This window comes from Podarcis gaigeae (genome assembly GCF_964106915.1).
Source record: "Podarcis gaigeae genome assembly, chromosome: 5".
In the NCBI taxonomy this organism is placed as follows: domain Eukaryota; kingdom Metazoa; phylum Chordata; class Lepidosauria; order Squamata; family Lacertidae; genus Podarcis; species Podarcis gaigeae.
The window spans coordinates 83,480,113-83,624,291 of NC_139681.1; the positions used below are offsets into that span (position 1 = coordinate 83,480,113).

At 43.6% G+C, this 144,179-nt stretch overlaps 1 protein-coding gene and 1 long non-coding RNA gene across 6 annotated transcripts; one reads left to right on the forward strand and one right to left on the reverse strand.

Moving 5' to 3' along the window:
* Positions 1-4,242: 4,242 nt before the first annotated feature.
* On the reverse strand, positions 4,243-44,931 carry SLITRK3 (SLIT and NTRK like family member 3). 4 transcript variants are annotated; one of them, XM_083739305.1, is made up of 4 exons: positions 43,619-43,686; positions 35,972-38,791; positions 6,056-6,169; positions 4,243-5,220 (listed from the first exon to the last, which is right to left on the reverse strand). In XM_083739305.1, exons 2-4 carry the CDS (start codon positions 38,769-38,771, stop codon positions 5,165-5,167), a joined length of 2,970 nt encoding a protein of 989 aa, XP_083595431.1. In that variant the 5' UTR covers positions 38,772-38,791; positions 43,619-43,686; the 3' UTR covers positions 4,243-5,164. The 4 variants fall into 4 exon arrangements, 2 of the variants coding, with proteins under 2 accessions (XP_083595431.1, XP_083595432.1); XM_083739306.1 differs by lacking the exon at positions 43,619-43,686 and adding an exon at positions 40,729-40,911; XR_014564310.1 differs by lacking the exon at positions 4,243-5,220 and having other exon boundaries at positions 6,061-6,169; positions 35,545-38,791; positions 43,619-44,931.
* LOC310845123 lies at positions 44,169-101,787 on the forward strand. Of its 2 annotated transcripts, XR_014564483.1 has the most exons (4): positions 44,169-44,287; positions 60,934-61,073; positions 97,786-98,018; positions 101,692-101,787. It is a non-coding gene; the product is annotated as an uncharacterized lncRNA (long non-coding RNA). The 2 variants fall into 2 exon arrangements; XR_014564484.1 differs by lacking the exons at positions 97,786-98,018; positions 101,692-101,787 and adding an exon at positions 66,556-66,921.
* The last annotated feature ends 42,392 nt before the right edge of the window (positions 101,788-144,179 follow it).

The window sequence follows — 144,179 nt, forward strand, 5'->3', positions numbered from 1 at the left end:
TAGAAGGAAGAGAAGCGATTAAACAATTCATTCACAGTCCCATCATTGTTCAGCTCCTGATAACAGCCTCTGAGTTTCCTTTTCAGTTAAGAAAAACATAAGCAGGTAAAAGAAACATGCAGCCTTTTATAGTGTAACATATAGTTGAACAGTTAATTCCTCACCTGCCTGGGAGCACTTTTTGTGTGCGTACACATGTTCTAATGGCCTCATCTGTTTGGTTTTATATTGTGTCAGAGTTAATTGCTGGGCAGGTTGGTAGTTTTAATATATTTTAATATGGATGTTTAATTACATTCTGCTAAATGCTGTCTTGCACTCATGTTGAGACACCTTTGTGATGAAACATCTCCCAAAGCCAACTTGGGTGAGTTCTCTCAGTTGCCAAACATTCTACTGTTCATTGGAGAATGCTCTGCCATACATTGATGACTGGCAGCAGTTTTCAGCTTTTTGATAGGCTATTCAGACTGTAATGACCTGAAGGAAATTAAAGGGAAATTACCCTTTGCTCCATGTTTGGTTTATGATGGACTATTTTAATTTTAAAAAGCATGCCTTGTTTGGCCAGGATTCCACACAGGTTATGCAGAATGATTGTTTCAATTTAAGTGTTCTGTATACCCACTCTTAAATTAATAAGCTTAGTGCTTCATTTCAAAAAAGGTAAATGTTAAAGAGAAACAAGAGGATGCATGTTACATAAAGAAAATGGACAAGACTTCTCCTTTAACCATTTCCCCCCAGCTCCAAGCCAACTTGATTACATGCTAATTCGTTATTGAATTATAACCTCATTTAGATAGCCTGTGGATAGGCTTTCCCCTTTCCACTCCAATGGACAAGCAAAGAGTAGCCATTCGCCCCACCCATGGGTTGTAATGACCTTAAAGCCCTTGGTAAGTTTAGAATGACCATGCAGAGAGAAATATACCAAGACTACTTGTTTTATTATATTTATCACTGTAAATCAGGCATAGGCAAACTCTGGCCCTCCAGATGTTTGGGACTACAGTTCCCATCATCCCTAACTAACAGGACCAGTGGTCAGGGATGATGGGAATTGTAGTCCCAAACATCTGGAGGGCCGGAGTTTGGCTATGCCTGCTGTAAATGTTACATCTGGCAGTGATCCAGCCTTATGCTGTCACTCAAGACACTCTCAAATCTGCTGACGGGACAAGAAAGAATTTCACATTCTCCTCCTGACAACCAAATCAAAGTATGATCTGGGTATTGTCAGCATACAATAATTTAGTGTTGCAGATAATGTTCTCTTTGATGCCGAGAAAGAACAGTAAAACAAAAACGACTGAAATACTTTTCTTGTTTTCAAAAGAGAGACTTCTTCTGTAGTGAGGAAATTGCTAAGATCGTTATTACCGTTTTGAGCATGTGTTTTTTGACATTCGAGAAGGTGTGGAAGATCTATTGAAAACATAATAATTTAATGAAAAAATAATACAGGCCCAGATTGAAGGTTGTGTAATTCTGTGGAACAGTACAGTCATACCTTGGGTTGCGAACACTGCGGGTTGTGTGTTTTTGGGTTGCGGACTGTGCCGAACCTGGAAGTACTGGAACTGGTTACTTCCAGGTTTCAGCGCTCATGCATGCGCAGAAGCACAAAATGGCGTCACACGTATGCGCAGAAGTGCTGAATTGCGTCACTTCAGGCTGCGAACACTGTGGATTGCAAATGTGCCTCCCGCATGGACCACGTTCACAACCAGAGGTATGACTGTATTGGAGAACTGGGGGAATACTGCCTGAGGGTGCTGCAGATTGCCTTGGAATTCTAATGTTTACCTATAGAAAAATAGCAATTAGTGCCAGCTGGACAACTGTAACAGCCCTGCCATTGTGACCAGCTATCTCAATGACTCATTGTCCAGCTGGCACTAATTGCTCTATCTCTTTGGCCTTGCTTGAACCTATTTGGATCAGGTGTTTGGGTATATATCCCTGTCTTCTTCTGGGTAACATATATTGGCACTCATTTTGTAGTTTATAGACACTTGCATGCATGCACCAAGGTGCAGACAAACTGGATGGTATTCAACTAAATAGAGATGTTCATTAATTTCAGTTGATCTACTCTCAGTAAAACTAAATTGAATACCATCCTCTGTGTACTGTGATTGTTCTGCTCTGAGTCTGAAACCCTGATGCAACAAAGCAAAGCTTTTGTTTGGGCAAAGAATAAGGGATCCTGAAACACTTATTGTGTATCTTGCAAGAAACTAATTGCCGTGCCTTAGCCTGCTTTAATTGCTATGGTAATTTAAATGACTTGTGCATTTTGCTGTAATTATAGTGTCATTCAGGCCACAAACCTTGCGGAAGCAAAAAATAAATATTGCCTCGTTGGAAAAGTTGTTCAGCCTATTATGCCAGCGATAGCGTTAAGAGACCAACAGGGGTTCATCAATTTAGTCCCCATTTAAGCAAATTATTTAGGATTATTTTTGTTCTATTTATGTTGAATAATTCACAGGAAATAATCAAAGTAGTGCTTGCTGAAGTCTGCTTTACATATTCTCCTCCTCTCCATCCCCTAAGCATCTAAAGACAAGTGTCAGTACAGTTGAGCAGCATAGCAGCACCCCTCAGAAGGATTAGACCAATTTCTACCTCATTGTGCGCATTCTAGTAGTTTATTGCAGTTTATCGGCAATTGCAAGTGACACTATGATGAGTGGTTGCTTGGCACTGTGTGGATTAGTAAATTGGTCAGCAGTAGTAAGGAGAATTATGATGTGCATTACTTAAAATGGATTTATGCAAATGTTCCAGTGGATCTGTGGCTTTAAATGGAATCTACGCTAAGTACTAAATGGGGTGGTTACATGGAGCTAGCAGATTAATAATTTAGAAAATCTTAACCTTACGACATGTACATATCCATGATCCTGAATGTGTGGCATCACTTTCCGGTGAGGCATCCATTTTTAGGTAACAATGGAAGAATGGGATCTAATAGAATTAGGGGACTCTCCTAAGGCAAGATCTGCTGGGATGAGCAGCTTAGGATGCAGCTGATCTTTGGCTCAGCTGACTGATTCCTGGCTCAGCTATGCTCAGCCAGCAATAACTTGTTCGGTACAACCAAGTGGCTGTGGTTTCAGAGTTTGTCCAATGCTTATAAAGGTAAAGGCACCCCCAACTGTTAAGTCTAGTCATGGATGACTCTGGGGTTGCGGTGCTCATCTCACTTTACTGGCCAAGGGAGCCGGCGTTTGTCCGCAGACAGTTTCCAGTTCATGTGGCCAGCATGACTAAGCCACTTCTGGCAAACCAGAGCAGCGCATGGAAACACCATTTACCTTCCTGCCAGATCTATTTATCTACTTGCACGTTGATGTTGCTTTCGAACTGTTAGGTTGGCAGGAGCAGGGACCGAGCAATGGGAGCTCACCCCGTCACGGGGATTCAAACCGCCAACCTTCTGATCGGCAAGCTCTAGGCTCTGTGGTTAAGACCACAGTGCCACCTGCGTCCTATCCAATGCTTATATGCTCTCACAAAATAATAATGATAATAATAATTTTATTATTTATATTCCGCCCATCTGGCTGGGTCTCCCCAGCCACTTTGGGCAGCCTCCAGCACATATAAAAACATAATAAACTGTCATACCTTAAAAACTACCTCCAGGCGTCTTCTAAAAATTGTGTAGTTTTTTATCTCCTTGGCATCTGATGGGAGGGTGGTTCACAGGGTGGGTGCCACTGCCAAGAAGACCCTGCTCCTGATTCCCTGTAACTTCTTACAGTGAGGGATCCACCAGAAGACTCTCAAAGGTGGACCTCAGTGCCTGGGCTGATAATGGGGGTGGAGACTCTCCTTTAGGTATAGTGGGTTGAGGCTGTTTAGGGCTTTAAAGTTCACCACCAACACTTTGAACTGTGCTCAGAAAAGAACTTGAAAATATGGTGAAATTAAAACTAGGTTGCACTGAAACCCCTTTTGTGCTTGAAAACATTGAAGTGATTCCATCCACTCATGCACAGACCTAGAACTCTTCAACTCAGGTAAGAAACCATCTGTTGGGAAGTTTGTTTTCCTTAATCTCTGCATAGGGTGCCATTTCAGTTCTAATACCATTCTCAATTTTAATCAGTTACCAGATTTGTCTCTTTTGCTCAGCCAAGCTGCCTTATGGCTATTGGATAATGGTTAGAAGAATGCAAAGAGTAAAGGAAGTCATGGTGGCTCATAAGGAAAACACCAAAATCCAGCTTATTGTAAGACCTTTATTTGGCCAACCAAAAATGTGTGCAAACTTTTGAGTTCTGCAGAACTCTTCATCAGGCTACATGATAAATGAGGCAAGGCTGACAATGGAGAGGGGGCCTAAAAAAAAGTGAAACAGTGAAATGTGCATCTGGTCACACCTTTAAGATGGAATGAGGGAGGAGGTAGCAGACATGGAAATGGGGTTCTTTAGGTGCTCTGCAGGTTTTGGGTTGCACCCAGAGCTGCTAGGAAGACAAAACTGCTTCTGAGAGCCATCGCTCCGTGGTAGAGCATCTGCTTTTCATGCAGAAGGTCCCAGGTTCAATCCCCAGGAGCCCTGGGGAAGTCCTGAAGAGCTACTGCCCAACAGAGTAGAACATACTGAGTTAGTTGGGCCAATGGTCTGACTCAGGAGAGGGCAGCTTCCCATGAAAATACAGTGGTTTAGGCCCCATATATGAAAATACAAAATCCAGCTGTTACTCAGGAGAATGCAACAGCAATCTTTTTTAAAAAAAAAAATCTGGAAATTAAATGTGCCATGTTGATAATGGTCCTGGTAGTAGCTGCAACCTGGAAACAAAAATCAAGATCTTCATAAGACAAATCCCCTGTGCTTTTGAAGCTTAAATAAAATAATATAATAATAGGCACAGTCCACAGGGAGCATAACCTGAGCAAACCATGAGTTTCTGCAGCTGCCATTCATTGCCCTGGAACTTCTGCAACTGTTCTGTTGGGTTGCTTCCCTGTTGGGTTGATTCACCATCGGGAATCGTTGTAGAGCCAGAATTCTTCTTGGTGTTGTTGCTCCACTGATGGGAGCAGGTATTTCGCTGCAGGATAGTGCATCCACCTCTGAAATGAAGATTCCCATCTTCATGATGAAATGGTAGGTCCCAGAATTATCTCCTTGATTCATTCCTTATCTTCTGCCTTGCCTTGATTGATCTGTAAACTGCTTTGGGCAGCTTTTTCTGGCTGAAGAGAGAGAGGAAATATTTAAATGAATAATAATAAATAACCAAACTTTTTTTTTTAAAGAATGAAATTACAGTTCTAGAAGTCAGCACCCCTCCCAGGCTTTAGTGCTTCCGAATGATGCAGTGATTGCATCCACTCATACTGAGACCTTGAATACATCCACTAAATTAAGAAAATAACCTTGAATCAAGCTATCTTCAGTTCTCAAGGAATCTCTCTTCCCTAGGGCCTCTCCACACTTTGGCTTAATGTGGATGGTGAATCCTTGTGCCTTTTTGTCCACATGGGTTTCTCCAACTACTGCTGTCCCACACTTTCTCCTTCTAAATCAAGGGATTCCCTGTACTATTGATACAGCTCTCCAATTTGTATTTTCAAAACATGCAAACCTCTGGATTTAGGGAGGAGAAATTGTGGAACAGCAATAATTGGAAGAGAAGAACACATGGATGAGGGGAATTTAAGGAGACAGAAGGGGTTCACAACCCATATTAAGCTGAGGTATGGATAGGCCCTTAATCTCCACATAGGGTAAGTTAGGGTGCCGTTTCTTTTCATCATCTGAGTACCATCCTTCAGACTTTTCCCAATTCTGACTCTGTTCTGAGTTGTTTCGATTCATGGCAATGTAATGCAACATTAATTCTGTGGTCTACAAGATTCATTTTGGTGCCCTTCCTTAAACAATTGACGCCATTGCTGGGATGTTGGTCTATGCAAATTTAACAACACCATCATTTTTAACTGAAAGTTGCTTTGATTACATTTTGTAGAAAAGCCACACACAAAATACTACATGTGAATGAGTACATATTAAAATTATTGAACTGACAGGCAGTCTGGTCCAGTGCATAGAAAGCTTGCGTCAAATTCAAATCCGTCTTCAGCCAAAAGGTCATGGGGTATCCTTGGACAAGTTGCTGTCTCTCCACCTCAGGTGCATTATCTGTAAAAGCAGGAATTATTATTGCTTTACAGCAGTGATAGGCAACATTTTCCCTGTGGGTGCATCCCGCTCCCTAAGTTCATTGCCAACTACACATAGATGTAATGCAACTGCTGAGGCTGGAATCAGGAATTCATGGCTATGCCTCAGGTGCTGAATTAAGAAGGCAAAATGTTGGAGCAGATCCCTAGACCAGGGGTCACTGGCATGGGACCCACCTGCCAGTGACTCCTAATGTGTTTGCAAAAGGGTCTCAGTAAATATCCCCTCAAAATTATACAATATATGAGGAACTGCTTACTCTTCTAGTTTGCACCAGCTCAGCATCTCTTACACTGAACGCATATCACAGGAGCGTGCTGATCAATAATCACATAGCCCAAAATTGGAGTTAGTTGACTCTATTAGCAAAAACACAATCTGCACAGACTTGGTTGAGCACCAGGCCTAATGAGCTCACTCCTGGTGGTCTTACTCCATGAAAATCAGTTTCTGAGGCTGAAAGCCTCCACGTCCTCACAGCCATCTAAGTTCCCTCCTCTCCAGGGAGTCAGAGACTGTGCCTGCATGTAGCCAACCTCTCCTCCACCCTCTTCATGCCTCTTCTGGTTCTGAGAGACAAGGGTGGAGGGGAGCTTGTCGCAGCAGAAGAGGGAAACACCTGTGACTCTTCACCAGCCTGACTCATCTCTGTTTCTTGGGCTCCCTCATCCCACTCTCCTGCTTCAGCTTCTGCCTCTGATTCTAGACTTCTCTCTGCTATTGGCTCTCCCTGATCACTAAGCCCTGTTACTTCTTCAGCTTCTGACACCTCCTCTTCCTGGTCTCTTCTTCTCCCTCTGACCATTTATCATCGTCCCACCACCACTCTCTGTGCTCTGAGGATTCTTCCCTTGGTAGTTCTCCAGCTGGTTCCTCCCACCGTTCCTCTGCATCTAGCCACTCCAGGACATCATGGCACCATAAACATGCCCACATGTCATTGGATGCCAGGAATGGACACCCACCTTCCCATCTGTTCTGAACAACAGAACTCCAAGAGGGTCTCTCTGCAAGTGAGTGCAGGGACGGTTGATGTAGGTCCCCATATTTATGAGATGGCTTATGGGGAGAGGGCATTCCCAAACCATTTTGTGCTATTATATCTATTTCTTCTCTTTTATTTGTGCCTGCCATTATGCCACACACATTATGTCACAGTTGCTATTTTCTGACATGCCAACCCTCCTTGGTACCCATTTGGTGTTGTGCCATGCCCTCACAGCAGGCATGCTGTGGCTGGCAATCATGGCATTCTGAGAAAGTTCCACATGTGCCCACTGGCTCAAAAAAGCTTGGTGACCCCTGCCCTTGGCAGTAAAAGATGTTTAGATACTGTGGTGAATTGTCTCTCCCAGGCTGGCCATTGACTGTTCTCCACAAGAAGACTATAAATCCCAGTGTTGTACCAACATCTGTCCTCCAACTTTTTGGAAGTAATTTGTCTCCTGGGAAAGAAGTTTCAATTTTTCTGCCTCTTTCTCAGGGTTCTTTAGAATTTCTTTAGAATTCTGGAGGGTGGAGACAGGGAAGAAATTGGTTGGCTTGGCATTGGAATGTGAACTTCCCCAATTTGCAATTCCTGAACCAATAAGCCAACCAATACACAGCTCTCCTTCAAAATTCGTACTTCTCCAAATTTTGTGAGGCAGGTCTCTAACCCAGAAGTGTGCACCAAAATGCATATATTAGTGAAAATAGCATATAAAACATTATATCAGAGAAAATTGCTTGCAAAAAATGCATATATTAGGCCAAGTTGCAAACAAAATTGCATATGTTAAAAAAAATGTGTGCAATATTTCATGCTGTTTTTAAAGAAAAAAAAATTCAATGTGGAAATGCGACAAAGCCAGCTTAAGATTGAGAAACTGATAGAACTTAAAACTGACAATCCTATGCTTACTTAACTTGCTTCTGAATAGATTGTAGTGTAGGATTTTAGTGTAAAGTTATTTCCACACAACAGAAACCCAAATTGCACATCATGCAACACACACACACTGCCTTTTCGCTTCTTGTCCTTTTGATGGCCCTAATACGGCCCTAATACAGGTGTGCAGAAATGGCATCTCAAAATTCTCCCCCTGTTTGTGGGCAAAGAAATTGGAAATAACTTTTCCACTGAGTTTCTCCAGTGTAGAGGACAGGAGAGAAATTCTCCAGCAGTTTCTCAGGGGTGAATCTCATCACTAGCAGAGGCATGCCTGGCCTTATCACTAACTTCTTTCTTTCCTTCTTTCTTTGATACCCCAGGCCATTCCCAAGACCTACACTGGCAGAGAGCAGTGTCAGCCCCCACAAACAATGGTGGAGAATATTCAGTGAATATTCAATGCCTCAAGGACTGCCTTACCCCACATGAACCAACCTGGGTCCTTCTCCATGTGTCTCCTCAGGGGGTGGGTGGAGGGGGGCGGCGGCATGAGAACAAGTGTTTCATGTAATGTTGTCCCCAGGGAGGCATACCTGGCCCTATCACTATTTGTTTTTAGGCAACAATCAAAATCATTTTTCTTCAGCAGGCCTTTGGACCTTAATTTTCTGGTTATCTGTTAGTGGGGTGGGATTTTAGTGGGCTGTGGACCAGTGGCGGAGCTTCATGCTCTGGCACCAGGGGGTGGAGAGCAGGCAGAGGCATGGCGCATGTCCTGGGGGCGTGGCGCCCAGCACAGGCAGGGGGGCAGTCGCTATGGCACCCCACTGGGATCGCGCTTCCAGGGGCGGTGCGCTCCCCCCACACTCCTCTTCCTCCGCCAGTGCTGTGGACCTGTCTTTTATACATATTTTCAGTGAGTGGTTTCAGATGTTATTAACTCTTGTTTTTACACTTGCTTTTAATATTTGGTTTTGTAAGTGTGGGGGGACAAGAAAGAGCTTTTAAAGAAATGTCTTCAGAAAGTTATCTTCTGAGAAATTGCAGCCCACAGCTCAGAAATGTGTTGATTATGGGATTGATGGCAGTGCTTCCAAACAACCAGCAGTTTTACACTGTAGAGGTGGTTTCCACATTACATCTACCTATGTATCTATTGGATTAATACTGGTTGGCCTTCAGTCTGCTCATCCCCCATGATTCACTTTTCAAAATGCAGGTCAGCCAGCTCAGAGTTAGTGCTATGACATCATAAAATAGAGACCCGTCCATCAACTTGCAGTTACGGTGTCCTCGTATCATAGGATAACATAGGCCATGTCGATATGGATTGTTCCTGGCTGTGTGACAGCACCCTTAAAAACCCCCGCTTTTCTTCCTTCCTTTCTTCTTTGGCGAGATTCCCTGCCCAAAAGTGAGGAAGGTGAAGAATACGATTTGCTCCCTTGTTGCCAACAGGTTTAAGAATAATCAGCAGATGGTTTCTGAGTGAATAATCCAACTGGAATAATGTCAACACCACTATTGAATTTGCTCCTCTATTGGATTATTCTCAAGATAAACTACAACTTGAGCTCATTAGGTACATTAATTTCAATCCCCCTCCAAGTTGAGTGATGCATCGAGGAAAGAACAAATTAAAAGAAATGTGGCCAGCAGTGGAAAAGGATTTGTAGAAATGGCTTCTAAGAAGCTCTTAAATATTAAATGTTATGTTTAAATGTTACCAGCATGCATATAAAGCAATAGGTCTGTTGGCACTGGGAATGTTTGTGGAGTGGTCTAAATAATTTAAGCAAAAGATGTGCTCCTTTTTTCTTAGACCAGGTGCAGGCAATCCCTCCCCTCCCTGTGTTAAGGCCTTCATTCCCTTGGAAGTAATCTGTCAGGGGCCACATGCTAGTAGTAGGTGGGGCCAGATACAAAAGTGGGTGGGGCTACCACATTTAACTCCTTCTTTCTAATACTTTTCTTTCTGCTCTTTCCCACAGGGCTGCTAGGCAAGGAACAAATCACTTTTGCAAGAGCTCAGAACTGGCTTTTCAAATTGGGCCAAGGGCCATGTGACATTAACCCAGCAAATTGCCCATTTCTATCTACTACAAACATCCATTCTTTTTTCATAATTGTTCTGCAATGCATTTTGTGTAGGCAGACAGTTCTACATGCAAAACGAGGGAAGTGTCCACTTTGTAACATTATAGTTTTGCAGAGGCATGCAATATTTTTGTAGGGTTTTGTTTTTTTACTGGTTTAATGAGTCAGTGAGGCTGGAGGGTTATTGATCTGCACACAGGAGTAAATTCTCCAAAGGGAGAGATGGGGCAATTGTTCATCTGGTCACAGGGACTAAGTGAGGTAGAGGCAATTTATCTGCAACACAATGGAAACATAATGGAAGCTGGCATGATAGATCATGTGGTTGTGCTCGATGTGGACATCCAAAACTTTTGCAACATATTGTTTGATCCTGTTCAAGACATTGTCCAGCTGTGGATGAACAAATGTATTGTTTACACAATGGCTACAATTTCCTTTTTCCAATGAGCATGTGAGTAAATCAAGCCATTCAGTTGTGTGTATTCAGTTGTCAAGCCCTCTTTAGCAGTTGGTTTCTTAATAGCTGAGAAGGTAGCAGGGTCCCAATACCTCTTAATGGATATATTCAAGATTAACAGTCATTCCTATGGACATCCCTCAGAAGTAAGTCCTATTGAATTCAATGGGACATCGTAACTTTAAATCACCCCCAAAGAATTGTGGGAACTGCAGTTTACCTTTTTCATAGCTACAGAACCCTTAAGAAATTCCATTTCCCAGGAGACTTTTTGTGTGCGTGTGTGTGTGCGTGCTTTAAATGTGATTTAAAGACATGGTTTGTATTTAGCCTTATTCCCAGGTATGCATATATAGAATTTCAGCCTAAAAAGACGTCCACAAAAGCATTGCATTTCAAAATCATAAGTTTCATTCAATTTTAAATTTATTATCTATAAAACTTGGGCATAGAAATGTGTTCACACGCAGTATGAAAAACAGAATTGGTTGGGTGAATAACCTGCTAGAATCTGGCCTCTAATTGTAATGGTTGTCAAGCTGGCAGTTAATTTATTTCCGTTTCTGACAATATAAAATCCTTCTTTTCACAAGGGAATATTAATGCTCAGAATTCTCTAGTGATGGCCATTAGCCTAAATGGCTTCTTTAAAAAGGAATGGACAAATTAATTGCAGACAGGTCTATTTCTGGCCACGATAAATGAAGTGAGCGCCCATAGTTCTGAGGCAGTATATTTTTGAATAGCATATTCTGGAGAAAACAAAACTGGATGACAGTTAGCTTCACAACCTCCTCCCCACCCCACCGCCTTTTGGGGAAGGGCTATGTCTCAGTAGCTATGTACGCAAGAAATCCCAGGTTCAGTCCATGGTATCTCCAGGGTGAGGGTGAGGCCCTTCTCTGAAATTCCAGAAAGGCACTGCTATTGAATGTAGACAGGGTACTAGACTACAGTTCTCATCACCACTGATAATTGACTATGTTAGCTAGGGCTGGAAGAAGATCAAACCTATCCATTCTTAAGGAAATCAGCCCTGAGTGCTCACTGGAAGGACAGATCCTGAAGCTGAGGCTCCAATACTTTGGCCACCTCATGAGAAGAGAAGACTCCCTGGAAAAGACCCTGATTTGGGTGAAATGGAGGACACAAGGAAATGGGGACGTCAGAGGATAGTGTCTTTGAAGCTACCAGCATGAGTTTGACCAAACTGCGGGAGGCAGTGGAAGACAGAAGTGCCTGGCGTGCTCTGGTGCATGGGGTCACGAAGAGTCGGACACAACTAAACGACTAAACAACAACAATAGCTAGGGCTGGTGGGGGTTGGAGATCTGAAATATCCACCTCTGGTCTTGACAATATTCAGCAAGATGGACCAATGGTTTTACTCTGTAAAAAGCAGATTCCCGTGTTCCTACTGGAACATGGATTCCGTCTGAAGAGGTAAGTTTAGGTTTTGCTTTAAATCAATGACAAAGCATGGGTTGCTAGCACCCAGGACAGCGTAAGTATTGCACCCATTAAGGCAAGTGTTGCGCACCCTAACCGGCACCTCCATGCGGTGCTGCTGCTGGTGCCAGAAGGAGCTGCAGAGCACCGGCAGGACATACATGTGTGCCTCCTCAGGTTAAGGTATCACTGCTGTGAATCTCGCCATCTGCCCACCTCCCCTGCCATCAAGGGATGCTGTGGTGCTGAGAGATACAGGAGCCCATCCTCTCCCTGTTCCGGTTTGGCATGTTGCTCAGGTGCGGGATGGAGAGCACCTCTGGTTTGGGTGGCAGCTGCAGAGGTGTGCCCCTCAAAAATTTTGTGCTCAGGGAATTCGCCCTGGAAGGTACACTGCTTTAACCTATTTTAAAAAGGAAATTATGATGGCATTTTATTTCAGCTGTTTTCATTTTCATTTCATTTTTTTAATAAAAAAAACATGTTGAAAATGTTTTCCGTCCCTCACTGAGCTTTATCTACTCACCTTACATAATCATGATGTAGCTGATAATAAAATGCCTTAATAATGTACTGAAAGTATGAGATACAGGATAAATACAACATTTCCCAGATTAATTGTGTTTGTGAGCATGTGTGTATGCGTGGGCTTGTTATAAAAAATAAACCCAAAACTCAGTGAAAGGTTTGCTTGGCACTGTGTATGCTATCTGCTTTCAGCATATTCTCCACATAAGAAGTCTGACATTTATAGGAAAATGGCCTATATTTTTCTTGAAAATACCACATGTGCTAGATATCACACTTAAGCACAAAGCAAAAGGCAGCTGTTTGCGAACAGAGAAATCGGAAGAGACCTTAGCTGCTTCTGTTAACACTGAAGTCTTTTTTGCTCATTCAACCCTCAACCCCTTTCACAGTTTGATACTTGCTTTACACTTGCCATTTATAATTTACAAGGAGAGGGGGGGATTCAGTTTATCTAAGTGAATCCGAAGGCTAAGATACTGCCCTGAGAAAATGTCACAGAATGGGAATTGTTGCTCATCTCTTGTTCAACAAATCATAGAATCACATAAATGTAAAGTTGGAAGGGGCCCAGGGTTCATCTAGTCCAACCCCCTACAATGCAGGAATCTCAACTAAAGCATCCATGACAGATGGATGGGCTGCAGCCTGGTAGTACAGCACATGCTTTGCATACAGAAGGTCTCTGTTTCAACTCTGGGCATCTCCAGGTAAGGCTGGGAATGTTCCTGGTTTGAAATCTTGGAGAGTCACTGCTAGTCAGTGTAGACAAGACTGAGTTAACTGGATCAATTCAGGATAAGGTAGCTTCATATATCCCTAAAAGGTCATTTTTGGATGCCGTAAAAAAGATCCATGCAAAGAGTACATTTGGTTAAAAATGGAAATGGACCACTGTAGCCGCTCATGTAAAACCGAGGATGCTGGTCTGTATCAAGACAGCTCAAGAGAATCTATGCTAATCAACTCCAGGCAGCATAGCCAATTGTCAAGGATGATGGGAGTTGTAGTCCAAAACAGTACCCAGTTTGGGACGGCTGATATGAGTGCTCTGGCAATAGGGAGGAAAAAAATTAAGGAATTTTGAAGAAAGACATTTGCAGCTTCAGCTAGGAAGCTGGAGAGCTAAATCCCATGAATGGTTTGGAGAAGCCTGACAATGCTTCTCTTAGTGGTGGGTGGAGCTACATTGGCAAGTGCAGAGACTGGCTGTTGCATAGCAAAACAAAATTTTAGCATCACACAGGGCGCCACTGAAATTTAGGAGCCCAATGATCTGTCGTAGGAGCCATGTTGGAGCCTAGGAGTAGAATGGAGACCATCATAAGGGTCACTGGTACACAGAGAGGAGGTTTGTAGTTTGAGTCCTAATCAGAACCTGAAGAGTTTGGATTTGATACCCTGCTTTATCACTACCCTAAGGAGTCTCAAAGTGGCTAACAATCTCTTTTCCCTTCCTCCCCCACAACAAGCACTCTGTGAGGTGAGTGAGGCTGAGAGACTTCAAAGAAGTGTGACTAGCCCAAGGGCACCCAGCATGTGGAGGAGCGGGGAAGCAAACCTGGTTCACCAGATTACAAGTCCACTGCTCCTAACCACTACAACATCAGTTGCAGAACTCTCCTGTCTTTCCCCACTCAGAATATTTGATTTAAGAATTATATGCTGCTGCTTCAGCTAGGGATATGGGAGGATTTATTTATTTATTTATTCCACTTTTCACAGCAGGCCAAGCTGATCCAAGACTCCTGAACTTGCTTGCAGGTTCCCAGTTGGATTGAGAACTTCTGAATATTTTTAAACGCTGTTTTTGGTACATGCAAAATACCCGTTTGATGTAAGAGATGCATACAAAATGCATGTTTTATGGATGTAATGAACTGAAAAGCATCGGAAAGTGCCTATTTTTCATAAAGAAGAGCATGCAAAATGCATATGGTTTAAAGGCAGATTTCCCATCTGTTCTTTGGGGGGGGGGGGATCACATCCAAAATGAGATGGAGCAGGCTTATGACTGAAAGAGAAAAGGGCTCTGTCCACCTTTTCCCAGCATGCATCTTTCTATACAGTATTGGCTTGAAAATAAAAACACGACACATATCAATAATAAAACTCCAAAGCAGCATGAAATAATGTACTAAACATTAAAATGCTGGGAGAATAAAAATAAGGGCCTGTTTGCAGAAAAATATTGAAGTAGGCATAGACAAGTCTCCCTAGGGAGAGCATTCTGTAGGCAGTGTGTCAAAACTTAGAAGACCTTTTCTGCTGTCTCCACCTTCTTCACTTCATCTTCTGAGGGCACCCAAAGGAAGATCTGGGATAGGGTTGGGGCCCACATTCTGGAGCGAATGTGCTTGTTCTGCTGCACCTGAAATAATGTGTGCTGCCCAAGATCTACCTTCTTGGTGGATTCTTCTCTGTGATGGTCCAAAGGGCTGCATGGGAACTTACACTTTTAAAACAAGATTTCACTACTTAGGGGAGCTCTGAAATGGGACTGAGAATGTCCTCATGAGGAAGGATACATGATGAGGTATCATCTTTCACAAGAATTTTGAATGGGGGCAAAGATGGTAGTAATGTTAGAACAATTTTCAAAAGCAGTCCACATGCAGGATAGTGCAGCAAGCCAATCTGGAGCTTGCCAAGGCACAGATAAAGATGGTCAGGATATTTCTGATTATATGAATGAGTGATGGTCCCTATATACAGCTGGTAACATTTTTCTGGAAGCTACCCAGGGTGGCTGGGGCAACCCAGTCAATATGGGTGGCATATAAATAATAAAATTACTCTTCTTCTTCTTCTTCTTCTTCTTCTTCAGGGAAGGGTGAAAAAAGCTGGTCAGGGTGGGCTCCCCAAAAAGGGATGGCCCAATACATTTTGCTGCCTTGGGTGAAGGGCAAGAGATCGAATTGCCCATTCCATGTACATAAGCCAAATGTGTCACTCCAACTTCATCATTTGTGATGGAACAGCATCCTTGGCTACACTTAAGGGCTTCAGGCTAGCTTAGAGGAAGCAGGGCACAGAGAGGTCTGCCCACTATTTGCCACTCAGCATCTGATGCCTTGAGGTGGCTGCCTCACTCTGCCAAATTGCCCCTGTCCTAACCGCAGCAATAGATGGCAGGCTCCCATTGCGCTTATGAGTCTGTTAAAGAGAGTGAGCGCTGTGTGTAGAATCATAGAGCTTTAGTGTGGATATGCTTTCTTATCCCGATGCAGCAGCATCTGATGTGTAGACCTAATTAACTGGAGCTGATGGACCAAGATGCTTGAGCCAAGTCAACATTTGTTACCTGTATGAGCCATGCAGGTCCTGTACATGCTTGAAGGCCCCAGGGATGTAGAGAGGGGATTCATTTAGAGTGGCCATGTGTCCTACTTTAGGAAAGACAGCCCTCTATTTGAAGGCTAAGGGGTGCCTCATCTAAGTCTAGTTTCAAAATAAAACCATGAGAAAGATGATATATCCCACAAAATGAAGCAGGATCTGTGAAGTTGCCCATCAGCAATTTGCACCTGGACAGCAGACTGAGCAGGTAAACAGACTGAGCTAGTAACTCTATTTCCCACTATGGTGATATGTATTACAGTTCTATTTAAATCACGGCCAGCTTTGTACCCAGCATTGCTCAGAAACTCCAAGAAACAAAAAACAAAACACCACACCAGTGCAGTTTTGAGATACTGGTGGTTGAAAGCATCACAGTTTTGAAAGGTTCTTGATTCAAAATGGCATCCATTAGTATCCAAACATACTTCTTGGTCTCAGGAGCCATCAAGGAAAATGTGGTGACAATATCTTAAGAGATGTAGAAATGCATAGTGATCAAGCAACTTTCCAAAATAGATAAGGTATCCAATACTATTCCTACTCTGAACAGACCCAATGAAGTGATGTGATTAACTTAAGCCCATCAATTCAATGGGTCTACGCTGAGTAGGACTTAGTTTGATACAACTACCAGCAGTGAACAGTTTTGTAAACCACTTTGAGAGTGCCTTTTTAAACAATCAAGTGGTATGTACATTTTTTGAAATAAATGTAGTCACTAATTTAAATTTGTGCATCTACATAGAAATGCCAATTTTATGCAAACAATGCCCCTTTTTCTCTTGGTGCTGTATTACTTCTTTTTCAGGGGGCGGGGAGTTTAACTGCCAATTGATCGAATGGTCCAAATCCTTGAAAGAAGTGTCATGTCCTTAAATTCTTAATGCAAATGATATTTCGGCAAACAGAATGCAAAAACGAAGGGCTCAGTCTCGTTAGGCTCAGAAATAAATTGCAATGTGCTTCTTATAAGGAAAGGTAGCAGTGCAAAATCAAGAAAGAAAGTGATGGTTTAATAACCTTTTATTTTTAATCCTGTGTAAATATTTCTCATCTCACCGATTCATTCCAATTGATTATTTGTTTTTCATCTGGAAGCCTGTAAAAGTTTGGGGGAGAATATAATCCTCTTCTCCCTCTGTGATTTCCCTCCCTGTCTCTCCTTAATAACATTAGAGTTTGCAAATGATGATAGATTGGCTCCAGCATGACAGTTTCATGATGCTCTGGCAACCATGAAATGAAGGCCTGCTTTACTTTATTTTTTTTAAAGAATCGTGGAAGAGCTTATTTTGTCCTGGTGGCACCTGCCTAGAGAAAACGTTTTCATGCTACAGCATGTGGTCAGATTATGACACTGATTCTCAGTTCAGGGAGAGACAAGCTTAGGTACCTGATCCACATTGCAATGACCTACTTTTAATCTGACACAAAGCATGTGGAAATTTAGTGAGCAGGAATAATTTCAAGTATGCAGCTTAGGGAGCCGCTTACAGAAGATACAAGTCTGCAGCCATTTCCTTTGAACCATTGCTTATTCTAAAATCCCCGTTCCTTCCTCTGAGCTGCCCCATTGGGCTCATTGGATCCATAGTATTTTGTGGTTTGTTTGTTTTTTAAAAAAATACCAGTGACATACCTTTGCTTTAAACACCTTCAATGCTTTCTTTTCAGTCATTCCAGGGGTGGCTAACTTGTGACCCTCCAGACCAGAGCCAATTTTATAACTGCCAGATGTCTTTGGACCACAACTCCTGACATCATGGACTTGTAGTACAGCAACAAATGGGGGGTGGGCACCATGCTGACTAGCTCTATCCCAGATGTTGTTGGACTACAACTTCTATCAGCCCAGACCATTAGCCATTAGATATGATGGATGTTGTAGTCCAAAAACATCTGGAGAGGCACAGCTGCCCCAGATTCATTGCATGATTAAGATATGACAGTGTTTAGGAGCTGTTTCACCACAACCCATACATAGTAGGCATTTACGTTCAACTATTGCCTGCCATTTAAGTCAAAAGCAAAATACCCATCTAAATTTCTCACTGGAATTTCTAAATTACCAGGTCATGGGATTATAGGAAGCTGCCTTAAAGGCGTTGAAACTATCCGTCCATCTATCCCAGTATTATTTATTGTAGTCTCCCCTGACCTAGTGCCTACCAGGTGTTTGGAATCCAGTGTCCCTCAAACACAGCCAGCATGGACAATGGTAAATGACGGTAGGAGTTACAGTCTAATAACATCTGGAGGGCACTGGATGTTCTACTCTGACTGGTTTTGGCTAAGAATCTTTTGCAGCCCAGTGTGATAATTCCAGAAATGGAACTAGGACCATTTACCGCAGTGGCGTAGTGTGGGGGGTGCAGGGGGGGCCGGCAGCACCGGGCGCAACATCTAGGGGTTAGGGTTAGGGGGCGCAAATCCACGGGTTAGGGGGTGCAAATTACATGCCTTTCCCCGGGTGCTGACAACCCACGCTACGCCACTGATTTACCGTCCAAGCAAACACTGGCTCCATCTGAACTAGATATTTGAAGCTGGATCATACCCCTCCAAGGGGCCATTCATCCTTCTGTGATGCAAGATGTAACGTCTCATCATTTCCACTCATCCTCTCTCCCTGGAGAAATGAAGTGAACCGGCCCCTCCAATTTCTCTGCCCACAAACAGGGTGGAGAATTTTGAGAGGCTATTGACGCACAGCTCTGGTGCGAGCAACATCCAGATTACATCAAGGCTCCCTGCATTTGACATTTGGAAAGCATTACAGAACACTGCTTTTCTGACAAAATACCCTCCCCGCCTCCCTCTCCTGAACTAAGGTGAACTTGCCCTAGTTTTAGCTGGTTGCAAATAGAATTTTGGGGTTGGCCAGGATGTATGCATGTCCCTCAATACCTCCATCCTGATTGCTGTTAACACAAGTGTGGGGCAATGTAGCTTCCTGTGATGATGATCCCCCCCAAACTTTTTTGCTGTTTGCTACAAATCATAAGAAGTCCTTAAATATGCTAGCATGCTTGCTATGTTGAATGAGGCAGGTCTGCTTAAATGAGAGCTGCTCCCTTACATAGGAATTAGAGATAATGGAGAAGTCCAGAATTGGAATCTGCCTATTGGAAATGTGAGCTTTCAAAATTACAAACTACTTGCTCCACTTGGATCAGAATGTGAATGGGGAAAGAATTATTGATCTTCCAGCCTCTGTCTGTCCTCGCTGACTTCTCCATTCCTTCCTGAGCACTAGGACTGGCTCTGGAATTTTCCTCCAGAAAATGATTGTGCCACTCTGAGAACACTCCTGGAGGGCTTGCCTGTGTCCAGTATGAGTTTGCAGTATATCATGTCATTGCACAACTGTTAATTTTGGCTGGCAGTACTTCTCCAAGGTCTGAAACCAGAAATGGGGAACCTCAGACCCTAATTATAATTGTGGCCCTCCAGACCTCTCTGTCTGGCCCTTAGGGCTCACCACCTCCCCATCACACACCCATCCCCAGGCCATACCCCTTTCTATCCTGGCTTTGCCTCATCCCTCCTCTTCTTCCTTGGCTGAAATGTGCCTTGAAGTATGATCATGCTTCCTGCTTGCCTGGAGTATGGTGTGCAAGTGTGTGTAGAAGCTAGCCTAAAGTGTAAAGGTAACATTTGCATTCATTGCCCTGCCCACTTTTGCCTATGACTAGGTTCACTTTTGCCTTTGGTTCTGTCCACTACTGGTATATGGACCTTGGAAGTCTGCCCAGCAGGGAAGATGGCTCCCAGGATGAAAAAGATTCCCCACCTATGTCTTGGGCAGAGGTCCTTCCAGGCTGCTACCAGTGATCAGAATTGGAGGTGGTGAGGATGAAATATATGACTTGACCTACATAGGCATTTCTTTTTGATGAGAAAAATTGGTAAGCTATGGTGTTTCTTTATGCAATCCACTTCCAATCCATAGGCATGCAAATCAACACCAGCCAGTTATACTTGTGTTGTACCTTTATAAACATGGCAAACTGAGCTAAGCGAAATGGATTCATGATTTCTGGTGAACATTTCAACTCTAGTTGACTTATTCATTTACACTGACCTTTGTCCTCCAGGTGTTACTGAGTGATCACCCTGATAATGCCTAACTGTTAGCCTTGTTGCCTGAACCTGGTAGGAACTGGTGTCAAAAAACATCTGGAGGTCCACAGGTAGCTGTCCCTGATTTACATAGTGATTTACCTAGTGTCCTCATTAGCCCTCAGTGACATCATCACATATCCATTGGCTACTTAGCATTGGCTACTTAGCATTGTGACATTATACTGTTTACTGCATGGTCAAAGTGAATTTAGATTACCAAACATTCAAAAAGGAGTCATGGGAGACTTCAAGTACCCCAACATCTGTTGGAACTCAAACTCTGCCAAGAATATAAGGTCCAACCAATTCCTCACTTGCCTCAATGACAATTTCATTTCACAGAAAGCGGAATAAGCAACAATACTTTGGCCACCTCATGAGAAGAGAAGACTCCCTGGAAAAGACCCTGATGTTGGGAAAGATTGAGAGCACAAGGAGAAGGGGACGACAGAGGACGAGATGGTTGGACAGTGTTCTCAAAGCTACCAACATGAGTTTGACCAATCTGCGGGAGGTAGTGGAAGACAGGAGTGCCTGGCGTGCTCTGGTCCATGGGGTCACAAAGAGTCGGACACGACTAAACGACTAAACAACAACAACAAATCATGGCCCTGGTCCTCAGCAACAGGAAGGAACAAAGTGGAAGTACTGGGAACCTAGTATCCTTTGTATTCTATAACCAAAACATGGATGACATTAACGTAAGTCAACATAAAAAGTCAATTCTGCTGAAGACGCTGTCATTGTTTATAAGATGTCTCTACTTTCAACAGTATATGCTGTTATCTCTTGTTTAGCTCTCTTTATGCCTGTGAGGAAGCTCATCCTCTCATGTTTCTCCCTCTCTGTGGTGGTTCCTCCTGGATCTGTTATTGGCCCTCTTCTCTGTATATACACTGTCCTTAAGTGACCTTATCAAACCCCATGGCTTCAGTACCACTTATACACAGATGACACACACGTCTTCCTCTCTACCCTTGAACTGTCTCCTCCTTCCAATACCAAAGAATGTAGTTCCCAAAAAAACTGTCACCGTCCCTCCAAAGAACTATTTGCATTTTGGTCACCAGACTCGATATGCTCAAGACTTTTCATCTTTCCTTATACATGTTCCTCATCCATTTACACATTACACTCAACAACTGTACAATCTGTGTGCCTAATAGCTAGCACATGCAATATTCAGCAAGTATGGACTCCACCTATGTGTGTACACAACATTATGTATGTAATAGTTGAGCAAAACAAACCATGCAAGCACTTGTATGTGCATCAAGACAGCTTGCACCTGTGTTCAGCGTAGCATGTGAAGATGCCTAGTGTTACTTTCCAACCTGGGAAATGCTCTCCTACATAGTTAGGACCCATTTTCTTGTACAGCACCATGTACACTAGTAGCACAATCATCATCATTGTCATCACATCCTAGAATCATAGGAACAATTCACAGAATTGCCATATACCAAGTCAGACTATTGTTCCACCTAGCTTGATATTGTTTGTGCTGATGGACAACAGCTCTCCAGTCTTTCAGACTTTTCTCTAATAGTCTCCACAACTACATAATCATGTCCTCACTTCAAACTATGATGCTCATATACTCTTCCTTATCACAACAAGCCCTAAAAACTCCTTATACACAGACCAAAGGATCTCATCCTGCACCCTGTTCTCACTATAGGAAGAACCAAAGTACAGCATCACTCTCCTCACTTGCAATTCCCCGGAAATGGCATCAGCTCTACACCCCTTTATCAGATGGGAGATAAATGTATAAAATCCACAACTAGGAGTAGATTACCAGAATACTGCAGCTGCCTTTTAAGCACAAAACTTTGGGGGAATCCAAGAATTATGAAAATGAATGAACATCTGGTTGCTTTTTAACTGCATTCTCCATCTTTGTACAGTCAGCGCACCAAAGGTTTTGGCCTTGAAACATTTGAGATTATTTGGGTCAAATTATGAACTGGGGGGGGGGGGGGAGAGGCAGTTTATTGATTTATCCAGTGTTTTTATCTGGTCCTTCACCCAATGATCTCAAGGTGACCTATATGGTTGGCCATGTGCATTCTAAACTCACACCAACCCTGTGAGGTAGGTGAGGCTAGGAAATGAGACCTGGCTACAGCTTGCACAGCGAGACACATGGCAGGAGTATATGTGGTCAAAAGTGGGCATGGCCATCCCACACCCTGGCACACATTCTCTCTCATGCACACATGCACACGCACACAAGAGATATCCATGCAGATGAGCATGCCACCCATCAAATTATCTGATGACTGGGGAGGGGGTAATTTGCACCCAAGGCAAAGCTTTGGTTTTTCTTTGTTTATCATGTTTCCCCAGTATATTTTGCCTAATGGACACATCTTTTGCAAAGCAATTTTCCCTAATATAATGCATTTCTTTTTGTTATTTCCCCAGCATGTGCACAACGTATGCACTTTTGTAAACATTAAGGGAAGCATGAGTTTTGAGGGGTGGCTATGTTTCGGTTTGCATATTGTATGGTAAAGTCTGCATCATCATCATCATCATCCTTTATTATTTATACCCCGCCCATCTGGCTGGGTTTCACCAGCCACTCTGGCAACTTCCAACAGAATATTAAAATACAATAACCTATTAAACATTAAAAGCTTCACTTAAAAGGGCTGCCTTCAGATGCCTTCTAAAAATCTGGTAGTTATTTTTCTCTTTGACATCTGGTGGGAGGGCATTCCACAGGGTGCGTGCCACTACTGAGAAGGCCCTCTACCTGGTTCCCTTTAACTTGGCTTCTCGCAGCAAGGGAACCACCAGAAGGCCCTCAGCACTGGGCCTCAGTGTCCGGGCAGAACGATGGGGGTGGAGACACTCCTTCAGGTATACAGGTATTCCTGTATCCATCTCCATCAGGGGACTAAGCTTGCTGGTGCTGTATCTACTTAATTCTGCTGCGGTTGCTGCTGCCCATGTGTGGGGATTGCTCTGGCAGATTTGGCTGCAAGGCAAGAAGTTAGCCATCCCTGATCTAGGCAACACAGCACAATGACATGATCAGCCAAAGTGAAAAGTGCTATTCTTCTAGAAAAAAAGAGGTGCCGGAACTGACCATGAACGCCTCCCTTGTTCTCTTAGAATGCCAATGGCACCCACCTGAGAGATGCCAGAAGTGAGTTCCAGCGAGTTCCTGCTCAAAAAAAGGAAAGCGCTGCTACAAAGAGATTTGGGCCACTGGCAACACAGTACACAGGCATAAGATCTGCAGGCAACACCAAGCCTTCGAGGTGTAGAGGATTATTCCTAGCCTTTTATTTGTGGTTTCTTAGTCATAGTGAGCTTCACTTAGACAATGAAGATTTTCTTGGCATCGGTATTGAAGCTGCAATTGCTATGGAAACTACCATCTGACATTATATTATTTCAACAGGAAAAGTGGAGGAGGCTAATGTGATGCATTGAGGAGATATGTGGCTTCCAGAGAGCACCACTGGATAGAGCAGGTGTAGGGAAGCTTTGGCCCTTCAGATGTCACTGAAGGGCCATCACTGTCCCACCAGCCCCAGCAAGCATTGCCAGTGGCCAGGCAAGATGAGAGTTGTAGTCAGCAGCATCTGGGAGGTCAAAGGTTCCCCACAACTGGGAAAAAGGAAAGACACAGACTGGATACGTCGGAGAAAGATTGTGGCTGAGCAGAAGAACATCTGCTTTGTATGCAGAAGGTCCCAGGTTCCATCCCTGGCATCTCCTGGTAGGGCTGGGAAAGATCCTTGCCTGACACTCTGCCATTGTGGCATAATGGTTAGAGTGCTGGACTGGGAGCTGGGAGAGCAGGGTTTGAATCCCCACTCAACCATGAAGCTTGCTGGGCCAGTCTTGGTCACTCTCAGCCTAATAGACCTTCACAGAGTTGTTTGGGGGATGAAATGGGGAGGAGGAGAACCACGGACACCACCTTGAGATCGTTGTACGATAAAGGTGGTACATAAATGTAATAAAATGAATGAATGAATCTAGCCAATACTGAGCCAGATTGACCAAAAAGGCTGCATATATAAGGCATCTTTCTACTTCCCATGGGGTGGTGATGCAAAAAGATTATACTAGTGCACTGGGTGTGGGTAAAGGGACCCCTGACCATTAGGTCCAGTCATGACAGACTCTGGGGTTGCGGCGCTCATCTCACTTTATTGGCCAAGGGAGCCGGGGTACAGCTTCCGGGTCATGTGGCCAGCATGACTAAGCCGCTTCTGGCAAACCAGAGCAGCGCAAGGAAACACCATTTACCTTCCCGCCAGAGCGGTACCTATTTATCTACTTGCACTTTGATGTGCTTTTGAACTGCTAGGTTGGCAGGAGCTGGGACTGAACAACAGGAGCTCACCCCGTCGCGGATCAGCAAGTCCTAGGCTCTGGTTTAACCCACAGCATCCCACCTGGGTGTGGTTAGGAACTCCTTAAACCTTGTATTGTGGTGTCTTCTCCACATGGCCCCAGCTTCAGTGGTGCAGTTAAGCCATAATAATAAAATCTAAGCCAGCCCTGCTGTGATTGGACTCCACCTGCCCAATCTGCTGAGCGGGGCCTTGAGTTTCTGCTGTACTTCCCAGCTCCCCACCATGCATCCAGGTGTCCCCTCTTCCTTCCTCCTGCACACACAGGTGCTGTTTTTTCTCTATAGCCTGATAGTGCAAAGTTGCTACAGCCAAGTTCTATGATCACATACAACCATATTTTCTCACATTGGACAGCTAATGAACAACGAAAGATGAAGTGGAAGCTACTATGCCGGCTGGATATTGGTTGCCTCCTGAACTTGTCTGAGGAAGCATATGGACCACATAAAATTAAATTCCAAGTGAATGTTTCGCCGTGAAGAGCATGCCACAGAAAGACAATTTAGCTCGTTTAAAATAACATACATTCGGCATCTACAATGCCAATCACACTTTGCATCTGTCCAGAAAATAGTTTTGAAAACAAGAAACAAATGCATACCATAGAACCTTGTATGGATTCAAACAGCATATTTGAACTTCATGGGGCAAAGACATTGCCTTGGCCTAGGGGCAGGCAAACCACTTTCACTTTCTCACTTTTTTTTAGCTTTCGGTTCATTTCACCACATTTCCTCATCAGTTTGCAATTTTTAAAAGAAGTCCTCGTGAAAATTCATTGGTTTTTTCGTGTGCATTTCTCTCAGTACACAATTTTTGATAGTCACGTTTTGCAAGCAGATTCCCCTGATATAATGCACTTGGTTTCTAATTTCTATGAAAATATGCATTTTATGCAAAAAAAAAAATTACTCCTAATATACACATTTTTGTATACATCCCCCCCCCCCCAACCGAAGAATTGCATCACAACATTTGGAGAAGTGTGAATTTTGGAGGATATCTGTATTTTGGTTCAGCATTGTTTCAGCAAGTTCCCATTACATAGGCCCACATTAAAAGCCCCGCCAAACCAAGTTTCCTCCCATTGGGTCCCTCTATTGCCAATTGTATGATGTATCCATAAACCATTAATACATTTTGATTCCATGGTAGGAGCCTCTAAAGAGAGATTCTTCTACACATCTCCAAAGAGAATCAGTTTCTGCTCATTTCTTCGCAGGCTGTAAACACACACACAAACACAAAAATCCCATTGGTTTCCCATTCAGGCGCATAGGAACATTTGAAGTGTGAGCTTATACTGAGATTCTGCATCATAGCTGTATATTGCTGAGAGCCGAACCACACACATTCAGAAATATCATTCTGTTCACAACCTTTTTGGGACTCTAGCACTTCAGACTGCAGTTGGAGCTTATGTTCAGATTGCCAACCACACCCCAGTAAAAAGGAAATAAAAGAGAGAAAATTAATCCCCATACAGTGGTACCTCAGGTTACATACGCTTCAAGTTACATACACTTCAGGTTACAGACTCCACTAAGCCAGAAATAGTACTTCAGGTTAAGAACTTTGCTTCAGGATGAGAACAGAAATTGGGCTCTGGTGGCGCGGCAGCAGCAGGAGGCCCGATTAGCTAAAGTGGTGCTTCAGGTTAAGAACAGTTTCAGGTTAAGCACGGACCTCCGGAATGAATTAAGTACTTAACCTGAGGTACCACTGTATACAAAAAATTAGCAGCTTAATAAAAAAGAAGATACATCTTCATCCCAGTCAAGTTATCAGGGGGTTTTTGAGAAGGGGATAAGCAAGACCTGTGTTTTGAAGTGGTATGGCCTCTGCATAGTTGTTTCTCCATTATTTTGCTTAATATTATCATAGTCATAGAATCATGGAACCAACACAGGGTCATCTAGTTCAACTCCCTACCAATGCAGGAATCTCAGCACATGGTCTCCCATCCAATTTGAAACCATACTGGACCCTGCTTAGCTTTAGCAAATATGCTAAGGCTGCCATTGGCTTTCTAAGATCTCTGACAAAATATTTTCCAGACTGAGCATCTTTGACAAGAGATAGTTGGAATTAAACCTAGAGTCATATGGAGACAGAATATATGATCTACCACACCAAGCAATGGACTCTCCTTTCAATGTGTTCTGTTGTGATTCAGCTGAGTACTCTATATATATATATCGTAATATATACCAACTGACAATGCCAGATCTCTGCAAGGCTTTCTAGGTGAGCAATTAGTGATTAAATTCAAGGAAAACAGAAATCATTTGGATCATTATCAGTGCAATGCTGTGCATGTCTACAGCTAAACTGTAGACATAATCCCAGGTGATTGTGAATAGGGTTGCAATATTTTTATTTATTTATTATTATTATTATTTTGAAACTAGAAATATTTTCCTTCAGATTTTCAGGAAAAGAGCTGCTGGGCCTACTAGTGCTATCTTAATATAAAGAATTGTTTTCCAACATACATAAAAGGGTGAATAAAATGAATGTTAGATCAAATAAATCCATACTTATTGGACTGAAAAAAATGCCATTTTCTTCTAAAAGGATAGTGGTGGATCCATTAAAATCAATAAAAAATAGTCACATTTGTTTATGACTAACTAAGCCCAGATCCTTCCCATAAAAACTTGAATACAGGAGAAATGGGCAAAATCATATTTTAACATAATTACCCCCAACAAAAGCCTTGCTTTCCCTACATAACAAGAGAAAGTTGACAATTAACAGAACTCTGCTGGTGCAAACAGTAATTAGGATCATCCAAGGTTTCACAAGCTTGCCAAGTGATTGAACTTTGACCTTGAAACTGATAATCACAGTAACTACTTCAGATTCTCAGCACACTTTGTACACCTGAGATTTTTGCTGGCCATTTCGCTTACGGTGATCAGCTGGTTTTACATCAAACATATTGATTTATAAAATCCCTGGGTCATAAAATACAGCCATAACCTGTATCTTCAGAAAGTCATACATTTTCAGGCAACATGCAGAGTTATTTCAGGAGATTTTATTTTGCGGGGTGGCAATGGGGGATTTGAATGATCTTAAGTCCCATATCACTTTAAGCAGCCATAGCTCCCTACCCTTTCCGAAAAAAGAAAAGAAAAACTCCTGAGAACAGTCCTTTCTTAAGGATGCTAAGAATTGATAGCAGACCCCTCTTCCCTTCACAGAACTACAATTCCCAGAATTCCCTGGGAAGAGGGATGATTAGACCAGTTCTGTAAGGGGAATGGGGAGGGAGGTCTCCTAACAACTAACAGAATCGTAGAATTGAAAAGTTTGAAGGGACTGCTACACCGGACACCCTTAACAAACTGCAGCTCTCAGAATTCTTTGGAGGAAGCAAAATAGTATATAATACTGCCTTAAATAGATAGGACAGCCTTAGCTCTTGGGGGATTTCAGGCAATTTGTGACAACATTCGCTCGGCTTTGAGATCTCACTTTCAATGCTATCGGAAATATTTTTGCACCTGTCCTTTTTTTTAGCGTGCTTTAGTATGCTTTGAAGATTCTGGCTAATATAGGATTATTTTAATTGGCTGGGCAAAGACTTAGAAAGCCCAATTGCCCAGCTGCTTATTCTAGACACTCTGTTTTATGCCCTGCCTTGCTCAATGCCCTGCCTTGCTGCTTTGTGTTAGTTTGGGGAAGTGCTCCTGTTCCAGCCAGCTTTCCCCATGCTTTGCACTTCAGATTTGAAATAGCAAATTCTTTTTTAATCTACTGAGCTCAGTTTTACATTGCTTAGGGTTTTTTGATCATTACGGATGGGGGTATTTCAACTGTTGTGGGTTCTGAGTAACACAAACATGTTGCAGGTACGAGGCATAAACAGCAGTGGACAGTGTGGTGGCATGAAGAGGATGATGGGTGGGGCGGCGGCAGCAGGGGCAGCGCGGTGTAAACGTGCCAACAGGCACACCATATTGGCTCTGCATATACATTTGCACCACGCCAACCTCACCTATGCCCCATCCCTCACCCTCTCCATCCTGGCATGCAGCAGTGACCCAGCCAGGTCAGGTGAGTGGCACAGCCCCAGCACACCATCTGCGACTGAGTAGACATTTCAAAACAAATACAGCGGTACCTTGGGTTACAGACGCTTCAGGTTACAGACGCTTCAGGTTACAGACTCTGCTAACCCAGAAATAGTACCTCGGGTTAAGAACTTTGCTTCAGGAGGAGAACAGAAATCGTGCGGCGGTAGTGGGAGGCCCCATTAGCTAAAGTGGTGCTTCAGGTTAAGAAAGTTTCAGGTTAAGAACAGACCTCTGGAACGAATTAAGTTCTTAACCCGAGGTACCACTGTAAATAAACTAAGCAACTCCAGAGAGAGGAAGGACAGCAAGGCCCCCTCATTCAGCTGGGCTCTGACCAATTGCCATTTGCCTCTTTTCTCTTTTTTCTCTCCCGTAATTTTCTCGTGCAATTGTCACGATACCTGTGTTTGCTTTTCTTTCTTTCTTTTGGTCTCTCCCCCCCCCCCCTCTTTTCTTTTTGTTTTGAGCCCATTGCATTTTAGGCTACTGCTTTAAACTGAACAACTTCAAGCAGAGGAATGTGGTATATAAATCTAAAAAAATAGCTCAATAAACACCCACACAAACTTGGTGGCCTCTTATCATCTGCTTTGCACAACACCACGCCCCCCAATGCTGGAGAATCTACCATACTCTCACCCTCCCTCCTGCCCAACAACTAGCTTTTCCCATTCAATGCAAAGAGTTCTTGTATTCAGCATAATACATAAAACTGAACTTCTGTCAATACACAATAGGTAACCATTTAGCATTTCACTTTCCATATCACATCAGCAGCAATCTGAATCTCCACAAAAGACACAATTCTATCACCAGTTGTGAAAACCCTTCATCCTGCTCACAGCATTGCAGTTTTCATTAATAATACTTTTATAACATAGGTGCAGGGGAAGGAATATTATACTTATATGTCTTTGACACGTTGGAAACTTTAAAACCTTTTGTTCCATTCATTTAGTAGAAGGTTAATTAGTAAATTATACCAATCATTCAACTGTTTTGCTATGACTGTTTAACTCTTTTGTGTTTAACCATGAAAACAGGAGACTGAGAGGAGAAATGACTGTCATCTTCAAGTATCTCAACAGCTCTGACAATCTGAGTTGTTCCTGATGCTTAATCAACATCTCCTTTTTTGTAACTTGAATCCATTGGTTGAGGAGAAAACAAGCTTGCTGTGCCTTCTGCATGACAGCCCTTTAGAGATTTGAAGATGGCTATCATATCTCCTCCCAGTCTCATCTTTTCTAGGCTAATAGTCCTAAGCAAGATGGGATTTACTTAGGTCCTCTGCTTTCTATCCCTATGATGTCTGTGCTCATCTCTTCTCCGCCTATGCTGAAGTGATGCAGGAGTTCCAGGGTTGCTAGGCAACCAACATTTCTCCACCGCCCCCATCTGTTCACCAGACTACACCTCATCCTCCTCACTTGCTTACACATCACACATCCCAGAGAGGGTCAGGATTCAAAATATTGTTTGGAGAAACCGAGCTCTACAATGTGGTTTAGCACAAGCCCTGACCAAACATCGCATCCATTTGTTTCAGAAGCACTCTAAAAAAATTATACTAATTAGAAGTATTGAAACATTTTCTCGGGGGGGGGGGAGGAAGAAAGCATCTCTCCTGTAGATGTAGATAATCTCATTTTATCTCATTCCTTCCAATATTCTAATAATGATGCTGAAAGTGATAAATCATCTACACTAATTACCCATCACTCAGATTAATGAATGAAAATAGCCACTGATACAATGACCCACTTCTGAGAAACCCGAAACAACAGATTTGTTCATTAGCAACTCAATCCCAAAAGCATTATGAACCAATAAAATCTGACTATTATATGGAGAAATGTTATAGGTATATATCCGTACCCCTTATGCACAGCGGGTATTAGTGTAATCTTTAACACACGAGAGAAATTGCCTGCACAAGGGAACAAAAAATATAACTCGATTTTAGCCAAAAAAAGTATCTCTTTTAATACAAAATTTCATTCTCATAAATTTATTTCCACTGAATAAATAAGATCGCTTCACCATTTTCAGGTGAAAATTGCACCCTATATTGGAGTTGAGATGCGAGTATAAATAAAATATAAACATTATTTATAACCATTTATTCCCGCTATACTTTGATGTGTGCAATACTGTATTTAAAATGTGTTCAGCACCTTGTCATGGTAAGATCTGCAGTTTAACCTGCTCTGTACAATACTGAATGGTGTTCATGCGTGTGTTGTTATCAATAGCTGCATAATGACTGCCTTTCAGAGTATCTGGATCTGCTTTTCTTGGTTTATAATTTTGTTTAATGCATGCAAGCTTATCTGTACCAACAACTTTTTTTGAGAGAGATAGAGAAAAAAGTGCTTAATGCGATAGGAAGAAAATCTATATTGTAAAGACAGCTGTGTGTTATAACTCAATAAGGTGGGAAAGACTGAAAGATGGGTCGGATCCAACATCCCTCAACAAATGGGATTCCCATTCTCCCCTTTCTTCTGCAGCCCCCCTGTCTGTCTCAGGGGATCCCCCAACCTTCCATAGTAGATTTTGGGGGTGCATGAGGGCTCCAGAGTGAAGCATGGGAAGTCAATTGAGCAAAAAAGACACCACAGTTGGATATCATAGAGTTTTTTGAAGAGCTTCCAATATCAAAGATTTAGGCTGCAATCCTAACCCCACTTACCTGGGTGTGAGACCCATTGAATTAATTGGCATTAGTGTCTGGGTAGACCTAGTTAGTATTGAAACCTTAAGGACCAAGAATAATTTCAGGAACCCTGATAGGTTCATTCCCAATGGGTCACACACCCAATGAGCCTTTAGGTGGGCTTTTTGTATCTCCTTGACCTATGAATTCAAGCAGAAAACCTCTGCTTCTAGGCGGCCATAATGCTCATCCCATCTGTACCCCAATAGAAACATATTCTGAGTCTCCTGCTAGCCAGCCTCCCTGGATTCAGCTCTCTTCCTCCATGTGGGCCTTTGGGATGCTGATTCCCTGCTACAGGGGAAAAGGATCACAGCCATGTTTTCAGATACAGTACACAGAAATTTAACAGGATCAATCTAACCCCATTGGCAGCATAAGGATGCTTTCTGTAGTGTAGAGGTTTTCACATTCACCCCACAGCTGAAAAGGTCCCTAAATTTAAATCCAGGGGTTTTTAAAAATCCTTTTAGGGAAGGGGTCAAAAGTATCAGAGCCCATCTTTTGCACAGAGAAAGCTCCAAGGCTCAACCCCCTTGCATGTCTCCCATGCATGGATTTCATGCAGCCTGCAGAATTGCTGTGGGTCAGAAGATAAAATATGCAGCGAGATGCGACCCAACAACTTCCTCTTCCCACATCCAATGTGGCAGCCTCCCTGTCTTGTAGCAGACTTAATGTAAGGGTTAATCCAGCCCTGATCACAGCCATAACCCACCAAGCACACTGTTGTTGTTGTTGTTTTGTAGAGAAGGTGCCAGCCTTGCGCACAAGCTTATCTTGGGGGCACCAAGATTATATGCAGCAGGCACAAAACCTCCAACCGCACATTTGCTACCTGTAGGCCATTTAATCAGTACATAATATAAAAAAGCCCAAAGGCAAGAGAGCCTAAACTGTGCACATGGGCCTGTCTCAGTCCATAGTCTGGCATACCGAAGCCTAAATTCTGCCACAATCCCCCAGTGAGTGGTGCTGGGTTCTTTGGCTATCGACTAAAAAATAAAAGGCCCAGCAGAGTTAAACCATTTTACATTCTAAAGCTCTCGTTTTTAAAAATTGATTTGTACATGGTTGTTCATTGGGCAGCTCTACCACATGTACATACTATTATATATACCAGTTTTCTTCTTTAAAACAGTATTTTCAAAAGAGCAGACTTTTCTTTAAAATAAAATGAGCACGTATATGACATTGTAGCATGGGTAAAAAAAAGTCTGACCCTGGCCTAAATTGCTATGATTTATGCTACGATTCCTTAACAAGATTTGTTAGAAACACCAATGAGCATTGGAAGCAGCTTTTAAGTGTTTTTCTCCTTTGCAGCAGAAACATTTCATTTTCCCTGGATAACATTTTTTTTTAGTAAGACAAATAAAATATATATTTTGCAATATTTCATTTCTAAATACATTTTCCTCTTTTCTGCATCAGTGTGCAATGTGTGTGTGTGTGTGTGCATGTATGTGTGTGCGTGCGCACCAGGGTGTGTGTGTGTGTGTGTGTGTGTGTGTGTATAAAAATCTTCAAAATAGAGGATTTCCCCGTTTCACATCCGTACACACCAAAGGAGCTAATATCCACACTTTCCCTTTAATTATATCTCTATCTCGATGTAAGGCATTAGTGACGTCTGCTGAATTACATTCAATGCGATGATTTTTCTATTAAGGGCAGATTCAAGAGTCGAAGTGGAAAGCACCGTTGATGGGCTGTGCACAATTCAAAAGTAACCTTGGGTCTCTGTGAGGCAATTGCTGGAGCTCTGTCGCCATCTACTGGCCATACTGGAAGGTGTGAGGTTTTTTGTTTTGTTTTTCCGCCACCAAACAAAGCTTTTTCCTTCGGCTTTATTCATGTGTCAACCCAGTTCTACAAGAAACAAGATACCAGCTAGATACCTTGGAAAGAAACGAAATAAACAAAGCATCTTTTCCACTTTCTCCCCTCCCCCCCCCGACCTCTCTCTCTTCCCCTCTTTGGTTTTATTCTAACCTAAAGGGCTTAAAGAATAACATGCTCCACACAAATCAATTTGGCAATGTCATAGCGACTGAAAAGTTAAAAGAAGAAATATCTTAAATAAGAAAATTCCACACACAACACTTCATTGTCTCACATCTCCGGCTACGGTTTCAGTGAAAACGAGTGTGAGATCAGAGAGGCAGAGACTTGAACTCATGCTGTTAGGCCTAATTTTCTCGATTGTTTTAGTTTTTATCAAAAAAGGGTGGAGAAATGCAAACATGCCCAACAACTGTTGTTGCCCAAAATGCAGCAATGTATGCTTGCCATCCTGCACACACACACACACACACACACACACACACACTCCTCTATAAATGCATTTCCTTCCATGTACTTTTAAATATTTTATCCAATCTCAACTGGAAATTGTATCTCATATTATCATTTCTTTTCCTCATATCCTTGCAGCGGAACATAATAATCCTAGCAATTAAAAGGAATTAAAATAAATCTATTGCATATTTTCATCTAGGAGGGGTGGGGAAAAACTCACCAAGAGAGATGCATAACAAATTGAAATGGAGGGAGGGGAAACAGAGAGACAGACAGACAGACAGAGAGAGAGAGAGAGAGAGAGAGAGAGAGAGAGAGAGAGAGATTGGAAATCTGAATTCTAAAGTCCAGAACCATCTTTTTTTATATATAGAAAAATTGCACCAAGAGTTATTTGTTGTCCTATACCTTGCTAACATCACAGTGGATTGTTGTTAATAAAATAACATGTGGCCTTAAAAGGGGGAGGGGGAGGGAAGCGTTGGTGTGAAAAGGGTATAGTTGAAGTTTTAAGATTCAAGCTTTTTCTTTTAACTTCTAATATATATCTGTATACCTATATCTATATATTTTTTTCAAAACGTTTTATTAGGAAAGCTATACCAGACGCATCACTGTACAATGATTAAACATTACCTTTACAATTTATATCCGCTTGAAATTACAGAATAAATATATGCACAATTGTATTTGTGTGTGTTTGTGTGTTGTCTGCATTTGTGAGCGGGGGGGGGGGGGAGAACGTTAGCACCTCTACTCAGGAGGAAGCCCCACTGATTTCCATGGGAATTACTCCCAGGTGAGGGGGCACAGGACTGCAACCTAAAAGGGCTTCTTTTACAGAGACACCGGTGGCAGCTTACCAAGCAAATGTCCCCTTTCCAATGCATTTGTGACGTCCGGTTCTCTTTTTAATTAGAGGTGCAGCTGTCCTCCAGAAAGGAACTCAATCAAATGGCAATGACCTTTCCTTCCCTGTAGGGCAGCCACAGAAGGGAACAAATAGACAGCTCCTTCGCTGAAGAAGCAAGCCAGTGACCTCCCCTCTGGAATAGACTGTGGTACCCCCATCCCTGCGGTGGTGGGGGGAGAGATGCAGAAATAGAACAGGGTGCAAGCAAACTGGGATGGCTAGGAGGCTGATTGGAGGGGGTTTAGGATACAGAGTGGAGCAGAATGAGCGTTTGGACTTGTGTGTGTGTGTGTGTGTGTGTGTGTGTGAGAGAGAGAGAGAGAGAGAGAGAGAGAGAGAGAGAGAGAGAGAGAGAGATGCGATGTTTTTGTTGCCATTGTTGCTCGCTTGCATTTGCAAGACAGGATCTGGAAGGAAGACCCTTAAAATAATAACCAAGCCAATGTTCTTCCAATGTATACATTGTATACATTGGAGGGGGTTTAGGATACAGAGTGGAGCAGAATGAGCGTTTGGACTTGTGTATGTGTGTGTGTGTGTGTGTGTGTGAGAGAGAGAGAGAGAGAGAGAGAGAGAGAGAGGAAGGAGGAGGAGGAGAAGGCAAGAGAGTGAGAACATTTGGGGAAGAAAAGGACCCCTCTCCCCGCCGCTGCCTGCAGTTCCCAGACATGCAGAAAACTGCAATTTTTTGTTGCTGTTCATGTGGTTCTCTTCCCCAGCCCAGACACCCACCACCCCTTCAAAGTAATGTACAGGTTCTGTGCCATGATGAGGGAAAGAATAACCAAAGCCACAACCGAAGTTGTCTTTTTTTTAAAAAAAAAAAATCCACCTCCCTCCCCATAGCATTAAAAAAAAAAAAAGATAGAACGAAAAGGTTTCTGTTATGTTTTGTTTGTTTGTTTTTTAAAAAAACTACAACAGAAAAAACAAAAGCCTGCAAGAGAGAGAGAGGAGATAGAGAGAGTAGCGTAACACACATTGAATTTACTGTCATAAGGACCGAGGCAAATAACCCCCCCCCCCATGATACTAATTATAATAATATTCGTATACCTTAGACAACATGGCACAGTCAAAGTCTCCATTTTTTTTCCAGTATAAAAAAATAATGATTGATTAACATCTGCTGGCAAAAGTCTGCAAAAGGCACTTTATCGATTCATGATCATCTGAGAAGGGCCTTTCCTCCAAACCATCATCTGGCAGGGGGAAAGCACAGAGCAGTATCCTCTAGTATCAGCATGCGGTGGTTTGGGGGCAGGAAGGGCAGGGAGCCGAGGAGTGGGGACTCGGGGGGCCGAGGGGCTGTGGGGCGGGTCTGGGATTTGGCTGTAAAAGCTAGACTTTTGTTTTGTTTTGTTTCAAAACCTATAAGTGGTCTTCTCCAGGACTTCGAGGTAATCCGGCTTGGTTTGGAGTTTGGCCCTTAACTCGAGGTATTCGCTTTGGGGGGGTTGGTGGTGGTCTGGGAAGCCCTTACCAGCCGAGAAGAGGAGGGTCTCTTTCAGCCTGGCGTCCTGCTGCAGGTCTGGATATTGCATGCCAGGGGGGTGCACGTGCAGTTCCTTTAATTTGGGCACCGTGCCGTAGAGGCAGTCCACAAAGCCCACCGTGCACGGTGGCGCCAAAGGCGGCCTGTCCCTGCTGTCTAGAATGGCACCACTAGGGGGGAAGAGCACCACCCCACCGTTCTTTTCGTGGTGGAAGACAGGCGGCACCAGCGCTAGCTCCCCCAGGAGAGGCAGCCCCCCTCCAATCCCCCCGCCAGGCGGGTGCGGGTGCGGGTGATGGTTGGTGGTCACTATGGTGTTGAGCTGTGAGCTGGACACGGCCAAGCTCCACTCCTTCTCCTTCTCCAGTAAGGTCCTGTAGCAGCTGCTGCTCCCACCGTCCTTTGTGGGGTCGGCAAACTGTTCCCCTGCACAGCCAACTCCTCCTCCTCCACCACCACCACTACCAGCACCACCACCACCTCCCAAAAGCATGTCCCCAGGTGGCCCCGGCTCCCCCGCCACCACTTCGTCCTCTTCGCGGGGCTTGTAGATGGGGTTGTTGCACATCTGGGTCACTGGATGCGGGATGTAGTCGTAGACGTGGCCCACCGGGGGTGCCTTTTCCGGGGAGGCGCTGAGTCCCCCGCCGCCTCCCCCGCCTCCCTCCTCAAAGAGGTGGTGGCACTGCATCTGGATGCCCGTCAAGTCGAGGGTCTCCTGCCGCTGCTTGTTCCGGAAGGGTAGCTTCTTGTGACGCCTGCGCAGGACGAAGGCGAAAAGGCCCGCAGCAATGAAGACCGCCGAGAAGAACAGTACAAGGAGGCTGAGGATGAGCACGGAGAGGGGCACCGGGCCTCCCCCAGCCGGGGGGAGCTCATAGGGCGACGGGCTGGTGGGGCTAGGGTGGCCCCACGCTGGAGGGGCTGGCGAGGCAGCAGCAGCATGCAACATCTCGGGGCAGAGTACCTCCAGCTCCACAGAGCGGATGTCTCTGTGGGTAAGGTTGTCTGGGCTGGCGCAAAGGACATCCCCCACCATGATGACGGAGCTGATGGCCTCGATCCACTGCTTGAGAGGCACCAGGTCACACGTGCAATCCCACGGGTTGAGCTTCAGGTCAATCTGCACAATGGCGTTGAGGTGCTCCAGCACGCCAGCCACGGGCAAGTACAGGAATTTGTTGTTCCTCAGGTTGAGCCTGGTCAGAGAGGTGCCTGCAAAGGCATCTGTAGGCAGGTTCCTCAGGAGGTTGTCGTTGAGGAAGAGAAGCTTCAGGTTGGGCATGAGACTGAAGGCAGCGGGCTGGATCTCCCTGATCTGGTTGTACTCAAAATACAGATAGTGCAGGCTCTGCAGACCCCTGAACATGCCTGGGGTCAGCTTCTCAATGTCATTGCCATTCAGGTACAGGCTCTTCAGGTTGGGCAGGTTGACAAAGGCCCCGTCCTGAACGTAGGAGATCCGATTGTTCCCCAAATGCAGGAGATCCAGGGAAGAAAAATTCCAGAAATCGGAACGGTAAATTTTCTGTATCAAATTACCACTCAGGACCAGCTTCTTGGCGTTGACGGGCCTGGGCAGGAGCTCGGAGATATTGTGGAACCCTCTTTCCTTGCAGTTGACTGTCAGGCCCAAGTCATTGATGTGCAAACTGCATGAACAGCCAGTAGGGCAGATGATGGGGATGGGCGGCCTCGTCTGGTAACCAGCTATTGGGGGCTGGTTGGGCGCAGGGTATAGGCCTCGAGGTGTCGGGGGTGGCTTGTGTGCCCTGGGCTGTTTGGTGGGCCTGGGCTGCTTAATGGAAGTTTTGTATTCGACAGAGGAAGCAGTGAAATGGAAAGAGGACAGCATGGAAGAAGGCTTAGTAGGCCACGCGTTCTCCTTGCTTGAGGGCAACTGAGGGGCACCGATGCTGACCAGCTCTGAGTCAGACAGCATTGGGCAGAGTTTATTCCTCTTAATTTCCCTCAGGTCCTTCCCGTGGAAGTGGAAAGGGGTCTCACAGGTTATGTCTCCCACAAGGGCAGTGTAAGGGATGCGCTCCAGCCAGCTCTTCAGCTGGACAATATCACAGGTACAGTTCCACGGGTTCTCCTCCAGCTGGATCTCCATCAGGCTCCTGCCAATGTGATCCAGCATTCCTCGGTAGGAGAGCACTTTCAACCTGTTTCCACGCAAGTCCAAGTGAGTTAAGGACACCGACTTAAACAAATTGGTGGGGAGGATGGGGATAAGGTTGTCGTTCAAGATCAGGACCCGGAGCTTGCTCAGGTTTCGAAATGCCCCGCTCTCGATCCGTTTAATGACATTGTAATCTGCCTGCAGATATTCCAGACTCTCCAAACCCAGGAAAGTGTCGTTTCTGAAGATGTCCAATTTGTTCTCATGCAGGTACAACCTCTTCAGGATTCTGAGGCCATTAAAGGCTCCCGTCTGAATGTCTTGTAGTGCGTTGTTCCCCAGGTTGATCGAAACGGCGTTGTTCAGGTGGAGAAAACTGTTAGTATATAATCTCCTCATGGAGTTCCTCTGCAGGTAAAGTTTGAAAGGTCTTGACCAGGACTCCGTTATCTGGCTAATATTTATAAATCCCTTGTTGTCGCAGTGTATGTGAAAAAGGCTTTCTTTGACTTCACAGTAACAAGGATCGAAGCAAGACTCCTCAATCTCCTCCGAGTCCTCTATCAAGGGGATGGGGGTAGTCCATGCTACAGCAATTGTGCTTAGAAGAATAATCCACAACATCCTTCTCTTACGGGGAGGGTCGGCTGTCGGAGACTTCATGGTTGCGACGGATTACAAAACTGAAACAGAAATGAAAACACAAATGGATTACGGTCGATCAGCATTTTATCGGGCTATTTTTATATTGAACCATGCATCTAGAGCATCTAATGGGGTTTCGTGAGGTTACTTGGAAGTTCATTACAAAAAAGAAAAGAAAGGAAAACTCTAGCATTGCTCTCAGAACCTTCCCTGGTTTTGAGTTAAGTGATACTGAAACATCTCATCATGCAACAGCCTTCTTCTTTCCCCATTCTGCTCACCCCTCTCCCAGGCTACTTGGTGAATGACACCCTCATGAAAAACAGCAAATGAACCTATAGGGCCTATGTTGTGAAACATCTCCCCCGCCAACACAAAGACAAGGAGTGTTTAGGAGGAAGCATATGGGAGATCATCTCAGTCTTAACTCGACACCTGCATCAATCACAAGAGTAAGGAGAGATGAGGTGCAGAAAGAGATTTTTATCTGGTGTACACACACACACATACACAAAACCATGCAGTCTATACATTGCATTCTCATGAACACACGAACGCTTAACTTGGAAGTTGTTGTGTTTTTTCTTATTCAGGCAATGCCCATCTGATGCTATGATACAGCCATTATTTAAGGAAATGGGGACAAACAAGTTCCCAGAGCCCAGATCCCTGTAGGAATATCCGTAACTGGGATTTTATCAGTATACAAGGGTTAGTAGCAACGCTTGCTTCAATACCGGGGATTGGGAGAGAGGGAGAAGGGGGGAGAGGGAGAAGGGGGGAGAGAGAGAGAGAGAGAGAGAGAGAGAGAGAGAGAGAGAGAGAGACCCTTCTCTCCCAAGCACACAAAATGGATTAACGCAACTGGTATAGTATCAGATAAATGCACACTCCATATTAGTCATTTCAGCTGATTAAATCATTTAGAGATGATTAATCTTCGGGAGGCACATGCCTCTGCCATCCACATCCCCAAGGGGGAAAGCGGCAGTTGCAGGGCTACGGACAGAAAGAGATGGTGGAATGAAAGGGGGCAATAGGGATGGGTGGGGGGGAGACTCTGGACGTGGGTGTTTTGTGCCTGTAGAACCATCCAGGGATGATCCAGCAGGACAAAAGAGGAGAAGGGGGAGGAAAAGTAAGAGGGGAAAAAATACCTTTACACTAAGCCCAGGAGAAATAACCCTTGCTTTACAGCAAAAGCTCACAAAAGATTCCTCTTGGAGGGGACAACTGGACCCCGTGACCTACAGCCTCCTCTGCTTGGGGCGGCAAAGGGAGGGCATCTCTTTTTCTCCTTGACTCCTTTTGCCCAGATCATTCCAACACAGAAGAATAAATCACTGTTAAAGACTATGACTCCTGACAAGGATGGCTTCACAGCCCATACTTGGTGCTGCTGCTGCTGCTGCTGCCCATTTCAAACGGGTTTGCCAGAGTCCTGGTATTTATTTCTGTTCTCTTCATAGCAAAGGAGCTTTACAGATATGGATTATCGTGCACTCTCCACTCCACCCCCACACCCCAACACACCCATGCAGGCGAAGGGAATTCCTCCCTCCCCGTTATGAAAAAAGAAAGCCCTTAATAGCAAAAGGACCTAGTTAGGGAAAGAAATGGGAGGCGCAGGTGGGGGCAGGGTGGAATAAGAGCATTTCATTACAGAAAAATGAAATAAATCGAAGCAGAGAATCTATTTGCAAATGAAGGGAACTGGGGGACCCGTTGGAAGGAAAATTACCAGGCACGATCTGAATGAGGAAAGAGGAAGAGGGGAGAGGTCTTATTTTTTGCTCTTTGTCTCAGTAGAAAGATGGATAGATAAATAGAGAGAGATAGACGGACAGAGAGATAAGCTACTTAGTTCTTTTCCTCTTCTGCATTAAAAAAGGGGGTAGAAAGAGATGCTCTATCCCAGCAGAAAAGCGGGGAGGGGGAAGGGAGAAAGAGAGATCCAGAAAGAGCTTGTACTTACCGGTCCGAAGGAGATAAATTTTTTTAGCACATTTGGAGAGAGCCGGGAAAGGAGAGAAGGGAGGAAAAAATAGCCAAACCCACTTGGAAAAATAGATATCTACGTACGGAATTTTCAACGGCTTTTAAAAATAAAATAAAATAAGGATTGCTGGTTTCTCTCTTTCTCTCTGTTCTGGTTCTATACTCCTGCTGAGGGCTGAAGCAAAAGGAGGGGGGGGGGAGCAAGCAAAGATGAGACGTGCTAGGAATGCAATGAGGTTCCTTAGGATGCAGAGATGCTGTTTGGCACAGTCAATGGAGGAGGGAGGCAAAGGGGGCTGCTGCAGCCTCCTAGATCTGCCGCTGCCGCCGCTGCCTCCTCTGGGTACCACCAGCTCATCTTTGAGAAACGAGGGAGGGAAGGTCTATGGCAGGAGGTTCAGGCTGGGGCTTCTCATCCTTTCGCTCCTTCTTCCACTCCTTCTTCCCTTTTGTGTGTGTGTGAGAGAGAGAGAGATCGCATTGTTGCCCCTGAATCAGGCTTCCCCCACCACCACGTCATGGATTTGAGCTTGAAGAAAAGGGGAACAAATGTAGGAGGACGCACTTGGCACCAGGTGGGGGGGGCACGTCTGGGAAGCCCTGACTGTACTGGGCTTGCTTTCTACCCCCACCCCCACCCATTCCCCGCCAGGAGGAGGAGGAGGAGGAGGAGGAAGAGTTATTCGGGGGATCAGGAGCGGGGGAACCCGAGATGATGGAGCAAGAAGAAGCAGCCAGGAACAGAGGAACAATCCCGGTGGTGGTTGGGTGGTGGTCTCCTACGTCCGCCCCCCTCTGGAAGGGGAGGAAAGCCTGGGATGGAAAAAAGGATCATAATAGGGGAATGTCCCCTGGGCCACCAAGTGTGCATATTCCAGCAAATCCTTGAGAGCTGCAGCCATTAAGGGGAGAGGAGATACCCGCCCCTCTCGACATAGCCAAGAACTCTCTCCGCTGGCTTCCAAAGTAGTAGGCTCAGTTGAGCTCGCTCGCGCGTTCTCTCTCTCTCTCTCTCTCTCTCTCTCTCTCTCTCTCTCTCTCTCTCTCTCCCGCCCTCGCCTGCAGTTCTCCATCAAACCTAAACCTGTCCCAGCAGAGGTAAAGGAAAGGGCAGCGCCGGGGGAACTTGGAGGAGAGACCTTCCCCTTCCTTCTTGCTTTCCTCGTCCTCTCCGCTCCTCTTTCTACTCCCCACCCCCCTGCAGCTGAAAAGGCTTCAGTCCACCCCACAACATCCAACAGGCTCTTATTTCTTCCCAGATATTTCCCCTCCCCTCCTTCCTCCTTTTCCAAAGCTCCTAGCCAAGTGTTGAAGCCACTTGGGTGACAATGGACCATTTTGAATCTTTTCCTTCCAGAGGGAAGAGGGGGGCGGCGGCGGAGGATTTAACCGCTCCCTTGCTGCCTCCCTCTCCTTATGTTACCTGCCTCGCCTCCTTTTCATTTCTCTCTCTCTCTCTCTCTCTCTCTCTCTCTCTCTCTCTCTCTCCCTCTTCCCTAATTGTGTTGGCTTGGACTTGCTATCTGATCCCAGAGAAGGAGAACCTATGCCTCGATTTCTGCCTAGATCCAAGGGAGGGGAGCGCCCCCCCCCCGCCCGCCGCCGCCAATCTCCAAAGGTAAATTGAACAGCTCTCTCTTTCCGTAGAAAGCAAGAAGGCAACCAAAAGGAGCATATCTGGAGCTGGAGGGAACATAGAGAACAAAGATGCCTGGTTACTAGAGTGCAGGAAAGATTCCCTAACACAATAAGCTCCCATGCTTAGTCAGCTTCCCCTATATTAAGTTGGCACCCATTTGCCCAAGTTCCCTTGAAGGTGGTGTTTTGGTTCGGCCCATCATCCAATTGCTTTCATAGACCCACACGCCCCTCGCTTGTCAGAAGCTAGGTACTTGCGAACGGAATACCCCCAGATTTATTTTTAATAATGCCTCTTGCAAATCTATTTCGCTTAGAGCAGGGAAAGGCAGGGCAGGATTCCTCCCCGCCCGGAAGAGTTGGGTTTGGGTGGCCGCCTCCTGATCTCCCCCTTGAGGAAAGGAGGGGAGGTGGGGCTGGCAGGTGGCAGCTAGAGACATCCCTCGGAGACAGAAGAGGCTCCGCTTGCGCCTGGGAGGAATTCTGATGCCTCTGTCCCCACCGCCCTTGCAGCCCATCATCTCTTTGGGGATTCTGCTACAAAGAGTGGAGAGCTGGCAAGCTGGGAATCCAATGGGACAGCAAGCACGCACACACACACCTCCCTTTCCGTGCCTCTTTGCCCCAACGCGGGTTCTCTTAGGACCCGACAAGGGAGCAGCCAAATCTCTGCTCCCCACCGCCACCTTCAAATCGCTCTCCTCGCCAGCGCTGCTCCTTTTCAGAACCGAGTCCTGTTGCAACGTAGAAGTGGCGATCGCTGTCGATTACAAAGCTGCATAGCTACTCTTATCATTACAAAGCACGAGAATCCTGCGTTTTAAAACGCGTGTGTGTTGCGGGGTGGGGAGTGGGGAATAAAGATCCGTGAAATGTTTATAGAGTTGTTGGCGGGCGGGGGCGGAGATGAAAGGAAGACACTAAAATAATAACAGAAAAGAGGCTGGTGACAATGTATACATTGGAAGAACATTGGCTTGGTTATTATTTTAAGGGTCTTCCTTCCAGATCCTGTCTTGCAAATGCAAGCGAGCAACAATGGCAACAAAAACATCGCATCTCTCTCTCTCTCTCTCTCTCTCTCTCTCTCTCTCTCTCTCTCTCTCTCTCTCACACACACACACACACACACACACACACACACAGTGGCCAAACCCCGCAAACACGCCTCATCCCTCCGCCAGATCAAGAAGCGAAGGCGCAAAAACCCCAGGAAGGACAGCGAATACCTAAGGAGATCCGAGCGCCGGGCTGGCTGCAAGGCGGAGCTCCCCGGGTCTCCCCGGGCGGCGTGGCTCTTCCTCTCCTTTCCGGAGCGGCTCGCTGACCCCCATGGCGGGCCGTGGAGCGTGCCCCGGGTCCATGTCAGCCTCGCCGACCCGCCGCCTGCATTTCAGCGGCGAGGCGCGCACCCAGGCGCGCGCGCGCCCTCGAGCGCGCACGGAGACACCCTCACGCGCCCCTCCCCAGCCCAACGCGGCTGTCTGCTTCGCCGGTGTAATCCTTTTTCGTCGAGGCGGTTTTCTCTCCCCCACTCAAGTTTTGCCCAGGAGGAGAGAAGCGTCGGGGATCGACGGCGAGGAGAGAGCCAGGAAAAGCGAAGGCGCATCAGAGGAAAGAGCGCCGGGTGCGCGGCGCCCAAGCTGGGCATGGCGCCTCCGAGGCGAAAGCGCACCACCTCGCTCCAGTAGGGCGCTGCTGCTGCCGCCGCCGCAGCCTTAAGCTTCCCAGAGCAATCGCGTGGCTCCCTCCGAGACGCGGGAAAGGAGGGTTGGGCGAGCTGGATCCCGGGTACCGGATCTCTGGATCACGCATCTGGGCGCCTGGCTTCCTCCACCTCTCTCATCTGTCGGCGAGGAGGGGAAACTCTGCCCGGAGCCTCCTGGAGTCCTCTGGAGGTGGGACATCAGCCTTCAGCTCCTTGCTTGTATCCTTCTCTTCTGGTCTGATGGAGAGAGAGGGAGAGAGAGAGAGAGAGAGAGAGAGAGAGAGAGAGAGAGAGAGATGGTACTAGTGGGTGGATCTCTTGTGCGAGGCGCACAGGATAGAGCAGGTCAGCTCCTCATCCCAGCCTCTGGCAGAAAACAACATGGCTTTAAGGAGGAAGGGGAGAGGGAGAGAGCGCATCTCTTTTAAACAGCTGGATTTGGAGAGGGGACCGGGGCGGGGTGGGGAAACCAAAGAAAGCCCGCAGTTTTTGGAGATCTGCTGCAGTTCAGTTGTATGGAGAAGTCAGAGTTCCTCAGAGTTGGGGAGATGGGCTGTTTTTCTGGTAAAACAGCTTCAGGGTTATGGTGGTCTGGGAATGGGAGGACAGAGAGGGCATCCAGGAATGGGAGGGTGAAGCTCAGAGGCGTCCAAAAGGAGTCACCTGCAGCACACCACAAGTGCCACTTGATGATGATCAGGAATGAAAAATGCACACCCTGGTGACGATGAGAAAATGGGAACCTTCATTTATCTGTGTTGCATAGGGTGTGCCTTGCACCAACTCACTCTGCTCCTGCTCTCTGTTGTCTACGCTGACAACCAGCAGCTCTCCACTTTTCGGAGCAAAGCTTTCCCCTCCCCCCCCTGCTGAGATAAACCAGAGATTGAACTTCTGAAGGGCCCAATTTGTGGGGGGGGGGGGACGACGACGACCCAATGAGATAGTTTAAGGCAGGGAGATGTGACTTCCTCCTCCAGGATGATGATGATGATGATAATTTATTTTTTATACCCCACCCATCTGGCTGGGTTTCCCCAGCCACTCTAGGCGGCTTCCAACAGAATATTAAACTACAATAGTCTATTAAACATTAAATACAATACATAATTTAAATACATTAAATACAATAGTCTATTAAACATTAAAAGCTTCCCTAAACAAGGTTTAGCAACTTGGATTTCCTTGCCGCTCACCCCAACTTCAGGGAAACTGGAGGTCCTCTGGATGTTGATGGACTCCAGCGCCAATCATCTCTGAGTGTGGCCCAGGGCTAGTGAGAGTTGGGAGTCCAACACAATTTAGAAAGTTCTAGGTTCCTCATCTGTGAACTAGAGATCCCCTACTGCAGAGGCTTTCATAGCACCTGGAATACCTCTACTTGAAACATTTCTTCTTTTTCTCCTGATGCTGTAGGACATCCTTAGCGAACATCAGGAGATGCCTCATCAGTCCATCTAAATTACAGTGTGCAGCTCCTCAGGGTTTGAGACAGGGCCCTTTCCCAGTCAGACTTGGAGATGCCAGGGATTGAGCCTGGGACCTTCTGCATGCTAGGCATGTACTGTCCATCCTTGGCATGCATGGCATGTGCTCTCCATCTGAGGTGCAGCCCATCCTTGTTGGCAGAATGAACTGGCTCTGATTCCTCTCTTCAAAAGCATAGAATGAATTCTTGGCTTCCCCCATCATTTTAGAACCCACCCCATTCTCTTGACTGTAATTTAACTATTTTTTACTTTAGAATTGTTGCAACCTATCTTGGGAATTCATGATGAAGCTTGGGTGATGAATCTAAATCAATGGTGTGGGTAGGGTGGTGATAATAGTAACAATAACATAACGCTCAGCAGAATCTTTCACCTTGATCCAAGTTCAAGTTTATGTGCATTCAGTTCTTGGCTGAACAGTATCCACATTTTTGGGCTGTACTCTACCTTGGGCTGTGTCCAGATATCAGCTTGCTGAGATAGTACTGAGGTGAAGCTGGAAATGATTGAGTGTGTGTGTGTGGTCCTCTTTTGCAACTATGCCACCAGTTCTGATCCCTGTTCTGCTGAACCAGCACACCTGATACCCAATACCTGAAAGAAAGAATCAGGTTTATCTCTGGAAGCACCAGAACAGTGTGTTTTCCCCCATCCTTTGAATCATATTCCTTTGGAGGCAATGGTATTCCCATTTGTTATGCATTGCAATCACAAAATGGCACAGTCTGAAGCTAACACAGAGGTTGTTATTCCAGAATGTTTAGTGCAGGGTAGATATTTGGTCCTGATTAGTAACATGATTGTTGTTGTTGTGTTTTAACAGGAGCCATCTTTTGCATTGAGCTAGGTCTGAAGATATTGGTCATACTCACTAGCTTAGAACAGCATGGGCTGTTTGTAGTGCCATGGTCATTGTTGTGGGCTAGGATTGTGGAGACTTGGGTTCAAATCCCTACTCAGCCCTGAAGTTCAATGGATTAACCTTGGACAAGTTGCTGTTGCTTAGCTTGGCCTACCTTGAATTTTATTGAGAGATGATAGATGACAGCTAGAGGATAGGTAGATAGAATTGTAGAGTTGGAAGGGACCCTGAGGATCATCTAATCAAACTCCCTGCAATGCAGGAATATGCAGTTGCAACCTTGGCATTATCAGCACCATGCTCTAACCAACTGAGCTGTCCACGACAAGGTGGGTGATGATGAAAGAATCATGTATGCTATATTGAGCTCCTTGGAGGAATGTGGAAATAAATAAGCAAGCAAACTCTCTTATATAAGAGAAGAGTTTCTATATACATTGCATTTAAAATATCTCTCCCTATATATCAGTTTATTATGACATTTAGATCCTACCTTACCTGTAAGGAGCTCCAGGTAATAAACACTGCCCTCCCTGTTTTATCCTCACAACATCCCTGCAAGGCTGAGAGAGCAATTGGCCCAAGGTCACTTAGTGAGCTTCATGGTCAAGTGAGAACTGGACCCCTGGTCTGCCAGGTCCCGATCTGACACTCTGACCACTGTGGCACACTGATTGCCATTTGCCTTCATTATCACCTGAGGTCATGAGGGGAGATCTCTGAGTGAATCTCTTGTGGCTCATCCTGAGGGATGGTAAAGAGAAGGACCTGTGTGATTTGGAAGAAACCAGCTCAGATGCATAGCAAGGATGGAGGTCTTTGCATTGAGGGACTATGCTTAGAGCCCAGCAAGAAGTTTGGGAGCCAGGTAGATCCTGAGACCATCAGTTGACTGTCCCAAACATATAGAGCTGCTGTCTATTCCTTGAACCTACATGCTACACTCGCAAGAAGGAAATCCCTGACAAAGGTAAACATAGAACTGAATCTTCCCCTGGTGTACTGCATTACTAACCGTCACCCCATCCCTCTGAGAGTATTTTGTTCCTTATATAATCTCATCAAAAATATTCATGATAAAACAATTGTTCCTTGACTATATGAAATAAAATGGTGTCGGGTTTTTTGTGATATTAGGAAACAAAACACACAACTCTAGCATGTATGCCCTTTAGGGTCCTACTGACCTTGAAACATATATTTTTTATTATTGATGATAGTGCTGCTAACATAGAATCATGACTGCCGCTGCTTCTTTTTAAAACTAATCTATGCTGTGCTGCCTTTCCAGCCCGTTCATCCATCTATCTGTTGCTGATGTTTAAAAACTATTGATTGCTTTATGGCCACTATTTTTATATTGCTATCAGTTGCCACGAGCCTCAGCAGAGAGAAGGCAGGTTATGAATCTGAATAAATGCCTTGTCTTTCCAGGAAATAAAAGAATACTGACATGGTAAAAATTAGATTAGCAGGAAACCATAATTATCAGCAGATCTCCCTGAGTTGCAGCTGGAAATGGTAACCCTCTTTTGGCAACCTCCCCTCTTAATTATGGTGTTCAGGTGACCCTGCCCAGCCTTCTAAAAGGATCACCTTTGGGCACCCTTTTGCACGAACCAGATAAGGGATCTGGCCTGGGAAGTGCCCCTTTTCTGAGAGCATTATTAGAGCATTGCATTTCCACCGGAGGCCACCATTAGCCTCACTGCAGTCCTCCTTAATGCAGTCGTTTAATGCTCCATTCAATCTGCTCTGTAAAAGCAACTCGTTGCCTTTCCTAACAGGTCCTCCCCTGACACTTCTTTGGGGAAGATCGCCAGGAGAGAGGGAGAGAGGAGTGGGAAGCTCACCACCAAGCAATGGAGAAGATAAAGCAGCTGAAGGGAGGAAGGAACTATGCCAGGGATGAATCTAGGGAGTGACAAGGTCGGGGCATTTGCAAGCACCCAAAGATCTGCTGGCAGAAGACTGCCTCACCGGTGCTGTTGCTATTAATGCAGGCAGGCTCCACAAGAAGCCCAGTGGCAACGCAATATAGTTCACAAGGTGCATGTCCCACTTCTTAATGTTCTTATTTATTTGCATTTATGCTCCACCTCTTTCTCCAAGGTTCTCAAGGTGTGGTGTCCATGGTTCTCATTTAACCCCCTTCTTGTGAGGTACATGAGGCTGAGAGGCAGTAGCTGACCAAGGTCACCCGGTGAGCTTCATGGCTGGGTAAAAATTGTAATTGTGATCTTTAGGTCCTTGTCCAGCACTCTAGCCACTGCACCATGCTGCTGCATCAGAACAAAGGTTTATTGAGTTTAGCATCCTTCTTCCCACCAGCCAACCTGAGGCCTCCAGGAAGCCCATGGGGCATGAAAGCAATAGGCTTCCCCTACTGTTAATCCTCTACAACTGGTGCTGAGTGGGATACTGCCAATGAACTTGGTGGTTAATGACTGGTAGTCATTGATAGATCCTTCCTTCATGAAGTTGTCTAATCCTCCTTTAAAAGGTATTGAATTATAATGGCTTTCTCTACCAGCCTAGCCCCTGGGTCCACCTGCCTCTCCCAAACCAGCATTCTCATGGCTTCTACAGGGCAAATGTTTAGATGAATCAGTGCTGGTTTATGTCATTCAACCATGGATCCTGAAAACTTAAGAAGAGTCCTGTGGGTTCAAGGCCATCTGCAATGGTAGCCAAAACTGTGGAAACCTTTTGAGAAAAGTGTCTTTCTGAGGTTTGATGGCTCATGACACCACTTTTTTATAGTAATACCATAAAGTTATATATCAATGGAAAGATAATTTAATGAAGAATGTAATGCAACAAAGTTTGTTCAATTATCTGTATTCTATAAAAAGTTATAGTAAAATAACCAGAAAAGGGAAGCACAACTTGCTTAGGTTTATATACTGTAGCTTTCCTTCATTTGAACGTAGCCAATGAGCATGAGTGTTTAGAGAACGCATCAGGTGCTATGAGCCACCAAACCTCAGAAATACACTTTCCCCAAAAGGTTTCCACAATTTTGGCCACTAGTGTATTCTAGCATCCCATATATCACAGCAGCCAACCAGGTGCCAACAGTGACTGTGAATTCAGACAAACCAATGTTTCTCAACAATATTTATCACAGGTTCCCATAGCTTGTCTAGCAGGAAAGTTAAAGAATCTAAGAAAAGTTCTATTGAACTAGGTCAAAGGCCAGTCTAGTCCAGCAATTCGTCTGCCATGGTGGCCTGGCAGAGAAGACTACAAGCAGACCACGAGTACAATAGTACTTTCCTTGTTGTGATTTCCAGCAATTGATATTCAAAGGTATACTACCTCTCATGCTGAGTTTTCATGCATCCAGTTTGTCTAGTAGCAATTAACAGCCCTGTTCTCCTCCACAATATTTCTTTATCTTGATTTTCTCCTTCTTTAAGACTTCTTTTAACCCTGGGCCTCCTGGATATTGTTGAATTAGAATCCCCTCATCACCAGCCAGCTTAGCCAGTAGCAAGGAATGATGGGAGTTGTATTCTACCAATGTCTGGGGACCCCAGGTTGAAGAAAAATGCTCTACACCAGCGGTTCTCAACCTGTGGGTCCCCAGATGTTGTTGGACTACAACTCCCATCATCCCTGAGCTCTGGCCTTGCTAGCTAGGGATGATGGGATTTGTAGTTCAACAACAGCTGGGGACCCACAGGTTGAGAAAGGCTGCTCTACACCATTGGGAAATGGTGGACTATCGTGATGGCATGACATGAGGCAAGTTCTTCTAGATGTTTAAAAGATAGGAGTGCAAAACTTGATACAGCCACAGAGGCCATCACCCATTCACCAACTCAGCTAATTTGGTCCTGACTCTCTAATTTGCAAGAACACAGTAGGCCTCTGACCTAGATGCCCTGTCTTCTGACACTAGATATATAGAGGCAGCTTGTAGTTCTTTATTAGAGAGGAACTGGTACTCTGCACATGGCCAGATACTCTCTAGTCATCGTCGTATTACTGCAGATGATCTTTGCATTCAAAATGATTCCATGGCAGACCCTCTTAACCATTCCAGCACTATCTCTCATCAAAAGCAAAGAGAAAACATGGTGAGGTACAACTGTGTTGTCAGATCAGTTCATTGTGTCGAAAGGTGAGCTCAGAAAGAGCCAGAAAAGTCTCTGTTTGGGAAGAAGCAAGCTTCATGCACCCAATGCAGCATTTCAAGGTCTATTTGCATTTCTAATAATATCCACAGCACAAGCATGAGTATGTAGCTTCGCAGGCACGTTCTGTGTGGAGAGAACAGAGTGGGTTCCGTTCAGTGGTGAGATGAGATTCATCCGAGCAGGGGAGCATGTGGCAGTTCCAAGTGGGAGGGTGAAAGATGAGAGAATTGTGAAGCTGATTCATTTGGCGAAGTACAAAGAATTTGGGGGAGCTGCCAGAGGCAACTGGGGCTTTGAGGGCTGGGACTTTGAGGGCTCTGTTGACCCAACAGGCATGGAGGTCACACAAATTCCCTTATGTAGTGTGGAAAGCGTCATTTCCAAGGTGGCTAGCAGATTCCGGGTTTATTCCAGATTTCCGTTCAGCAGTTTGAAAAAGTGACTGCATCCTCAACCTGAGGCTTTGTTCCCCTGAAAACAATCCATTGTTCAAATGAAAATCTTGTCACAAGTTGGCTTTGGGGGGAATTTTGGGGTGCTGAGCCATCCTGTATCAGTGTGTAACCGCTATTCAGGTTACCCAACAGGGCTCTTCTTAGCTTCTAATCTAACATTAATGATAATGATGAGGATGATAACAATAATAATATCCAGCATACAGGATTACCAATGCAAACGTTGAGGGAACATTGACATTCCAACTTTTGAATAATGCATGTGGCAGCAAAACAATCAGAATAGCAGAGTTCTCAGGCTTTGTACTGCGGTACCTCTGGTTATGTACTTAATTCGTTCCGGAGGTCCGTTCTTAACCTGAAACTGTTCTTAACCTGAGACACCACTTTAGTTAATGGGGCCTCCCACTGCTGCCACGCCGCCGCTGCACGATTTCTGTTCTCATCCTGAAGCAAAGTTCTTAACCCAAGGTACTATTTCTGGGTTAGTGGAGTCTGTAACCTGAAGCGTATGTAACCCGAGGTACCACTGCATTTCAGAAATGTGCATTTTGAATAATCAGAAGAATAAGAGAAGGATGAATGAGTGAGGCCCACTTCTAAGGTTCACAGGCAGTTGAATATATGCTTAGAGAGCAGAGCGGAAGAAAGTTCACTGTGCAGAGGGAAGCAGATTGTCAGTTAAAGGCATAACTTAGAGGTAGTACCACATAATGGCAAAGCTCTCCGGGAGTTAAATGGGGACAGAAGCAGTCGCTAGATGAAAACCTCCAGTGGTTTTCATAGGGCATTAATCATGTGATAATGCCTTGGAGTCAGTAGTGACCTGAGCTAGCTTCAAACTACTGAGTAAGAGGTGAAAGGCTTCAAATCTAATTACCAGTCTACTGAGCCATTCATATTTTCTATAGAATAAACCACTCATCATCACCATCTTCATTATTGCTACTTTATTTGATAAGTATGTTTAAAACCAGGGTAGTGTGTCTTTCAATCTATTTCTCATTCTTACTTTAGGGAAACAATGGTTTCAAAGATGCTATTAGCCATGGATTGTGAGGATCACAAGGATTGGCAAGGGACCCCAAAGTCCATCCGTCCCCATACTGCCAGTTCTTTGGTTCACAAAGCACAGAAAGGAACCACAGCATAAATAGAATCTGGGTAAACAGCCAATCAGATCTGGAAGGTAATTCTGTCCCTATCCCAACAATGGAAGTCAGTCAACCTCTGTCCCCATAGCTCAGTTGTAGAACATAGCTGGTGCTACTAGGGTTGCCATATTTCAAGAGGTCAAAATCTGGACACAATTTAGGGCAATCGCCTGATAGCCCGCTGCCCACACCACAGCCACAGTCCGGATCACCCGTGCCCATGCCTGAACCAGACCCTGGGACGCCAACACCACAGCCAGAGCCTGAAGCAGAGCCCAGTTCAACCATGCTAGAGTTTGGGCTGCCGTCACCATCGCCAGAGCCCAGTTTGCCCATGCCAGAGCCAGAGTCCAAACCAGAGCTACCTGTGCATTTACCGGTATATATATATATATATATATATATATATATATATATATATCCAAAATCCAGGACACTTGCTTTAAAATTCTCCCCAGATGGGCATGTAGGACTCCAAAAGAGGACGTGTCTGGGAATTCCCGGATGTATGGCAACCCTTTGCAGCTAGAACCAAGGTCCCAGGATGAATGTCAAGGGAAAGGATTTTAGGCAACAAAGACAGGAAAGAGCCCTGCCTATGGACAGCCACTGCAGATCTAGTTGGCTACATAGACACTGCAGATCACGTTGCCCCAGTGCAGACTGAACTGGGTGAATCAAGAGAAAAATGGAATATGCTCACTGGCTCCATGCCTTTCCGCATTGCAGGGTCTACATGCAATCATGCAGACAGAGCCTTGGTGCCCATGTTGAGCTGGATGTGCAAAACAATGGCAGAGCCAGTGGGTGCAATACTGCTTGCCCATCTTTTACCCACTAGTAACACCCAAACGGTTCTAGCATTAGCCAGTTTCAAGTCTTTGTGTGGAAAACTGTTTGTTGGAGGGGTGGGGAACCTCTGTCCTTCAAGTTATAGTTGGACTCCGACTCCCATCAGCCCCAGGCAACATGGCCAATGGGAACTGCAGTCCAACCAGTAACAGACGGTGCAGTGGTGGGGTTGGCACTCTCTTCCCAACAACTGAGTCACTGTTGCTTACTGGGAAGAAGGAAGGGAAGGGTGAGGTGGTGCAAATGGTTGGCACAGTGCAAATAGGCTAGCAGAGCCAATCTGATGCCCCTGCTGGAGTGTTTGCACCACACCGACCTGCCTGCTGTCCCCCTCTCTCCTTCCCAATAAGCAACAGTAGCTCAGCTGTTAGAAGGTCAGGTGAGCATCAGTGCTCCACCACAACATCTACTCCTGAGTGCAACAAGATCTGGCAAGCTGCAGGTCTCCCATCAATTGCCTACAGGGACTTCCCAAGGTAAAAGGTATTGGTCCAACTTCATGCAACACAGCTTCTTGTCACTTGAGTTTAATTCATATGTTGCTACTGGTTGTTTCTGAAGGGAGAGCAGGAATGACACCTTCCATTTCACAGGAGTAATGCACACAAGGGTCAGAATGTGAACTTATAGTAGATCATGAATCCAGCACCCCAGAAATATTAGGCTGGGATCCAGCCTACCACCTACTATCAACTCTAGTAAAAGAGCTACAGGATAACCAGCCAGAGCAGCAGAGAAGTGTCTTGAACAGTTAATAAGAAATTGCACAATGCACGCCTATAAAATTCCAGGTCATGCTCCTTCTCTTCCCATGTTTTCACGCCTTGCTCCTATTCCATGTCATGGACCAACCTCCCCATTACCCTAAGGTTACCAGATTGTTTTCAATGAATCCGGGGACACTTTTCAACTTCCTATTAAATGGATAGATTTTGTCCGGGGACTGTCCCAGGGAAACAGGGACGTCTGGTAACCTTACCTTACCCCATTGCCAGGATCTTCATCCACTTGGTAGGAGGAGTTGGGTCGGCCCAAGAGCATCTATCCTATCATGGAGTACCCGGGTGGTACACTGAGTTTTCAAACTGGTACTGAACCTCCATTGGGGATGCTGGTGTAGGAACTAATTGAACAATCCAGACCAGTGGCTTTTTTTAACCTTAGGGCTTCAAAAGTTGTTGTGCTATAGCTCCCATCCTCCCCAGGGATGATGGAAGATGTAGGTCAACATCAGCTGGAAAGGTCATCAAAGTTGAAGAATACTGATTCAGGGTACCTCCTGGCCAAACGGAAGCAGCTTTTCAATAGCAGCTCTGGTCCAGCAGTAAGGTGTGAACTGGCCTAGTTCCTTATGTGCCCATAGGGAATGCAGTTCGCCAACTTACACATTGCTTGAAAATTGTGCTCTTAGCATCACATGTGAAACCATTGCCTTGAACGTCACGGTTCTGAAGAGGGGCTGTTTCTGCCAGCTTTATCCTCATTTCCCTCTATCTTTTCATCAAGCTTCACCTCACTGAGGCCTTACGCTGGACTTCCCTGCAGTGTGCGTTATTGTGCCACCATGCATAACTCAAAGCTCTTTTTCTGCTCTGCATAGTCTTAACGCCGCAGGAATTCATTAAAATTCTCTTCCACACTCTCCCCCCGATCTGGGTCAATCCCTTTGCCTGACAGGTGATCATCTCTTAATGCTCCACAAATGCTCACCTAGACATTATCCTGAAGGCATTTCTTTTTTGTCCAGGTCATTCTCTCATGGCCTGATCCTTCAAGCTGCAATGCTGGCACATCAGGGTGAATCTGCACGGCTGGGTCTCCTGCTTCCAGTCTAAGAGAAGGAGCCTTAAGCAAGATACAGCACACAGCCTAGTAGAATCCTAGGTTAACGCAGCATCTTGGACTGCAGGTATAGGATAACCAATATTATGTCCATCAGTGATGTCCATTGTGAGCTGTCGCATATGCAAAGATCAGAGGTTCTGTAAATGTCAATCTGATTCTCAAAAGAAAGCCCAATGTCGGTGAGGCCTAGAGCATTTTGGCTGGCCACAGTGCAATGTCATGGTCTGTGGTGGTTGCCTTGACGCTGTGGGTCAGCCAAGAAGCAATGTATCTTGTCTCCTGATCCAAACCACTGATATGTGCCATTTTTACTCAAAGTTAAAAAAAGGGGGGGGCAATCTAATGGTACAAGTTCAGTGGCAAGCAAAGAGCAAAATCTAGTCCTGGAGGTCTTACAAAACAAATAAGTCTGGCCCAGGAGTAAGAATCAAGGTTCAGGGGTGTGAGATTAGTAGAGTTCCAAGACTGCTCAGGAGCTGTGATGCTGTTCCAACAAGTTTCCATGCTGGGTACCCAACCTTTAAGCAGAGGTGGAGAATTTCCAGTTATTTTCAAGAACCCCTGTCCCAGTGGGAATTCCTGGCCTGCAGGTGGATGCTATGTCTAGTAGATTGAATCTCTTTATGTGCCACCTCTCCCTGGAAGACGGCACTGGATCCTCCTTGCTGTCTGGATCCTCCTCTGGGAGAAGAAGCATCCTCAGGGTTTCCTGTTTGGGAAACTGAAGGGATGGGGCTTCACCAAAAGGGCTTGGTTCCGTAATATCCTTCCTTCCTTCCTTCCTTCCTTCCTTCCTTCCTTCCTTCCTTCCTTCCTTCCTTCCTTCCTTCCTTCCTTCCTTCCTTCCTTCTCCTCCTCCTCCTCCTCCTCCTCCTCCCTCCTCCTCCTCCAGTTCCTTCCACTCCTGGTCAGAATCAAGAGTGGTCAGAGGAAACAGTGATGCCACATGGCATGATGTAGCACAGAACTGAGCACATGATGAGTCACTACCCCTTCACCAGGCCTTTTGCATTCTGTCTTGTGTTCTCAGGATGCATTCAGACAACCAGGCTTCCCCCGCTCCGTACTGCATATGGGGCATGTTGAATATTAAAACTTCCAAATTCCAAAAATGAGGGGTGCTAAAAAAGTTGTAATGTGACTTGGGAATTCAAAATATATATTGGTTAAATTAATATAATTAGGTTTTGCTTGGTAAGTAAAACATGTGTAAAATTGCATAGAAATCGTGTCAAAATGATTGCCAAGTACTTACTATTATTGTTAAGAATCATCTGACATATTCAGAAGGTAAATTAAAATTCTTTGGTTTTCCAGGAACAGTTTATGTGCTTTTTAATCAAACGTAGACTTACCAACCTAATTGTTGTTCAGTCACTAAAATAATGATAGCGGATTTGAATTCTTTATACCCCAAAACATATTTTTAAGACGCTTCACTGAATAAATTTGCAAAAAGTAATGTTCACCCTCTAAAATTACTAAATTACCCCAGTCACGCTACATCTTACTGGGAATGCATGAAAGTCTGGTTTTGCAGAGAAAAGCTCACAGCTGCTTTGCTTCTCCCTGATCTTTTTTACTCCCATACTGTGCTAAGGTAAACAAAAATTTGGTTTTGCTAGTTTTGTTATGTGAATGGTGCCATGTACCCGCTGGGTGGGTTACACAGACTCCCTGGGGTCTGCGGACCACCAATTGGGAACCACTGTTCTAAACAATTGCTTACACAGATAGTGATTTGCCTATTTTGGAAATATATAAAGAAAAAAGTCAAAGAGAGGGGGTCTCAGGCATGGCCCCCAAATGTAGCGCCCAGGTCCCTCTATCTGGCCCCTTGGACTGTACTCAGGCCCCAGGTGATCTTTAGCCACACCCCTCATGTCACACCCTTCACCAGCCCAGCTTTGCACACGGCTTTTCCCCAGACTGAAATGCATTCTTGAACTCTGGTAATACCTCTTGGTTGGCTGGACAGAGGATGGAGGGGCATGTGTGAGTGCGTGTGGAAACTAGTTTTGTATACAAAATTGACATTCATTGTTTTGCCCACTTTTTGCCTCTGGCCCTGCCCAGATGTGGCTGCCAGAAGTTGTCCAGATGGGAACTCTAGTTGAGTTTTCCTCAACGCAAGAACCACACACACACACAAAACATAGGGTGTGTTATTTGGGTCAGTCAGTAAGTGCAGACGAAGAATGCTGAAGGAGAAACTCTCAAAGGAGCTAATTCGTCTGTGAGAAGGGTGTGTTGGGAACTCAGTGTTGATTTTCATGGAAGAAGCTGCTGTTCCGTTCTGATAATGCCTTCTCTGTCACGCAATGAGTCTACTCACATGAATCAGTTGCTACTCACATGAATCAGTTATTTCTGAACAGCTGACTCAAGGGATGTTTGAACTGGCTTCTCAGATGGCAACAGTATTGACATTTGCCTGCTTCAAAAAATGATTTCTAACTTGCCAACGGCAAACACAGTGACCAGTATCTTATGTCTGGTCTTATGCCTTATGTTATACTTGCCATAAGAATTAATTTGACCCTGAGTGTCTCTTCTGTCATGTTATGTTTATGGATTGAAATTTCCCCTGAAACACTAGCCCTATCATTACTTACTTGGATACATACATCTGTGCCCGTTTGCTTCAAGGAGACCCACTTCCATTGTCCTACATATTGTCTCTCAGTCCCGAGGAAAAAAATCTGTTACAAACATAAATCTGTTGGTTGGGTATCCCGTCCCCGTCCCCCACTTCTTTTTCTTCCATTAGCTCATTTATCACATGGAGCAGGTTTTAAATTTATCCAAAATGCTCCCACGAGTAACATTCTCTCAGAATCTGACTCACTGTGTTCCAGCTGAAACAGACCTAGCTCAGAAAGCAGCAAAGATGGCTTCATTGCCACCAGTTCAACACACACAAAAGTAAATGGGCAACATTTGGGCCTATGGATAAAAGGTGGGAGCTTTCAAGCAAAGCAAGGAACAGCTATGTGGCCCCTGTGGTGATACCAGGAGGAAGGGCCCTACTATTAGGCAGAAGGAGGGAGCTGGTTTTGGGTGACTTGATAGGGGTAGCAAATTGTGGTTGTTTAATTTATTATTACCATAGTATTATTATTTACTTCCAGAGTGAGGCGCTTGTGGGATTTTCTTTCTTAGGTGCCAAAACACCTCGGACATCTTAGTGTACAAAGGTAGCTATGCAAACACGTGGTATCCCATTTTGGGGGGTAATCTAGCCTCATGGCACAAGAAAAGTATCAAATTCTATCTGTCTGACATTAATCTGGAAGTAACTGCAAGGCTGGCTGAGTTTTTGTCAATAGTATCTCTTAGAGTGGTGAATGGCACTATTTAGCGGGAAGAAACTCCAATGAAAATCCTCATCATTACATATTTTACATGGCTGTTTTTGTATATATTTTAAAGTTTTATATATGGATGTTTTATGATGGCCTATATTCATAATGCCTAATAAAGCTTTGGCGAAGTAAGTATCTTTGTGTACAAAACACCTTGTTTTGGGGGAGAGGGGCCTCCATTTGCTATTCTGCCTCAGGCAGCAAAGCTTCATGGGCATAAAAAACAACAGCTAAAGCAAATGTGTGGATACAACACATTTTGGAGGGTGGGGTGGAGGGAACAAGACTCAGCGAACCTCAAAGTACTGATATAAGAGATTTCCAAAACTGTAAGATAAACACAGTATATTATAGATTTTTTTTTACTGTGGTTGCTCTATTTTAAAGGTAAAGATAAAGGGACCCCTGACCCTTATGTCCAGTTGTGGCCGACTCTGGGGTTGCAGCGCTCATCTCGCTTTATTGGCCAAGGGAGCCGGCGTACAGCTTCCGGGTCATGTGGCCAGCATGACTATGCCGCTTCTGGCAAACCAGAGCAGCGCACGGAAACACCGTTTACCTTCCCGCCGGAGCGGTACCTATTTACCTTCCCGCCAGAGCGGTACCTATTTATCTACATGCACTTTGACGTGCTTTCGAACTGCTAGGTTGGCAGGAGCAGGGACTGAGCAATGGGAGCTCACCCCGTCACGGGGATTCGAACCTCCAACCTTCTGATCGGCAAGTCCTAGGCTCTGTGGTTTAACCCACAGCGCCACCCGTGTCCCTTGCTCTATTTTAAAATGCCACAATTTCAATAGAAATGTTATCACCGCAGGATCCCTTCTTGCCCCTGTGATTTTTGGAAGAAAAGGAAACTGGCATTGGCATTCATGCTTAGTTCATAGGCCCATATAAGTGTTTATAATGCAGGGAAAGTAGCTTCTTCACTGGCCTGCTTGTTGCCATCCTTGGCCCTCACAAACCTTCTGATAGTCTCTACCCTTATCCTGGCAGGCTCCTAGCTGGAACTGCCGAGTACCATCCTTAAACCACCAGGCTCCCATCTCCAAAATTATTGGAACAACCACATTGAAGCTAAGCAGGTCTAGGTCTGGTCATTGTGTGGATTGGAGCCTGCCTGGAAATCCCATGATTTTCTTCATGAAAGGAAGTTAGGATAAGGAAGAGGAAGACATAAGTAAAGAAAGTCAAGCCAGCCTTGGGCACTGAATGTGGTTTGATGTAGAGATGCTCTGTACTCTTGCTACAGGCAACCAGCCTACATTTTCATTCTTTTCTATTGGGACAACTTAAGTACCAGATTAGGGACACGGGTGGTGCTGTGGGTTAAACCACAGAGCCTAGGACTTGCCGATCAGAACGTCGGCGGTTCGAATCCCTGGGACGGGGTGAGCTCCTGTTGCTCGGTCCCTGCTCCTGCCAACCTAGCAGTTTGAAGGCATGTCAAGTGCATGTAGATAAATAGGTACCACTCCAGCGGGAAGGTAAATGGTGTTTCCGTGTGCTTCAGAAGAAGCTTAGTCATGCTGGCCACATGACCCGGAAGCTGTACGCCAGCTCCCTCGGCCAATAAACGAGAGTCGGTCGTGACTGGATCTAATGGTCAGGGGTCCCTTTACCTTTTTAAGTACCAGATTATAACACTTCTGTCCACCCTGGGCAATCACATTTCCTTATTTATATGGTTCAAGAATATCCTGCATTTGGTCCTTGTGTGAACATCTCATTGACCATTATTAGGGTGATACATTGCCATGGCTATGCAGGCGCAACTCTTTTTGATGGGAAAATGAGTTTTGTGTGTGGATCAAAGGCAGAAATAATTCCCTCAGGGAATGATCAGGCATCTTCCCATCAGAGCTGCAGAAATTATCAACTTCCTCTGTTACAGGGCACAAATTTAGTCTCCCGTTGCTGTTATCCTTCACAGATATTACTGAAGCTGGCTTGCAGTGTTCAGCATTGGCCTCAAAGATACAACCTCTTTTTAATGCCTTTAAGGAGTCCCCCCCCACACACATATAGCATGGGAAGCTCCTGAGCCCAGTTCAAGAACTGAAAGGAGCTTTCCCTCTAGCTAAACTCTTTCCCCTTTGCTCCCCCCCCACTGTCTCTATTGTTTCAGTGTGACTAAAATCCATGCTCTAACTGCCTTCATTAAAGGGTGTTAAAAGAGGTAACGAGTTTGGCCTCAGTGGGCTCATGGCTGTGCCCTCTTCTTGAATTCAAGGGCACACACATGAGCTCTCTGCAGCCAAATGAGTTATTCCTTTTAATGCCCTTTAATGATTTTATGATTGATTAGAAGCACACATATCATTTTGATGTAATACTGTTGTACTCCCAGCCGTCAAGGTAGCTGAAGGGCAGTGAATCGCCCACCACTAACACACACACACACACACACACACACACACACACACACACACCCCTCTGCTCCCACACACCCGTCGTGCAGGCCTCTGTGTGAAGTGGGCATCCTTTTCCGCAAGAACTAAAGGCACAAATTTCACAATTTTCTGGGTGAGAAAACGATCTCTGGAAAAGTCACTAAAAACAACAACAGATCATGAAAAAAAAAATGCAACCACATACGAAGCTACCTGTATCGTTGGAGCTGGTTTAGAAAACACACACAATCACACACTCATATTTCCTTTTCCAGGAACAGAGTTTGGCTGTTCCTTCACTTGAGTTACTGCTGGAAATCTTCCCATACCCAACAGTGAAAGTTAATTGCCTGGTGGACCTCAAACAGAAACTTACCAAAAGTGAACAATTCAAAGGATGGGGAATTTGGATAAGGTAAGTTTTAAACCTCATCCAAAGAACAACCTGGATGTTTGCTCAGGATTCACGACAAATTCAGCAGCCCTCACTTCCAGTACTTAATCCTACACAATCATAGCAGGTCCCATTCACACACAAGAGGGAGGTATCATCAGTTGTTTTTTTTTTTTGGGGGGGGGGTGCAAAGAGCTGCAGAAGTACAAAATGTACCGGTATTTTTAGACAAAAAACAAAAAGAGCAATTTAGCTCCAACAATGCCCAAGGAATCTTGGACTAGTCAGAGGGAGATTTAGGGGAGTGCAACTGGTTTGGTCACACTGGGTGTGGAGCCTGGGGATGCTGTGGAGATGCCACAACTATGATTTAAGAAGGAGTGTGGGAGTCAAGGGGGTGCTGAATTTGGGCAACACATAGGGCGGTGGTGAAATCTGAGACCCCACAGTCCACTACCTACCCACACTCCTCAGGGGATAAGGAAGAGATACTCACACCATTCTATCAAATATATGTAGATTCCTCACAACTTTCAGTAACTTGTTTTTTTTAAAAAAATAAAAAATACAAACAAATGCAAAATATATTGTTCCCCAGAAACTATCACCCAAAGCAGCCCACTTTACGTCAGGACCACCTATGTATACATTTCCATGTGCCGAAGAGTGTTGATCATTGCAAAGCAATATTTAGCCTTTAATAGAGATTGATCCCCAATAAATTAATCAAACTGTCCTGAATCCCTTCTTCTTTTCATTTCCCCTAATTGGGTTTCTTGCTGTCTAAGTAATCAATTAGGCCCTGTGTTTATTCACCCTCAACAATTATTCTCTCTGCATTAGGGATTGAAATAAACACACTCCTCTAATTTCTCTTTACAAAGCGAGCATTTCCACAGAGGTCAGTCAAAGCTAGGCGTTAATCAGTCTTTCAGTAAACACACTCATGTCATTCAAATAATAATGATCCATAAAAGAAACTGGAACCAGTCCAAGCATACCTCTTCACACCACAACATTAGACATCTTAACAGCTTACTTAACAACAGTTGTTGCTAACGAGTTCCAATGTATTAATATATAAACACAGCGGCATATTGTATTATAAAATTTTTAATAATCTCCACATTTCGCAAACACTTGTGATGTATTAAATATTAGAACTTCTAAAAGAATAGTGTTGATTTTATGATCAGAAACTAAGGCAGTGTGCAGACGGAGAAGCTACGTGAGTGAGTGACTTGCTCTCTCCTCCTGGTTTTGAGTCTGAAAACCACACCATTCAGTCATTTGTGATTTATATCCCACTTTCTCCCACGAGCTCAACTTTTATCCTTACAACAACCCTGTGAGGTAGGTCTGGCTGAGAGACAGTGACTGCCTGAGATGACCCAAAGAGCTTCATAGCTTAGTGGGGAGTAGAACCCTGGTCTCCCAGGTCTTAGTTTAAAACCACAACCTCTACACTGCAACATGTAATGAAGGAGATGGGCGGCTTTGGGTCGTGGTAGACAGTCAGTAGATTGGTATCTGCTGCTGAAAGAAAGCTGGGTGGGTGGGAACCCTGAACCTATTTTTGCGTGAAAGGACAGTGAGCTCGGTTCTGAAATGGAAAAAAAATATTCTTGAGCTAACATAAGGTGTCCTGTTCCTTTTTTTCAAAGTGTATTATCTTAGCTAGTGCTGCATGGTTGCTAGGGTGTGGGACATAAATGAAATAATGAGTGAAATAATAAAATAATATGTGCCCCTTGGCACAAGCTGATGGTCTGTCCAAGGGCAGAACATGCAGCATCAATTGTACATGCACCCAAAGGATAGATGGGAGAACCTGTGACCCTTCAGATGCAGGTGGACCCCATCTCCCAGCACAGCCAGCCAGCATGGCCTGTAGACAAGGATGATGGGAGTTGTAGTCCAACAAATTCTAGAGACCTGCAGCTGCCCCATCCCTGTCTTAAAGTGTGCAGTTTGTTTGAAAACAGTTGGAATGGAGAAATTGTTTTATATGTGGATGTGCACATTGTGTAGCACCTGAGGACTGAATTTGTTCCTCCAAGTGTCTTTGTCCAGCCCTTGAACCTCTCCACAGGACACCGCATATCCTTTGCCCACACCCTCCTTGAATATTTTTACCTGGTAGTTTTGTGTTTGCTAGCGTGGAGAAGTGTGTGTGTTGAAACCTCCAACTTTGTGGCTGGAATATTACTTGATGTAAGAGTCACATCTCTTGTTCTGCCCATTTTTGCCTGGCCCCGCCCACCATTTGCAAAGTGGCCCCTGGAAAGTGGCCCACGAGGAAATGTGGCCCTCGTTCCGGAAAAGGGTCTGAGGCATTGTGTGGCACAAAACCGAATATTCAACCTTTACCATTGAACCATCAGCATATGTTGGCTTGCCCAAAGTGTATTAGGCGATGAACTGACAAACTCTTTCTGAGCCTGCTCCATGAGTTTCGCACAAAGGAGGTTTAAAGTATTATCCGATTGAAATTGGAGCACCCATTTTGTACATGTTTTAAGCAAGTTGGAAGGCAGTGCAGAATGAAGCGTGCTGGAGTGTGCTTGATAAAACGAACAAAGGGTTGTTTTATTTCCTGGTTTTCATTTGCAGTTAAAAACAGCCTTGTGATGTTTTGAGTTTCTTTTCAGTTTCACCCAGATTGTTTGGATGCATGTAAAGAAGTGGAGGAGCGCATCAAAACAGATTGGCGCAAAACAATGCAGTCCCGTTTTCATAGCAATAATTAATGTTTTATCTCATGCAGTTTTACGAATTATCCCTATAAAGCACATTTAGGGAAAGCAGCTTACAGAGCTTTGAGGGCACATTAATCCAGGAGACTTTTCATTGAAATACAGAAAAAAACCACAAAGTCATATCATGGTAAACCTAATCGAAGCAGATTTGTAACAATACAACCGCAAACTTCAAGTATCTCAAACATACTAAGTTGATTTGGAATGATGGATTTGCCGTCACAGAAACAGAACTGTTGGGAAATTATCTGCCTTCTCCCTGTTGTCTCAAAGCTGAGGGTTTCTAAAACAATTGGTGCGGGGAGAGAACTATAAAGTCATTGCCAGCAGTCCTTCTTTTCCTAAGGGTTCATTCAGATAAACATTTATCATGGATTAATACAATCTTAAAACTCATGTTAAACTCTAGATTGAGATAATACCAAGGGCCAACTGGGAGGAAAGCAAAAATTAATGATCTTCTTTTAGGCCTGCATGACCTCCAAAGGACCTATCAACCTTTCTGCTCTTATCTTAAATCCTCTTTGATTGATCACCTTGACCAGAATCCCATTGCCCTAGAACAGCTTTCCTCAAGGTGGTACTCTCCCGATTATTTTGGACTACAACTCCCATGTTGTCTGACACCCTGTGCAAGCTAGTGGGACATGTAGTTTTCAAGGGCACTATGTTGGGGGAAGGCTGCTTTAGAACACAGCAACCTTGAACATATCTGTTCTGTTCTTCTCTCTAAAAATTGATTGGTTGTGTTTGACAAGGAAATCCTCTCATCCTACAGTTACGTGCCCATGTAGACAGATACAGCTCATGAATTTAACTCTGATTAAACTGATAGTGCTTATAGATAGAACATATAGATAGAGTTTACACTGTTCAGGCTTATTTATATAGCAAAGCCAAGACTCTGTTACTTCATATTTGAGAGCGTCCTTCCAGACTGATGGGTTGTTGTTTTTTTGCAAGTGTATTCTACAACATGTCATTGGCACAGGTAAAAGGTAAAAAAGGTAAAGGACCCCTGGACAATTAAGTCCAGTCAAAGGCGACTATGGGATTGTGGCACTCATCTTGCTTTCAGGCCAAAGGAGCTGGCGTTTGTCCACAGACAGCTTTCCGGGTCATGTGGCCAGCATGACTAAACCGCTTCTAGCACAACAGAACACCTTGATGGAAACCAGAGCGCATGGAAATGCTGTTTACCTTCCCACCACAGTGGTACCTATTTATCTACTTGCACTGGTGTGCTTTTGAACTACTAGGTTGGCAGGAGCTGCGACAGAGGAACGGGAGCTCACCCCGTCACGGGGATTCGAACCGCTGACCTTCTGATCAGGAAGCTCAAGAGGCTCAGTGGTTTAGACCACAGCGCCACCATGCATTAGTCGTGGGTTCATACTGGACCAAGCACCCATCATTCTGCTGCATTAGTTGTTCTGCAATGTCACTCTCTCTGGAGCAGCACTTTTGCCCAATAGCACAAGAAATGTGAAGCACTACACCACTCCAGAACATTTGTGGTATAAATACTTCCATGATTTCAGCAGGCAATTATGAACATACAGTTGGATGAACAATGTCCCAGGATGTGTTTGTTATATGCATTTAAGGTAAAGCTTCCTGTAAGTAGAGATATAGGGATGTACACTTATTTTGCAATGAATAGCAGAATGAAGTGGGGCCCATTTGGTTCATTCCCCTCTAATTTATGATTAAGAAAGAAGCATTGGATACAAAAGGAAACTGGTAGAGCAGACACTGGCAGTCACTCCTGGCAGCCGACATTTATTTTCCCCCAGAATGCTCCAGTGTAGTGTCATTCCAGGGCATTTGGGGAAAGGAATGACACCCAAGAAAAATATTGCACCCCACAGGTGAGCATGATCTTTGAGGTGACCAGCAGTTCTTCCATCAAAATAAAGTCCCAGAGCAATGTTGTACTTCACACGCAAAAAAAGAAACAAAATTGGAAAAACAAAATGGCAGCCACCATTGGAGATGGGAGAGCTTTATTATTATTATTATTATTATTATTATTATTATTATTATTATTATTATTCAGGTCACATTTAAAGGCAAAACTACCAAATTCACTCTTTCCAATACAATGCACAAACTGAAACACAAGCATCCTTTTAAAAAATCACACTTCTCCAAAATGTAAAGCATTTCTCAAGTCAAGTAATGTGTATAAAAATGCATATGCAAAGTAATTATGCATAAAATGCATATTTTTTGTGAAACCAGCATAGGAAAATTGCATACTATTAGGGAAGGTTGCCTTAAAAAGGGACTATTTGGGAAACCCATGCTAAAATATCAATCAGTTATCACGAGGATATATATTTTTTTCAGATGCTGAGACTGGTAACAGTGGTAACAGTGGTAACGCTTACATTTGTGTGTAGACCCCCACAGAGAAGATCAGAACATAGGGAAGAAAGAAGTGTGATTTCATAACATTCAAGCCACACTAATTTAGCTCAGCTGAAATTTGCTCCTCGATACAAAAATCTTTGTTTCCCAAATATTTACCAATTAAACATCTTTGTGAGGGCCTCCAGCAGAGATCTATGATGAGGTACAGAGCTCCTGAATGCACTCAGTTACACCATGCATGCTACAGAATCTGCTTTGCATGGGTTGATTTTTAATCTAAACTGAGAACTCAAGCTTCCCACCCACTGAAGAAGCTGATGAATCTCATATTCTGTCATAATAACTGGCCTTGGTTTCATTTTCTGCAGAGGCCTGCAGGTTCCCCCAGATGGCGCTTTCATGTCCTATTCTCTCAGTGCAGAGATTGGCCGGCAACCAGGAAAAGGTTACAGCTAGCAGAGGAATTCATGCTTTTGAGGATCAAAGAAGGCTGTTCCCACCAAAGCGGCATTGACAGCAGCCGCTCAGAATGACTCACATTTTTTCTCACTTTTGAAAAGACGATTGCAGCCAATGGAACAGCTAGAGGATTGGCCTGCACCCCAACGAGAGAAGGTTATTGCTGTTTTCTTCCGCTCATCTGCATCTGATTCCAGGAACTTTTCCTAGCCTTACATAATATTGTCCCCCCACCTCTGCAAGAACATTTTGCTAGTACAGTGGTACCTCGGGTTACATACACTTCAGGTTACAGACTCCGCTAACCCAGAAATAGTGCTTTAGGTTAAGAACTTTGCTTCAGGATGAGAACAGAAATTGTGCTCCGGCGGTGCGGTGGCAGCAGGAGGCTCCATTTGCTAAAGTGGTGCTTCAGGTTAAGAACGGACCTCCGGAACGAATTAAGTACTTAACCTGAGGTACCACTGTATAGGCAGGAGAGGAGCTGTGTGATATACAGTATGAAGCATAGAATCGTAGAACTGTAGACTTGGGAGGGATCTTGTGAGCCATCTAGTCCAACCCCCTGCAATGCAGGAATCCCAACACATGGCTCCCCTTCCAGTTTGAAACCCTATGGGATCCTGCTTAGCTTTGCAAATGTGCTAGCAGTTTTATAGCTATACAACAGGTGAGAGGGAAGAAAAACTGTGTTTCAGGAAACATTTCTAATGGGGCAGAGCCTCCCCAAACGCCCTTCCCTTTTTAGGAACTGTATTAAGAAATAGCACTGTCGGTGCCTAGTTGTTGTTGTTGTTGTTGTTTAGTCATTTAGTTGTGTCCGACTCTTCGTGACCCCATGGACCAGAGCATGCCAGGCACTTCTGTCTTCCACTGCCTCCCGCAGTTTGGTCAAACTCATGTTGGTAGCTTCGAGAATACTGTCCAACCATCTCGTCCTCTGTCGTCCCCTTCTCCTTGTGCCCTCAATCTTTCCCAACATCAGGGTCTTTTCCAGTGAGTCTTCTCTTCTCATGAGGTGGCCAAAGTATTGGAGCCTCAGCTTCAGGATCTGTCCTTCCAGTGAGCACTCAGGGCTGATTTCCTTAAGAATGGATAGGTTTGATCTTCTTGCAGTCCATGGGACTCTCAAGAGTCTCCTCCAGCACCATAATTCAAAAACATCAATTCTTCTGTGATCAGCCTTCTTTATGGTCCAGCTCTCACTTCCATACATCACTAGTTTCCTAGTTAGTTTTTCAATAGAACAGACTATTAAGGAATGCATAAATCAGGAGTGGAGGTGGGACCTGTGACCCTCAAGATGCTGCTGAGGTGCTGCTTCTGTTGTACCTTGTCCACACTTCTGCTTCTCCCACCGCTTCCCCCTGAGTAAACCTGTTCTTTACCACTGAATCAGAGCAAACGTCAATCAGGTTTCCTGTGGGTTTTGACATTTGCTCTGACTCAGCAGTAAAGAGCAGGTTTTCCTGGGGAAAATGGAAAAACCACTCAGACCCAGAAAGAATGGACATGTGGAAAATTGCTCAGACCCATTCTTCCTAGCTGCATACCCTCCAACAACTCTCTGATAAAAATACAGATCTCCTATCTAGTTGTATTAGTAGTTATTTTACTATTTATACCCCGCCCATCTGACTGGGTTACCCCAGCTACTCTGGGCAGCTTCCAACTTATATAAAAACATAACACAAACATTAAAAAATTGCTATACAGGACTGCCTTCAGATGTCTTCTAAAGGTTGTATAGATACATACCTCCTTGACTCAGGGGTCGCATAACTCCATACACTCCAACATTTATCCAACGAAAATAGGGACGTTCTACCATACCATGCAACATTTTTTTGATGAAACTAGGGGCGTCCTACGGAAAAATGGGACATTCCGGGATCAAATCAGAAACTGGGTTGGCTTCTGTAAATCCAGGACTGTCCCTGGAAAATAGGGACATTTGGAGGGTCTGTAGGTGCGGGAAAAGCAAAGTGTGGGTGAGCCCGGATGGTAGTAGCAGTCCAACAACTTCTTGAACTTCCCTACCCCAGGTGTAAATCTCAGAGTCAGAGATAAGGTTCCCTTCTCTGCTAGTTTGATCATTATTTCAATAAAATTTGGACAAGGTGACCTATGGAGTCTCTTTCAACTGTTCAGATCCCACCAGGTTCCTGGGAGCTGTTAATATGAGCTCAGACAATATTTTGCCCCCCGTTTTCAAGCTTCCAGTACATGTGAAACTCTCACACAATTTATATTTACTGCTGTGTAAATGCACTCTACATGGGACTACCTTTGAAGGTGAGCTGTAAACTACAACTAATCCAGAATGCAGCAGCAAGACTGGTGACTGGGGGTGGCCGCCGAGACCACATAACACTGGTCCTGAAAGACCTACATTGGCTCCCAGTACATTTCTGGGCACAATTCAAAGTGTTGGTGCTGACCTTTAAAGCCCTAAACGGCCTCAGCCCAGTATACCTGAAGGAGCATCTCCACCCCCATCGTTCTGCCCGGACACTGAGGTCCAGCTCTGAGTGCCTTCTGGCGGTTCTCTCACTGCGAGAAGCGAAGTTACAGGGAACCAGGCAGAGGGCCTTCTCGCCCTGTGGAATGCACTCCCACCTGGTGGGAAATAAACAGCTGATTGACTTTTTGAAGACATCTGAAGGCAGCCCTGTTTAGGGAAGCTTTTAATATTTGATGAATTATTGTGTTTTAATATTTTGCTGGAAGCTGCCCAGAGTGGCTGGGAAACCCAGCCAGATGGGCAGGGTATAAATATTATTTATTATTATTATTATTAGTAGTAGTAGTAGTAGTAGTAGATTAAGCCTGTTGCACTAGCGGAAACCAGTGCAGTGATGCCCACTACTACAATGGGACTTCCCCCCTCTCCTCCCCTTGTGCACTCCTGTGACCTCCCTAAATCTGTTCCTGAGGGTCAGGGGAACCCCTCCCCCCAAAAAAACTCAGTGGGGGTGGCAGGGCCAGATCGTTCCATCAGGCAAGCAGTAACAGTTGCACTGGAGGGACAATCTCTTTGGCACTACATTCAATGCAGCCCTGTACACTCAGGGTGGCATATGCAGGAAAGCATTTTCAAACTGTTCCCACGTCTTTAGTGGTGCAAATAATTGATTCGTGGAGGCACTTCATTCAGCACCTCAGGATTATTTGGCCATTGCTAATATGCTAAAAAACAGACTTGAGCCTGCAGATAAGGTTTCAGCTGGCAAATTCTCATGCACACCTCCCTTTCCCTCTCAGGCCGTAGCTATTTAATCAGTGGCTTATGGAAGAATCTCTCTTTCTCTCCATTGCCCCTGCAGCCTCTGACGCATGCTGTAGATATATCAACCTGAACTTTAGGCTCTGGGCATTCTTGGGTACCTTAAACAGCAACACAGGAGCAAGGAGCAGGGTCACATGGTGCAGCTCAGCCTCTGATGACCATGTGTACAATGCAAACATCTGTAGGGAGGAAGGAGACATTGCACACACCTGGTCGCATTGCCCTTTTAGGATATTTCATTATTGCCCAGGAGAATGGAGGCAAGGCTACTTGGCACGACTCCAATCTATCGTCTCCTGTTAATACACAAAGGAGTGAACAATACCTGAGCTGGCATTAATGTCTTCCTACATCTGTCCCATCTTTCTCCCTTGTTTTCTGCATTTTGTTTGTATGCTTGCCTGTTGAACCATTTTTCTACACCCATCTCTGTCTCTTCCCCCACAAACTGGAAGATAGGAAAGTGCCTTATTGCCAACACAATAATTGATCCATTGTCTACATTGACAAACTCTCTATGGTTTCAGGCAGGGGAAATACCCAGCCCGACCTGGGATCGAACCTGGGACCTTCTACATTCTCTGCCACTGAGCCATAGCCCTTCTCCTGATCTGATGCCTGGGTTGTTTGTGACAAGACTTCACTGAGGGAGTTGTTTTTTGGTGGTGGTGGGGGGGATGTGGGGGGAAAGAGAACATGGTCAAAACTCTCCAGAATGCTTGTGGGTTGCTCAAAATCATAATAATAGAAGCTCAGCCAGAATGTATGCAGCAGATCAGGCAAGGCACCACCAAGGACAAGAGGATGCTGGCATGCAGACTCAAGGAAACTAGAGGCAAGAAGACTTCCTTCAGAAATAATTTCCAGATGAGGAGACCACACATGCAAAGCAAGAAAGCATGCAAAAAGATTAAGACGAGCAATATTAAAATAAAAAAATAAAAAATTGAAGCAGTAAACCAGCTACGGAGGTGGTTGCACCAATATAAACATTTAGGACCTGTGCTAATTGGCCCTAGTGGTTTTGAAAACAGAACATACCAGGCACTGCATTTTGCAGTTGAAGTTCCTTCAGGCTCAATTCCATGTAGCGTGTATTATTCTGCAAAAGGCTAGAGGGCTCTGAGGGAAGGATGATAGAGACAAGAGGAAAGGGGATCAATGATTCACCAAGAAAAGTCAGCACCTGAGATTTGATGAGCACTACTGAGTCAACAACCTTTTCTTTATGTTGGCCTGTCAATGCACAAAACAACTTTGGCTCTTTTTTATGTGCATTTGTACTGTGCACATTTGCTTTAAAACTGATGATTTTATTTACATTTTGACATATGTTATGCCAACTTGTTTTTAATGGTTGGTTTTTATCAGTATTTTTTAACGGATATTTTCTTTTGTTTTATGTAACCCTTTTAGAAGTTTTCGTTTATTAGGTGGAGGTGAGGAATGGCTTCTGCTCTCTCCTGGCCATTTTACAATTAAACGTAAAGAAAACCTGGGTCTGTTTTCCCCATCAGTTAGCCATACTAACTGCTTGCCAGTATAGTTAGCGTCAATTGTTTGACATGTTTATCCTATTAAAATCTGCTTTCTTTGGACAAGAATAAATGTCAACATTTTAATATAGGCATCTCTGTCAGTCATTTGATTTCCTCGCATGCTTTTTCTTCCTCAGATAAGGCTTCTGAATAAAACCTTTATTCAGGTTTCAAGCCGTGTGTGTGTGTGTGTGTGTGTGTGTGTGTGTGAGAGAGAGAGAGAGAGAGAGAGAGAGAGAACAGATGGATCAGACCAAAAGCCCATCTAGAAAGAGCAGTGCTCCATGCCCTGAATGAACTTAACAATAGGAATTGGTAGAAATGTTATATTTATTGGGTTATATTACCTGGGAAAAGTCCTCTCAGGGCCGGATTTAGGTTTGATGAGGCCCTAAGCTACTGAAGGTAGTGGGGCCCTTTATATGTCCAGCTGTCCCTTGTCAACAACAAATTGTCACTCTATTTTGCATTGACTATATGCTATATGGTAATTTATGGACCTAATAGGTATCTAAAGCCATTTGCACATGTAGAATGTAGGTACCCAATATATTTGTTGTTGTTTAGTCATTTAGTTGTGTGACCCCATGGACCAGAGCACGCCAGGCACTCCTGTCTTCCACTGCCTCCCGCAGTTTGGTCAAACTCATGTTGGTAGCTTCGAGAATACTGTCCAACCATCTCGTCCTCTGTCGTCCCCTTCTCCTTGTGCCCTCAATCTTTCCCAACATCAGGGTCTTTTCCAGGGAGTCTTCTCTTCTCATGAGGTGGCCAAAGTATTGGAGCCTCAGCTTCAGGATCTGTCCTTCCAGTGAGCACTCAAGGCTGATCTCCTTAAGAATGGATAGGTTTGATTATTAAGGAAATCAGTCCTGAGTGCTCACTGGAAGGACAGATCCTGAAGCTGAGGCTCCAATACTTTGGCAGAAATGAGCAAACCAGTGGTATTTTAGGGAGCAGGCTAGCAGGTGGGGCCCATTACTTACATCATGGGTTTTATTTTATTTGTTTTTTTATCTTATATTTTGGAAATGTACATCCAGTTTTTTTTCCTTTAATTTTTTGGGGACCCCCAAGAGAGTGGGGCCCTAAGCTATAGCTTGTTTAGCTTATACGTAAATCCGGCACTGAGTCTGCTTACCCCTTTTGGGGGTGTGGCGGCTTTATGAGACAGCTAGTGCCTCCCCTCCCCCATACACACACTGACAATGCAGAGCTGGGATGCTGGGGGCCCTGTCTTGCCGAAGCATGAGCTTCAACATGTAATCCCAGCTTGAAATCTAGCTCCACGCCAGCCTGTTGAATTGGCCAATGGCAGACTGGTGCAGAGGGCAAGACTCTTTGGGGGTGTGCTTGAAAGAACAATCAGGCTCCCCTCAGGTCCACTCCTGGGGAATTTAAACAACCTGGGTCAGCACCCAGCACCCAGCTCTTCTTCATCAGATCAACCCACCCACTCCTTTTATTTTGCATTGGCCCTGCCATGGCTGTGGTGTTCGCCATGTTTTGGGGAGAGCTCCCATTGCTCAGGCCCTGCTCCTGTTCGAAAGCACATCAAAAAGTGCAAGCAGATAAATAGGTACCACTCTGGCGGGAAGGCAAAGGGCGTTTCCGTGCATTGCTCTGGTTCGCCAGAAGCGGCTTAGTCATGCTGGCCACATGACCCAGAAGCTGTATGCCAGCTCCCTCGGCCAATAAAATGAGATGAGCACTGCAACCCCAGAGTCGGTCACGACTGGACCTAATGGTCAGGGGTCCCTTTACCTTTTAACCTTAGTCTTGGCTGGAGGGGGGGTTGTACCCTCGCTTTCTCCTTCAGAAACAGGGTATTCCATTAAAGGGATCCACAATGGAGTTGCTTCTGGCCATATTTCCAGATGGGGGCTTGGGCCTCAACTCTACTAGAGGTGGCAATCCCAGCAGGGATCCCCCTATTTGATGTAAGTCATAGGATTCCCTTCTGCCGGGTTGCCACTGACATCATTTCAGGCAGGTGGGCCGGAAATAAATGGCTACCCATTGCCTATGCCAAACCTCCTCATCTGTAGTCACTAAAGTTTTGGCCTGATTACAGTAGATCCCATTCAACTGTGTTGTGTCTTTACTGGTATTTTAGCTGGGGGGAGGATGGGGAAGTATGTGGCCTGGCCTTGTAAGTACCATGGCTGATCTGCATAAATCATATCTACAGAACAGCATTAAAATGAGATCTAGAGAGACTATTAATTTCACAAAACTTTGACTCTCAGGATGGTTTCTCTCAGCCTCTTCCCCACTTCCCCTATTTTTATTCTCCATTTCATGTTATTTCTGTTTCCCCCCCGCTTAATGCTACATCATTTACCTACCACTTCTAAACCATCTCAGGCACATGTTAAATGCCGCGTTTGTAACGGTTGAAGCTGGCAAACCCACTCATTAACCGTCTAAGTACGTAATCTAAGTATCCATTTTCAAGGAGTTTTAGAAATAGTAATCATCTAGTTTCATGGCTTGTTGTAAGCCATGTGTATAATACAGCTTGCACCAAACTCAAGTAATTATCCAAACACATTTGAAAATTGTGCAGGCACAGGTATGCAATTTTCAGCACCTAACAATTGTGTCCTCATCCACGAATCCTTTCCAACCCACCTAGATGGATGACTAGGTGGGCATACTCGGTTTAAGATCCCAAACACAAATTATTCCTGGCTATGGCACTTAACTCCATGTTTTCCATAGTTGGATTAAACACTGAACCACCGACGAGGACTTATCTAGAAGAATGTCCCTGTCATAACATCTTTATACCAAGAAAGGCGATATCTGTCGAACATCTATTTCTATGCAGCTATTAAAAAGGCAGGCACCACAACAGAGAAATAAAAAGTGAACACATCTCATGCTCAATATCTGTTTTCCTTTGACCCTTCTCCATTATAAGCACATTGTGTGGACTTGTATGGGTAGGCTAAAGGCAGCCATTACAAGGGCTGAAACTGAATATGCTTTTTTTCTTTCCAGTACTGGAATTCTTTTATCCCATTGCAGTTTTCTCCCACTGACTGACGACTAAATTATATTTCCTGTCTCTCCGAGTTTATAAAGGTCTTGTTATTAATTGCATCACCTATCAGCTTCACTACAAAACAAAATTCCTACTCCACTCACAAATAGATGCAAACTTGAAAAAAACACAACAACACCTCACTCTTACCCTGCTTGCAGCTTCCGATGGGTATCTGACTGGCCACTGTGACAGCAGGACACTGGTCTACATAGGCCTTTGGTCGGATCCAGCGAGGCTCTTCTTGTGTTCTTCAACACTGAGAAGGGGAAACATTTGTTGTCGCAGCAAATGCATTATTGTCTGCAAAGCACCATTTGCCGTAGCTCCCAAAGTTCATCAAGGAGAAAGAATGGCTCTGAAATCGCTTCACACAATAGGCACTAATTTATGAGGTGGCACTTGAGGTTCGGTTCCATCACACTTCCAACTCGCTAAATGCCTATTCAATAATTATGACATTTGCAAACTGATAAGAAAATGAGCCTCAAAGTGGCGTTCCAAGAGCAAACCTGTTAAAGTAATGAATTGCCTCAGGCTGGGTATTTAGAAGGTCTTGCTGCTTTCATTTGGTGCTGAACATAAGGTGCCCTTTCTTATGCACACACATATATTGCTTGGGTTTCTATTTCATTGTTCATGCTTCTCTATGAGATGCCTTCTAAGCCACATAGGTCCAGCAGATGAAATTTATGGTCATGGCAACCCGCCTTTTATAGTGATTCTAGTAGCTGGAAAAAGACCAACAGGAGATGCAACATGAACACACGAGTCAATTTCTGCTTTTACTTTGTGAGCTAAGCAAAAATGATGCCCAGTTTATACATGACTAATTGAAAGTTGCCCAGGAATTTTAAGAATCCTAAAAAACCAAGGAACCCTAAGATTTTTAAATGGATAGTGTGATTTGTTAGTTTTAGGAGTGTGCACAGCCACTCCCATCTTGACCCAGGGCCCCACCCTGACCTAGGGATCAGCTGATCAGATGCCAGCCCAGAATGGGTGGGGCTAATGTTTATTTATAGATTTTTTAGCATATACAGTCAAAATAGGGGCAGAGGAAGGAGATGTGCATCTTCCTATCCTTTCTTTCTGATTAAACTGCAGACAGCAAGAGGGTTCAATCCAGCTGTGTGCTGCTTCACTAATGCATTCTGTGTTGGAAACATGCCAATGAAGCAGACCACTGCAGCCAGCAGGACTGCACTGTTGACATGAGGTTCATGCAATGGTGTTTCATGTGCTCGGCTGCTGTGCCAGAACAACTTCGCATCCCTATTCTGCCCCTCTCTCAACCGGCTTTGTGTGGTTCAGATCACAGAATCTTAGAGCTGGAATGGACCACAAGGGTCATCTAGTCCCAGTAGCGAAGCGTGGGTTGTCAGCACCCGGGGCAAGGCAAGTAATTTGACCCCCTAGCCCGTGGATTTGTGCCCCCTAACCCATGGATTTGCGCCCCTAACCCTAACCCCCAGATGTTGCGCCTGGTGCGGCCAGCCCCCCTGCACCCCCCACGCTACACCACTGTCTAGTCCAACCCCCTGCAGTGAAGGAATCTCAGCTAAAGCATCCCTGACAGATGGCCAGCCAACCTCTGTTTGAAAACTTCCAAGGAAGGAGAGTCCACCACCTCTAGTGGGAGTCTGTTCCACTGCTGAACAGCTCTTACTGTCAGAAAGTTTTTCCAAATATTTAGTCATAATCTCCTTTCTTGCAACTTGAAGCCATTGGTTTGAGTCCTACCTTCCAGAGCAGGAGAAAACAAGCATGCTCCCTCCTCCATGTGAAACCCTTTAAGATATCTCCTCTCAGTCTCCTCTTTTCCAGGCTAAACATACCCAGCTCCTTCAACTGTTCCTCATAAGACCCTTGATCATCTTGGCTGCCCACCTATGCACACATTCCAGCTTGTCAACATCCTTCTTAAATTGTGGTGCCCAGAATTGGTGCTCTGACTCCTGTAACTTGTCCATCACTTCAGCATGTGCAAACAAATCTCTAACAAACCTTTGCAAACATAAGGCTTCTCTCTCCCATTTTCAAGCTATGATGATTAGCTATGTGATGATGGCATTACGGAAAGGAACTGATGGCAATCAACTGTGTGCCCAGCCAAAACTGATGGAAACAAATGCTTTCACAAGTACTGAAACTGCCCAAAAGTGGAATCACATTATACACACCACACACACACACACACACACATATATATAACTCAGGATCAGGGACGTAGAAAACTGCCTTATACTGAACCAGATCCTTGTTCCTAATAGCTACAATTACCACCATTGGGTCTCCAGTATTTCAGACTGCCTCTTCTCAACATAAGGTTCCTGTTAGGGTTAATTATAAAGTTTTAATCACTGTACAAAATCTCCCAATCCTATTTGGAGATTCCAGGGATTGAAGCAAGGACCTTCTACAGCATATAAGCAAATATTTTTTACTCTCTTAAAAAATAATCATAATAATAGCAACAACAAAATGAGGCCCCTGCCCCTGCAATTATATAGCAGAATGAAAACAGCTTTGGTGGTAAATGGACTAGTTTGTACTGAAAACGAAGTACTGGGGTCAGAGTTCTTTCATTCTTTAAGTGTATGTCTTTTACACCTGGCTCCAAGTGGTGGATCTTGAGACTTCCTTTAAAAAATGAAGTAGATTCCACATGTCTGAAGGCTGCCCACAATCAACAGTGTAGAGTAGGACTCAAGAGAAGCTTGATCAGGATCTGCTGGTTTGTGGGTGATTTGCAGTAGTTCAAGAAGGATCTGACTTGCAATTGCTTTACTGAAAGAAAACAAGAGTGGATTTTTGTGTGGAAGGTCCATGAGCTCACTTCTGAGACTGAAAAACAAATTCCTGGGCTAAGATGCACTCAGTGGTGCCCTGTTCTTTAATTCTAAGAATATGCCAGTCCTCTTTAGAAGCCATTATTTTGCACTTGGCGCCAGCTGGTTGACCTTGGGGTTCTATTAAAAAGAAACACAAAGTAGATTTTGCAAGCTTGTAGTTCGCCCACCCCTAGCGTGGAGCATGATGAATGAAGCAGGGCATGAATTATGAAAACAAGGGGAAAAAACCACTTCTTCGCATCAAGAAACATTTCCATTTATAAGATTGTTTGTGTATAACCATATTGTAAAAAAAAAGCAGAGTTGTGAAGAGGACTGTGAAGCGGGTGAAAATACACAGGGAGGCAAAATAGCTTAAATAGGCAGTAGACAAGGTACAGTATTAAATTACTGGGTTGGATTTTTAACTCTTATATGATATTGATAGAAATCATTCAGTGGAACTTGTGAAATTGCTTGGCTTTAATTTCAGGTAAAACGACACTTAAAAAAAGTTAGAAAGATGATCAATTATTGATTCTGTTCTAGGAATTGTCACTTTGGGGAAAAAGAGAGAAGGTTGGGTTTTTTATTTTACTTGGTTGGCTGGGAATTAAATATCTAGCACAATATTTTAATAACTTGAAATCTTATCAATGAAATTATTACAGATGTTCTCCCGGTTCTTAAAAAAATAATGAACCATGCCAAAGCCTAAAGCAGTCAGATTAATTAGGAATGTTTGGGACTCTAACATTCTCCTCTAACAGCTCCTTTATTCACCCCTTGAAAACCCTCAGATGCATCTTCCACAGTTCCAGAATCCAGAGCTGGATAGAACTTGATGGCATGGAGCTAACAACTTTTAGCCTGTTTTCTGTGGGTCCCCAGTTGGGATATGTGCAATTCCCTAGAAAGATAAACATGTCTGCCATTGTCTGCCATTATAGTCCTTTGGATGTTTCACTCATGAAGGAGTCTTCTAATTGTGACTGAAATTCTGCTTTAGACAAAAGTCAATCTGTGATATGGTCTTCGGTGGAAACATGATTGGGGACAAAAGTATTAAAGGTGAATGAGCATGAGAAAAAGAAACAAATGTCTCATCTCCATGCTTAAGCTCAGGTTCCCCCCGCCCCTGTACAACAAAAAGGTGTAACTTCTTACCGAGATAGGGCCAATGACACCACCTGATATCCTTGGGCAGCTGCTGGGGGACCAATGCTCTTACAGGGCCCCTTGGCACTGATACCTGGGCTGTCTCACCTATGCATCTCCCAAGGCTTGGGTCTACCCAAGCAACAGTGGTAGTGTCTTTGTCTGGGCCTCTTCGGGAAGAAAAGCAGGATATAAATCAAATCACAGGAGCCAACTTCTAGGGGCTGAGGAGGTCTTTAGCCCTCCCCAATAAAATATTTGAAAGCGTTTGTGCACTGTGTCATGTGATCGATTATGTGGAACGGAGCTTACCTGCCCCAACATATTTTATTCAAGTTGGCAGCCCTGAATATAAGAGTAAGACGGCCCTTGAAAGATGCAGCAGTGTATTCCTTCAGACTCCCACATCTAATCACATTTGCATGTGGAGGCCCCCAAGCCACCCCTCAAATAATTCACAACACACACATAATTTTTGTTTAAGGTTTTTGGCATAATTTTGGCCACAACTTTATTGAAATACATAAATGTGAGTGGTTGCTTAGGCATTCGTTAAGACTATCTGTCCCCCCCGCCTGGGGACAGAACTGACTTCCGGATACCAACGGAAGCCAGTAAGGGAGAAGCTGTTTTCAATGGAGCCCAGCAATGGAAGCCCACAGCTGCACTGAGGCAGTACTGAGTGTTGAAATTTGGTCCCCCTAAGAATTTTGTGCCTGGGGTAACCAACCCTGTGGCCCCCTCATGAAATGCCATTGAGTCCCTTCCTCCTTTGATAAGTTAAAATCTCTTCACACCGTAAAGTTCCTGCAAAGGTTAATTGTGAAGTATTAATCAACACACACAATTTTCTACATACTTTCTCCTCCATGGACTCCATAATCTAGGACTGTGATGTTGCTCCTGTCACAAGCTGAACATGGTTGATATCAGTGTAGAGATGAAACAGAATGGACACATGGCTAAATGCATGTGAAAATGTTACTAGAAATAGACTGGCTTGCCCATTCTTGGATTAAGCAAGGTAGGTGCATCATTTGTTGGGAATGGTCTTCATCTACCAGGGCAGAAAATAGAAGCTCCAGTTCTTGTGTCGTCTCAGTAATTTTTAAGGTCAATCTTTCCACCACCATTGTAAAAGTCTACAGCCATTGCACCCCCCTCCATTCCAATGACACTGGAAGAGATGCTCACCTCTTCCTAACTGACTAGAACAGCCATAAGCCATTATTCATAAGCATTTTCAGCAAGAGACAGATGCATGAACTCTCATTTCTGCTGAAGGCTTCTTATGGCGTTAGCATTTACTAAGCTGTGATTAGATAAGATGACACCATGGGAAACAAGATAGAAAAGAGGCTACAGCCAGCAAACTACGGAGCTCAAATATATTGGTCTCTACGGAAGAAGCTCTCCTTTAGAGCAGATTTAGAATGAGCACTCACACTTTACACTGTAGGGGCCCTTTGCGGGATTGCACACGGTGCTTCGGACCTCAAGGAACTTACCAGTTTGTATGGGCTGGCCTGCCTCTCAGTGTTATTCTTTGGAGGCACACGCCCAGCCTCAGTTAGTCAATTTACACAGCTGGGAGGTGGGGCCAGTCGCATAAATAGGGGGAGGAGCCAGCAGCAGCCAAGCAGTCAACTCAAGAGCTTCACCCCCCAAGCCACCCCTCCCTTTGTTTAATGTTTCTAGTTTGCAGGTTAACCTTTTTCTTCCTGTTTAGCGGAGGCTGCTACGGTCTTTTGCCTGGTTGCTGTTGAAGAGCCGGGAAGAAATTTTCCTGCATTGGCAGGTTTTATCTTCCTCGTAGCAATTCGTCACAACTGTGGCAGTTTTAGGCCTTGGGTGGAATTCTTTAATCTTTTCTTCCCTGTGGGGGGGTGTGGTGACCCCCCCCCCCACGGTGGCGATTCCAGGGTCCCCTCTTAAAGGGCCATACACTGAAAGGTTGTCAGTGAACTCCCCTGCGTTTGGGGATATGGGGTGGGCTGCCTGCGTATACATACGTCTTGCAGAGCATCCCCATATCCCATTTACCATGAGGAGCTCCAGTTCCCCCCGGTTCCGGGGCCGGGAGGGATACATGCCCAATGCCTAAGCCAAGGTTCTTCTACATTTGAAAGTTTGAAAGTTGTGGCCAAATTTTAATTCCATAACACATTGCCATAATGCCAAGCTCTCTATATATTTATTTCACACACAGAAGAGTGAATTTGCCCAGATCTCACCTGAAAGCTTCTTTTTACAGGGCTACACTTTGTTGCCAATGGTATTTCAAGCACTTATTGAGAAGCAGATGAAATAACCTAAATATCTATCCATTTCACATTCCTAGAAACTTTTATATTAGGGGAAATTGGGGCATTTTTCAGCTTGAGGGCTGCACTCTCTTCTGATCAGTGTTTTTGGGTACACTGACCAGTGGTGTGTGGGGTCAGAGGCAAAAGTGGTATAAAGAATAAATGACAATGGTGATGATGATGATGATAATTCAATCAATCAATCAATCAATCAATCTTTATTATGGTCCAGAGACCCAACAAATCATTACAAATCAATACACAATTCATACAGCCTACCTCCAGGTTAAACAAGCATTTTGTTTAGAATATAGGGCTCATTTATTCTTGCAACCACCGATAAAAAGTTTGCCACTGCTAACGTTCTAGCATTTGTCCGGTCTTCCAGTAGGAACCTGACATAGTGAGCCTCTGATTTTCCTGGGAAAGGTACTAGCAAGGGTAGTATCAGTTCAGCCCTGGCCTGCTCATATTTTGCACAATGCAACAAAATATGTTTTATGGAACCGATGTCTTGAGCACACGAGCAAAGTCTGTCCTGGAAGGGAACTCCTCTCAACCTGCCATCCAACACTGCAGAGGGAAGATGATAATTAAAAGTGGGTAGAAAAAATGAAAAAAATAAAAACACACAGGAAAAAACAACAGAAAAGGCTAAAAACATGGAATAGATAAACATTAAAAAGTAACGAAACACTAACAGAATTAAAACAATGTATAATAAAGATATATTTAAAATACAAATAATAGCAACAATAAAAAAACGTCGTAGCACCATCCTTTTCCTAGAAGCCTGCTGGAATAAGAAAGTTTTCACCTGCTGTCAGAAGGATAGCAAGGAGGAAGCCAAGTCTAATTTCTCTTGGCAGGAAAATCCAAAGATGTCAGAGGCTGGATCTACACTGACCTGTTTAATGTTATTTTCCCCTATTAGAATGATATTAGATATGTCATTCCAAAACATCACAGGGCATACTTGTTAATCAAAAAGTTTTTTACCTTGTTTTTTGGGGGTCAAATGTAAGTAACATCTGGCCACACCATTTCCCCAAACACTGTTTTTTCCCCTGCTGCTGGTCTCTCCGCTCCATCCTCTGATGTCACATTTTAATTCGTCCTTTCTCCCTCCCTCCCTCTGTGTCCTTTGTTATTTGAACTGAACATTGTCCCCCCAATACCACTGGAAGGGGAGGCAGAGTTTGAATGTGGCAAAAAAAGGGGGAAGGGGAACACTACATAGGGGCATATGAGCCGTGTTTCACTGATATAGCAGCACAGACCAATTTTAAAAAGCAATAAAAAGACAAGGTAATAACGCATTGTGAATGTAAAAAGTAGGGCGTCATGTGTCCATCTATGTCATGGGTAGGCAAACTGAGGCCAGGGGGCCTGATCTGGCCCAATCGCCTTCTCAATCTGGTCCGCGGACGGTCCAGGAATCAGCGTGTTTTTACATGAGTAGAATGTGTCCTTTTATTTAAAATGCATCTCTGGGTAATTTGTGGGGCATAGTAATTCATTCATTTTTCCCCCTTCAAAATATAGTCCAGCCCCCGCCCCCACAAGGTCTGAGGGACAGTGGACCGGCCCCCTGCTGAAAAAGTTTGCTGAACCCTGATCTATGTAATCAAAACCATTCCTTAACTCTTCCTTAATGTTAAAAACCGTTAGTGTAGCTCCATCCTGGGAGGAATAACCACCGAGAAGGCCCTTTGCTGTATCCCTACCAAGTGTGGCTGTGAGACAGGTTGTTGGACTGAGAGAAGGGCCTTCTTCAAAGATCTCAGAACCTGGGCAAGTCCATGTGAGGGAATATGGTATTTCAGATATCTTGTACCTAAGCTGAATAGGGCGTTATAGGCAACAAACCAACACTTTGAATTGTGTCTGGAAATTAACTGGTAGACAGTGAAACTGTTGTAGCAACTTCCACAATTGCTGCTTGCTTGTTATATATTTTCTTGTTGGCCAAGCAGTTGAAAAATGAATGTGCAGCATTTAAATGATGCCTTCCATTCATTTCTGGGAGATAGCTGTTACGGTGTCCTTTTAATTAAGACATCTGGTGGGGAAAAACAAAGATTTTTGCTTCTGGTACAGTTGCATAGGAAACGCAGGGAAAGGTCACTTAGGAACTTGTAGATGCTGCCGGTCTGCAGGAATGTTTGCCAGGCTGCATTTAAATATGCTCTTTTAAGGGAGTCAGCTGTCTTATATGACTTCATATGTAGAGACTTTAAACGAACTGGCAAGGCAGGATAAATTGGGTTGCCAATCGCCAGAATACAAATGAAGTCATTTTTATGTTTGTGTGCGTGCGCATGAGAGACAGAGAAGAAGATGGGGAAAGTAATAAGGTGTGGGCACGGTGTGGGGAAGACTGCCATTCTGGTCATGTGGGAAATTGGGGCAGGTGGAGGAGAGCATGCAAATGAAGAAACGTTGCAAAGAGAAAAGAAGGGAGAGAGAGGAAGGAGCAATGCAAATGAATGAGAGCTCAAGAGTTATTCAGATACGTAGAATCTCTGGAGTGGGGATGAAAAATAGATTGGTTTGAGTTTGGCAGGAGCGGGTTTGGAGTTGAAATCCAAATCATCTGTAGAGCACATTGTTGACTACTAAGGTAAAAAGGTAGCCTGGACGGTTACTCCTGGATGGTTAGGTCCAGTCAAAAGTGACTGTGGGGTGCATCACTCATTTCGCTTCAGGCTGAGGGAGCCTGCATTTGTCTACAGAAAGCTTTCTGGGTCATGTGGCCAGCATGGCTAAACCTCTTCTGGTGCAACGGAACATCGTGATGGAAACCAGAGTGCACGGAAACACCGTTTACCTTCCTACCACAGGGGTACCTGTTTATTTACTTGCACTGACGTGCTTTTGAACTGCTAGGTTGGCTGGGACAGAGCAACAGGAGCTCACACCGTCGTGGGGATTCGAACCGCCGACCTTCTGATCGGCAAGCCCAAGAGCCTCAGTGGTTTAGACCACAGCCCCACCCACATCTCTGCTGGCTACTACTGCTTTACTGACCTGGCTAGAGATATGCTTCAGCATAAAGTCCTGGTGGCCCATCAAACAGGGCACTATGCACAGAACTATAAGTTGCCAAGCAGAAGAAACAGAAGACATCAAAAAGAGGTGGCAAGAATACACAGAGGAATTATGCCAGAAAGAAATGGATGTCTCATACACCCCAGGTAGTGTGGTTGCTGACCTTGAGCCAGACATCCTGGAGAGTGAAGTCAAATGGGCCTTAGAAATCACTGCTAATAACAAGGCCAGTGGAAGTGATGATATTCCAGCTGAACTATTTAAAATTTTATTTTTATTTTTTATTTTATTTTATTTTATTTTATTTATTTACACAACAAGAAAAACACACACACAAAAACACAAATACCAAATTCCACACAAATTACAAAAATAACCATAGACACATAATTTTCTTGGCAAACAATAAAACATCTATTGGTCTTAACACTAAAGACCCAACTTCCCGTCTATTCCATATTTCAAATTCATATTACTTACTGCCAATACACATTTTTTTCATAATTAAACTTATTCTCAATAAATCTAATTTCTTCTATCTACCTAGCAACTATTACTGAAGTTCCTCAAATGCTGCAACAGAGTTTAAACTACTATATTTATTTTTCAGATATTCTTTGAAAACCTCCCATTTAGAAACAAATTCCTGTTTTGATTTATTCTTTATTTTTTCTGATAAACCATCTAATTCGGCATATTCTGTCAGCTTTTGGATCCAATCTTGTATAGAGGTGATTTCATTACTCTTCCATTTTGCTGCGATCAAAACTCTTGCTGCCGCCGTCGCATATAAAAAGATACCCTTCCTCTTTTGTGGAATATCGAAATCTGTTATTCCCAGGAGGTAGACCTCTGGTTTTTTATTGAAAGAGATCTTTAGCATTTTTTGCAGTTCTGCATGTATACTCTCCCAGAATACCTGTATTTTCCTACATGTCCACCACATATGGTAGAATGTTCCTGAGTCTCCGCATCTCCAACAATTACTTGACACATTTTTATACATTTTTGAAAGTTTCTATGGTGTTAGATACCATCAATGTTGCATTTTTTGAAAATTCTCTCTAATCGTGTAACAGTTTGTGAATTTCCAATTGATCTTCCATAAATTTTCCCATTGGGCCATGGTCATTGAATGGCCAAAATCCTGGGACCACCTCACCATTGCCACTGTTACCTCCTCCTCCTTGACTGTCCAGTCAAGGAGGAGTCGGTAAGTTTTGGAAAGAGTTTTTCTTTTAGAATTTACAAGATCAGATTCGAATCAGGAAATATCTACTGAGAACCCCTTTTGTTTGTCAGATTTAAATTTTTCAAATAACTGATGGTATTGGAACCAGTCTGAAATGTGTTCTCTTATTTCCTCAATTTTTTTAAATTTTATTTGGTTATCTTCATTTTTTAGAAGTATTTTATATATTGGCCAGCTTTCCTGAGTATTTTTCCATTTTACTGCTATGGCTTCTACTGGAGAAGTCCACCACGCGACTTTAGGCACCATCAGGTCTTTATATTTTTCCCATACAGCAAAGAGTGGCTTTCTTATTATATGGTTGGTAAATTTTTTATGAATTTTCGCTTTTCCATATATTAGGTAGGCGTGCCATCCCCAACGATTGTCAAAACCTTCCAGGTCCAGGAGGTCCAGATCCTGCAGCGTGCACCAATCTTTTAGCCAGGTGAAACAGGCTGCCTCGTAGTAAAGTTTTAGATCGGGTAGGGGAAAGCCTCCTCTCTCTTTTATGTCTATTAAGATCAGGTGTTTAATCCTAGGTTTCTTTCCTTCCCACAGAAATTTGGAAATTTCTCTTTGCCATATCTTGAGACAACCTGCTTCACCCAGTATCGGAATCATTGGAAATAAAAAGATTAATTTTGGAAGCACATTCATCTTTATAATGGAAATTCTACCCAGGAATGTTAATTTTACTTTACTCCAGGTTACCAAGTTTTTTCTAATCTCTAGCCAAGTTTTGGTGTAATTATCCTGAAATAAGTTTATGTTCTTGGGGGTGATCCAAATACCCAAGTATTTCGCTTTTGAAGAGATTTTCGAACTATTTAAAATTTTAAATGATGATGCTGTCAAGGTGCTACACTCAATATGCCAGCAAATTTGGAAAACTCAGCAGTGGCCAGAGGATTGGAGAAGATCAGTCTACATCCCAATCCCAAAGAAGGGCAGTGCCAAAGAATGCTCCAACAACCGCATAATGCACTCATTTCACACACTAGCAAGGTTATGCTTAAAATTCTACAAGGCAGGCTTAAGCAGTATGTGGACTGATAACTCCCAGAAGTGCAAGCTGGATTTCGAAGGGGCAGAGGAACCAGAGACCAAATTGCAAACATGCGCTGGATTATGGAGAAAGCTAGAGAGTTCCAGAAAGACATCTACTTCTGCTTCAGTGACTATGCAAAAACCTTTGACTGTGTCGACCACAGCAAACTATGGCAAGTTCTTAAAGAAATGGGAGTGCCTGATCACCTCATCTGTCTCCTGAGAAATCTCTATGTGGGACAAGAAGCTACAGTTACAACTGGATATGGAACAACTGACTGGTTCAAAATTGGGAAAGGAGTACGGCAAGGCTGTTTATTGTCTCCCTGCTTATTTAACTTATATGCAGAATTCATCATGCGAAAGGTTGGGCTGGATGAATCCTAAACCGGAATTAAGATTGCCGGAAGAAATATCAACAACCTCAGATATGCAGATGATGCAACCTTGATGGCAGAAAGTGAAGAGGAATTAAAGAACCTTTTAATGAGGGTGAAAGAGGAAAGCGCAAAATATGGTCTGAAGCTCAACATCAAAAAAACGAAGATCATGGCCACTGGGCCCATCACCTCCTGGCAAATAGAAGGGGAAGAAATGGAGGCAGTAAGAGATTTTACTTTCTTGGGCTCCATGATCACTGCAGATGGTGACAGCAGTCACAAAATTAAAAGACGCCTGCTCCTTGGGAGAAAGGCGATGGCAAACCTAGACAGCATCTTAAAAAGCAGAGACATCACCTTGCCAACAAAGGTCCGTATAGTTAAAGCCATGGTTTTTCCAGTAGTGATGTATGGAAGTGAGAACTGGACCATCAAGAAGGCTGATCGCCGAAGAATTGATGCTTTTGAATTATGGTGCTGGAGGAGACTCTTGAGAGTCCTATGGACTGCAAGAAGATCAAACCTCTCCATTCTTAAGGAAATCAGCCCTGAGTGCTCACTGGAAGGACAGATCGTGAAGCTGAGGCTCCAATATTCTGGCCACCTCATGAGAAGAGAAGACTCCCTGGAAAAGACCCTGGTGTTGGGAAAGATGGAGGGCACAAGGAGAAGGGGACAACAGAGGATGAGATAGTTGGACAGTGTTCTCGAAGCTACAAACATGAGTCTGACCAAACTGCGGGAGGCAGTGGAAGACAGGAGTGCCTGGCGTGCTCTGTTCCATGGAGTCACGAAGAGTCGAACACGACAAAACGACTAAACAACAACAATAAGTTGCCAGATCAAAACCTTGCAGTTCCTGTTGCAGTCTGAGGTAAGAAGGGAAAGGTATGGCGTAATGTGCAGATAGAAAAAAGGAAAAAGGAATGAAAGGAGACCCACCCCCAAAGTCATCTGTTTTGTAGATGACATTTGTAATCTGGGTACTGACAGCAAGATAAACTCTCATGGCACACATCTGAAATGGCAGTGTACACAAGTTCCCCTAAACAGATGCTCTCTGTACCAGGAAAGAACAAAGAGATATTAATCAGCAACCATTATGGGTGAGCTAAATAGCACTTCTGATATCACTGGGGATGCCCTCTTTGCCCCCTGTAACATGAAGGGAGAGTGAAGGGGCAGATCACTATCCATATCGGTATCATATGCAAATAGTCTCCAGCATGCTTTTCTGTCTCTGCATCTACTTGCCTTGTAGATGCACATTACAATTCCTGGAAACAACAATGATATGATAATGATGTAAGTGTAGCTTGTTTTGAGTGCTTAAAGAGTCATTGATTTGTTGTGAAGCCTCTAATTAAGGTAACATTCATAATGCTTTAATGGTAGCATTTAATGCTGATCTGCTATGTGAACAGTAAAAGAACCACTTCAAGTCAGGAATAGAAGTTACACCACAATCCTAACCATGTGTGTTCAGAAATAAGCCATAGTGCATTCAGTGGGGCTGCCTCCCAGGTACCTGGGGTTAGTATTGCAGCCTTAGTCTATGAATGAGGTAGAGAAGGACTGTAAGTCTGGTAGTTAAGAACACTATCAGGTTTATTCCCTCCCCCCCAACTGTTTTGTACAAATTATATTAGAAGCCCGTTGAATCAGAACCTGTCTTGCAACGTAACTCTCACTAGTCTTTGAAAATGGAAGAAATTTGATAATCTGTAAGAAACCACATTGGCAAATCTTTGGGCTAGATGCATCAATGCAACATCTGATATGTTCCAGGTGCATGAAAGGTTGTATATATACCCTCGCCCTTCCTGCCCAAGGAGTGCACCAGACCTGCCTCAGAAATTCCTGGGCATCAACTTGGAACTATTAGGTTTGAAGAGGAATATGGAATCTAATAAGTGTAAAATGGAGCATGTTTGATTTCTAACTTTTATAGTCAAAATTGACTGTGTGATTTTTGTGTGTTCAGACTCAGAAACCTCCCCCCTAAATAAATTCACACATGACTCAAATTTTGGTTTGGTATTTGGCAGAATTTAGGCCACAACTTTATTGATTACAGAAAGTGACTGGTTGCATAGGCTCTGGTTCGACTAGCTCACTGCCATGCAGGTAGCGCTGACCCAGGGTTCCAGCATAGGTCAGCCAAGGGTGAACACCTGGATAAGTGGAAAGTTGGGAACGGGCTATGTCCGCCACCCAAATGTCCCCCTGTACTCAGGCACAGGCACAACCCCCTCTCAGGGGTTGACCAAACCATTGAGTCCCTGGATTCCTTTAATGGAATACCCTTCACATAAGGATGGTGAGAGCGTTCTCCCATCCCTATCACCTGAACCAGGGCCTATCTGCAACCTTACAAGTTGTGACGATTTACTACGCGGCAGGCGAAACCCAAATGGCAACAGCCAGTCAGCCAAGTGGGGAAAATTCCTGCCATGCCCCTGTCCCAACAACAGATGACACATGACGGCATAGCAAGGTCAAGCGCAAGCCCTAAAAGTAGGAAGAGGTGGGTGGGTGTTCCAAACGCACACACCAAAAGAGGAAGCTCTGGGTCGCGTGCATGGGCATAAATATGTCCTGCGAACCGTTTGGACTGCGTCCCATTGCCCAGATTGCACCCAGCTTTGAGAGACCTCCCAATCGGGTGTTGTGGCTGACCAATCGTACCCACCCACAACACAGGGTGTCTGTTGTCCAGATCTCACTGCAATACGTGCCCTCTTTAAGAGAGGACCCACATTGCAGACCCACATTAGATTTTATACATGCACGTCACATTTGGTAAGGACATCATGTTTTTACACCCATGAACTGATACAAACTGCATCTGCGTAAAGGAATGTCAGATCTTTCCCAAAGTATATTACCAACACTCAGTCACAGAAATAGCTGCATTGGTTTCCAATTAGTTTCTGGGCCAAATATAAGGCATTCATGCCACAATTTAAAGCCCTAAAGGGCTTAAGCCCAGGTATTAAGATCAACAGAGGCAGCCCTCTTGGTTGTTCCATCTCCCTCAGAAGTCCAAGTGGTGGTGCCCTGGAGAGGAAATTATCTGTGGTAGCCTCTGAATTGTGCAACTCCCTACCTACAGAAATTTGTTTGGCACCTTCATTACACAACTTTCCACAAATGCTGAAGATGTACCTCTTTATCTTAGTCTTTGACACCTGAGATGTGTGTTTTCAGGGCCTACTCTGTCCCTCTGATTATAACTGGTTTATCTGTTTTTAATTCCGGATTTTGAAACTTTTGAAACTCTCCCTGGGACTTAGCGGTGAAGGATGGGTAGAAGTAGCAGCAGCAGAAGTAACAACATCAACAACAACAACAACAACAACAACAACAACAACAACAACAACAGAGGTTTACCTGTAAAGGCTCTCACCCCTAAGGCCCAGGGAAGCATAGCAATGAAAATGCTAGCAGATCACATTAACGTAATTTGAAGCAGGCATCTCTCAAAGGCAAAACAGGGACAGATATGCACCAGAGATAGATGCTGGGAAAATTTTGGATAAACAGAAATAGTGGGAGCAGATGGCAAGCTATTCTAGAGATTTTACTCCCACAGAAAGGCAAATTATTATTTAAGTCCTGTTTAGATTTCAAATGGACATAATTTCATCTTTCCCCAATATGATTCAAATGGAATAATTTGAATAATTCAACAACAGGACTTTAAAGTCAACCTGATGACAAAAGATTAAAAAAATAGTAATGAGGCCACGAATGTACTGCAACATATTCCAGATATTCACAGATTGGCATTTACTGTGGTGTCCACTCTGAAACATTTAGTTGCTATAGGAACTGCGATACCATGTTAGTTTTATGCAGGAATACTTCTATCCGTAGCATGGCATTAATACTTTATGTAAGCACCCTCTTTAATAGTTGTTAATAAAAGCAGGCAAGCAAGCATGATTCTTACTCTTAATAATAGATAAATATACTGTATCTAATTCAGACCCTCCAAGTGTCTCTATTTTCCAGCGACAGTCCTGGATTTACAGAAGCCACCCTGGTTTCTGATTTGATCCTGGAATGTCCCGCTTTTCCTTAGGATTCTCCTGTTTTCATCAGAGAAATGTTGGACAGTATGGAGTTATCCAACCCCCGAACCATCTGAAGTCAGCCCTGTATAGGGAAGTTTTTTAGTGCTTAATTATGTTTTTATATATGTTGGAAGCCACCCAGAATTGCTGAAGTATTATTATTATTATTATGGTACCTTGGTATTCAAACGCCTTGGTTCCCAAATGCCAAAAACCCAGAAGTAAGTGTTCCAGTTTTTGAACGTTTTTTGGAAGCCGAACATCCAATGTGGCTGTCAGCTATTGGTTCCGGGGCCCCTGCACCAAAGTTTGGCACTTTTGTTTTTGCTATTTTGCGATTTTGTTTTTGAGGTTTTTTTTGGTTAATTTGTTTTTGTGACTGTGTGGAACTCAGTCAGCTACTGATTGATTGGTTGTATGACTGTGGAAATGGATAAAAGCCCCCCCCCATCCAAAAGCCCCCTCAGTCAAAACAAATGGGGAAGGGGGCAGGAGATCTGTACCGCCGGACGTCCCCAGTTCCCCTTTGGCAGTGGTGATGGCAGTCAGCAGCCTGGAGCCAACCTGGTAGCACAGTTGGGTCTGGCTGGCTTCAGGAGCTGCTCGCTGCTGTAGTGCTGGAAGTTCTGGCAAGGAAAAATGGCAGGCGCCATGACAGTGAGCAGCTCCTGGAGCCAGCCAGAGCCAATTGCACTACTAGGCTGGCTCCAGGCTGCTGAGGCTGCCGCTGCCACGTTTCCCGGGAACAGATTTGCAAATCCGGGGACATTCCGGGATCGGAATTTGTCCAGGGACAGATTTGCAAATCCGGGGACTGTCACCCAAGAACCAGGGACATCTGGTAACCCTAGTTTTGGGGTTTGTTTTTAAAAGTCTGGAATGGATTAATCCATTTTGCATTACTTTCTATGGGAAAACATGCCTTGGTTTTGGAACGCTTTGGTTTTGGAACAGACTTCCGGAACGGATTAAGTTTGAGAATCAAGGTACAACTGTATGATGATGATGTTGTTGCAGTGTAATGCTGTCAGGTACAACTGTATGATGATGATGCAGTGTAATGCTGTCAGGATGTACAGCAGTGCGCAGTTACAGATTGATGAAGGATACTGTTTTCATTAAAATCAATGCATCAAAATCAATAGTTAGTTAGCCATGTCTGTTAATTCCAATGGGTGTAGTCTGAGTAGGGCTAACACTCCTGAGTAGCTACAATCCATGACCTGTGGCTCTGCCCTTAAATTCCAGGTTCAACTGCAGACGATTTATATGAAACAAGCCTAGAATTTCACCGTGCTGCATTTTCAGAGACGCTTGGAAATGGAGTTTCAAAAAGATTCTCGTTCCCATCCCTGTAATAACCATGTGTGTGTGTCTGTGTCTGTTTGTGCCTGTCTGGAACCTGCCATTTTCAATATGAAAATGGTCATTTGTGTATATGCACCAGCTGGAAATCCCTTCGCCTACCTACAATTGCTTCCCATTGTTGCTGATAAGTTACAATTGTTATATTCTGTGTTGGTTGTGGAGATAATTACAGCGATCCATTCAGGGCTCGGCCTCCAGAGATGGGAGTTTGTGACACCTGGAAATAGCTGCTCATTACTGACAGGTAGGGGTGTGCACAGAGCCAATTTAGACCCAGAGAAACAGACAAAAATAGACCCTTTCCCGAATGTGGCAGGCCTTGATGAGGCTTATACTGCACTAGGATTTGTCTGAACCACACAGAGGCTATTGCCCCTTAATATGGCTTCTCTGCCTCAGTGTATAATCCATTCAGTTACTCTTTTATTTCTGAATCCTGAATTCTGAATAGTAAAAACACTCGGATTTCGGGGGTGGGGGTGGGGGGAATGCCGAACATTTCAATTGCTGAAGAATATTGCTACACTTACTAATAGAAAACTAATTTTTCTTTTTTTCTTTTTAAATATTTTTTTTATTTCTAAATTTTCAACACAAATTAAAACTAAGTAATTATTTATGCCTTCTGAACTTCCCCCCACCCACCCTGGTTTCCAATGTCTCCCCTTTGTTTCCTTACACATCTTATCTTTTCCATTCAATCTCAAATCCATTAATAACCTTAAGACATGGGACTTCATTGATGCTATATCAATCCTGCTAATGTTTTTAACTATTTACAATGAACTTTAAGATATTCTATAACAAAAAAAAAAAAAAAATCCAGTCTTGTACAAACCTTTCACCTTGGTTGCGGATCTTCCCTGTCATCTTTGCCATTTTAGCATAGTCTATCATCTTTGTTATCCATTCTTCCTTCGTTGGAACTTTCTTTTCCTTCCATCTTTGGGCAAATAGCATCCTTGCTGCTGTGGTTGCATACATAAATAGTCTTTTAACATTTCTTGGTACGTCTTCACCTGTTATTCCTAATAAAAAGGCCTCTGTTTTTTTAACAAAAGTTATCTTAAACATTTCCCCCCCAATTAGTTATAAATCATTTCCCAGAGGCCTACTGCCTCATTACACGACCACCACATATGATAGAATGTACCGTATTTTTTGCTCTATAAGACTCACTTTTTCCCTCCTAAAAAGTAAGGGGAAATGTGTGTGCGTCTTATGGAGTGAATGCAGGCTGCGCAGCTATCACAGAAGCCAGAACAGCAAGAGGGATTGCTGCTTTCACTGCACAGCGATCCCTCTTGCTGTTCTGGCTTCTGGGATTCAAAATATTTTTTTCTTGTTTTCCTCCTCCAAAAACTAGGTGCGTCTTGTGGTCTGGTGCGTCTTATAGAGCGAAAAATACGGTACCTACTTTATCTTTGCACTTCCAGCACACATTAGATGAATTATTATACATTTTAGCTACCATTGATACATAATTTTCATATACCGTAATTTTCTTTTAAAGCACTACAAGCCGTAAATTTTAAATCTTCTTTCCACAACTTCTCCCATGAATTGAATGGTATATTGTAACCTATATCCTATAGGTTAGAAAACTAATTTTTCAAAGTTCCTATACTTATGTAGCAAAAAGGCACACAAAAGGGGAATGTCAGCAGGTTTGTGGGGAGCTTCAGGAAGTCCAAAAAATATACATACAGTGGTACCTTGGGTTAAGAACTTAATTCGTTCTGGAGGTTCTTAACCTGAAACTGTTCTTAACCTGAGACACCACTTTAGCTAATGGGGCTTCCTGCTGCTGCCCTGCCGCCACCGCGCGATTTCTGTTCTCACCCTGAAGCAAAGTTCTTAACCTGAGGTACTATTTCTGGGTTAGCGGAGTCTGTAAACCTGAAGCGTCTGTAACCTGAAGCGTCTGTAACGCGAGGTACCACTGTATTTTTAAATAACCAGGGTGGGAGAACCCCGAAAACTAAATAACACTCAGTGGGCACAGAATGCTGGCTGACTAGTTGGCAGGTAAAACTGAGGAATGTGGGGAGGAATGGAATAGTGTATCATGGCATACCCTCCAACATGTTGGGTCCAATAAAGGTAAAGGACCCCTGACCATTAGGTCCAGCCGTGACCGACTCTGGGGTTGTGGCGCTCATCTCACTTTATTGGCCAAGGCAGCCGGCATACAGCTTCCGGGTCTTGTGGCCAGCATGACTAAGCCGCTTCTGGTGAAACCAGAGCAGCGCACGGAAATGCCGTTTACCTTCCTGCTGGAGCGGTACCTATTTATCTACTTGCATTTTGATGTGCTTTTGAACTGCTAGGTTGGCAGGAGCAGGGACTGAGCAACAGGAGCTCACCCTGTCACGGGGATTCGAACCGCCAACCTTCTGATCAGCAAGCCCTAGGCTCTGTGGTTTAACCCACAGCGCCACCCGTTGCGTCCCATACCAATGGCCTATTTAGCTTAGTGTTGCCTGTACTGACTGGCAGCAAATCTCCAGGGATTTAGACAGGGATCTTTTTCAGGAGATGCTTATCCTGAGACCTTTTGCACACAGCCACTAAGCTACAGCCCTCTGCCAACTGCAATTGATTTTTAAAGTGCTGGTCACACCATTTCTAATGGTGTCAGTGACATTGTATCCAGGAGGGCTTTTATTGAAGAAGAATTTGCAGATGGGTTAATCAATTGCTGCAGTCATTCACAGCTGGTCAAAGTCTACTCACACTGCTTCACCTTCTCTCCCACTGTGCAACCATGTACCATGAACAAGCAAGCAAGGTTCATGGGAAGAAAACATGCCTAGGTCACCCGTCCAAATCCTTCCAATTAAAAGGTTTGTTTAGGCTCAGGAAGTGGCAAAGCACTCCCCAGATGAAAGAACTGGCAACCTTTCTCTCAGACACTATGGAGAAAAGAAGCCCAAGGGGGAATAATTTGATCTATGAGCTCTGAGTAGGTGGCGATGGGTTTTGAGTCTGCATTTAAAGGAAAGATTTATATACAGTCATGTGATCTGGGTCAGACCTTTTAGGACAGTGCTTTTGCAAATATGAACAAGTATGTGGTGTAGTGGTTAAGAGCAGTGGACTCGTAATCTGGTGAACCGGGTTCGCTTCCCCGCTCCTCCACATGCAGCTGCTGGGTGACCTTGGACTTCTCTGAAGTCTCTCAGCCTCACTCACCTCACAGAGTGTTTGTTGTGGGAGAGGAAGGGAAAGGAGATTCTTAGCTCCTTTGAGACTCCTTAGCTGCCCTTAAGGGGAGTGAAAGGCAGGATACCAAGTCCAAACTCCTCCTCCTCCTCTTCCTCTATCCCACCTTTCCTCCAAGGAGTTCCAGGTGGTATACATGTAGTTCTCCCCAGTCCATTTTAACCACACAACAACCCTGTGAGGTAGGTTAGGCTTAGAGACTATGAATAGGGCCACGTCACCCAGTGAGATTCTTGGTTGAGTGACAAACAGAACATTACTCTCCTAGGTCTTCTTCTAGCACTCTAACAATTACATCACACTGGCTAGCAACTGGAAGATCCAAGAATCAAAAGGACAAGGCTGAAACATACCCCCCATCTTGGAGAGAATTACTTCCACTTCTACTAGACATGACACCTTTTAAGCAGATTTCCTGGGGCCAGGTGCATATGTTCTTTTTTGTGGCAAGCTACAGTGGCGTAAAGGTTAAACTGCTGAATTAAGACTGGAGAGACCCAGGTTCAGATCCCCATTCAGTCATGAAGTTCACTGAGTAACTTTAAGTCAGTCTCTATCTCTTGACCTGCCTTACAGGGCTGTTGTGGCAATACAATGGAGGGGTAAGATAAATTTCTTGAAGAACAGTTGGGATGCAAATAAAAAAAGAAAGAAACAGTCTATCTCCTTGGGGTTCCAGAAAGGAAACCAAGGTCACATTCAAATCATACATTTGAAGCACTCCTATTCAACAGTCATTACTCCCCCCCCCAAAAAAATAATAATTATGGGAACCGTGGTTTCTTAAAGGTGTTAGGAACTGTAGTACTGTGAAGTGTCCCCTAATAGTTATCAGCACTCTTAACAAACAGCTGTTCCTGGGATTCTTTAGGAGAAGCTATCACGGAGTAAGTAGCATAAGAGTGCTTTAAATGTAGGGTTAGGTATTGACACAGGAAGACAAAATACAGTGGTACCTTAGTTCTCGAATTTAATCCATCCTGGAAGTCCGTTTGACTCCCAAAACATGTAAAAACCAAGGCACGGCTTCCAATTGGCACAGGTACCCCGGAAACAATAGCCGGTAGCGACATCGGATGCTCAGCTTCCGAAAAACGGAACACTTACTTCCAGGTTTTCAGCATTCAGGAGCCCATTTGTTCGTCAACTAAGCCGTTTGAGAACCAAGGTTCCACTGCAGATGCTTTTTTGTTTTTTTTAAGGATTCTTATCTCTAAACTTGTAACTTTTGTCCCCATCCTCTCCCTTGCCAGAGCCAAACATACAGTATTAATGTGAGCTGAGTTTTGTTGTTTTAAATTTAACACATTTTCTGCTGCATTTTGGTTTCTCCTACGATGAATGGGTAGTCTGAGAGAATTCAGAAGCACTTGATCCAAAGTAAGTCGCTTAAAGGGTTAAGCCATGAAGTGATTGTTGCCTAAATTGCTTTGCCTAAATAGCTAGTGGCATGTGGACGTTCAAATTACATATGATTTCAACCACAGGTATGAAATTTACGGCATGTAATGCCTTAAGAGAGAATATTATGAAAATGATGTACAGGTGGTACATGACACCAGTCAAGCTTGCAAAAATATATCATTTGCCCGATAATAAGTGTTGGAAATGTAAAGAAAAGGAAGGTACATTCTTTCACCTTTGGTGGACGTGCCCAAGGATTAAGGCTTTCTGGGAGATGATCTATAATGAATTGAAAAAGGTATTTAAATATACCTTCTTGAAGAAACCAGAGGCCTTTCTCCTGGGCATGGTCGGCCAATTGGTGCCAAAGAAGGATAGAACTTTCTTTATGTACGCTACAACAGCAGCAAGAATACTCATCGCAAAGTATTGGAAGACACAAGTTCTACCCACCTTGGAAGAATGGCAGATGAAAGTGATAGACTATATGGAACTGGCGGAAATGACTGGAAAAATCCGAGACCAGGGAGAAGAGTTGGTGGAAGAAGATTGGAAGAAATTTAAAGACTATCTGCAGAAACATTGTAAAATTAATGAATGTTAAAATGATGTTGGATTGAAATGAAGCGGCCTTAGCAACAAAGTTAATAAGAACATGTAAAAATGGATTGATAATGGATGAAAATATAAAGCTATAATATGTTAAGATATAGAATTAAGATAAAAACAAAGAGGGTAAGGATTTGCTGAATTAACCATGTGAACTGGAATACAAAAAAGGGAGGTGCGAGGAGGTCAGGGAAATAAGTAAATGAAATATAAGGCATGAAAAGAATGATTTGTTTTTAATTCTTTTTTATTTTTCATGTATTTTGTATTTTTTCTTTGTATTTTTATACCTTTTAACTTTTATTTTTTAATTTTTTTTATTTATTATTCTGTAACTTTTTTCTGTCTGTAAAACTTTAATAAATATCATTTTTTTAAAAAAAATATTACATATGATTTCCTTCTGTTTCCCACTTCACGCTAACAAGTAATTTAAACTTTCCACTTTTATTGACCCTCAAAACAAGAGGTCCTCAATAACCGAAACCCCATAAATTTGTTTAGAACTTCCTCTATTAGCCATCGGCTTCTGTACATCATATCACTATTCTTTCTTCTTTTGTTTCAGAAACACTTCTAACCAACAGAATGATCATTCCTCACAGCAAAGACCCACAGTGCCCTGCAACAGTCTACTTTAAAGAATACTTTCAACTAAGGGCTTCAGCGGAACAGCATTTCCCCATCTAACACTGCAAATTAATCTCCATAAATCTTCCAGATGTAAAACTCACACAGTAACTCATTGCATTCCCGGCAATCAAAGGAAAATCAACTTAACTGATGTGTTTTAGTTAAATGGTAAGGAAATACTTTTAGCTGCCGCATGGAAAGCAGGAAGAAAGGCAAAAGGGGTATTATTAGATAGCCATAGCCTTGGAGGATTAAAGGTATGAAATATAATATAGAAAAGGGTACAGAGGTGAGATTATCTCAGGATAATTCATCCTTTAGGATTCTAAACTGCAGTGGAGGCAATCAAACCTGTTACCATAGCATTTCTTTTAATGCACAGATAAATCTGTAGTTCTTGTTTATATAGTTCATCCTCTGGAGGCACTAATATGATTCCCTTTAAAACTCAGGCTAATGAGAAAATAATGGAGAATTGTAGATATAAGCAATTTTCCCCCCACTGTCACTGTCATCATCTTTTTATACAGCCAGAGGGCTCTCTGAAAGTATAAGCTGAATTTATTTTATGTACTGCCGAACCTTTAACAATCTTCTTTTCACCAAGCTTTCTGATTCCAGCCTGAAGGGGAAGGGGGTGGGGGTGGGATAGGAAATGCCACGTTCCTGTCTAAACACATTTCTAAATCAGTATATCATCCATAAATTTAACCTTATCCCTAATAGAAAATTCAAAATCATAAGTCTTAAAACTTTGCCTTGGCAACGCTCATTCATGTTTTATTGGCTTCCCTGGGTTGCGGTGGAGATGAAATACTGTATGTGGCGAGGGACAAAGAACTGCCTATTGCTTGCAAGGTGTAGTGAACTGTGTAATGAAGCCATGTTTGTTTACTTGCCTTTGTACATAGCCTTTCGCAGCATCTTCTCAGCAGATTGGTAATCTCCTTTTGCCTAATATCTTATCCAGACTTTATGAATGCCAGCAGTGTGGAGTTGCATTCATTGTGTGCTGCAGAACAACAACAACAACAACTGGAACATAGGAAGCTACCTTATTCTGAGTAGGACCTCTTGGTCAATCCAGCTCAGTATTGCTTACACTGACAACTTTGCAGGGTTTCAGGCAGGGTGCATTCCCATGCCTATGTGAACATAGAAATCTGTCTTATACAGAATCAGACAGACCCTTGGTCCAGCTAGCTCAGGATTGTCTCTACAGATGGTCAGAGGGTCACCAGGGGACAATTTCCAGGTCTACATAAACATAGGAACCTGCCTTCTACTGAGTAAGACCCATTGGTCCATTTAACTCAGTTAAACAGGGTTTCCCAAACTTGGATCTCCAGCTGTTTTTGGACTACAATTCCCATCATCCCTGACCACTGGTCTGCTAGCTAGGGATGATGGGAGTTGTAGTCCAAAAAACAGCTGGAGACCCAAGTTTGGGAAACCCTGGTCTATACTAACTGGCAGTGGCTCTCCAGGGTTTAAGTTAGGGCGCGTTCCCAGCCCTACCTGAAGATGCCAGGGATTTTATCCAGGACCTTCTGCTTGCAAGACAGATGTTCTATGACCAAGCTATGACCCTTCGCCTAAGAATAATATTGAAAGCAACAAGACAGTGGCCTAAAGGAGAGAGAGAAAAGAGATAAAATATTGTTGCATGCCATCCCAATCTCTGAGTTGTTTGAGATTCCAGGCGCTTAGCCAGGGCTTGTGTTTCCTTGGGGAAATGAGGCACAGAAGAGACTGTGGTGTCTTTATGATATATGGTTTATTTACACATATATACAACCTGAGCCTACAATGGAGGGGTTCACAGCATTAACATTCCATTAACTTCTCCCATAGCCACAGCCTTGGATTCAAGCAGAGATTAGGCATGCTACTCTCTCCCGGCTTCTTTTCTTCCAAGTCACACCACTCCTTCCTAAACTCTCTACTCTAAACTCTGTTTTTTTCTGTTGAGGGAGTAGGCACCACCCATTTGCCGTCTTGCACTGAGCCCCTTAATAGCCCATCACCCAGGTGATCACCTCATAAAGAAACTAGCCTGGCTTATATTTTAACACTTGCTGGATCCAGGGGTTCAGGAAGCTAGCCTCGCTTGATTAAATTCTAAGATTTGGTGGATTCATGGATTAGAGATGTCTGGCAGCCACAAATTTCTAACAATATATGGGGTGGAGAGTTCATACAAGGAATGGCTGTTAATATTCTGGCTGGGGTTGGAGAAATTGAGATGGGAACAGATTCTTAACCAATATTCCAGGGTGACACAGTTTCTCCTCTCTCTCTCTCTCTCTCTCTCTCTCACACACACACACACACACACACACACTCAAAAGAAAAGAAAGAAAAAGAACAAAAGAGAAGAAGAAGAAAATTACATTAAAATATCATACAAATTCCACATATCGAGATTGCTCTGAATCTCCTGACTTCCCCCATCCCACCCATGCATTCTCTTAATTATATTTTCAAGTACATATCAATACTTTTCCAATTTTTCATCATCCTAAATTATCTGTACTTTTACATTACAAGTGTATTTAGAATCCTGCTAATGTTTTGGCCTGTTTGCAATGATTTTGTGTATACATTATAAACATTTCCCATTTTTAAAAAGTTCTTGTCTTCCTGAGCTTCCCAGTTAACTTTGCCATTTTGACATAGTCCATCAACTTGATTTGCCATTCTTCTTTGGTCGACAATGAAACAGTTCCCATTGTTTAATAAAAGCATTTGAAATTGGAGACTGAACAGGATTATTCACCCTATCCACTGTTAATATTGCAAGAAATAGTAGGTTTAGACTATGCAAGGTAGACATAGATTAAATGTTTAATCTATGGGTCTGTTTAAACAGAAGTCTGGGAATGTGCCGCCATGAAGTCAAGAGGTGAAGGAAGGAGCTGGTGGTTCCAATAGCTGCCACATTCTCATGCAAAGAGCCTTCTCCCAGCCCTCCTTCAGTGCTGTCAGCTGCCTCGGGCAGCATTTCCCATCTTCTTGTAGCATGAAAGAGCAAGATGCAAGTCAAAGTGACACAGAAAAGGCTGGGAGGTGGTTCTCCATGTTTGGCTGTAGTAGCTGTCAGAACCCATCACTACCGAAGTCACCAGGAAGGCTACTGGGTAAGGCTGGTCCATGAAGTCCTGTACACAACAACCTTATGGCTCCCATTCTGTGCTTACACACATTTATGTCCTGTTGACTTTGCCTGCATCTAGGCAGATACAGAAGGAATGTGGCACCTAACAGCAGTTTTCCAGCTGCTGAGCTGCCTGTGAAAGAACCTCCATCTTTGGTGATTCACAAGGGACATCTAGGGCAATGACCGAAGCTTTGTTTATCTCCGTGCACACAGGGAGGGCAGGATGTCATTGGTCAATAAATAAGCAAACAAGCACATGGAATTGGATGTAAGTGCATAAGTGATAACTAGGGATTATTTCCAAGGAAATGAGTAGGAAGAGGATTTTAGGTATAGCATATCATGCTCTAAAGCAAACTTTGGGTTAAATGGCCCAGTGGGCTAGCTTCCAAATGCATGACTATATGAAATTGTTTCAGGAAGAGTATTTTCTAAGGGTCTGTATGGACCCCAATATTTTCCTTGTGCTTGCAGTTAAAAAAGCAACATTCTGTTTCTGAATCACTCTGTACTCTGTCCAGTTTGATTTGTGATTCACCTTCTGAGATGCTGGGTGTAAAATGAAACCATATGTTCGCCATTCACTCTTACGGGGAATCTAACAATGACTCTCTCTCTCTCTCTCTCTCTCTCTCTCTCTCTCTCTCTCTCTATATATATATATATATATCCTTTTGGCAGAAGGAGATGAACTTTGTAGACACAGGACACACCATACCCACCCCACTAGGGAGGATTGAACCTTCCAGATTGCAGGTGCAAAGGCTTTCATGGGGGAAGTGAAAGTGGTTCTCTTTTCTCCACAAACCATATTAGGGCAATTTTTAGGCCAACCAAAACTCTAAGATCTGTATGAGTTTCATGTTTTCAGGACAGGAGCAGGGATTTGTCTTACTTTTCTTTACCTTAAAATAATTTCTTTACCTTAAAATAATTAAGAAGTCACCAATCACCTGTATACTTGCTTGTCCCCCCCCTTTTTTTAACAGCTTCACATCAGCCAACATAGCTTTCCTGGCACTCGCAAGTATTGGGAAGGGATATCCTCCAACAGAAATTGCAAGGTCAGGCTGTCCTTAATACTGCCTGCAGAGTGCAGATGAGCTCCAAATGATTTTTTTAAAGGAAAAAGAAAAGCTGTGCTCTGCTGTTGTTTTAATTCAGAGTTCTTCATTGCTCTTCAGGCAGCATTCTAACCACCTTGCTTCTTGCAAATCCTGTGGATCTAGATTATAGAAACAGAGACGTAAAAGCATATAGATATAGTGCCCAGAAAAGTAGAGAGTACAGAAAATCAGAGCAGCAGGCTCTGTGAGTTTGGATTTTATATCCCGCTTTATCACTACCCTAAGGAGGAGGAGGAGGAAGCAAACCCAGTTCACCAGATTATGAGTTATGGCTCTCTGCACCACAGAGCCCTGATTCGTCTGGGGGTACTTTGCCGACATCACAATTTGATTCAAGGAAGGGTAAAATGACTCCAAATCACGCCAATTTGCCTTGTTATTCTGCTGCAGCACAGAATCATTGCACACTCCTAGAAAAACATCACTGCCTTTGAGGAAAGAGGAGATTGTCTACAAAAACCCATATTTCAAGAAATCAACTAGGTTTTCCCACAGGATACTTACAAGCAGATCTACTCCCAAGTAGGGTACTCCATGTGAAATGTAATTTGCTCTCCTGCATCAAAGGAGATACAGATTTGAATGAGTGCCCTGCTTTTTCTCCCTGGTAGTTGTTCCTTAAGTATCCCTGTGTGCTTACTTGTGCATATGTCTCGTGGCATTGATTTGCTGGGATAAAGGGAATAAATAAATGTGTTTGTTAAACAGAAAATGACTGGAACGCCGTACTTCTGGACATTTTATTTTGTGCACTGTGTTGGTTAGCTGCTCAATAACCTAGGTTATTAAGCAATTTAAAACAAGTTCAATCAGCATAACGCAATCTAAATGCACAACAGAATCCAATAAAACACAGCCCAGCACCAGTACGAAGAGGAAACAAATGACAGTCACAGAACTAAAATCAACGCTATAAGGGCGCACACATGCAAATCAGAGACGTCGCTGTCAACATCTGTACTTAAATTATGTTAAATAAAGTTTAAAATGTCAAAATTATGTTAAGAGGCCCGGGAGAAGAAGCAAGTGTTTGAAAAGATCGATCGATCAATAAAATTTTATTATGCAGTCAACAAACCCATTGAAAACAAAATGAAACAACAAAAATGTATGATTTCTAACAAAAAAAAAAGAGAGTTAAGATATATGGTACATATATAAAAAAAAGGAAGGAGAAAAACAACCCTAAAATTGATAGCAGCAGCAGCTGGCAGGGAGCGGAGGCACGACACACCTGGTCTCCCATCAGCAACATCTCTAACACTTGACAGGAAGGGACAAACTGGTAGGGAGGTCTGGAATGCCAGACCGTCCCTATTGGTATGCCTACATAAACACCCTGCCATCTCACCATTCCCTTTCTCCTTCCTGGGAAGCATTATTGAGCCTGCTGACGGGAGGCCAGGTGTGTTTTGCTGCCCATCCTCATGAGCTGCTCTTGACGGATAGAATCCCTCTATGAAGCGTTATAGGAGAAAATATAATTCTAGGAATTCTGGAAGTATTGCACTCATTTCCGCAGATAAATAGGCTGAATACCACTCAGCAGACGGAAGCTATTGTATATCAGCCCAATTCTAACAGGTGTTTTCTGAGAGCACTCCAGTAGTTTCTGCCACATAAGAGAATTGGTGCTGTTAACTGTTGGAGTGTTGTGGGTATCAAGGAGTTCAGCACCACGAGACATGGGGCGTTGCCTAATTGGTCTATAGCTAGCTAGTATAAAGAGGCATGGTTGATGTTTTCATCTCCACTGTATGTAATCCCACCAGCATATGCAGATTCCTGGATGTAAGAAGACTGTTTTATGATGATGCAAGACTGCAGTTGAAACAAAGCCCTCCTTGAAATACTGCTTGACTCCTGAATGCTTCATGCGGGGCTTCTGTACATCACAGCATCAACTCATTAAAGGAATGATGAAGTGGTGGACTTGAGGACAACATTACAATGAAGGAAGTAAGAAATGCAAGGAGCCGGCGCTGGTATGCAAGGAGACTTATCTTTAGTTTCATGGTGAAGAGTCATAACTTAGTGGTAGCACATCTACCTTGCATGCAGAAGGTCCTAAGTTCCATCCCCAGCATCTCTAGCTAGGGTTTGGAAGAACTTCTGCCTGAAACCCTGGAAAGCCACTGCCAGTCAGTGTGTCCTGGTCCCGGGGGTTAATCAAGAGGCAAGATCCAAGTCCAGTCTATGATCGATGAGGCAAGATCAAGGCAGTCTGTAAAAGTCAAAGCTGGGTGCAGGGCAGGGTTCAGGCAGCGACTGACAACCACCAACGTTGCTCCCACAACTTGGGACTGGGGCTGGCTTTTATATGCCCCGAGGTATAGTGCCGCCCCGATCCACAGGTGACTCACCTCTCCTGACCTGGAGGCGAGCACTCCTCCTGCGGGAACTTAGTTCCCTCTACCTCTCTGCCCTGAGCCTCTGCAGCTCAGGAGAGGATGGAGGGTTACTGGACCCAGAGGCAACCCAGCTTCCTCTGACGGGGCTGAGAGTGGAGTACCTGGTCCCTCCGAGACTCAGAGGGAATCCACCATTAATCGTTGGAGCTGACCTGAGGATCCAGCATGGGTGAGGACCCTTCAGGCTCATGCCCCAACCCCAGCTCAGCTGGTTCTGAAGGCGGGGGATCCTGTGCAGGCTGGGATTCCTCAGGTTCAGCATCTGAATCCGAATCCCAGGCCATCACACAGTGTGGAAAGACAGTGGTCTTATTCAGTATAAGGCAGTATAAAGTGTAGCCCCCCTCCCACACTTTAGACATACAACCCATCATAACGATGATCATTTTGTTGTTTGCTCATATTGAATGAATCTGACTGATGTGCAACCCAAGCCTGCCAAATTTCAAACTCGCAGCTGGGTTTTCCATAAATACTCAACTGAAAAGCAGAACTGAAACCCCCAATTCCTCCACCCCCCTCAACTATCAGACAGACCTTTTGCCCTATACAAACAGGCTTTGTCTGATCAAGGAATTAATCATATAATTGTGACAGTTCAGAATATCAATTCATATCTGGAAGACTCAGGAAGGAGTCTCTCTGCCTTTGAGTCTCTACACCAATGCTGCTGCAACCTTCTAAAAGTAAGCCTGCTCTCTTGGGAGTCAAGGGGAGGTTTGCCATTAGATTTATGGATGAGTCACACACAAGACATCCGTCTACTCTAAATGCACTTTCTTCCAAAATCTTTTTGGCTTGGGCTATGGTTTAATTAGGATATTGTGTGCTTGAAGTGAAGTGCAGGTCACTAGAAAATCACAATAAATCTGCATTTCTGGTGGTGTACCTAATTGGACAGGAACCCAGCCAAAAGCATGATCTTGCAAACTGTAGGGTTCTGCACAAAATAACCCATGATATTTTTTAAAAAGTCATGGGCAGGCTTAGGCCTTTTGCAACTGTAAACTTGCCTTCTTGCATGTTCTTTGGTATACAAACATATTTCTGCACATTAGAAATGGTGTAATTCACAAAAAAGCTATATAGATTTTTGTGTGTGAGCAACTATGCATTATAAGAGGTGCAGGGGGGGGGGCTGCCACCCAATATAACAACCCTGTGCTGAGTCCCCCCACTTTTCAATTTGCAGAATAATTTACCACATTTTCACATTATCATGCTGTTTGCCACCATCACCGGTGAAACCCAAAAATGTGGATCAGGGAGAGGAAAAGTCCATATTATATGTTAGGAGGCAAAGTAAGACATATGGGATATATATGGGATAAAAGAAGGATTTAACCTGAGGCTGCTGTTCCTGGCAACACCTTATTTGCTTATTTTAAAGTGTAGATACTAATGGGGGTCAGGTTTGGTGAAACAGAGGCCCTCCAGATATTGTTGAACTAGAACTTGGGCATGCTGGATGGGGCTGATAAGAGTTGAAGTCCAACATCTAGAGAGCCACAGGTTCCTCATCCCTCTGTTCTGATGTAACTACAAGCCACTGTGTATTCAAGCCTTTGGTTTGTGCACTCCCTTCTCCTATTCCCTTTCCTCCTCTCCCACTCTAATTCTATTATTTCCACTTCGGTGCCAACCATGGTTTGCTGTTACATCAAAACCAGCAAATTGAGGTTTGCCCTTGCCCTCCAAACCAAGATTGCAAAGCATAGTTTGAAACAGGCTCAGTTGTAACAACAAAATTAGGAAAGAGTTGTACTAAAGAGGAAGTAGTTCATAGAATGAGAGCATGCAAGGGACGGGAAGAGGTTTGTTATTACATGGGAATTGGGTCTCAGATGGTTTCAAAACAACCCTCCAGCACTTCCTTTTGCAGAAGGGTTTTCTCTAGTATCATGTACTTGACATCATGGGAATTGGGATGATTCATTGAGGGCAGATTTGAGGGAAAACTCATTTGAATTTTCCATCTGACAAATCTCCTTTGAATGAGGTTATGTTTTAGATTGCCTTTAGGGAAAGACTTATAGTTGGGGAAATTCAATCTCAGGGGAGGATTTTATGGAGTCCAACTCTCATGTTGGACTTCTGAGAATTGGTGTATGAGGTACTTGAAACAGTGGAAGGAAAACATATTTGTCTGTGAGCTTCCTTGGCACACAAAAATTCTCAAAACCTACGTAGGAGATGACAAGAGACCTCAGTTCACCTCATAACACCATTCAACATGCCTACCATTTACTTGCTCTAATATCCCTTCCCTGGAGAGTTAGGGATGGGGGAAATTGCCTGTAGAATGTAATCAAGCTCTCAGAGCAGCTACTCATTTATATAATTAAACAAAGCCTGCCACTTTCCCATCCCAATGTTTTTCTCCCAGCTGGGCCCACTTCTTGTATCAGAGCTCAGCTTGTGGTGTGTGTGTGTGTGTGTGTGTGTGTGTGTGTGTGTGTGACATCAGGGAACTGATTTTTGTGAGAGATAGTGTAGAGCAGTGTTTTTCAAACTTTTTTGGGAAAGGCACACTTGTTTCATGAAAAAAATCACGAGGCACACCACCATTAGAAAATGTTAAAAAATTTAAATCTGTGCCTATATTGACTATATATAAAATAATTCTCTTGAATAGGGATCAAATAAACACAAAGAAAGTATTTTATAATTACTTTATTATGAAATAGTAAGTAAACAGAAGTATGAAAAATTATAAAATACTTTATTTTTAAATCTTTCGAATTTTTCAATTTTTCCCACGGCACACCAGGCAACATCTTGCGGCACACTAGTGTGCCGCGGAACAGTGGTTGAAAAACACTGGTGTAGAGTGGTCCTACCATTAGGCAAAGGGAGGGCTCTGTCTCATGTGGCAAATGCTGGGGGGGGGTAGAGAATGGCACTGAGGTGTTTTAGGACAAATCTCTGGACACTTACAGACAGAATGATGTGGGATAAGAATATCAGTAACTACAGGCCATGATTATTTGTTTATTATATTATTTATGATGGCTATATCCTACTCCCACTGACATGGGACGCGGGTGGTGCTGTGCTCTAAACCACTGAGGCTCTTGGACTTGCTGATCAGAAGGTCAGCGGTTCAAATCCCCATGACAGGGTGAGCTCCCATTGCTCTGTCCCAGCTCTTGTCAACATAGCAGCTCAAAAGCACACCAGTGCAAGTAAATAAATAGGTACGGCTGTGGCAGGAAAGTAAACGGCATTTCTGTGCACTCTGATTTCCGTCACGGTGTTCTGTTGTGCCAGAAGCGGTTTAGTCATGCTGGCCACATGACCTGGAATGCTGTCTGTGGACAAACGCCAGCTCCCTTGGCTTGAAAGCGAGATGAGCACCGCAACCCCATAGTCACCTTTGACTAGACTTAACCGTCCGGGGATCCTTTACTTTCTTCTTCTTTTTACCTCCACTGACAAAGGTAGACTACTAGTTGCTGGGAATCACAGGTGGGTAGAGTGCTGCTATCCTCACGTTTTGCTTGTGGGCTCCCCATGGACATCTGATTGTCCACTGGAAAAACAGAGCCTGGACCAGATGGGACTTTGGTCCAATCCTCCAGGGGTCTTCCTATGTTCTAAGCTAGCCAGCTGCCCTCAGACACAGTGAATGATGCATTTCAGTCAGCTCCTATCCATCAAATGGAAGGTGTTCCATCTTTTTGTTACAGATAGGCAACAAAATGTCTTGGGTTGCCCTGCAGAAAGTGGAGGATTCAACACTCCCAACCTACAACCTCTCTACCCTACAGGGGTGCCAGCTTGAATAAAATATTGGAGGGGCCCAGGTAAGCCCTACCCCACATAACTGATCACAAGATGTGGGGCATGTAGACCATTTGAATGACAATTTCCAACTTGGGCTGGAGCTCAAGTATTTTATTGTGGGGGCCAAAGGGACCTTGGCCCTTGGAGTTGGCTCCTATGCTACCCCACCACTTTATATGTGATTGGGAGAGACTAACATTTAAAGACACAGATCCACTGTTGCTACATATAGCTTAGTACTAAATCCCTTGTTATCAGTATAGATAGCAATGTTTGGAAAGTTCTGGGAGAAATAGCATAGCTAGTACACTGTAGAAGCGAGGCATGGGGGCAGCAATTTATCTTGCTTTCCATTCACATAAGTGCTGAAAGTGGCCATAGCTCTAGAAAGTTGAATCATAGAATCAGAATAAATCATGCAAAAGTCATTCTGTGCTTTTCATTTGCATGTTTATTTTAAACCAAAGAAATAGATTTGTCGGTTGTTGTGGTTTGGCACAGATTCAGAACATCATTGGCATAAAATCTACTGCTTTGTGGAGATGCACACAGTCAACAGATATTTGACACAATGCAATGATGATATATCAATGCGTTAAGAAGGACATACCCACGCAGATTCATTTCTGGGGCTTGGTTGTGCTTTTTCAAATTTGGGATCTCCTAGCCCACATGGGGGAGGATACTTAACTACATGCAAGTTCACATGGCTCACAGGAAGTGGAGTGATATCACAAAGTCATGATTGCCTGGGATCACATACCAGAGGATGCTTTTGAGGGGGAAAAACAATGTGCCCAAACCACAGTGAATGGAAAACATTGGACAGGAAGATCCATTGATCTGGCCCATACACATGGGGCAGGGATTGTCCACCTGGTGCATCTTCCCAAATACAACATACCCAGATAACTACTAAAATACACTGGACATTAATATTAAAATGCAGCCTAAACACATAAAATCCAATGCACATAGCTCAGACGTTACGACCGATTACCAAACTGATGGTGCAAAACTAGCCTATACATTGGATTTTCTGTGTGTGTGTGTGTTACATTAGAAGAACATTGCAGTCATACATGGGTGGATTGAGACGTTTGAGGTGGACTGGTCATGCCAGGTGGGTGGGAGCTCAGGTGTGCACTGTATTCCTTCTACAGGCATGGGTGACATCAGGAGAGAGGTTTTGTCCAATCCAGCCCATGGCAGTGGACAGGCACAACCCATCTGGAGAAGTGTGGAAGGCAGGCATTGGGTTTGAAGTTTGTTTGCATTTTTAGATGAACGCTTTCATACGTTCATCCCTGAGGCATGAGTTTTCACAGCAGCAACTGAACCTCACAAAAACCCAAAACAATGTTCTGCACAATCACAACCTGCCTCTCTCTTTCTGTACACACATGCTATGCTGTGGCCCTCTGATAATGAGAGTCAAGAAAGCAAGAAAAGTGAATCATGCAGAATCATGCATCTGGATACAGAAAGAACTTGAGTGATACAAATGCACTGGTAAATACTTGCTGATTGCTGCTCTGTGCCAATAAATGGTGCCTATTGAAACTTTGGAGAGGAGGAGATGTCTGCTAAACAGAATGCGGCTGTAGAATGCTAACCAGGAAAGTGATTTGCACACAATTGGAAGGAATCCCCAAAGCTTTCCCTGGGCTGCCTCAATATATACTCACAACATGCACAAAATAAGCATGACATTCTCTAGAGAAATCCAATGTCCTTCAAAGGCGATGGGAGCACAGAGTACCATTCAGCAAGGGGGTAACATGTACTCTATCTGTATAATTATTTATATTACTATACTATATACTGAAGTTAAATGTGATGCATTTCGCAGGTATATTGTCTTCAGAACAGAGAAATAATGGCAAACTTGTTTGTTTATTTTGTTTCCTGTTTCTGAAGGTTGTATTGTTAATTTAATGACTATTGCTTTGGTTACTGTCACTGAAGCCCATTGAGGGCACGTTTGTGCCTTGATGTGACTGCTTATGTCTCCGCTTCACTCTGGGAAGGTTTTCACATGTGAAACTAAAAGGCACCACTGAGATTTTCTCCTGCAAGTTGTGCCACGTGTGAACCCTGTTGTTAAACTGAATGTGCATCACGGCATCACATTTTCCATCACAGAACAATGCATTCCTCAGGTGTGGATAAACAATCACTCCACCCTAAATGCATGTGCTTTGCATCCCGATGGAACGTGGGTGCCTGTCAGGTCGGGTGATTAGTTTATCTAGTCTAGCAATCCCTACATGTCTGGATAGGCATGCCTAAGCAAAAATGTTTTTAGCGAGAGCACAATAAATGCACCTGCCTGATGTCAAAAGGCAGGGAGTTCCAATGTGTGGGTGCAGTCACACAACCATTTTCTTGCAAATTCAGAATAGGTATTATGGGGTATTATCTGTAACAGTGCCAGTTCCACAGATCAAATATGTCAAAGAGGCATATGGGGCAAGGCGATCTCACAAGTAAACTGGTCCCAAGATGTTAAGGGCTTTATATACTAATTGTGACCCCTTGAACTTGGCTCAACAGCAAATTGGCAAACAGGTGTCTGAGCAGAGGTGCTGTATGCTGACAGGTTCTCACTCCTGTCAGTAATCTTGCAGCAGCATTATGCTACAAAGGCTCATCCACACCTCTGCTTGTTCCTTGCCTCAGAAGCATGGCTCAGAGCAGTTTTCCCTTTGCCCTGTTCCTTTTCCAGAGAAAACACAATCTTTAGCAACAAATCAGAACTAATGGCCACCTTCCGGAAACCTGAATTGCATTAAAGAGTGAGATTCTCCTGGAGAAAACAGTGTGCCAAGAGGAAGAATGGATAAGCCTTTGTTGTTGTTGTTTAGTCGTTTAGTCGTGTCCGACTCTTCGTGACCCCATGGACCAGAGCACGCCAGGCACTCCTGTCTTCCACTGCCTCCCGCAGTTTGGTCAAACTCATGCTGGTAGCTTCGAGAACACTATCCAACCATCTCGTCCTCTGTCGTCCCCTTCTCCTTGTGCCCCCCATCTTTCCCAACATCAGGGTCTTTTCCAGGGAGTCTTCTCTTCTCATAAGGTGGCCAAAGTATTGGAGCCTCAGCATCTGTCCTTCCAGTGAGCAATCAGGGCTGATTTCCTTAAGAATGGATAGGTTTCATCTTCTTGCAGTCCATGGGACTCTCAAGAGTCTCCTCCAGCACCATAATTCAAAAGCATCAATTATTCGGTGATAGCTGCAGCTATTGGATCAAGTGCAAAGTAAGCCCCACAGAATAAAGCCATGTTTACTGAACAACATGTGGATCCACTCTAAGCTAGAGACACACTGTTGGACAAATCACAATTTCTCAGGCTCAGTTTCATTTCAGTAAAGCAGCGTTAAGCAGTGACCTGACTCACGGGTCCTTGGCATAAGGAACAACATTTTTACATTAAAAAATGATGATTTGGTTTTAATAAATTGCCCCCAACTCTCCCCCACCTCTCTCTCTCACACTGAAAGAATCCTAACCAATGCAAAAGGATTATTACATCCTTTCCACCCTGGCTAGTCTTAAGGGAAAACACTAAAATGTTTCCAGGCATGTGAGGAAGGAAAAAAGCTAGGATGTTAATGGATTCCGTTTTCAAACACCTTTATTCTCTGTGATGACAGATAGCTGAGATGTTATTACGTTGCCAGATACTTCTGGAGGTTAACAGTTTAGGGACACATTTTGTTTGCAAATTGTCAGAACGATTAAGTTGCTGTGTTTGCAAGGAATTTAGCAGAGCAAGAAAAGCTTTGAGCTTGCCCTCTTTAACCACAGAAGTAATCCCTGGGCTATTCATATCTGGCTGCCCTCCTGATAGGAGAATCCTCATATCGCTAGCAGATGGGAAAGGATGAAGAAACACTCCCATAACCTCCAAACTGCTGATGCGTGGTGGAAAAGAATAAGTTATTTATTCCCGAGGTGCTCCCCAACCACTCATCCATCAGGTGAATGTATCCCAGAAGCTCATGGCGAGCGAAATCTCTTCGAGGATGAGGCCCAGAGAACAGGAAGGGATGTACCACAAGGGAGCAAAAGAAAGATGTCTGTGTGCTGGTGAGCAGGCAAGCTAGCCCCTGACAAGTTGCGCAAACAATGAGCCAATGAGGCATGTAATTATTACATAGTGTGGAATGTGAAGCTGTGAGGAGATAAAATAAGGGTCTGGGCCTTATACACTGCAATGAGCTCCTCTGGAGAAACCTTTCAATTACATGAATGTAATAAATACTGACTCTGTGTGGAGGCCAAATAATTGGTGTGAGGACTTTCTCCTCTACAGACTCAAAGTGTGGTGTCAATACCCCTCACCTCAGATTAGCACACCACAAAGCCTTGCGCTGCTCTGTCCATCTGTTGTTGCTGTGCTTTTCTCTTCAGATACAACTCTGTCATCTCCTATGTCTCCATTTTTCTGTAAGTCAAAGGTTTTGCAAGAAATGATGCTGTTCAAAAACTGAAAGAACTCTAGGTTGTTGCTGTTAAAACATATCTGTGGAAATTTAATTTTTTTAAAGCTTTAAGTTGGTATTATTATTTTACGAAATCCTGCATTGCTTTCTTTTAACAACAACAACAAAAGGCCCACAAAGCTCTCGAGAACTCTGCAGGCAGCATTTTAGACAACTTCGCAATGTAAGGCCTTCTGGAGGCCTCTTCAGAAGACACAAAAATACCCTGGAGAGAAAAGGCTGGTGTGAGGCTACAAATGATGTTTTCTTTAAAGGGGGGGGGAGATTACAAGTAAGAATAAATAGCATTTGGCAACCTCTTTTTTAAGGTGAGAAAGAGCAGAAGGGGAAAAAATTCACCTCCCTTCAAAGGATGATGGAGAAAAGTTAATACCTAAGAGAGGGAAACTGGAGATTGTTTATTGTATGCGACAACAGCAGCAAGAATTTTATTAGCACAAGTATGGAAAACATTGAAAACGCCAACAAAGGAAGAATGGCAAGTCAAGCTTATGGACTATGCATAAATAGCTAAGCTGACAAAGAGGATACATGAGAGAGACAACATTGATTGCAAAAAGGAGTGGGAACCATTTATAAACTATATAAAAGGACAGTGTAAAGATTTGGACCCATTAGCAAGTTTTGACTAAACTTTCACAACTATATAAGAGGTAAAACCAGCAGGTTATAGAATTCCAGCAGGTTATAGAATTTGTTTAATAAATCAGTACCGAAATATGGGGGAAGCCAAAGAGGGGGGAGGAGAGAAATATGGATATATAAATTGCTCAGTTAAGATTTGTGTAAAAATTGTCGTTACAATTTGAAAATTCAATATTTTTTTTTAAAAACAGAAAAAAGTTAATACCTTTTACTCCCACCCCCACCCCCCAAAAAAAAACCCTTGGATGTACGTATTTCTTTGCAATTTGACATGAATCCATTCCAAAGCATCTTCTAATCCATTTGATTTCTCCAAGTTTGGCCAAAGGAAAAAAAATATAGCAGTTTTTAGATTCCCCATTATAGTGAATGGGGACCACAGACCTTCATTCTTACACAGAATGCTCAGAACCCAAATTACTGTTCAAAGCAAAGAGAGCACAGAATGGCTCAGGAAAATAATTTTAAGAAACAAAAGCCCACAGATATAAGATGAATATTCAGTTCCATTCATACTTCTAATAAATGTGTCACCTCATAGCAATTCTAGGTGGTGGAGACTTTCCTTGCAGTGGAATAGCTATGATGCCCTTTTCTGGCTTGAAAGGATGATGGTAAATCACTTGTCACAACTGACTTAATTTATTTGAGAGTAGTGCTCTCTGGGAAAGATGATTTTAGGTCCATCTGAGAGCTCGCAATGAATGTTCAGCCACCCACACCAGGGTCACAAAAGATGTTGCTGCATGCCTTTTCTAATATGAAACATGACACATATGTAAGCCTTAGGATAACTACCAAGGTCTGAGTTCCAAGGTGAAACAATGACCTTTTCCTGCTCATCCTTAACACAAATATTGGAGATATCACTACAGTGGTACCTCGGGATGCGAACGGGATCTGTTCTGAGCCCCGTTCACATCCCAAACAGAACGTAAGATGCAACAGCGCGCCTGCGCGTGCACGGATCGTGTTTCACCACTTCCGCGCATGCATGTGATGTCATTTTGACCGTCTGTGCATGCAAAACCTGGAAGTAACGCGCTCTGCTACTTCCGGGTCGCTGCTGAGCGCAACCCGAAAGCACTAAACCTGAAGCGTATTTATCCCGAGGTATGACTGTACTTCATTCTTCATTCATAGGCAGTTCAGGCAGGATACCAGCAAGCTATGGGAAGTAGAATGGGAAGATAACTAAGTCACAGCTAAATAAAGAGACCCAAGAGAAATATCTGGAAGGACAAATTTGATCTATGGGCCCAATGTCCCTCATCCTTGGTATGTACAACTGCATGAGGATAACTTGCATTTCTGCAAGAGAAAAAGGTTGAAATACTGCCTCTCAATGAGGCGAGACTTAGATTCATGAAATGTTTAGGGGCAGGCGTACCCCTAAGTCTCCACCCAAAACGCACTGCTTTTATAGTCAGCATGACCTTGACTGAAAGAGATAACAGATCCAGTTTAAGCCAGCTGTACTCAGCTTCTCTGAAGGTATAACCCACACATCATGAACCTTCTGCTTGTTTATTTCACACAGAGAAGCATCCAGAACCCTCTTGAATTAAGCACAATAGGAAAGATCTCTACACATCAGATCAATACTTTCTGTATTAAGAAATGCAAACTGACAGGTTTGTCATGGTGGAGGCGAATGTGTCCTTGCTTTGAAGTTACCGGTACATACATACATCATTTTATTTGTATGCCGTCTTTCCCTAGCTCAAATTATGCTCAAGGTGTCTTACAACGGGGGGGGGGGACACATCATTACAAATATAATAAAAGTAGTTGTAAACAATAAATAAAACACATCAAAATGTACACAACCAAACTGAAACAATTTCCACATAAATCATAAGGTCAAAAAAGAATATCAAAAACAGCAACAACATCCCCCCCCAAAATACTCCACCCCAAGAGCCTGTTCAGTAGCCTCAGCTATTGTAGGTGGAGTCACATACCGTACCTCCCAACTGTCCCGTATTAAGCAGGGCATCCTGGAATCACAGAAGTGAATCCTGGTTTCGGTTTGCATCCCAGATTGTCCCATTTTTTGTTATGGTGCTCATCAGCAGGGTTGCACCACAGTGCCTTCTGGACCCTTCTGACTCACGCCAGAGCACTGTGGCGTGACTTCTGATGTCCCAATTTTTGGGGATGAAAATGTTGGAGGGTGTGGAGTCAACCAGGGCCCCATCTTCCTAGGTCAGGTGGGGAAAGTCCTGCAAGGCAGGAAGCAGGTCTTCCAGGGCTCATAGCCAAGATGGTCTCTCGGGAACACTAGTGTACATAAAATGCTTTGAAAACTTAGTGGAATTACAACATCAAAAGCAACACGCAATGGCTTCTGGCTATTGCCTGTGAAAAACTTTGCTTGTCTCTTGCCCTGTGCTCTCCATAGTTGCTGCTCAAAAGCATGCTTGAAAGAGGTGAGGGGGGGCACAAATTGCTCCCTATAGTTTCCGCAGCAGCCTAAGTTGCCTAGGCAACCATCTAGAGTTGCCTTGTGGTAAGGCTAGGCATGAGCCAGCATTGCTGTGAACTTGGACTGCAATCCTGAAAGCAACGCAACACACACAAGCACGCACGCGCACACACAAAACATTCAAAAGTAGCACAGTGCACTTCAGTTCACTCATCACCAGCAAGTGGATTTGGAGCTGCAACCAGAGTGTATTTTCAGTTGATTCCTTACACTTGAGCATCTGACAGGGGGAAAGAGCTGTATCATTCTGTCTAATAGAGCACTCAGGGTGCTGAGTGCTGAGTGAACTGAAGAATCAAGAACATGCTCAACAGCCAATGAATGTTGCGGGTTACTTGTAAATGGAAACTTGGCGTGTGTGGCTAGACTGTAGTATTCTGAGGGAAGCCATGGCTGGCTGGTGAGAGCACTCCTGTGAGGAGGTAAGGATGTTGCAGTTCCTACTTCTTATTCCAGGAAATAAATCAGTGTGGCATAGTGGTTAGAGAGTCGGACTAGACCTGGGAGACCAGGGTTCAAAAACTTCCTGGCCCTTAATGACCCACCCAAGTTGGCCATTGAATCCTTCTAGGCAGGAAGGAATGTCATGGGCTTTCTGTTGCAACCAAACCTTGCTTAAACAACATGGAGTTGCTGCGCTAGGGTATGTTTCTGTAACTTTGGTTCTGTAATTTTGGTCCTGTTGGCTTATCACACACCTTCCAGCTCTTGTGTCCTGGCTCATAAAAAAAGATAAAGATGCATTATTCCCTCAAAAAGGGGGAAGAAGAAACAGGACTGAAGAAACACGTGCATGCTCAGTTACCATGAAATGATGAGCATTAGTTGGTATTAGTCTGGCAGAGTGTGTGAGGGAGTAATTTAGTGGTTAGTTTAGTGTTATCCCATGACACTAGCATGAGCAGGAAACAAAATCTAGGATATAGCTCTGCAAATGAAGGGACAGGACTATACACAAAGGAGTAAGTTTGATTCTATGTGGTTGAGGTCCTCAGACCCACTTATTAATGTTGAGAAGACTTCACTAGTGCCCCTAGATGCTTGCCATTCAGGTTTATAAGAAAAAGTAAAGCACAGTACTTGAGGATACCACTGAAAAGGGGAGGACCTGTCTACTCCTAATGCCAAGAGTCCCAGGGAGAGTCCTTTGTAGTGTGCAAATTGAGAACCAGTGTGTTGTAATGGTTAGAGTACAGAGGTACCTCGGGTTACAGACGCTTCAGGTTACAGACTCCGCTAACCCAGAGATAGTACCTCGGGTTAAGAACTTTGCTTCAGGATGAGAACAGAAATCAAGCGATGGCAGTGCGGCAGCAGCGGGAGGCCCCATTAGCTAAACTGGTACCTCAGGTTAAGAACAGTTTCAGGTTAAGAACGGACCTCCGGAACAAATTAAGTTCTTAACCAGAGGTACCACTGTATCAGACTAGGACCTGGGAAACAAAGGTTCAAATTCTCACACAGCTCTCTGGGTGATCTTGGACTTCTCAGCCTAACCAACCTTACGGGTTTGTTGTGGAGATTAAATGAAGAAGTGGAGAACCACGCATACCGCCTTGAGCTCCCCAGTTAAAAGGTGAGCTATATAAATGCAATAAGTAAATAAACAATAAGTCCCCCACCAATACACAAACATTCTCATAATGATGCACACTTTGTTGCTAAATGAGAGTTAACAACACCGCTTGCTTCTAATATAAGTTCGTCTTCATGTGCTGCTTAATTTTTAGTGAAGGTCAAAAGGAGCTTTGCTTTGGGACAAGCCTGCAGGCTCTGGCCTGGTGCACTTTGAAATGCCACCTTCTTTACAGCATGGGTTATACGTCAACGAATGATCTGACTGGCACTCTTCTGGAACCAAAGCACCTTCAGACATTAATATTAATTCTCCCTGTGTTACCTTTAGGACATGTTCAGACAGACTAACGAACCTGCAAGTACAAAGAGCTGTGTGTCGATGATGAGGAATGGTGCTGCTGGTGGTGGTGCTGGGGAGAGACATTTATGCCCTGAGGGGCAGCTTGCAATGCAAGTATGATGTTTACTGTGCACGCTCCAGTGCTGCATAGTGTTGTGTTTCAGCTGCTGTTGCTTGCTGACTGAAAGCTCTCTGGTAAAAATAGCTTCTGCCTCTTGGGAAATCAGGATGTCTTCCCACTTATTGCAGACCCAACTAGCCTGGGGCATACTGAAACTCCCCTCTCTTCTCCACTCCTCCTCAACCTATATGAACATATTCTTCCCATTTGAAAAAAGGCCTGCCTCTTTCTACCTTAAATGCAAAGGCAGATTTAGATATATTTTGGGTGCCTCCTGTTTTTAAGTCTTTAAGATGCCACATCCTCCTGTCTGTCTGTCTGCCTCTCTCATGTGCGCACAGCACTAACATCAGAGGTGAGTATCGCAGGTATGTGTCATTAGAGAGCGGGGAGAAATTTCATTGGCCTTGTATTTCAATGCGATTCTTTCAAATTCACACTTTCCGAAATGTTTAAATCCTTCAAAATGTGCACTTCTCTGAATTTTGCAGTGCAGATTTCCAACTAAGAAATGTGTGCATTAGGGGATGGTGCGTACAGAAATGTTTTCGTGAAAATATTGTGCACAAATCCAGATTAAAATGCTGCCATGGGCGGGGGGAGACATTTTAAAATATTAGAGACTGATGCATAAATGTGACGAACAGAATTTAAGATTGGAAAAATGAAAAACTGGCAGATTTGTCCATTCCTACCTGCCATGCCACAGCACGTGTTCCCACTGTTGACTGTTGAATAGGGCCAGCCCAAGACATTTTGGTGCATGAAGCCAACCACAAAATTGCGCCACACACACCTTGCCAAGGAAGAAGGGGTGAGTGAAGATCTCCATCAGCAGCAAGGAGGGGGGGGGGGGGATAAAGATCTATTTCAGGAAGAAATGGGGAATAAAGTGATACACTGGAAACAATGGTGGGAGAGACCAGCAGCCCCTCCTATTCACCAAGTTGCTTTCTGCTGCTTAGCCATCCCTAACTTACAGGTATGGTATATGAATAAAATGTGGTAAATAAAATGGCACACTGCCCCTTATCATAAGTTGGTTTTGGGTGATGGGACTCCAGGCTTGACTACTGTAATTCGCTCTACGCGGGGCTGCCCTTGAAGCTGTCCCAGAAACTCCAGCTGCAGCAAGGCTCCCCATGGGGTCTCTGCCATGGGAGCATATTCACCCAGTGCTTTTCCAGCTGCACTGGCTCCCGGTGGAGTACAGGGTCAGATTTAAGGTGCTGGTTTTGACCTTTAAAGCCCTTCACAGCCTAGGACCCTTTAAAGCCCTTCACAGCCTAGGACCCTCATACCTATGGGACCACCACTCCCCATATGCCCCACGGAGGACCTTAAGGTCCATAAATAAATTTCTTTCCACAGGGCCTGTAAGACAGAGTTGTTCCACCTGGCCTTTGGCTTGGAATCAACTTGATCCCCTTCCCCTCTTTCCTTTTTCCTTTCTCCTTCTGTGATGGAACTCCTATTTGGGGACTTCCCTGGCTTTTTTCTGGCCCACGTAGGACCAGTCTGAATAGTTGGCCTTGGTGAAGATTTGACGTTTTCATCCCCCCAAAAAAGTTTTTGATTTGAGTTTCTTCTGAAATGAGGCTGCATTTTAATGTTGTATTTTAATCTTGTTTTTAAGTTGCATTTTAATCAATTGTTTTTATGCCTAGTGTTAGCCGCCCTGAGCCCAGTCTTGGCTAGGGAGGTCGGGGTATAAATAAAATTTCTTCATGGCAAAGTATCTGGCAATTTTCACATTGCCAAAATAAGGGCATGAGATGAAGAAGTTGAAGTGGGCTGAGTCAACTTCACACAGCTCCCTGCATGGAGCAGCACCTATGGGAATAGGTCTACAGCATGCAAAAAGAAAGTAAGATTCTTGCTCTGGAGAAGAGAGGTGCCTAGAAGTTGAGCTTTTCCTTGCCATCTCCGCAATGAGCAGTACCTGCTATCTAGATGGAAATTTCTTACTAATGTTGTTGAATTGTATAAAGCTTCTGCTCAGAATGCAAATTCGGAGCATTTTTAAAGTGCTCAAGGATTCTGAAATGACTCATCTGTCCCAATAATTCTTCTCCAACCTGGGTTGCAATTTCATCTGGGAAACAATTGCAGCTGGGGGACAGCAGCAACACTGGCAAGAAGGAATATTCCTCTCTACCTTCTTCCTCCGTTTGGTAGGTGAGGGCTAGTAGTGGCCAGAGTGGTTGGCAAATCCTTTTTCTTTTTCTTTTGAGCCCATGTTATGTACTGAGTTGAATAGGATCCAAAATGCAGCAGTCTGATTGGTCCTAGAACAATAGGATCCAAAATGCAGCAGTCCGATTGGTCCTAGAACAATAGGATCCAAAATGCAGCAGTCTGATTGGTCCTAGAACAATAGGAATCAGAATGCAGCAATCTGATTGGTCCTAGAACAATGCAGCAGTATGATTGGTCCACAGGAGCCACCCAATCCTGCTCCAGGTGGAAGTGAATCCACAACCTGATTGGCCTACAGTAGAATCCCGGAATTAGCCAATCACATGCAGCCCATTGCGTAAATAATGTATATAAAGCAGATATTGTGTGGGAACTTCAATTCCTCCTCACCACTATGAGCTGAATAAAGAGCATGAAATCCACTCTCGGCTCCGAGTATATTTCAGCTCACATTGGACTTAAAGGATCTTTTCACTGCTAGCTACTTACTAGCCATAATAGCTATTCTCTGCCTCCATGGTGGGAGGAAGTATCACTCCTGAGTATCAGTTTCTGGAAACCACAGGAAGGGAGAATGCTCGTGTTCTCAGGTCCTGCTTTAGGGTCTGTCACAGACATTTGGGTAGCCACAGTGAGAATAGGATGTTGGGCTATTGGCGTGATCCATTCAACTTTTCTTATGCTCACATTTTTGAGTAAGTAGAGCACACATTGCCAGCCCTCTCTGCTGAAACTTCTGTGGCATCACTCATTTGATCTATGGACTTGCGCGCTGATAGTGGTGATTAGTTTTTCTTCCTTTCCTGTTTTCAAGTAGTAAGAGCTTGAGAGAGAAAAAATAGGTCATAGCAAAGGGGAAGAAAGAAAAGAAAAAAAGGAAATATGTTGTGTAATATAGATCACAGATATAGATCTAGCAACCCACAATATCCTCCGCAGGTATCCAAGCTGGAGGTTTTATGTAAGTGCCCTCAGCAGGGGCTAGGATAACTTCTAAAAGCAGGTGGTTTTTTTCCTTTTCTTTTCAAGAAAGTGCAGCTATGCTCTCCTGTCTCGTTGCATTAAGTCACATGTGACGCATCATGTTAAGTTACAGTGCATCATGTTGGTGCAAAGAGTGAAAAAGCCAAACTGGAGTAACATGATGTGACAGACAGCATTTAGAAAGGAAAAAAAATACTTGCTTATTTGGCTTGGATACCAGCTATCACTTTGAATCAAAGCATGTTGTTGAAAACAAAGCTGGCAGATGGAGGTGAATGGTTAAGTTTTTTTGGTTTACATTGCAAGCAGCAATACCTGATGTTAATTTGGGGCGCGATCTTTGCTCGAACCCACCAGTCATCCCTCTGTGAAATGTCTTAGTATTGTTTCATTTTTAAGAAATGGAAATTAACCCATTCCATCCAGTTCCTACACTTCTGTATTGCTAAGTGCCCAGGGTTGTTCTTTAACAGCATATTTGCAATGCAAGCCTGTATAGGTGTACTCAGGAGAAAAATAAAGGCCAGCTAATTGCACAAAATTATATTTCTTTAAACCACTATATATTATGAGTATAATTTGTCAAAGAGAGAGAGCATGCGAAGCCCTACATGGTATGATATTTATACAGCATAATTTTCTAAAAATTAAAGCATAAGCATTTTTATACAACTAAATACATTGTTGTATATAGGGACGCAGGTGGCGCTGTGGGTTAAAGCCTCAGCGCCTAGGACTTGCCAGTTGAAAGGTCGGCGGTTCGAATCCCTGCGGCGGGGTGCGCTCCCGCTGCTCGGTCCCAGCGCCTGCCAACCTAGCAGTTCGAAAGCACCTCCGGGTGCAAGTAGATAAATAGGGACCGCTTACCAGCGGGAAGGTAAACGGCGTTTCCGTGTGCAGCTCTGGCTCGCCAGATGCAGCTTTGTCACGCTGGCCAAGTGACCCGGAAGTGTCTCCGGACAGCGCTGGCCCCTGGCCTCTTAAGTGAGATGGGCGCACAACCCCAGAGTCTGTCAAGACTGGCCCATACGGGCAGGGGTACCTTTACCTTTACCTTTATATACATTGTGTGTATTTGTTTATATGCTAGCTATTTTGGGAAACAAGGAGTGTATATTGTTACAAGTTTGCGGGTGCCAGACCATTATAATCTCTCAACTCAACAAATGTTAGAATGTAGTTAAGGCTTGGGGCGCTAAATTGTGCACTAGACAGTTTTAATCTCTGGAATCAGCAAATGTCAAAAGCTAAATAAATCCGTCTAGTTTCCCATGCAGCGATAGCCTGGGTGATGGACCATTAGGAGAACAAAGCATCCAAAGGGCTCCATTTGTTGCCAGACAACAAATGGGTGGGGCATTTTCCTCAACAGATATAGCCAGAGTTTAGAGTAGAAAGTTAGAAGCAATGTGAGCTCGCAGTTTAAGGTCGTACAGTGATGGCCAAACTTGGCCCTCCAGCTGTTTTGGGACTACAACTCCCATCATCCCTAGCTCACAGGAACCGTGGTCAGGGATGATGGAAACTGTAGTCCCAAAACAGTTGGAGGGCCAAGTTTAGTCATCACTGAGGTAGTGAGTAGGAGCGATGTCACCAAGGGGAAAAAAAGCAGCAAGCTGAATTAGAGAGGTAGAGCATGATGTTGTATGAGAGCCAGTATGGTATAGTGGTTACCAGCAGTGGACTTGTAATCTGGTGAACCAGGTTCACTTCCCCGCTCCTCCAAATGCAGCTGCTGGGTGACTTTGGGCTAGTCACACTTCTCTGAAGTCTCTCAGCCCCACTCACCTCACAGAGTGTTTGTTGTGGGGGAAGAAGGGAAAGGAGATTGTTAGGCACTTTGAGAATCCTTAGGTAAGTGATAAAGTGGGATATCAAATCCAAACTCTTCTTCTATGTCTGTTTGAGTCCAAGGTTGTGGCCATGGGAGAAGCGAGACCCTCTTGGGGTGTTGATGCTGTGAATCCCTCCATCATAAGCTCAGGTTGTACATATGTGTAAATAATCCATATATCTTAAGGACATAGCAGTCTCGGCTACGCTTCATTTCCCAAAGAAGGGTTGCCATATCTTGAAGAGCAAAAAAGAGGATACATTTGCTGACTTCTGTTTTTAACTATGGATCACTATGACGACTCTCATGTTACATATACCCATGAAAAAGAGGACATGTCCTGGAAAAAGAGGACATATGGCAACATAAGTCCTGTCCTGGGTAAGTGCCTGGAACCTCTGGAATCTCACACTACTTAGAGATTGTGGTGGTGTGCAGCAATATACATAAAATATGTATATAATATTATATACATTATTAATGTATACAGCTGCTGGCATCCGTCTGTCTCAGGAGACGATAGAGGAGTGTGCCTTTGGGGATGAGGTCAAGCTGTTGGAATAAATATGTATATAATATCCTATACATAGTGTGCAATAATTGTTCCTATTGTAGTGTTATTAGTAAAAACAAACAAACTTCTAACTCATTTAGGAATTGGGGGGGGGGGGACGAATGTGGGATTCTAATGTGTATAATAATGCATATGATATTTTTAGTGGAATTTGTAAGAGAAAAAGCCCACATGAGAAAAATCCATGCAGAAAGCAAGCTTGACATAAAAATTTCCAGAAATTCCTACTGTTGGCTTTGAAAACCCTTCCAACGCTCTGATTCTGCATTTTATCATATTCAAATTGGTGTATCTGAATTCCAAGAGGGTTTCCGTACATTCAGATGTGGTGTTTATAGCACTCTGCCTCATTCCCTAATGTCCCTTTCACACGGCTATAGCTGTTGCATTATGGAACTGTGGCTTTTTGCTGATGGGCCATGACAGATTTCATTCATAACAGTGGGCATGGTGTGTCACAACAGTGGTTGCCGTCAGACATGCTGCTACCTTCTATGTGCATGCAGGTGTGTCTCATGATTCATCCATGAAAGCGGCTGGAAAGACTAGTATGCCAGAACGCAGCCCCAGATTTCGACACATGGCACGATCCATGAAAACTGGGGGGAGATTACAGTGCAAATTTCTGGGCTATGCGGGCTGCAAATAGTTTTGGTTTTTTTCTTCTTCCTAAAAACAAGCCGGAAGAAATATCAACAACCTCAGATATGCTGATGACACAACCTTGATGACAGAAAGTGAGGAGGAATTAAAGAACCTTTTAATGGGGGTGAAAGAGGAGAGTGCAAAATATGGTCTGAAGCTCAACATCAAAAAAACTAAGATCATGGCCACTGGACCCATCACCTCCTGTCAAATAGAAGGGGAAGAAATGGAGGCAGTGAGAGATTTTACTTTCTTGGGCTCCATGATCACTGCAGATGGTGACAGCAGCCACGAAATTAGAAGATACCTCCTTCTTGGGAGAAAAGCAATGACAAACCTAGACAGCATCTTAAAAAGCAGACATCACCTTGCTGACAAAGGTCTGTATAGTTAAAGCTATGGTTTGTAGTGATGTATGGAAGTGAGAGCTGGACCATAAAGAAAGCTGATCGCCGAAGAATTGATGCTTTTGAATTATGGTGCTGGAGGAGACTCTTGAGAGTCCCATGGACTGCAAGAAAATCAAACCTATCCATTCTGAACAAAATCAGCTCTGAGTGCTCACTGGAAGGACAGATCCTGAAGCTGAGGCTCCAATACTTTGGCCATCTCATGAGAAGAGAAGACTCCTTGGAAAAGACCCTGATGTTGGGAAAGATGGAGGGCACAAGGAGAAGGGGACAACAGAGGACGAGATGGTTGGATAGTGTCTTCGAAGCTACCAACATGAGTCTGACAAAACTGCGGGAGGCAGTGGAAGACAGAAGTGCCTGGCGTGCTCTGGTCCATGGGGTCACGAAGAGTTGGACACGACTAAACAACAACAACAACAACATTTTTGGGGAACCAAATTGCAAAATTTGGTGAAATGACCAAATTGTGGGAGGCAGTGGAAGACAGGAGTGTCTGGTGTGCTCTGGTCCATGGGGTCAAGAAGCATCAGACACGACTGAATGACTAAACAACAACCACAAAATCAAGTCACCCAGAAGAAATGAAGACTAAACTACCACTTTATTCTGCTGGACATCCAGAAGTGGCTTTATAATGTGTGGAAGAACAAATGAAATGCATAACTTAACAGGTTGGGAAATGCTGGGAAGACAGAACAAACTGCCCTATGAATGAAGCCTTTGGAGAGCTATAGCTGCATCCCATGCTGCCATGAAGGAGTGCTTGGGTAGGTGCACATGGAGTCTGTGTGAGCAGGTTTAGAAATTCTTGTTAGGCAGAGTGAGTTCCAAATAAGCACTGAAACACCTGGGCATGGGCAATGTAGCAAGCAGAGGTGAGTAGAGCAAACAAAAATGAATGTAAGAAAGTAATGTAAGAAAGCAAAAAACTTCTGGGAAATGATATATAATGAGATGAAAAAGATGTTGAAATATACATTTATTAAAAAGCCAGAAGCATTTTTATTTGGCATTGTAGGGGAGGATATTAATAGAAAGGATTCTCAATTGTTTTTATATGCAACAACAGCAGCAAGAATATTATTGGCACAAAAATGGAAACAAGAAGAATTCCCGACAAAAGAAGAGTGGCAAATGAAATTAATGGACTATGCAGAATTAGATAAGATGACAGGAGGGATCTGAAACCTGCGGGACCAGAGATTCTTAGAGGACTGGAGTAAATATGTGAACTATTTGAAAAGCAATTGTAATAAACAGATTACACTAGTAGGACTGCTAGAGGTTTTGTAAGGAGGATTAGGTGGAATATTGCAAGGAAGACCATGAAGAGAATTATTAGTTAAGGCCAATTAAAAGTAATAGAGAAATTAAGAAATGCAGATTAAGTGCTAAAGAATGGAAAATCTTCAGAGGTAGTTGACGGAAGTCTAAAATAAGAAATGGAAATGATATGTTAAAAAGTTAATAAAAATGTGTGTGTGTAAACACCTGGGCATGGGCAATGTAGCAAGCAGAGGTGGAGAAGAGCAAACAAAAATGAAATCCTTTCCAGGCATTCATTAGAGTGTCACACACAAAAAAAGCTTGTGTGGGTAGCATCTCCCCTGACATGTGTGGGTTTCTCAAAATATCTGCAGGGATCTCTCTCTCACAGACATTCAAACGCACATGCTAGGTTCAGGATACGTCCTGCTGCCCCCGTTGAGGAATGCCTGAAAAGGGCTTAGGTCAAATGGGGAAACCAGTGGGCAGAGGGGAGTTGATGGAGAGCAAGGAGATGGTGCTAAGAAACAATGCACTGAAAAGGTTGTGTTGAAAATGGAAACAGATGGCATCACGTTTCCATCAATAGCCCCATCCATTGTCAGAAAATGCAATATCTGGCTATGATGTTTTTGGCTGCTGAGAGTAGGTGGGTGATGAGCTCTTTGTGATGCGAGCGGGTATTATTATCTTGGAAGATGTTTAGTAGGACCAGTTCTGGGGTGAAATATCATAGCCAGACACTGGAGAGACCTGTCAGGAGTAAGCATGGACCAATGGTACCAAATAGTATGGGAAACAGCCTTATTAGAAAAACTAACCAATAAACTGAAACTGACATGGGGACAAATGGAAGAAGACACCTTCACCCTGGTATGGCTCCCTTTTATCACATACAAAGCCCAACAAGACAATGACAAGAATTCACCAATAGCATACAAATCAATATGGCTAACCTGATCCAAAACACCCACCTACCCCACTCACACATGAAAAAGTGTGTTCTCCTTCATGGAGAGCACGTGTTGCGGTGGGGTCTGCTGAGCCACCCCTCTGTTACCAGGCAGGGTCTCTAAAGATGGCCTGGGGCAGTGATTGGTTCACTGGGTTGCTGGGGTAAAAGTTATGTTGCAATTTTGGTGGGAGGGGTAAAATGTTTAAATACTCTGCACGCAGCCTGGAGCTTTCTCTTTGCTGCGTGCAAAGGATCACCCGCCCACCCGCCCTGGAGTAAGGGGTTGTTGCATTGACCTTGCTATGCCTGTCATGGGGTCGTCTGCTGTTGGGGCAGGGGCCTGGTAGGAATTTTGTCCATCTGGCTGATTGGCTGGGCCATCTGTTTTTTGCCTACTGCGTAGCAAATCGTCACAACTTGTAAGGTTGCAGTTAGGCATTGGTTATAAATTGGTGGAGGAGGGGTTAGGATAGGCTGGGCCTGCCCCTCCATGGTTGCTGCGGAAAGGGAATTCCGTTAAAGGAATCCTGGGGCTTGCCATCTTTTCGTCCAATCCCTGGAATGGGACTAGGGCTGGCAAGCCTTCGGGGAGCATGCAGATGAGAATTGGGGGGCTGTGACTCAGCTCCATTTCTCCCCGACTTGCTTTCCCCCGCACTGTCTTTCGGTGGTGCCCGGAAGTCAGTTCTGTCCCCAGGCGGGGGGACAGATAGTCTTAACCAATGCCTAAACAACCACTCACGGTTTTGTATTTAAATAAAGTTGTGGCCTAAATTATGCCAAAAACCTTAAACAAAAATTAAGTGTGTGTTGTGAGTTATTTGGAGGGTGGCTTGGGGACCTCGACACGCAACAAAGTTCACCACAGCCAATCACAAACAAACAACCACACCCTAGGCCAACCCCAACCCCTCTCACCACCAAAGGAACACAAGCGAATAGTAAAGAGAACACGCACAAGTGACACTGACACAACCCCCTCTCCCAACATATATTAAGTGAAATAAAATCATCACCACCCAACTCCACCCCCACCCACCATGGCCCCCTCCACCTCTTTCCCCCTTTCCTTCCTAATGTAACACTAATGTCTCAACAAATGAAACTGATCTGTAGAAAATGTAACTTGAAAAAAGAGACATTGCACATACTTTTGTAAACCAAGAAATCTTTAATAAAAAATACATTAAAAAAGAAGAATAAGCAAATGAATCAAGTAAAGAAAAAAGAATGCAACATCTCTCTCTTGCTTTTCATCTACCTAAGCATTGCCTACACTGAATGGCAAGCAGCCAGGATTTCAAGCAGGGGATGTCCTCAGCTTTACCTGGAGACTGACCTTCTGCACTCAAAGCAGGTGCTCTACCACTGGAGTGTACCTGCCTTCCTTAGCAATATGCTAACATGACAATGTGATTGTGTCCAGAGAGACTCTGTTATCCAACCTCAGTCTTTCCCACCTACTCCCCAAATCTGATTGGCACCGGAAAACCTCAAGTCAGCATTTGCAAAAAGACCTGAGATCTGAATAGCAGAAAGTCAGCTCTAGCTGGGATGTTGGCTGCCACATTGCAAAGGGTTTATTTGGATGTAGCAACTATGCAGTACTGCCTCCCAAAATACGTCACATCTCTGTAGTATATTAAAATGTTAATATTTGTCTGTAATTGCCTTATGCATCAGTTAGACTGTTCCGACAGGATTACAGAGCCCACTGGACATTTGCCGGAATAATGAAATGAGTACAAGCAAATCCCATCCTTTGGTAAGGTGCAAGTTTATGATGGTTGAAATTGGAAGAAAACGAATCTCAAAAGGTACAAAACACGTAGATAGGAATGAGCCTTCACGTTTTTCTATCTATAGGGAATGTGGAAAGAAACTTGGTAACAGCACAGTGCTCCGAATTATCAGGATGGATTGGGATAATTGTTCATAAATCAAAAAGAGTCCAGTCCCTGAAGAATCCTCAGTTTGTTTTCCACAGACAATAAAAGAGCTTTTGAGCATTTCTAACACTATTTAAAGTCCATGTGTGGATATTCTTAATGCAGAGCAGAAAGCAAAGGAGCCCTCAAATCTACATCCTGGCCAAAGTAGGTTTTCCATGGCTATTAGAATCGGGAGAAAGCAAACGTCTTCTCCCTACCCTTTCTTTAGCACAATGTCTGAAAATGATCTAAATTACATGTGTGGGAACCAAACTCACAGGAGAAATCAAGATGGAAAAACTTTAAAAGTTGGAATTGAAAACGTGATAGATGGATAGCCAGGCAGAAAGGGCAAGTTATACAGCGCACATCTGATCTGAGCACTGTGGAGCCTCTGAATGTGCACAGAGAATGCAATGTGAGGAATTCTTATTGCATTTGAAACCCTTAAGGTTTTGTTGCTGCTGTGTTTGTGGGGGAGGAGACAACTGGAAAGGATATGCAAGAAGCTGATTTGTATTAGTTCTGCGTATTCTTCTTTGGCGATCACTTGTAGCCGAGTTAGACTGTCTTCCATAAGCACGGTTTTAACAATGAGTCCGTAAGAGACTGTGGAGGCGAATTCTGGATCCACACGTCCTTCCACAGTGTGAACATTGGTTTCCGGGTGGGAGTTGATCACGGTGTGGATTTGCCAAGCGTGCCTTCCTCTTAGCACATTTCTTCCTTGTGTCCTGAGTTTGAGCCCATAACACCTTTGGTAAAGGCTGTTCTCAAACTGGAACACTCGCAGGCCAGTGTTTCCCAGTTGTCAGTGTTTATACTACATTTTTAAAGATTTGCCTTGAGACAGTCTTTAAACTTCTTTTGTTGACCACCAGCATTACACTTTCCATTTGTAAGTTCGGAATAGAGTGCAGTGGTACCTCGGGTTAAGAACTTAATTTGTTCTGGAGGTCAGTTCTTTTCTTTTTCTTAAAGCAGCTATGGGCTGCTCATGTTGCTTCATCAACCCTGCCTATCCACCAAACCCCTGTTCTGTTGCCTGCCCCCTCCCTTCACAGCTCACCCCCAAACACCCGTACCCACCCCATCACAGCTTGCCCAAACCCTTCTTCCCTCATCGTCAGCAGAGGTCTTTCACGTTGCTTCCTACCTGATCCTTTAAAATGGAAATGGTAAAGATTCAACCTGTGACCTTCTGTGTACATGCCCTATGCTCTGCCACTGAGCTGCATTTCCTTCCCATAGTAGCACACCGCCAGCATGGGTGTGATCTCCCCCTATAGATCCCCCACATATATTCATTCACCCAGCTTTTATGCTCTGAAGAGGACCTCTGTATTCATTGCAAACACAATGTTTGGTAGAAAGCCTTCCTAGTTCTTAGCTCACCATTATACACTGGCTTCTGAGAGCCTTTGAAAAAGCAAATGTAACTATCATTTGGGTCCATTTCCTGCATATATGGCAGTTTTCAGCACTTGGTTTACTAATTGCTTTTGGGTGCTTGTAAAACACAGCCTTCATATCCAGCCCATTTGTTTAAAACCTGACAAACCCTCCAGAAGACCCAAAAATACTTTAAAAAGAGACATTGCAAGAAGTTTCCTGGCCACATTGCCAGTAAGTTTGAGGGAGAAAAAAGTCTCCCACAGTGGATCAGCAGCCAGACCTTTCATATTCAAAAGCAGCATCCAGCCCCAGTCAATGTGCTTCCCTCTCTCAGACTGGCAGCAGAGGCCAGTAGTGTTATGTAAATGTTGCATTACGATGCACTCAGCCAGCCAGCAGAACATCATATCCCTCTTCAATCTCTCCTGAAAACTGTCGAGAACAAGTAGCACATTAGACGACCAAGACTGAAATCTGTACCATTGAGACTTGCTTCCAATTGAAGGTGCATGGACACTGGGGTGGATAAAATTAGGAATAAGCAAATCTGTCAATTTGAGTTTTCCTGTTTCTCTCTTCTTCTTCTTTTTTCGTGAATTCAGTTCTTCACATAGCCATATCAGTATGCGAATTATATTTTTAAAAAATTCTTACAATTTTCCCCAGCAATTTAAAGCCAACTTCACCTGAGCTACACTTTTTAGTATGCACTTTTATGTAATATAATGAACCATTGGACATTATTTTCAACAATATACGCATCTTTTATGCATACCTTACAGTAGTATTTGCATTTTTGTATACATTATTTGGCTGGAGAACAGCATTGCAAAATTCAGAGAAGTACAAATTTCAAAGGATAGTGAGGACTGCATTGTAAGTCTCTCTGTTGGATGTAATAGGTAAAGGACCCCTGGATGGTTAAATCCAGTTGAATTTGACTGTGCAATGTAGCACCCATCTCCGCTTTTCAAGCTGAGGAAGCCGGCATTTGCCCACAGACAGCTTTTTCCAGGTCATGTGGCCTCATGACTGAACCACTTCTGGTGGATGAAACCCCATGATGCATGGAAACACTGTTTACCTTCCCGCTGCAGTGGTACCTATTTATCTGCTTGCACTGGTATGCTTTCAAATGGCTAGGTTGGCGGGAGCTGGGACAAAGCAACAGAAGCTCACTCCGTCATGTGAATTTGAACTGCCAACCTTACGATCAGCAAGCTCAAAAGGCTTGATGGTTTAGACCACAGCACCACATCTACTTACACTGGGAGGGAGAGATGGTGAATGTAACCCCTCAGCACCCCCTGAATCTCACTGCTGCTTTCAGTACCAATCACCATTTTATCACCCTTCATTGACTGTTGGGAAATGTAAATTAGAAGAGAGATTAGCCTGGAGATTCAGTTCCTGCCATTCTTATTGAACCCAGATGGTAATGCTGGGAGTCTCTTTGTTCTTACACATCACACTTTTGCTATAACATTCCACAGTGCTCTATTTTGGTTCCCATGGGCACCAATACCAATTTCTCTCCTACAGGAAATCATTTTTTTTTTTTTGGTCCTGCACTGTGGCATGAGTCAGCGGGCTCACGCCAGAGCGCAGGACGAAAAAACAGAACCAAAAGATGTACCAACCTACCTTGCCCCCATGAGGCACCCACACTTCTTCCTCCTTCTGACACAGCTTTCCAGACGGTGTACTTCCAAAGTGTGGCATCAGCTTCAGGAAGTACAGCGGTGGCTGTGGTGGTCGTGGCATCAAAGGCCAGAGGGTGATGACGGCGGCAGCAGCAGCAGGCAAAGGTGCAAGGGAGTGAGCATGAGTGAGAGGGTACATGGCCTCCATCAAGGTTGTGTCTCAATTTGCCTCCTTCTCATGGAGGGTATGGTTGTGCATTTGCAGGAAGTAATGGTTAGCTCTCCCTCCATACAAATTTCTGTCCCAATTCTGATCAGATTCTCCCTGTGGCAGTGACGCCAGCTTATTCTCCCCGAGTGCTTCTACCTGCTGCTCCCCCAATATTTCCCAGCTTTCCCTCTCTGCACCCTTCTGCAAACCACTGTTCTAAATCAGGAAGACTGTCCTCAGTCCAGCCCCTGACACTCTCCTACCTTTGTTTGTCAGCCATCTTGCCTCTGATCCCAGAGGTGATACACTTCCATTATAACTAGTAGCTATCTGCAGCCTCATCCTCCGTGAATTTGTCTAATCGTGTTAGTTGGTAGCCATCAACGCATCTAGCAATAGTAAATTCTACAGTTTAAATATGTGCTGTGAGAAGAAGTACTTCCTCTTGCCTGCCCTGAAAAATATGCGTTCCTGGCTGTTAATAGCTTGTTAATAGTTATCTTCCCTGAATGCATCTAATCCTTCTTAACAGCCACCACTGAATCTTTGATCTTATGAGCATTCATAGACAAGAGGGTGGTTATGAATCTCTTCCAGCAAAATTCCAATTTGAAGTTGCAAAGCCTCGTCATTTAGCACACAATTCCTTGCAACTTGCAGTAAGAATATGAAAGCAGACGGGCTTAATTACCGTCAGCAGCACATCTTTTAAAGAAATAAATAATGCCCTACATTTCTTTGGCATTTTGTAAAAACCAAGCTGGTAATTATGTTTACTTAATTCATTTCTGTTTATCTAATACACTACAATAAGAGAAGAAACGGGAAAGTGATTGGACTGCAATGCCCTGGTTGAGTATCTGTATTGTAAATGTTGTAAATGTTATGAAATATATCTTTTTTTCCAAGCTTATATGCCAGAGCGAACTATTTTTGGAAGGTTTCAATTATTTGGCTGAGTTCCAAAAACGATTTGAAGTGTCAACAAAAAGAGAGAGATAAAAATAGCTCCTCAGAAGATAAGTAATCATGCTTAAATAACACAAAAATTATTAAAAATAATGTCCCCCCCAAAAAAATTTATCCAAATTAGACACAGCAGGGTTGTTTTATTTTCATTGGAATATTTGCCCAGATGGTGGTAAAAACTGTGAAAGCCATAGATCTGGGTGGGTAGAAAAGAATATTTTCTGAAGATGTGTCAGGAAAACATGCCCAATGCTGGCATGGGCTCAGAGAAAACAGCATCTTAGCCCTTATTGCATCTTCCGCCATATTATTGGACCGGCATCCATAATCTTTTCCATTTAGAGGTGTGTTTCAAAGGCTTGCTCTGGTCATGAGGCTGGGAATTCCCCACAATATCTCATTAGGCTTGGCGAAGGAAGGTATTCGCAAATGAGAACAGATGAGCGTGTCAGCATAAGTTATTGTGGCAATTTGCAAAGCTGTTTAATGAGATATTTTCGGAGCTCATAAAAAGGGAGAGCTGTCATTAAACAACTGTATGATCATTTTATTTTGATACGGGAGGAGAGCTGATATTTTGTCAAATGTGACATCCCTTCTGGGTGCCTTTCTTAGCACACGGGACCCAAATTTTGCTTTCACAGAGATCCACGCATCCCTTTGTAAGAGGAAAAAAAGTTTGCGATATACAGGCAACCATTTTACTGCACAATTGTAAGATGAAAAGTTTGAAAGATTAGAGTATAGAGGCAACCGTTTTACTGCACCCTCCAGTCCCCAGTGTGTTATACAGACGGCGATGACAAAATAGTAATAGTAATAAAGATAGTAATAATAATGCTATATTATTTATACCCCACCCATCTGACTGGGTTACCCAAGCCACTCTAGGCAGCTTCCAACATAACATAAAAGCGCAATAGGGCTGCCGTCAGAGGTCTTCTGTAAGTCAAATAGTTGTTTATCTTTTTGACATCTGATGGGAGAGCATTCTACAGGGTGGGCACCAATACCAAGAAGGCCCTCTGCCTGGTTCCCTGTAACCAGAAGGCCCTTGGAACTGGACCTCAGTGTCCAAACTGAATGATGGGGGTGGAAACACTCCTTCAGGTATATAGGGCCAAGGATGTTTAGGGCCTTAAAAACCAGCACCAACACTTTGAATTGTGCTTGGAAACTTACTGGGAGCCAATGTTCTACTCTGGGGGGTGAGGGTAGAGATAGGGATCTGGCCTACCAGTTTGATCCAATTCCCCACCCTTGCCCTAAACTATTCCACCTCTTTTCTGAACACCATATTTTCTCCTGCCCACCACATATTAAATTGTGGCATCCAACATCCTCTCTCAAAATTACCAAGGCATATATTGGTCTCCTTCATTTTTTTTTTTTTGTATAAAAATGGTGCAGCTTAAAACCACATGTGGACAAACTAAATAGCTACAGTATCAGTAGCCTCCAAAAACCAACATCACAATCAATGAATTTAAAACAGCAGAACAAATCTATGGTAAGTTTCAAGAAAATGATCAAAGAGTCTAAAATTCTTCATTTTAGGTTCCACAAGTTGGACATTTGGAATATCCATTGGATTCTGATTTACAGAGCTTGCTTAACCATTAAAATTTGCAATGTGGTTGACTGACGATGGGCTGAACTTAAAGAAAGGGTTAAATGTGATTCATTTCTGACCTCCTCTAAGGTTGCTTTCCTTGGTAGTTTAATCTGAAACCCAAATGCAGAGGATTAATTGCCCTGTCCTGATTTTAATTAAGAGCATCCAGCTTTTATTACTCTGCTGCACCACAACTAGAACTCTATTGTCTGTCCCAGCCTCATTGTTCCACCAGATGAGGACAGGACAATACAATACATTACCCTTTATTCCACTGCCAAGATAAGTTTGATGTATAGTCATCAACATTCAACATTCAAATGCTGATTGGATATCTGCACAAAATGTATCGTAGGTGTACAGGTGGAACCAGCAACCTGGAATGCTGCCGTTCAAGATTTCAGCCACTCCCAGAGAAGCTTTCCCACTTCCTGTTCTGGGGGTTCCCCACATCTCCAGAGCCTTTTTTGGGAGGGCATGGGGCACAAGCAGGGGAGGAAGGTGGAACGTTCCAAGGATAAATTATTGCACAGATAGGTCAGGTTAGGTGGGTAAAGGTAAAGGTAAAGGTAAAGGGACCCCTGACCATTAGGTCCAGTCATTGCCGACTCTGGAGTTGTGGCGCTCATTTGGCTTTATTGGCCGAGGGAGCCGGTGTACAGCTTCCAGGTCATGTGGCCAGCATGACTAAGCCACTTCTGGCGAACCAGAGCAGCACACAGAAACACCGTTTACCTTCCCACTGGAGCAGTACCTATTTATATACTTGCACTTTGTCATGCTTTCAAACTGCTAGGTTGGCAGGAGCAGGGACTGAGCAATGGGAGCTCACCCCATCTCAGGGATTCGAACCACCAACCTTCTGATCAGCAAGTCCTAGGCTCTGCGGTTTAAAATTGAAAAAGGAACACGACAAGGTTGCCCTATTTCTCCTTTGTTATTCATTTCGGTCCTGGAGGTGCTCTTGAATATGATTAGAGGGGACCGGTTGGTTGAAGGAATTCAGGTCGGAGCGAAACAGTATAAACTTAAAGCTTTTGCAGATGACCTGGTTTTGACCTTACAGGAGCCAGAATCTAGTACGAAAAGGGTATCACAATTGATTCATGAGTTTGGTCGGGTGGCGGGATTTAAACTAAACAAGAAAAAAACTAAGGTATTGGAAAAAAATTTGACATCTTCAGAATCAGAAAGGTTTCAGAAAGAGACAGAGTTAAATGTGGTTAAAAAAGTAAGATACCTAGGGGTAAACATAACAGCCAAGAATCTGAGCTTATTTAAGGATAATTATGAAAAGTGTTGGTCAGAAATTAAAAGGGATCTAGAAGGTTGGTCAAGATTGAAACTTTCCTTGTCAGGCCGAATTGCTGCTATAAAGATGAATGTATTGCCAAAAATGCTGTTTCTGTTCCAGACTTTACAGATTGTGGATAAAGTGGAGTGGTTTGGGAGGTGGCAAAGAGATATCTCCAAATTTGTCTGGCAGGGCAAAAAGCCCAGAATTAAGTTTAAGATATTAACTGATGCTAAAGAAAGAGGGGGCTTTGCCTAGCCAGACTTAAGGTTGTATTATGAATCAGCAGCTTTTTGCTGGTTGAAAGATTGGCTGCTTCTTGAAAACACTGATGTTTTAGATCTGGAAGGTTTTAACAATGCTTATGGATGGCATGCATATTTGTGGTATGACAAGGTTAAAAGTCATAAGGCTTTCAAGAACCATATTGTCAGGAAAGCAGTGTTTAATGTCTGGACAAAATATAAAGACTTATTGGAAAACAAGACCCCAAGGTGGTTATCACCAATGGAAGCCAAGGCTCGGAAAAGACTCAATATGGAGGCCAAATGGCCGAAATATTGGGAAATATTAGAAAAAGATGGAGATAATTGGAGGCTGCAGAGTTTGGAGAAATTAAAAGATAAAGTGCGAGATTGGTTACATTATGCTCAGATTAAAGAGGTTTTTAATTTGGATAAAAAGATAGGATTCCAGGTGGAAAAATCGAAGTTGGAAACAGAATTGTTAGAACCTAAGACTAAGGTACTTTCAAGAATGTACAACTTGCTGTTTAAATGGAATACACAAGATGAAACGGTCAAATCAGCTATGATAAAATGGGCACAGGACATTGGGTATAATATCATGTTTGCTGACTGGGAAAGGTTATGGACCACCGGTATGAAGTTCACGGCATGTAATGCCTTGAAAGAAAATATTATGAAAATGATATATAGGTGGTACATGACTCCAGTCAAGCTTGCAAAAATATATCATCTGTCTGACAATAAATGTTGGAAATGTAAAGAAACTGAAGGAATGTTCTTTCACCTCTGGTGGACTTGCCCTAGAGTTAAGGCTTTTTGGGAAATGATATATAATGAGTTGAAAAAGGTATTTAAGTATACCTTCCCTAAGAAACCAGAGGCCTTCCTTTTAGGCATTGTTGGCCAGAGGGTGTTAAAGAAGGACCGAACATTCTTTATGTATGCAACAACAGCAGCAAGGATACTTGTCGCCAAGCATTGGAAAACCCAAGACTTGCCCACACTGGAAGAATGGCAGATGCAACTGATAGACTATATGGAACTATCAGAAATGACTGGCAGAATCCGAGACCTGGGAGAGGAAGCAGTGGAAGAGGACTGGAAGAAATTTAAGGACTATTTACAAAAACGTTGCAAATTGTATGAGTGTTAAGAAAGATGCAAGATTGTAAATAACATGGCACCACTAAGCTAGTTGAAAGGAATATGAAGACAAGTGAAATTTAAGAAAAGATAAATTTTGGATAAATATTATGTCTAAATTAAGTATTTAAGGTTTGGATAAAAGTATCTAAACTTAGGGACACAATATTGGAAAATTATAAAATAAGAATTGAAACAAGGTGATAAATTGCTGGTTAAAGTTTTATAAACCAGGAACGCAGGAACGAGAGATGTGAGGAAGTCCAAAAAGCGAAGAAAATATGGTTATTATAAGGTGTAAGTGTTTTTTGTTTTTTCTTTTTTGTTGTTCTTTTGTTTTTTCTTCTTTATTGTATTAAGAAAATCTTTAATAAATATATATTTTTTTTAAAAAAAGTCCTAGGCTCTGCGGTTTAACCCACAGCGCCACCCGTGTCCCCAGGTTAGGTGGATACTGTCCTATTAATTTTTTCTGATGGTGCTTCAGCAGAGCTCTCACAACTTTTCTCACTGTTACACCAATAAATAAAAGTGGCACTAAACATTACAGGACAGTGTCAAAAATGCTGAGCTCCCCCATAAGCATAATGTTACATATTACACATTTCAGGGGGAGAGGACTTGACTCAAAGCTGCCAGTTTGGGGAGAAACCCTGTGCTTCTTGTAATCTGTAGTTCTCATCTTCTCCCGTTCTGTGTTATATCTGTGTCTTGATCTTAAAAAGCATTTAACTGGTTGCTTTTGTTGAGCTTTTTTATTTGCCTGATGGTTAAATGGCTCTTTACTATGTTGATGCACATTATTTTTATTGTTATATTGACTTGTTATTTCATTGTCCATTTTATTGTTGATAGATGCCTTGGTTATTTTTGATGGTTTGGTTTTTGTTTTGTTTTTACTGGAAAGAATGAATATGCATTTAACAAGCAAAGAGCCTGGTGTCGTGAAGGCAAATACAGAAGACTAAAAAGTAATGCATCTTACTTAATTGCCTCTGCATCCCATTCTTTTGGCCATTAGCTAGCGCTCTCTCTCTCTCTCTCTCTCTCTCTCTCTCTCTCTCTCTCTCTCCGTGTGTGTGTGTGTGTGTACACAGAGAGAAGGATAGTGGTGTCAAATTTTGCTTCATCTACTTCCTAGGGTAAACCTGTACTTAATTGTGTTTGGGTTTCATAAATACTTTATATCCTCATCTTCAATGTATTACTTTGCTGGTAAGGCCAGTGGATTTCAGCAGATCTTATGTTCATACAGGTATTCATAGTCTAATTTTTACCCTTCTGTCCATAATGAGCTGGAAGTAAATTGAATTTTAAGCACACAGGTTATATATAAGCCATACCTTCAACCACAGTTCTCCAAGCTAAGGAGGATGAAGTGGAGGATAGGATTTTTATCTCAATGCAGAATGACAATATTGTACATTTGAAATACCTAAACATAGGCACTGTTAGTGAAATCCAATATGTATCTATTCAGAGGCATGTCCCACTGTGGTACATGAAACTTAACTCTTGGATATGTGTAATGTAACATATTTCAATAGATTTGGTGACTTATCCTGTTGCCAAGGGAGGAAGAGATTTTAGATCAGACTTTTGGCATCTATGCAGCCACCTAGATCAATATGGACTCATGTGGAGAGATATTTTTGCTGAGATGCACATGGCCAAAGGCTGCTTTTATCCTACAATCAACATTTCAACCATTTAACATTACAAGGTGAACAAACACAAGTGTGGCACATGGAAGAGGAATAGACAGGAGAAAATGGAGACTTTTGTTCTATTTTAGTTATTATGTGTGTCTCCTGCCACTCAGCTTGTTGGGGGGAGGGGTGAAGCCACAACCTCTTTTGCAGATATTAATATTGTACGATTTAAAGTGACTCAATGCGTGAAAACTGACTTCCTTTTGGAAATAAAACATTGCCAAGGCCCATAAGTTTAATTAAAACTTTACTTGCAGAACTTCCTTCAAAAACAAAACAAAAACATTCAATGATACGTCCAAACTGTTCCATAAAACATATGCCAGTTGAGCCCTCACCTGTTTTGAAAGGTGAGGTGGTAGATGAACCCCACGTCTGCAGGATAAAGTGCAACTCTAACATAATGTTTGATAATATAACTCTAACATAATGTTTGATAATATAACTCTAACATAATGTTTGATAATATAACTACAGTTATATTACAGTTATAAAAATGGCAGGTGGAAAAATTAATGGAGCTGCTGTTCAGGTGGGACTAGACACTAGGAGGAGAAAGAGAGAAACAGATTGAAAGCAGGAACCTGATGAGGGAAAGGTTTTCAAGAAACAAACTGTTATGTACTGAAGTTCTCACCCTGGGCCAGCAGGGGGAAACTGTAGATAGTTATGCAAATAAGGGATCGAAAGTGACATTCAGTGATTGGATAGTTTTAGAAAATTGTTACAGTTACATTGTACTGTATATATACAGTACATTGTATATATACCGTATGCAGGCTAGCTGAACCCTTCAGTTCAGTTCTGTTCTGGCCTGTGAATAAACAAGAGCTGTTTGAAGTATCGCTGTGCCGTCTGATATGGTCACCCACAACTTAACACAAACTATATAGTGAATGACTTGGTTAATAAGCTGAAAGGTATAATTTTCTTAACTTTTTAATATCAGGCTTATGAACCACTTTAAAAGCCAGTTTTCTATGGTGCCACAGACCTGTTGAACTAGCAGCCACATCGTAGTTCTTTTGTCCAAATATGGACAATGGATGCCCTGTGTGATGAGCACTGAAACAAATTGGGAGACAGAACATGCATCTTGAGCAACTCACAATGAATGGTCCCCCCCCCATCAAGTTACCCCTATCCTTTTTTAAAAAAATGTAATTATTCTTTGAGCCTTGCCACAATTATTGTCCAATCATTACACAATTACTGCACAGCTTAAAATGACAGTTCATTCTTCTTCTGCCAAAGCAGATATATTCATTGGTGGGTATGTTCATATATATTACTCCCCTCCCCTCCCCCCCCCGAAAAAAGGTGGAAGCTATTTTTGCCCTGTTTCAGTGCCTCTGTTGTTATTCCTTCTTGCCTACTTCCACTGTCTGTTCTACTATGCTAAGCTGTCAATCACTCTTGCTAGATACATTTTCTCTTGATAAAGCAGCAAGCACTAGCAGGACTGTTTGATTTCCAGTCATTTCTCATGTAGGCTATGAAACCCTGGGGGTGAATCCTACCATCTGTAGGTTGGACTCACGGACAATGCGGCTGCTCCAACATGCCTGCTAGTTATGGGTCTCATCATTACCACAATTGTCAGTGCCTCTCTAGCTCCTAGCCATGCAACATCTGCTCCCAGACTCTGAATGTTATCTGCTACTAATTAAGAAGCATTTCTTCTTTTCTCCAGCTGACCTAGTTCATTCCTTCGCCGAAACGCCTGGAGAGGTTGGTGGCTGATTTGCGAATGGGCCACCCCCCAAATCTGTTCCACTTGCTCAAAGAATTTAAGGCACAGCATGGAACAAATGAAAAGATCACATGGGTTCCCTTGGGGCTATAGAGAAAGATTGTACCCTCCTTGTCCACTGCTTTGAGGTTGGCAGTGAACACCCATGATTTCATCCCATTCTGGAAGTCGTAAACTACAAGAGTGGGAGAACTCAATTATTTCTCAGCATAGGGCAGAACCACCGCAAAGATCTTTGGTGTTATCGGGGATCGTTATTCAAAACAAAAACAAATCTCAACTGAGTTGGATTAGGGCTGTTTTATATACCGCACGGGAGAAAATCTGTTAGCCCAGGACTGACCTAAGACATTTTGCTGCCTGAGGCAAAGGGCATCTCCCCATCCCCAATCCTACGTATAGAAGTCAACTGGGGTGACAGTTGCTTCCTCAACTCTAGCAAACGGTGTATCTATGATTGCACCTGAGGGCAGAAGGCTAGTCTAGAGGGATGCAACTCTGCTCTTGAGTTTATTTGAGAGCCAGTGTGGTGTAGTGGTTAAGAGCAGTGGACTCGTAATCTGGTGAACCGGGTTTGCTTCCCTGCTCCTCCACATGCAGCTGCTGGGTGACCTTGGGCTAGTCACACTTCTTTGAAGTTTCTCAGCCCCACTGACCTCACAGAGTGTTTGTTGTGGGGGAGGAAGGGAAAGGAAGATTGTTAGCCGCTTTGAGACTCCTGAAGGGGAGTGAAAGGCGGGGTATCAAATCCAAACTCTTCTTCTTCTTCTTATTATTTTTTTAAAAAATTGTGCAGAGTGAAATAAGGTTTAGGTGCAGTTGGGCATATGGGTTTTAATAAAGAGCTGGGAAGTTTACTGAAAGGAAATATATGAGGAAATATGAAAAGAAATAGAAAATGAAGATGAATTTCCTTTCAAATCTTCATAACCTGATATTTGTATTATGGGACTAGTTACTTGACTAGTTAAAAACAATTGCAGTGGTACCTCAGGTTAAGTACTTAATTCGTTCCGGAGGTCCGTTCTTAACCTGAAACAGTTCTTAACCTGAAGCACCACTTTAGCTAATGGGGCCTCCTTCTGTTCTTATCCTGAAGCAAAGTTCTTAACTTGAAGCACTATTTCTGGGTTAGCAGAGTGTGTAACCTGAAGCATATGTAACCTGAGGTACCACTGTATTAATTCTTGTTGAACTCTACTGAAAATATATATGTAGGCAATGCTATTTTTCCCAGCAAAAGAGATGCCGGAACTGAATATGAATGCCTCCCTTGTTCTCTTATAATGGCAATGGTGCCCACCTGAGAGATGTTGGAACTGAATTCCAGCTGGAAAAAAATCCTGCGTGTAGGGATACAGTTGTTACATACCAGTACAAACAAACACAGAACAGAAGATTGCACAGTTGTGACCTGGCACCTTCCCTAACATTATGCTGAGCATGTTAAAATTTTCTTTTGTTTCAAGATGATCAGATTTGTCACCATCTGCGACTGGGTGTTGTGAGCAGTTTCGCTTGCAAGCCTCTGGAAAAAGAAAAATCCCTTAAACCACATCTGTTCTCTTGCTTTAGCTGTGTCTTTCATTTTTTAATCCATAGGAGCACTGATGCTCTAGGATTCCATTCAACGAATGATGGCATATTGTTACGGATATTCATTTTCTGAGTCGACTGGGAGTCTGTTTCAGCTTGTGCTGATGATACGTTCAGCATCAGCACTATGCTGGAGCTTAGCTGCTAGAAGATGTAGCATGAGTTCTGTGGCGTATCTCTGTGCATCAGAGAATGCAGGGAAATGAACCAAATGTGACAGCGTCATTTTGAAAACATAGGAAGCTATGTTACACTGACCACTGGTCCATCTAACTCAGTATTGCTTACACTAAGCGGCAGGGATGCATCTACAGTGGTACCTTGGGTTAAGTATTTAATTCGTTCCGGAGGTCCGTTCTTAACCTGAAACTGCTCTTAACCTGAAGCACCACTTTATGATCAAGGTGTCTCCCCTGCCAGGTAAGTATCCTGAAGCACCACTTTAGCTAATGGCGCCTCCTGCTGCCACCGCACCACCGGAGCCTGATCTCTGTTCTCATCCTGAAGCAAAGTTCTTAACCCGAGGTACTGTTTCTGGGTTAGCGGAGTCTGTAACCTGAAGCATATGTAACCTGAAGCGTATGTAACCCTAGGTACCACTGTACCAAGATTTAACTTCTAAGCCCTTGGGAAGGGAGTAGAATTCTGAACAGCACTTACTCTCTGGTTCATGCTAATACAACTTTAACAACTAAACAGCAACATAGGACTGAAATAGGCACAGGCTTGTTTGCTTTTTCCAGGGACAAGCACCAAAATAATAAGATATTTTCTCTGGTAAATGGGGACACTTGGTAAATGTGCAGCATCCATCCTTGTCACAGAACAATTCCCAGGATTTTTAGTTGGGACTTTGGGTAGCTATTAGGTTGCTTAAACCTGTGCTGCAAATATACTCTAAACAGTAGATTTTAAAGTCTACTGTTTCTGAAGCTGTTCGCCCCCCCCCCCACCTTCTGTTTTCTTTCTTCTGGTCTTTCTTAGGTTACTTAGCTACATTAGTTTAATAAGTAGGCATGAAGAAAGTTATTTCTTCTTTTATGAATTACTTCCCAATAAGCATCTCACACAGCGTTGTGGTCTAAACCACTGAGCCTAGGGCTTGCCGATCAGAAGGTCGGTGGTTCGAATCCCCATGACAAGGTGAGCTCCCGTTGCTCTGTCCCAGCTCCTGCCAACCTAGCAGTTTGAAAGCATGCCAAAATGCAAGTAGATAAATAGGTACCACTCCAGTGGGAAGGTAAACGGCGTTTCCGTGCGCTGCTCTGGTTTCACCAGAAGCAGCTTAGTCATGCTGGCCACATGACCCAGAAGCTGTCTGCGGACAAACGCCGGCTCCCTCGACCAGTAAAGCGAGATGAGTGCCACAACCCCAGAGTCGTCCGTGACTGGACTTAATAGTCAGGGGTCCCTTTACCTTTACCTTTAAGCATATCAAACTGATTTTCCAGAGCAATAAAAACATATGTAAAATAACAATATATGTAAAAACAGTTAAAACAATTGCATGTATTTAGGCACCAAGCAAAACCTTTCCCCTGTAACCAGGCCTTTGGCCTTAAACTATCTGTGTCCTTTTAGACGTGGGTGGGATGTTTTTATTGTATTTCTTTCTCCTGTTGGTTTTAATGTATCCATGTGGGGTTTTCTGGTTGTTGTTTTTTGAATGTCTGTTTTGTTGTAAGTTGCTTTGGGTTGCCCTGGGAAAGTTTAAATAAATAAATAACTTTTTTTAAAAAACAATTTCACTATGGAATTTCCCTGTTGGCTTAAAAGCTCCACT

What these genes read in the sequence shown, in the direction of transcription:
- SLITRK3 (XM_083739305.1), bottom strand. Translation starts at nt 38,771, where the DNA reads ATGAAGTCTCCGACAGCCGACCCTCCCCGTAAGAGAAGGATGTTGTGG. An exon ending in GACCCTCCTCTTCTCGGCTG is followed by an intron (nt 6,170 to 35,971) that starts GTAAGGGCTTCC and finishes CTGCTTTTACAG; the next exon opens with ATAATGCACCTGAGGTGGAG. An exon ending in TGCACTGGACCAGACTGCCT is followed by an intron (nt 5,221 to 6,055) that starts GTCAGTTCAATA and finishes CTCTCTCTTCAG; the next exon opens with CCAGAAAAAGCTGCCCAAAG.